This window comes from Carassius gibelio, chromosome A10 (assembly GCF_023724105.1).
Source record: "Carassius gibelio isolate Cgi1373 ecotype wild population from Czech Republic chromosome A10, carGib1.2-hapl.c, whole genome shotgun sequence".
Taxonomy (NCBI): Eukaryota; Metazoa; Chordata; class Actinopteri; order Cypriniformes; family Cyprinidae; genus Carassius; species Carassius gibelio.
The window spans coordinates 13,441,939-13,563,834 of NC_068380.1; the positions used below are offsets into that span (position 1 = coordinate 13,441,939).

Here is a 121,896-nt window from a genome sequence, read left to right on the forward strand (position 1 = left end):
AAAACGCTCGGAAAAGCCAGACAGAACTAAACAAGACTTTGAACTTACTGAGAGTCCAAACACAGTTTATATAGGGGAGTGGTAATAGGGAACACCTGGTGCTTACTAAGCACAGGATTATGGGAAATGGAGTTGGGAATGGAAATATATATAAAAAATAAAAAAAAGTAAAAAAAAAAAAAAAAAAAAATATATATATATATATATATATATATATATATATATATATATTTTTTTTTTTTTTTTTTTTTAAGAACACATTGTTCTTAATGGAAATCATCCCACATCTTACATTTATAGTAATGTTAGCCTCAGCAAGGAGAAGTTTCATGCTGAAGTTTAATACCTGGCAAACAGCACTAAAAGAGCATTATGATGTCATGAGAGAAGAATTATTTTGGAGAGAGATGGATGAATCTTTATATCTAATTTCCTTGGATTAGTGACTTTGCCCTTCGAGCCAGTTCAGGGTCACTTTCATATCGACTGAGCAAATGCTAAAATTCTGCTTGCAATTCAAATCATCTGTACGTGCCCTCGCAGGTTTTTATCGAACTCACCTCAAGAGTTGCATTAATCTCCTGAATCTGCTGAACTAAAATGGATCTGAGCCCAAACCCTCTGCTGAACGCATCAAGCATGAGGACTCGAGCAGAACGGGAAGCGTTTGTCAGAGTCACTTACCATAGTGGACGGATAATGAGTGATGTGTTACTGAAGCACACAAACACACATTCCTCTTGATTAGGGTCCCTCTGCATGCCGTTTTAGCAGTTAGTGCTTTATTGGCAGGTCCAGTAGAACTACATTCCCTCCAAACACACAGAAAAATCCTAGCAGGCATCCGTCAACGAGAAGCAGAAGAGGGGCGTACGTTGTTTTACTCACAGACTTACTGCTGCCCCTGAGGGCCTAACCTAGCCCACACGCAGCTAATCTACAAGGGCTTCGCGTGGGCTTCTTACACTTCAGCTAGGCCATTTTACACTCACAAACACACATTCACAAGAAATTGTATGTGAGTGATTTATGAACTGGCCATATCCAGTTTTATCAATAAAGCTTTACCTCAGAGAAACAGTGTTTGTGTGACTGTGTATTCTGGGTGGCCGAATGCATGTGGCCCCCACAGTATTAAGAAGTTCCCTGGTGTCCTAACTGGAAATGAAATATGTGCGTGTCCTCACCAATTGATTGAATATTTTAGTTTATGGCTCAACTGCAGGCTTCTCATTTGGAGAATTTTGCTCTGAATATCATTTGCAGTAATCGAAAAAATATTTAGCACCACTCTTTGGCTGGATCATCGTCATGATAAGGGATAACCGGAAATATAATATAATATAATATAATATAATATAATATAATATAATATAATATAATATAATATAATATAATATAATATAGACACTATGTGGAGTTAATTGTATTTTTATTATTTATTTTATTGTATGCATTATTTCATTTTATTTATATATATATATTTTATTGTATTAAAAATTCCAGTAAAACTATATCTCCAGTAATAAGTTAACTTTTTTTAAAGTTAAAAATTTCCTTTTAGTAAATAAAAGCTGCATGATAAAAGTATACCAGCAGCAATAATAAAAGAATTAGATTTTTTTTAAGTATATCAAAACGTCACACTGCTGTCACTTTCTGATGTGTCATGTCAATTGACCGTTTGCACAATTTGACATGCCATTTAATATCTGTAGGGCGCATTTTGTCCTGTCAGAGATCTTGATCACATGACTGGGAGACATTTTCCCTAGCTTACTGAGTATATAATAACAAGGACCTGATCTTGATGAGCTCGGAAACCTTTTACCTGGGGAGCTGAGAGAGCATGCTGTCTTTTCTTGCTGTCTTCAAATGCTCTTGATTTATTACCACACGCTGGCTGTGATGTAACAGCACCTCAGCAGGTTATACGCATGTTTCTGTGGCTGTGTATTTGAAGGTTGGGGGGGGGGGGATTGGGTCAAATAAAAACTACATATTTATGCAGTTCAATTGCAGCCCCACCAGGCGAGGGTGAATCTTTGGCCTTAATTGTGTCTCATAAATATTGATATGTAAAGATATTCACAAATCTACGCACAAGCAAAAACAAGATTGTCATAATGCTACAAGTTCCTCACATGTACATTTCAAAGGTGATCTCTTCTGGTGTTTGGTTAGGTTTCTTGTGCAGTGAAGTATCAAAATATCATAATTTCGTGTGTTTCACAGAAGAAATACAGGTCATAATGGATAGTGTTGACATTTGGGTGAGTAAATGATGACAGAATTTTCATTCTTGTTTGACTAGCTCTTTAACCAAAGGTTGTTCTATGGGAACTCTCATTTTCAGAGAGTTTTGAGTTGATATTAGTGACAGCAGATGTTTATATTGCAAAAAAGATGAACAGAATGTAATTATATGAATGTAATTAATGAGTGATGATTAACAATAGGAGTGGACTGGAGACAGTGAATCGCCTAATGAAACAGTTGGACGCTACACTCAACAGCTAAGAACCAACAGTACTGCAACTTGGTGGCATCTTAATAATTGTACATTTCTTGGAGTCGGTTAAGTGACTATAACAGTACATACTGCTTACATAAATGCATGTACTTCTTGCTGAAGTGTTATTCAGCGACTTTGGGGTTGTTGATGTCAGATGTCTGCATTTATCCACAACTTTCTTAAAGTAGAGCTTAAAACAACATGTCTCAAGTGTCTCTGGTCCTAAATCCATAGGTATTAGATGCTATTACTCTATTTTGTCATTGAACATGTTTAATCTTACCTTTAGTGCAGGAAAATTTGGTTTTGAGCTCTGGGTTTTGACACATGAAGTCTGGTGTTGTGTCAAGTTCACTCAGTGTTTCACTAATCTTCCTCTTCCTTCACCTTTTCCTTAGTCAGATTCTCATGCAGTTGGTATTTTTCCACTCCAAGTGTTTTGTGTCCAGGTTTGGTGCTTTTTGGATGATTAGCTGTGCTTTGGTTGCCATGGAGATGCCGAGTACTTGAAGACCAGCATACGCTGGATGGTTCTTTCTTGGCTCTTGACTCTTGATTTCTTTGTAGAATCTTCCAGCACCTGCGAGGATGCTGCCCAGATGTTTCTGTAAGATTGGTTCTGTTTTGCCTGTGCAAACATACATGTTTTTCCTCAGCTGTTCGGATTGGCTGTGTGTTCTTTGCGGCTGTGCACACATTTACTTTAGCATATATTTACTTCTCTATAAAGTCTCCAGGCTTTGATCAGCAGAATGGAGCAGTTTGCTCAGGGCCTGTTAGGAGACGTTTACTTCATTCTCGATTTTGTCTATGTAGATCCTGGGACAACGGTTGTCACTTTAAAGCAGTTCTACAGCCCTCATAGTGTACAAATTACACTCACAACTCCCACACACATTGGCATTCTGCTGTTGAGAAGTCAGCCTACATCTTTTCAAAGTTTTTTTGACTTGTGTCTGTTGGCAGTCAAACATTGACTTAAACTCCATCTGACAGTCTTTTTGAAAAACTTGCAGCTATCTTAATTTTTGCAAAATTCAGAAACCACTTGGGTTGTGCTTAAACCATTTATGATATTTACCTGGTAAAATAGCACTGTTTAAGATGTTTAATACTCTTTTTACCATATTTAAAAGCATACCATATATTTTCCCCTGCAGTGCTTCTACATGGGCCTTTTACTTTTTAACGAACCTAAATGCGTAAACATATCTTATGCTTCGCCTGCTATCTCACTGCAGTCACATACTGCATGTAGTTTGTATCATATTGTGGTTTTAGATACTCTTTATAACATATTTGTTATTGTTAACTGAATCTAAAATGTTTCAAATTCATATTTATTAATTTGTTAAAGGGATATTTTACCCAAAAAAGGAATATTCTGTCATTAATTACTCACCCTAATGTCGTCCAGAACACAAATTAAGATATTTTAGATGAAATCCAAGAGCTTTCTGACCCTGCATAGACAGCAAGGGATCTACCACCTTGATAGGCCCAGAAAGGTAGTAAGGACAGCGTTAAAATTGTCCATGTAACATCAGACTTTATACAACAATTCTTCTCTTTCTTGTCAGCGTCCACCGCCATTCATGAGAGAACCATGATGCAAGCATGTGGTGCTGCTTATATAGAACACGCATGTGCTGTGCCTTGTTTACGAGCAGAGGAATGCACACATATGCATCATGATACTCTCGTGAATGGCAACAGAGACAGACAAGGAAGATAATTGTTGAATAAAGTCTGAATGACAGTAAGTAATTTATTAGAGAATTAAAATTTTTGGGTGAACTTTCCCTTTAATATAAAAGTGAAGTGACATACAGCCAAGTATGGTGACCCATACTCAGAATTTGTGCTCTGCATTTAACCCATCCAGAGTGCACACACACAGCAGTGAAAACACACCCAGAGCAGTTGGCAGCCATTTATGCTGCTGCACGGGGTTCAGTGCCTTGCTGAAGGTCTCCTAAGTCATGGTCTTGCCGGCCCAAGACTCAAACCCTCTACCCTAGGGTTAAGAGTCAAACTCTTTAACCACTAGGCCATGACTTCCCAAAATATAAATATTAGATGGAAAACAAAACCTTACAAACTTGAATGAAAATCAAAAATATTTCCAAGGCAGCTGTCTGAAATAAGCAAGCTGAAGTACTAAATGACTAAAACTGAAATAAAAATAAATTGAAGCTACATAGCTTTAATTGCTAAATGCTTGGTATTGGATGACTCTAGTGTGCACATATTTCATGCACGGATACATGCAATCCACTGTAGATTAGTCATTCTGGAAGCTGTTTCCAGGACCAATTGTGTATGACATCATCGTTCTTGAATCACTGATTCCTGTTACCCTGTATGACTCCAGAATTAAGTGTCTTATTATGGAACGATTTTAAATTGGTCTGTCTCTGTATACCCAGTCCCAATTCATAATGTCTTTTTGTGCCAAAATGGCTGTAAACGCTTGCCCTCACATTCCTTATAGATCATTATGTCGTGTGGTTAATTCCCAGCTGTTGATGTATGTCTTTAGCTTAGCAGAGGGTGGGGGGAGGTGATTGTGTCATAGACTGTCAGCGGCAGACAGTTATTACGCCCAATGCCCCCATCTACTCTTGCGAGATTGAAACTAGCACGGTTAAGTCAAGTGGAACGGAGGGGAGGCAGGAACCAAGAATCTACAGCATCGGCATGTCGGGGGGTCAATTAAGCCGCACACTCAGTATTTCACAACCCCCAGTACCCAAGCATGAATGTGTGTCGCTGTGGCGCACCTCTTGATGATGTGACAACACACACTGGAGAGAACGACCCATGGTCCAGATACGCATCTGTAATTATGCGCCTTAGAGTATTTTTCAAAAGAGATCTTTCAACAAAGATATTAAACAAACTTTAAGAGAAATATTATATACAGTGGAACAAATGATATTTAATAAGATTCATGTTTCACATGTTTATAGTTGATATGATTTTTAAACCTCGGGCAATTCTGTAATTACCTTTTATTGTGTTCGATAGAGTTGGTATGCATGTTTTACTGTCAGCAGTTAATGATATCTGTCTTTCTGCCTCTCTCTCTCTCTGTAGGGAACTAATGAGCAAATCACAATAGAAGCGCATGGTGCACTAACATCAGGATGAAGTTCTTCGCTGCACAGTGTCAGCAGGCCTCTTCTGTGCTCCACTGAGGATACGCACACCCTTGCTTCCGCAAAGCACTTAACGTCGGCATCACTGGGGTGCCCTGAAACTCTTTGTTCTTGTCTATTTCATATCTGTCACCCATCTCTGGGGCGCCACTCACCCCAGCTGAAGCATGTCATCAGTGGGCATGGAACGATCCCGGCGGGAGGCCGCTCGCTCCTGCAGGCGCCGCATATCTGACACTTGCCTGGTGTGGCTTTTGGGCTTGGCACTGCGCTTGGCGCTGTCTTCCTGCCAGCGGGCAGACCTCACCGCCGCCAAGCACCCTATGGTCACCACAGGCTATGGGAAGCTTCGGGGTGTACGCAAGGAGCTGAACAATGAGATTCTGGGTCCGGTCGAGCAGTACTTGGGCGTCCCTTATGCCACCCCGCCAGTAGGCGAGAGGCGCTTCCAGCCCCCGGAGGCACCAGGCTCCTGGCAGGAGATCCGTAACGCTACCCAGTTCGCACCAGTGTGCCCGCAGAACATCCACGGGGTGCTGCCAGAGATCATGCTTCCCGTATGGTTCACCGACAACCTGGATGCTGCTGCGGCTTATGTACAAAACCAGAGCGAGGACTGCCTTTACCTCAACGTCTATGTTCCCACAGAGGACGGTAAGTTTCTCAAGCCCACATTTATGTTTCATTCATGTTCATTCTCACTTTAAACATATCTTTACCCACTCAAAAGACATAGCAAGTTCATCCTCCTCAACCCAGTTCTGTTGATTGGGGGACTAATCACCTGCATTCATCTTGAGGGATTCTGTCTTTTTCCAGACCTTACTGTAGTAATGTGGGGTACAGAGAGATTATGGATCATAAAACAAAAAGATTCAAACTAATTTACAGCCATCACACTTCCAAATAAGACAGTTGCTTCATAACCCATTCCCACGGATAACCTTGGGATCTTTCTCTTTTTGCTCTCCTATAAAAGAAGCTAATCTGGCAAAACTGCAGTTGCCAGATCTAAAGAGAGCAAGAACTCCTGTGCGCTCAAGACATATTTAACATGCCCCAGTCAGTGATTGTTACTGAAACTGCATGGGCAACAATCTGAGCATGTGCTAAAGTCTCTGATAAATGGGTCTCACTGCAGTTTGTAAATGGTTTGTGCAGATACTGCTGGGTAATGTCTCACTGTGCCAACTCTCAAAATGGGTTGTCACAGTCATGAGAGTGTGGCAGGGAATGCGTGTTTGTTTGAGAGATGAAAGCTCTTCAATGATGAAACCAAATGCACAAGAGGCATTCTAATGCTAATAGCACTTTTGCGTTTTAGCAACTCTGTGTACTCTATGAGTGTGTTGATGTGCCTGTCCATTACAGTGAGTCAGTAAATCAGACTTCCTTAATTTGTAGATATGCATTCACTAAGTGCTGTAGATTGCAGTTGGATGATGCATCCGTTGCAAGAGCGATTCTAGGAATTCAGTCTTCAAGCAGCTCAAAAGATGTGGCTCAGAGAAATACTTTTTTTTTAATCTTGCTCTAGCTTGTTTTAAATAAAATAGGTTGACATGTTACACTTTGTTTTGATAGTCCACTTTAGACATTCTTTCTATTCTATTCTATTCTATTCTAAAAAAAAAACACATAGCTATGTGTTCTGTGTTAGGCTAACTGAGACTTGTCATGGCACTTGTATACTGTCGTTGTCCTCTCGTTGGTCTGATTGCTTCTGTTGTTCACATTTGTAAGTGGCTTTGGATAAATTGCTGTTAAATGATTAAATGTAAATGTAAGTAACTTTGCTACTACATGTGAACTAACTCTCATAAGAGCATTAGTCGACTTTTAGGTTAGGGTTAGTCTTAGGCTTAACAGAATAAGTTGTTAATAGACAAATAAATTGATATGTAGTTTCAAAGTTACTTTTCATGGACCATCAAAATAAAGTGTTAGCAGATATTAAACAGACAGTCTACTGATACTCTGATGACTAATACATGTAGTTGATACATAGTTGCAAAGTTACTTAGAAAAAGTATAGAATGTCTAAAGTGGACTATCAAAAGTAAATCTAAATCAAGACCACGACAAGCTCATTTGCATTTTTATAGAATAAAAATGGAACATGTCATTATTGTTCAATTCTCAGCATAATTGAGTGCTACATTATACTCATTTAAGTATGAATCAATCAATCAATCACCTTTATTTATATAGTGCTTTAAACAAAATACATTGCGTCAAAGCACTGAACAACATTCATTTGGAAAACAGTGTCTCAATAATGCAATAATGAATAACATAGTTGATTTTTGAAGCCTCCTTTTGCTCTCCATTTAATCTTGTTGCTGTCTAGAAAAAAATTAAGACATTAAAATATCTCATTTGTGCTTTTTCTTTCCTACCAGCTTGCTTTGCAGTTTTTCAGCTGTAGGTCAACATGTGAATATTAAAAATAAGAATGAATGAGATATTTACAGTAATTAGTGATTAATCTGAATGTAAGATAATGTTCACATATTAAACTTGGAAACATCTAAAAGTCGTTATTTACACACAAGTTAAAAGAATCAGCTTTTGCGAATGGAGATCGTTTTTTTTCCCCCTAATAAGATAAATAATGAATTGCATGTATAAGGGAATCTGTGATTGTATTGACATAGTTGCAGTATTTTTTTAAGTGGGTCTGCAAAGTGCATGAAAAAAAATGACCTAATTGAAAGTGTTTAAATTCTTTAGATGACTTCAATGGCACTTTTGCAATGTTAGGATTGGTCTACAAACACACAAAAAAAAAAAAAAAACAGCCAAACCCTCTTGTTAACAGCAACCCCTGAAAGAACAAATCCTCCACAGTAAGTGATTAATGCATTTGACAGTGTTGTGGAGGTGTACACGCTCTCCACACTCATCGCTTCCAATGTTTATGTGTGCCAAGCACCGCTGCGTTGCTAGTGAGTCTTATCAGAAAATCGTCCAGCACACACTCGCTGACAGGGATTCCTCACTGCACCGAGAATCATTCACAGGTTTGGAAGGAATTTAATGGATCTGGATTTGGTGCTTTCACTCCATTTCAGTTTAAGATTTGGTGACTTTTGGACAAGTTGGTGGGGATGTGAGTTTAGTTTACAGCCAAAGGGTTAGAAGCAACTGTAATTATCTCATCTATCTCTCCTTCTTGCTCGTTCACTCTCTCTTTCTCAGGCGTTTCCAAGCTTTTTGAAGAACCCGCAAATATGATGATCCTTTTGCTGAGGATCTCTTTCTTTAAACCCATTTATGCTGAGTGTTAAACATTTGTACAGTAGGCCTATGCATGATATTATAGACAAAAATTGTTGCCTTTTATTTAGCGTTCTACTAAAAAAATATTGTGTTTACTGCAATCTATTATAGTTTTTGAGAAAATATTCACTCAGCATACATTTTAATTCAGATTTTTTTACATTTTTATTATTATTCTGATTCTGAGCTGGCAATATGCATTGCATATACAGACAGATATATAATCATACATTTCAAATGACAAGCATCTTCTCACCTCTTATCTTATCTTGAATTAGAACATAAAAGTGATCCCTCTCTCTATGAATTTGAAATTGAATTTATTAAACATTAGCCACAATTAGTTTAGTCAGTTTATGTGATTAATGCTTAATTGGAAATGCTAATTCTATGCTACATCCAGTTTAACAGCCAATATTGTTTTATTTTTATTTCAATGCTTGTAAGGCTGGATTATATTGATATTCCTAAACATTTTGGGAGGAAATCTCGCACAGTTTATCGTGTCTGCTAAAAGTGCTGTTTATTTGCTTATTCTGTTTACTTTGTTTAGCACCAGATGAGGCAAATGTTTGGTTTGTCAGTCTATTTTTATCCCTCGCTTCCCATTTCTGCATTTTAAGCTCAGATCACTTAATGTATAGACTTAATACAAATTTGTTCAAAGAATTTAAAGTATCTTGCATGCATGTGCATCATTTCAGTGTGTTTTAAGTAATTTTATTAAAAGCTTTCATCTGCACATTGATAAAATGTTCAGAAATCTAACCAATAGCATGCATCATTGCTTACTGGTTTCTCTCTTAAATATATTTGGATATTGAATTGCATTTGGCCTTTTTTTTTTCATTATGTATGTTGATGCTAATGTGCAGCCAGCAGAAAACAAGAATGAGGGTCATGACAAAGCCAAAGTTTAAGGAGCTTGCAATGTGGCATTTCATTTACACAGAACCAAAGCATAAACCTAAATTCACCTAAATATGCAACACTATTCATTCTCTACCGTTCAACCGCTGGTGTTTCCTTCAGGCATGTGGCATTTGACTCTGAAAAAACGTGACGTACGACTGTGCTTCAGAAGCAGAGGTGGGGGCCGTCTCTCGGTAACATCAGGGGAAATTTGATTTCACCCAGACGTGTTTCGTCAAGTAGATTGAAGCGTAACGCTCACTTCTTTTCATTCAAGGCTGCGCTCCAAATAAAAAATCCCCTTTAATACAATCAATACGGTACTCAGCTAAACAAAATGATGGTAACAGTTCAATACTCAGTTGAAGCTTGGCAGCATTATATAAATGTAGATTCGCTTAGAGGCTCTGCAGGTTGAGAGAATGTTGCATTTGGGATGTAGGGTCGTTGGTGAAGGTAAATAAATAAATTACCTGATGGTCAACACTGCAGAAGAACTATGGTGTCATTAGCTTTTGATTTAAGAACAAACCTTAAACAAATGCTGCTATTTCTGCCATCCCAGCAGCCCTTGATCGGGTGAAAATTGGATCAGGATTCTTCTGCAGGGAACTAGAGATGGAGAGAAAGAAACAGAGAGGCAGCAAAGGAGAGTGTGTGTATATAAGATGCATACGCTCCTATTATCTTCTCATTCTCATTTAATTGGCACAAACATATAAGATTTGCTCTTTTGTTTGTTTGAAAGGAGAGGTTTCTGTCGCTGTGGGTCTCTGCTAAGGCTGTGCGTGATAGAGATGCTGAATTATGGCCCACGCTGATCAATATTTAATCAATGATGCTCGTGATTGATGACCCGGCCATGACACACAAGCATACACGTACTGACCATGCTCCCCACACCCTCATCACCATTCTAATGCAGATTTTTCAATGAACATATTCACAATGTACAAAATATCTTGAAGTGATGTCCCAGTAAATGTTAGAATCACACAGCAATTTCATGGAGGCTGCATTTCTGGTATAAAGACAGGGAAACTGTTGTATCTACAGTTAGTGATCGGGTTTCAATTTAAAAAACAATCCAGGAAAGACGAAAACATTTCAAATTAGATATATTTGAAGGTGCATTCAGTAATTTATGTACACTGTCATAAAAGTATGCAAATGAAAGCTAAAATTATTTGCATTTTTTTTTTTTTTTTATCATGGGGGTTAAAAAAATTTAAGCATGCATATTAGCTGGACCAGCCTGAAAAAAAAAGTTGTTTTTAAGCGTTTAAAGCTAAATAGGCTATACAGATTTTATTGTTGGTTATTGAAACATAATCTTGCCAAACAGTTATGCAGATTTTGGTCTATCTACATTGTACAGCTACTAGAGAATAGCTGCCTGGGGCTGTTATCTAGATGGCCAACGAGTGAACTGACTTTGCCTAAAGGACAGGGATTTTAAGAGAAATATCTGAAACAAAGTTTATGCATAACAGAGAGCAAATCTGGATCAGCTTCTGAAAAAAAAAAAGTGAATGTCTGAATGTTATGATAGCTGTGGATCGGCTTAATTCACCTCTGGATGAACTATAAAGTCATGCTGTTCACCAACAAACACAGTTTCACAACCATGCAGCTGTTCAGAAAAGCAGAACGCACAACTAAACACATTTGAATCCAGAAAACCGCATTCATGCAGCTTCTAAGTGAGTGTGTGTGTTCGTACAATGTGACAGGATCAGATGTGTTTGTATTTGTCTAGTCAGTGGAATGTTTTGAACCCAAGCCCAGGGCAGATCAGATATCAGTTATATTGATGTGTTTGGCCGTGTTGTGTGTGGTGGTTTAAGAGCTGTGACACTATCCACCTCCCCACAGTGCACAACAGCTGGCAAACCTCTATGATATACTGTACACATCTGCATCACAGCACAAACGCCCGTATAAAACCATTCGCAGACATGCATATGTGCCTAAAGTCATTTAGGCACAATCATATCATGTAGGGTGACATGCACACACACAGTGTAAACAGTCATTTTTTTTACTGTAACAAGGGTTGTAACCAATACTGTGTGGATCATGACAATCCCCTTCAAGCAAATTTCCCATTATTCTGTGTCCCTCTCTCTTTCTCTCTCTCCCATATTTTTCTTTCCCCCCTAAGTACAGCACAGTTCAGATGCATACAAAAATTTGTCCTGCTGTTTTCCCTATCGGATCACTCCAAACAACTGCGGGCAATTGAGTGAGAATTAATTGTGGCCACTGATAGCAGTACTTGTTTGCACACTCTGTTTGTTATTACACTGCCCGAGTCATAAACAAGTTGCGCAAATCAGGTAACATTTCATATGTGTAACAAAATCTGTGCTGAATGCTGAATGCATGATGCAATTGATACATTTGAGGGTAAATTTTGAGCTCTAGAAAGTGGAGGATGAAGTGCTCGGTTTGCAAAGTGGCTGCTTGCTGCTCCAAGTTTATATATATATATGTATATGTGTGGCATATATATATATATATATATATATATATATATATATATATATATATATATATATATATATATATATATATATATATATATATATATATATATATATATATATATATACCACACTTGGTATATATGCTTGTTTTTTTTTTTTTTTTTTTTTAATTTACAAATGTCATTACTGTCACTTTTTGTTTATTTGATGTATCCTTAACCCAAACATTTGGTTGGTAGTGAATCACAGTTTTCACAAAAATATTAAGCACAAAAAACTTTTCAACATTGATAATAATAAGAAATATTTCTTGAGCACCAAATCAGCATGGCTGCATTTATACGCAGTATATTTACTGTTTAAAAGCAGCATTATTTTAAAATATATTTAAATAATTAATACTGTAATTGGAAAAATAGAAGAATCCTGTTTGTCTGGTTTATTTTGAATCCACATCCGTAAGTATGAGCAATAGTGGTCGTGACGTTTGCCGTAACAACATGGCAGACCTTCTTTTACAGTGAAAGGTCTATTAGAGCCAACAGCTCTACACAGATGCACACACATCTTTTATTTCCAGCTGTGCTCTGTGTGGGAAGGCAGCTGTGTTCTCGTCTCGCCAACTGTGTTAGTCCCTGCCACAGTTCTGCCTCTGCCAAACACCCAGAATCCTCCATTTTTATTACTGGTTCGACGAGCGCTTACCGTCCATATGCTTTATTAAAAGCTATATTTCAGAGCACAGCGTGATGCAGCAGATGCAGACAGCTCACCGGAGAGAAAGAGTGAACAAGAGATACATAGAGCACGACAGGAGAGAGATAGAAAGAGAAGAATGACACTTGTTTGAGTGGGAGCAGCTGGGAGATTGCTATAGCAGTAACTGAAGGTTTATGTCATGGAGACATAGACATTCGTCTTCTGACTTGCCCACAGGCAGTGAACGGCAAAGAAACACAGCTCCGTGCACTCATACGCTCACACGTGCTCGATGACCTCATTTACAAGGAGCTCTTGGAGACGAATACACCGGTGATTCGTCTCTTTCCTGATATTTCACTGAAAAACTGGCCATTACATCATGCCACTTGAGGCTGCGCTCACCTCATTACTGGGTGACTTTTAAAAACAACATGAAATGGTATCTGCACCCCATTTCGCTCCTGTAATGTCACATTTTTGAGTGTAACAGAATGTTTAGTGGGAATGGTGATGTAAGGTGGGGCTTGATTGTATCCATCAGGATTTTATTGGATGCGGAAAAGTGGGCTTTCCCTGATAGCCCACATACATAATGGAGACTTCTATTTGACAGTACCTCTATAGTTTTCTGTCAAATGTTAAATAGACATTTAGAAAATGTCTTCTATATGGTTATGACTTAAAAATGTGTGTAAAACTAACATCTTAAAGATTTTTGCACACAGCAAATGTTTTCCAGGTCTGTGTGTTATCTGGGATCATATTAAAGCTAATATTATTTTCCATGCTTACATGATTTTGTTTATATCCAAGAGTGTCTATATAATACATGGTGGAATCTTACAGATAGAATTTCCATTCAGAAGATTGGGGTCATACTATATTTTTGATGCCTTAAAGACAAAGAGACTTCTTTCCAATAAAATAAATAAATACAAATTAAATTGGCGGCGTCCAAAATTTTGGAACAGTAATGTAGGTTTGGAATGTGTCATCTTTGCTATGAGTGCAGTTTTGCACAGGTTTTTTGAGCCAATCAATAGACTTTTCACTAGAGTCCATCCTGAGCTGTCATTGAAGGCAGCAGACTGGGGAAAATGCAATTGTATTTCATACTTTTAAGATCCTCCAAAAAAAAAGCACTGCTAAACCATCTAGTGTGATATTGTACTAAAGTAAGTACCTAAACTACCATTGTTTTTGGGATTATAAGCTTTGTGACCAACAAAAGTTAATGAAACATACACATTTTGTTAATCATGATTTTCTAGATTACCCATAAAATCAAGTTTAAGATCCAAGATTATCCACAAGATTCAGAAGTAAAAAGCTTAAGTTAGGCTATAAACAAACTACACCACAGTCACATGACTTCAACGTCAATATCAATACGTTTTTGACAACTCTTTATGTAAAATCTACAAGTTAGAAATCTGAGTTTGAATAGTTAGCAAAAATATGAGTGTATAAACACAAAGAAGCTGTAAATCCAGACTAGTGAGGAAATGAGTTTTCCTTTTCGGCATGATGATTTCTAATGTCCCTGACAACCTCCGCAGTCCCACAATTTGTGCTCAACTAGTTTGGGGGAAAAATAACGCAATTAGCATGTCACGCATCAATTTCATTTTGAAAATGTCCAGACAAATTACTTCCTGGAGGCTTGATGTGTCACGCCAGGTTAGGAAACCATTAGTTACCACAGATACACTGTTCTATCCAGCCACTAGAGCAACGAGACATTTCACTGGTCATGTGGTTTGTAATTCTGTAGTGTCATGTATGCCCCACCCACATCAAAATCTCATTGGTCAAATTTTACTACACATAGCTGAATATTAAATATCAAACGTGTTCTGATTGACCAAGATTGCACAGTATTTTGCTTTAAGAGTGGACAAAAGTAGACGAAATACAGCCGATGGAAACTGGACATGTCTTATTAGGTTAGGACACAGTGTTAGAGTTAATGCAAACAGAACAAAAACTGCTGTGGCTGTTGTATAATGGCTCATCTAGAGTCTTTAATGGAGGAGAGATATATATTGAGCACATGACATCGGCCCTTCAAGGCAGATTGCTTTCATGTACTGTTTTTCTAGGTCTGCTCCCCTTGCAGACAGTGAGAGTGAGACGGAAAGAAAAAAAGGAGAAAGAGAGACAGAGAGAATATACTGAAGACATCTCTACACTGCAAGCCTGTCAGGGAGGACAAACCTGCTGGTTACACTGGGATGGTGTTCTGCCAGGTTTCCTGTCATGCACTCCTGTCAAAAAATACCAAATACACACTCGCTCACAAAAACTTTTTTCACAAAAAAGAAAGTGTTTACTGCACAAACTGTTTAATGGCTCAACATGCACGTTTGAAACCCGCTGCTATCTCTCAGACTGGGAGTAATGCCATATTCACAGATCCTGGTTTTTCCTTTTCGACTGTCACCACACCAGGCGCACACCAACCCACGTACCACCCAAGACTCATCCCACGTAAATGATCCCTCCTCCATTTAAAGTCTTTATTCTCATGCTTTCCGCTCCACTTCAACACCGACAGCATCTCTTGTGTCTTCTTTTACTTAGAGGGGAATTCTGGGCCTTCATTTTAAAGCTGGTGCATCGTCTTCAAAGGCCAGCAGGATAAGGTTTCTGGGAAAAGCCTGAGCCCTAATGGAGGCTGTAGACCATTTAGTCGGAAACAGTAACCAGTAAAATAGTGAAAGCTTGATCTCCAAATGCTTTAGGCGCCGATAAAGTGCCGATGTTACTGAGACTTAATTACAACACGCACACTCGTTCCATACTCCCATCAACCTGTTTCCTGCTCTCCAGCCTTTACTGGAAGAACTGACCTGAGATGGTCAATTGAACTGAAAATCACATCAGCATTGATCGAGTCTCAATGCTTAAGTGCAACTCAGGGGAAGATTCAGCTCAGAGTAACATGCGAGAAGATGCACACACTCGACACCCAGTTTTATTCTTTCCAGATGATTTCCCAGAATTTATGATCTGGTATTTAACTGGTGTATCAGAAGGTAGTGTCTCTACCAATAGTGATTAATACCTTGATTAATTTGACTTTGACCTGATCTCAAGTCACACTTCTTGAAGACACCAACAGCTACAGATTGATCAATTTGTAAGCTTGCACAGTTCTGGGAAGATTCCACTTCAACAGCATGCACAAACCAGGTAGGATTAATTATTTATATTGTGTAAAACTAATATATTAATTTCAAAACTATATTTATACTGTCATTTTCTCAGATAACGTGTTCTCAGAAGATTGTTGCAATGTTTTATCCATTTTTGTATTGTTTTACATATCCAATTAAATATTTTCCTTAACTAAACACAGTTTTATATGTTTTAGGTATCCTGCAGGAATTATGATAAGGCTATGAGGAAGAAGTTTTCATAGTTTCGCTTTGGAAAAGCCGAGCTGAAACACTCAATCGGCCAAAGAGAGACAACAGTAAGTTTAGAAATGGACAAGATGTAGGTTCTTAAATAGGCTATTAGCCTGTAAACATTATTGTCATCATTACTGTTGTTTTGCAGTTGTTGGAGACAAGGTCAGCCTAGACAAACACAGAAAGAGCACTGTGGAGGACAGAAATGGTGGAGCTCAATGTAAGATGAGGAAGATGTTGTTGATGTGGATGCACACAAGATCTACAGTGACAAATATAGTCTGTCGGGATACTTCATTTCATGTGTTATTTACTGCATTTGTTCGAAGTCTTTCGTTGAAGGTAGATGTATTTTGAAATGTTGTTTTCTGTTGTAATGGTTTTATGACTGTTTTTATGTTTTGGATTCTATTTACTATTTTCCCTAATAAAGACAAACAGTCAATCTGCCCACCTGGTCAGCAACCAATCACATCATTCACCTGTTTATGGGAATGGATGTAATTTAAATGTAACTAATAAAGAAAAGACTTTTGAGGAAAGTCTGTTTGCTCAGTAACCCAATGTCTGGTTTGGGGTTGGGTTTAGTTTCAGATCAACCAATCCAGTTTAACATGAATGACCAAAAGAGGAGGGCACAGTGCCACGAAGGTGTGAACAGCCCCTTCATCTAGGGGATTACTTGGCATGGAAGAACACCTCAATAACATACATCCAAATTTGTCTAGCAGTATATGGACCCATGGTATTTTATTGACATAATTATTTATGTGGTGAAATGCTGTGTAATAAGTGGTATAACTGTCCCTTAAATGTCCATCTAGTTTGAACTTCCCCTATTCTAGTCCTGAATATATAGTGTTCCCTGTGTTCAGTCTAGCATCCGGGTTCCTGTGTTTAGTTGTTTCTGTTCTACAATAAATTCCATGTTGAAGCATTCTCCAGTGTCTCTTTGTTCTTCGTTACTCCCCCCCCCCCCCCCCCCCCCCCCCGAGAAGTGTGACAGTCGGGGTTATTCTATGATCACAATTGGATGGATGTACATTACCGCTTACCAAACAACCTCGCAGCTCACAATAGGTCTGTCTTTAAAGGTTTATAAGTTACTGTTAAAAATCTATTAATCAAATTAATCAGATTATTACTGCTGGAAACCAATTGTTGTAAAATTTATTTAATTTATATTAATATATATATATATTAGTACAGACCAAAAGTTTGGACACACCTTCTCATTCAAAGAGTTTTCTTTATTTTCATGACTAGGAAAATTGTAGATTCAAACTGAAGGCATCAAAACTATGAATTAACACATGTGGAATTATATATGGAAATTTAGACCTGTAGCTTTTTTTTTGTTTTTTGTTTTTTGTTTTTTGAGCTAGAGTTTCTGTGTTGGGCTGGTCTGGATACTCAAGCAGACTACATCCGGAAGCAGTGTCAAATCCCCACACTACAGAATTTTAGCTCAAACAAACTGCTCATTTTAAATAGTCTTTTTTCTTTTCAAACTATATAGTATTAAACCTTGCAGGAAAAGAAACCTACTACTTTTACATTTCTCTGCAATATTAACAATATTTTGAATATGTATATGCGGTTTTAAAAAAAAAGGGAAAAAAATCAGGTGAATAGCATTTTAAGTGACTTCTAAGTATAAAGTTGTGTGTATATAAGTAAATTATGTGTGTTGGACAGACAGGTTGAAAATTATACACACAGCAATGACAAATGTGGTTTGTGTGTGTGTGTGGTCTGTTGGTGTGGAGAGCCTGTTTAGCAGATAAACGGTAAATAAATGGAGATGATTTCTATCTTGTCCCTTACAGGCCCACCGCCAGTACTGAGGGAGGGGGTACGGGGTCATGCTGATAATACTCATTAATGGCTCGCCACACAAACATTTAGCATTTAACCTGAGTTAGCGACAGATGCTAATGTGTCTTGCTGCACCAGATCCTCTTAGCTCCATTTCTGAAGGAGCCAGTGACAGAACGCTACTGTTGCTAAAGCAGCTGATCTATTTCATTGGGGTGAATGAGACCAGAAATGAGAAGAAACTTACAGTTTAATAACTTCCATCATAAAGATATTTACATCAGACCTGACTTTCAATACAGTATCATACAGCACCCGAATGTCAATACTTTAGCTACATGCTAATTATAGTAAAAAAAATATGGCCTAGTTACAACAGTTATTCTTTCAATAAAGTTTTATATAAAAATACTGTGTTGCTAGGGTATGATTATAATATCATGTACGGTACCAGGCTTTTAATAAGGTACTTCAGAACACTATGATAATACCAATAGTAATTATCTACAGTACAGTATAGTATGGTATTTTTATAATAGCATTTTTGACATTGTGAATTAACTTTTATTTTTAGTTTATTTTTCTTTTTTGCTATATATATATATATATATATATATATATATATATATATATATATATATATATATATATAATATGGTTACCATGGTCACTTTTGTTGGTTAAAAATAGATGGAAAGTACTATGCTGTCATAGTACTAAGTATTATGCTAAGTTTCTTCTCATTTTTAACATTTTGAAAGTATTCCACTTTTTTATTTTTGTTCGTTGCTCTGCAGTGTGAAAAAAAGACAGTAAACCCTTTTGACTTCAAATTCTACTTTGCACAAGATGCTTATACTGTTTGGAAATTTGAACGGATAAAATATTCATTTATAGATATAAATGTATGTCCTTGGCAGATGCTGTCTTGAGAGCATTACACAACAGGTTTGTTTGTTTATTTGTTTGTTTGTAAGACAGGAAAAGAGAGATCACAGTTTCAGCAGTCTCATCCTGTGAGGGGGAGTTACTGTCCCACAGGACATTAAGACGGAGGACTCCTGAGGGCCATTGCACTAAACGCAGCTTTGCTACAGTGCTTCCACATGTCTCATCACTTTCTCTCTCTGGGCATAAAGAAAGATGGCTGAACATTTGTCAATGAATGCCTGACATATAGAGAATGAGTGAGTGTGGAAGGGAAAACTGAGGAAGAAAAGAGACATCGTAGCTGGTAGTAGGGAAGTTAGAAAGTGTCACCACCATCAGTTTCTCTCTCTTTCTATTTCTATGAGTTTATTGTCTGTTTTGCTCTGCTGCTTTGGCTGCTGTTTTGGATTCTTCTTTTAAATTGGGACACATGATCTCTTGCTAGTCATTTTTCTTGTTTTGCTGATTTGGAATTTTTTGATCTTTTTGTTTAAGCGCAGTAAAACCTTTTTGAATTTTGTCTTTTCTCTTTCCCCCCCTTTTTGTCTTAACCCCAGGTCCACTCACAAAAAAACACGATGAGTCTTCGATGAACAGACCGAGGGACGAAGGTATTTTTCTTGCATGTTTTTCCCTTTTTGTCTTGTTTTTCACTCTTTTTATTGGGGGGGGGGGTACATTTGATCATACATATGCTCAAGCATATATTACAATAATCAATAATCTCCCGTCAGTGGTTATTAGGATTTCATTACATGTTTTGGGTCCTTTTTGATGAATGGCAAAGGATTAGCTAGAAATCAATATACTACAAATCCCATCAGCCCCCTGTGATTTAGTGCAATTTCATTGGCTGACATGCATCCAGCTGAGAATGCAGTAAAGTAGCTAATGCAGTAAGTCTGTAAAAGACAACAGGCTGGATTTATTGCTTTTGGGAGCAGAGAAAGTTTTTGTATTCTGAATATTCAAATAGTATTTAAAACTAAATAATAATAAAGGCACAATATGTAAGATTTTTTTTATTAAAATATCCAAAAAGCACTAGAATAGTGTTATGTATTTAGCTGACTTGTGTTCTTACATTACCCCAAATTTTTCAAAGAATGTTTGAATCCAGAGAAATAAGCCATTTTAACTAATGACACGGACCGTGACACCGTTTGTCTTTGTGCCGCCTGGCAATGACATCATAACCACCTCGAAACATATGGAAATACCAAAGAAGCTTTAATATGTTGTGCGTTTTAATAGAGTGGTGACGACTGCACAGAGTAACATTATAACAGAACTTTCAAACGTATTTAGGATGAAACTATGATACTTGGTCTTTAAATATTTAGAAAATTACATATTGTGCCTTTAATATTATATCTTAACATTGACAAAATTATATACATAAAAATTTCAAATTAATTGCACTGATCTTATTTGTCAGATTTTGATAATTTTGCGCTTGTTGTGTATATGTGTGTTTATAACATAATATGTGTGTGTGTGGATGTTCTTGCAAAGGTTGATTGGATGTAAATCACTCTATGTAACACTCTTTCACGGTTTCAACAAAATGTGTGTTTCTGTGTTGTGTTCAGGAGAAGAAATTGTGGTTGCCAGAAATTCACAGATTTACAGTGACAGCATTTGATGCCTGTATATTTTGTAGTTGATGACAGTAGACTATATATATATGTATATATATATATATATGTATATATATATATATATATATATATATATATATATATATATATATATATATATATATATATATATATATATACACAGTGTTGGGAAGGTTACTTTGGAAATGTAATAGGTTACAGATTACAAGTTACCCTGTTTAAAATGTAATAGTAGTGTAACTTTTTCAATTACTTTATTAAAGTAATGTAACTAATTACTTTTGAGTACTTTTTGATTACTTTTCTAAATTTGTGAACATTATAATAAATAAAAGCATATATATCAACTCAAATACAGTTATCTAATAAGCATGTGTCATATGCTGTTTAATAAACTCCTGAAACATCGGTGTTTTTTTTTTTAAAACTGCTGTCTCTTTATATATGATATGATGATAGTTTTCTCAAAATAAGTAAAATGCATGAAGTGACAGAGCAGTTCTAGAAATTATGTGTATGTGCTCGTGTACTCATATATTGAGACGGCAGAGGTTGAAAACACTGCAAGCTTCAGTAGGCCTATGTGTAATAAATGAAACTGCATGTCTTTGCCATTAATTTACAGGAGGGGCAGACTGGGAAAAAAATCAGAATGGAAAATTCAAACTCATAAAAACAATTCATGGACAATACTATTTTTTGTATGGACCTGACATAAAAAAGGTTTAAATCTTTAATATGGGGACATGTCAAATAATTAAAAGTTCTCTCCTGAACGGCACCTTCACTTCCATTCTTCTCTTCAGTCTCATTATTTTGCCCCCTTATCCATCTTAATACTCAAGATTGAACAAAACTGTACTTTACAATACTCTACAATACTACAATATATTTATAGAAAAATCCTAATACTGTACACGAGTCATGTTTTTCCTTTACAAAAATTTACCATGCTTTTATTAGCCTATATAAAAGTACAATAACCTTGTATGTTTTTTTGTTTTGCAAATGGATTCGTATTTATTTTTAAATAAATAAATTTGTAAAATAATTTTAAATTTTTGGTTACCACAGTTAAACAATAGTAACAATTTTCACTGGATTTATAGTAAAATAATAAAATGTTAATTTTCGCAAGGGTTGTGTCAAAAAAGCATCTTTACAGATTAAACTGACCTGAAACCCTGAACAGTAGTTCTGCTTCTCTGTTCCAGCTGTGCGCTTCCACAGTCCACTCTTTTATCTCTCTTTCGCATTGATTACTTGGAGTCTGATCCAAACCGTTTGGCGGAGGCGTGGAGAGCGCGCGAGTCACGACTAACAGATTTATTAGAGATTTAATTATCAAATGGCGGATTCGCAAATGATCGCTTTAGTACATTCGGCAGGCAATTATACAATAATGATATTCAAATATTGGGACAAGTTGAGGAAGACTGAGGAAGCTGCCAGGCCACCGGGAATTGTCCCGGTTCTCCCGGTGTCCAGTCCGCGCGTGATTTCAACTGACACGCAGAACGTGCAGGAGTCATATATTGCATTTTGGGGGCTTGATATTCACAGACACCAGTCTATGTCATGTTTTGATTCAAGTGTACTGAACTACTTTTGATTTAGTCATCCAAAATGTGGCATATTCCGTCCGCGTTAGGCACTCCATTTTTCTGACTGGATTCTACGAACCAGACTGTGTTTCCGCATCCCGGAAATTATTAGGGCGTATGTCTTAGAATAGTCAGTGCAATTTGGGAAAGAAATCAGTTAAATCTATATGTGGATGTGTGTAAATATTCAAATGTAATCCCCTTTGTAATCGTTAAAAAAATCATAAGTAACTGTAATTTAATTACTCATTTTTTCTTAGTAACTGTAACTAATTACAGTTACATTAATTTTGTAATTAAATTACGTAACGCCGTTACATGTAACTAGTTACTCCCCAACACTGTATATATATATATATATATATATATATATATATATATATATATATATATATATATGATGAGTTCACACAAATGATGATGATGGGTTCATAAAGAAATGGCCTTAACATGAACCACAAACATGTATAAAAGGTATGCATTTTTTAATTATCTAAACACAACATGTACATAGGTACTAAAAGAAATGTTAAGGAATATGACTCTTTTAGTAGCTCAAAGCATCACCCAGAGACTTTATACTTTCTGTAATTTACCATAAAAGTATATGTCTTGCCTTCTTCAAGTTCAACCAAAAAACATTTACTCACTGGCATGATATGCCAAACCTATATGAATTACTTCAATCAAAATAAAAAAGTCAATAAATTAATTAATACACTGTGTTAGAAATAGACCAACATGTTATGCATTGAAAATCTGCCTAAACCCTAGTCTCAGGTAGTCAGACCTGAAGGCTAAAGGCAGCCTCCAGCTTTCAATGGCATCATAATGAATTTGTCTCCAGGCAGATCATTGAAGATCGTGACACACAGATCTCCTGGAAATCCTGTAGAATTCAACCAATCAGATGATGACTTCAAAACTCTCAAAGTGTTTACTGTTTTGATTGTCTTATGCCCCTGACGCTCAGGCAACTATCTCAACCAAGGCATATCTCCTTTCTCACTTCATTACAGAAGCAACAACATTCATTTCACAAGCAAATGAGTCTTTTGACTAAATGCACTAAATAAGAACAAGATTAAAAAATGTATTCTTTTGCATTCCATGGAAGAAAGAAATGTGAAACAAAACAATGAATTTATAAATCCATGGACATATGGATAGGTAGTTATTTCTATCATTTATATATATATATATATATATATATATATATATATATATATATATACAGGTCCTTCTAAAAAAATGTGCAGATTGTGAAAAAGTTCATTATTTTCCATAATGTAATGATAAAAATTAAACTTTCATATATTTTAGATTCATTGCACACCAACTGAAATATTTCAGGTCTTTTATTTTTTTAATACTGATGATTTTGGCATACAGCTCATGAAAACCCAAAATTACGATCTCAAAAAATTTGCATATCATGAAAAGGTTCTCTAAACGAGCTATTAACCTAATCATCTGAATCAACTAATTAACTCTAAACACCTGCAAAAGATTCCTGAGGCTTTTAAAAACTCCCAGCCTGGTTCATTACTCAAAACCGCAATCATGGGTAAGACTGCCGACCTGACTGCTGTCCAGAAGGCCATCATTGACACCTTCAAGCGAGAGGGTAAGACACAGAAAGAAATTTCTGAACGAATAGGATGTTCCCAGAGTGCTGTATCAAGGCACCTCAGTGGGAAGTCTGTGGGAAGGAAAAAGTGTGGCAAAAAAGCTGCACAACGAGAAGAGGTGACCGGATCCTGAGGAAGATTGTGGAGAAGGACCGATTCCAGACCTTGGGGGACCTGCGGAAGCAGTGGACTGAGTCTGGAGTAGAAACATCCAGAGCCACCGTGCCCAGGCGTGTGCAGGAAATGGGCTACAGAGAAGCAGCACTGGACTGTTGCTCAGTGGTCCAAAGTACTTTTGTCGGATTAAAGAAAATTTTGCATGTCATTCAGAAATAAATGTGCCAGAGTCTGGAGGAAGACTGGGGATAAGGAAATGCCAAAATGCATGAAAGTCCAGTGTCAAGTACCCACAGTCAGTGATGGTCTGGGGTGCCATGTCAGCTGCTGGTGTTGGTCCACTGTGTTTTATCAAGGGAAGGGTCAATGCATCTGGCTATCAGGAGATTTTGGAGCACTTCATGCTTCCATCTGCTGAAAAGCTTTATGGAGATGAAGATTTCATTTTTCAGCACGACCTGGCACCTGCTCACAGTGCCAAAACCACTGGTTAATGGTTTACTGACCATGGTATTACTGTGCTCAATTGGCCTGCCAACTCTCCTGACCTGAACCCCATAGAGAATCTGTGGGATATTGTGAAGAGAAACTTGAGAGACACAAGACCCAACACTCTGGATGAACTTAAGGCCGCTATCGAAGCATCCTGGGCCTCCATAACACCTCAGCAGTGCCACAGGCTGATTGCCTCCATGCCACGCCGCATTGAAGCAGTCATTTCTGCAAAAGGATTCCCGACCAAGTATTGAGTGCATAACTGAACATAATTATTTGAAGGTTGACTTTTTTGTATTAAAAACACATTTCTTTTATTGGTCAGATGAAATATGCAATTTTTTTGAGATAGGAATTTTGGGTTTTCATGAACTGTATGCCAAAATCATCAGTATTAAAACAATAAAAGACCTGAAATATGTCAGTTGGTATGCAATGAATGAAAATGCAATGAATGAATGAAAAATTTTTTGAGAAGGACCTGTATATTAAGGTAATAGACAATGGAACAATTAGCAGGCGTTTATCGCTACTCCATGCTTATGCTCTTTCCATTTGAAATGACTTTCACTCTTTATAGCACATATGTCTGTACATGTGCAGGGCTTGTGTTCACAGTTCTCAGAATCCGGGCGTCTCTAATTGCAGAGGTTTAAATAGAGACACTGCCAGCTAATCCAATTTTGCGTCTCTGAACACGGGAGAGAAGAGGAGAGGAAACACGCAGCAGTGATGGAGGGAAGGAGGAGAGCAAAAGAGAAGAGGAGAGGGGGTACGCTCAGATCACCAATTTGAGAGCACAGAGGGGGAAAGATTGCTAAAAAAAAAATCTCATGATAAAGACTAGTATATGATGAAACGAGATTCATGGAGATTTGAAAGCGAGAGAGGATGTGTGGGCGGCAGACAGAAACAAGATGGGAGGGATGGTTGTGGCTCAAAAAGGTAGCGTATTTGCTCACGACATACAAGAGCCAGTGGCTCACGGGGATCCGTCGAGTCCCATTCACGTTCACCTGTTTCTCTGCTTTACTTTCCTGTAAATAACACTGAGAAAAGCCCTGACGGAAAAGAACAAAAAGCTGGAGAGGTGTAGAAAGTCCCATAATGAGAGCAGAGAGGCAGAGAGTTGAGGAGAGGGGGAGAGAGTAAAAGGAAAAGCAGGAGATCAAGGGAAAGAGGGAGGGGGAGGTGCGGCATAGGAGAGGAAGAGAGAGAGATGCAGGCATGGAGGAGGAGAGACAGAATAGCGTTCTTGTATTTTGAGGATGTTTTGATGCGGACAGGATACTAAGGCCTCTGTTGAAAGGATCTGGGCGTTGTGCTTGCTCTCTCACTCTCTCGCTCTCGCTCTCTCTCTCTCTCGCTTTATTTCAAACTCTTTCCATCCCATATTGAGGCTAATGCATTGCATATGGTCTCTCTCTCTCTTCCTGTGTCTCCCCATTATTCCCTCACTTATACACACGCACATGCACACACACACACAAGATTATACTCATGGATTCGTAAGCTGGGTTGTCCCAGATAAGATGTTTGTGGATTCTGTGTGCTTCTCTTCGATGCATCACACACAAAAAATATCCCAATACCGCAGCAGGGAAAAGAAAAAGTCTGCTTGGAGAAATCTGTTTTTACAATATTTGATTCTACACTTGTTCAGTATTATTGACAAACCCAAGCATAATCTACTCATGCTTATGTACTTCCAAAGTTTCTTGCTTGCTTGGAACACAAAAGAAGATGTTTCGCCGAATGTACGAGCTGCTCCATGCAGTGAAATTGAGAAGTTGCCAAAGCTCAGGCTCTATAAAAGCAGTCCAAATGACTCATCTGCGCTATTCCAAGTCTTCTGAAGTCATACGTAAACAATGAAATGTTTCTATGAAATGTAAATTATTCCTGTGATTCAAAACTGAATTTTCAGCAGGCATTACTACAGTCTTCCGTGTTATATGACCCTTTAGAATTCATTTGAATAAGCTTATTTGTTGCTCAAGAAACATTTCTGATCATTATCAATGTTAGCATTTATTTAGAGTAGGAATTTGTAGAGAAGAAATTAGTATTATAAATGTATTAACTGTCACTTCAAGATTAATAAATAAAAGTAAACTTTTCTTTTAAAACATTCTCTGAACATTTTTGAATGTTATTGCACATACAGTATAAGATTACTATACCTTAAATCCCCGCTAGCTCTCCATTTAATTGCAATGATGCCTTGGAGAAACAAGTGTGAATTGTGATTTGTCTTTCCTACGGGTATCATGGTGTTGCTTCACGATGACACAAAAAGCAGTTCCATCCTGAAAAAGAGGTCCCATCATCTGATTGGCTGTGAACAGCACACTTGATCCACCCAGTCTTATCTGATTGGCTGAATCGGAGGTGTCATTGCTTCAACGCCAACATCTACCAAGTAACTCTTACACCGTTCAGCTGCGTCGAGGGTGTGAAACAACACGTATCAAAGATAAATCTAACAGTCTAATATTAGTCTTGTGTGAAAGAGACATTCTGTTAAAACTGGGATAATTGAACTTTATTTATATATTTCCATTGGTCTCAGCATACAAAAGTGAACCCAGAAATGTGTTCATACGAGTGCCCGTACTTGTGCACGAGTGTGCAAGCATGTTCACGCGTTATTGCACATAGGTTTTGTGTGACGTGTGTGTTTGTTTGTATGAAGAGATATCTCTGTCTACAAGAAGAGGTGTTTGTGTGCATGCAAAGATTAAGATGAAAAAGTGTGTTTGAGGGTGCAGTCGCTGTAATGCGTTTTTAACCCGAGATTCAGGTGGTGATGCAGGCAGGCGTGCAAATACGTGCGTAGAATTTGTTTCCGTGGCAACAGGCATGAGTGAGTCAGTGCTGGTGAGCTTCTATTAGACAGAGAGAGAGAGATGAGGCAGTTTCCATAGCGACTCAGCATCACAGCTGCCTGTGTGTGTGTGATTTTGTGTGTCCGTGAAAGGACCTTGGTCTGTGTAACTTTTATTTTATTCTTTTTTTGTGTGCCATTTCCTTTTCACATCTCGATCTCTTCCTGTCTCTCTCTTTCACTCTCTCTCTCTCTCTCTCTCTCTCTTTATCTGTCTCCCCCTTGCTTTTATGATATCCCCCATCTCTCTCACCCACTCGCTTTCTTTCTCTCAGACCCCCTCCTTCTCTCTCGGGGTAAACAGATGTCGTGGAAGTTATTTATGTTTCTGCATGGTCTGGTTTTCATATGAATTATCTACAGCGCTTGCACACCACAGAAGCACTGGCTAACTGGACATCTCTGAATGCCCTCGCACTCACACACATTCATACACACACAAGCATCCCTGAGAGCATATGTATATATGCATGAGCATGTGCAACTCAAAAACAAGGGAACATCCTTTACCATTAACCAGTACATATAGATGTGAATCTAAAACAGACAGAATATACTATACATATCTGGAGACTTGCAATGGGGGAATTCAGATGTGGTCGAAGGACAGAGAAGGTACCAAACGATTTAGCGCGAAAGGTAGGGACTCTACCATTGCAGCACCTAGAGGGGAATCCAATATGTTAGATGATGGAAGAGGGTCAAAAGACCAATCTGACCTATTGGAGCTTTTGTATTCCAAGTACACTGAGAGGAGAAAGAGAGAAACACACACACTGTATACTAACTGATACAGAGATACAGAAGCAACAGTGTTTTGGAAGAGAAACAGACAGACTGTGCCAGCAGTGTGCAGAAATGATGAGCAAATGCAAGGCAGGCGAAATGACAAATGATCCCAGAGTGCGAGGAGACGACTGAGCATGTGGTCAGGAATCGTGTGCTAACATGCTATTCTACTTCTGCGGTATGACCTACAAAATTTGCCATTATATGCCATATGCAACAGCACTTACAGAACTCACAAAGTAGAGTATCCCATAATGCAGTGCGCTCAACCTGACCTTCTATTTTAAGAGTGACTAGTGAACTGGAAGCAATATCAACCACTGTTTTTTAGCTTCTCTTCCTTGAGTCATTATTTGATCTGACCATCAAATGATAACACACTATTAATACTGTTCCACAATCTTTTTTTTTTTTTTTTAGAAAAAGAGTAGGCAGTATACAGTGTGAACACTGTGTAGAATATAATAAACAGTAAGCTGTTGTTCTAATCCTAACATATCTTCTAACTAAAAAACTGGGGCATCAGCACTCTAAACAAGGATCAAATGTGTTCATATACCTTATTATTTTACAAATTACAGCAAATAGACAATTCCTGCATTAATCTATAGCTCTACTGTACATTTGTGATGTTAAATACAATACCATTAAATTATGGGTTGGTAAGATTAGAAAAAAAATGAGAAAGAAATGAATACTTATATTAATATGAATATAAGAGTATATGTTTCTAATAATTTATTTAAATCTCAAATAAATTCTGTTACTGTGAACTTTCTATTCATGAATAGATTTTCACAAAGATATTACGCAGCACAACCGGTTTCAACAAAATATGAAATAATAATAGGCAATAATAATATAATAGGATTATAATCAGAAATGTTTCTTGAGAACCAAATCAGCTTGTTAGAATGAGAGTAATGGCTGATTACATATTAAATTACATATTAAAAAGTATTAAACAATAAAATCATTATTTAAAATTGTAAAATTATTCCACAATTCTACTGTTTTTGCTGTAATTTTGATTAAGTATATGCTGCCTTGGTGAGCATTACAGACTTTTAAAAACATGCCAAAATCTTACTGATCCCAAACCTTTGAACTGCAGTATATATGAACTATATATTTCTTAATTTTTAATGTAACATGCATGGTTTAAAAATAACAATCTTTTTTTATGTAATCAAGAGCTCTTAAAGGGATACTCCACCCTGAACATTTTGTCATTAATCACCTTACCCCCAAGTCGTTCCAAACCTGTAAAAGCTTTATTCGTCTTCGGAACACAATTTAAGATATTTTGGATGAAAAGCAGGAGGGTCGTGACTAGAGTTGGGGTACTCGAACTTGGACTCGGACTCGAGTCCGGACTCGAGTCCAATTTTGAATGAACTCGGACTTGTCACGCACTCGGGTGAATTTGTACTCGGACTTGACACGGACTTGAACATTTTGGACTCGGAAAATATTCCGAGTACAGTCGAGTCCGCGTCACGTGTAACAATAAAACCAGCATAAAATTGAAATGATAAATTAATGAATGTCTCCCCTTCTGTCATTTTACTGCACCACACCGGAAGGCAGAAGTCTCCTGCTTGCAGACGAAACACACGCACCACTCACTGGATATCAATGTGGATTAGTGATGGGAAGTTCGATTCTTTTCCGCGAACCGGTTCTTTCGGACGGTTTGATTTAATAAACCGGTTGAAAAAAAAACAGTTCACCGGATACATAATCCATTGCGATTTATTTGTTATTAAATGAACTTACGTTTCGTCAGAGTGCCGTTCCTTCAAGCCCTCGGTTTACCCGCACTCATTACATTAGCACAAAATCAGTTCAGAATCAATCACCAAAAGAATCAGTTCGGTTCAGACGCGCTGTGAGTCATTCGGCTTCATGCTGAATCACGAATGCGCAGTATCATCAGCTCCTCGGTTCTCGAATCGGACGCGTCCGAAAGAAACGGTTTTCGGTTCAGTTTACTGATGATCTGAAAACTGATACAACCGGTTCTTGACTCGAGAACGCGAATCGCTCAAAACCCGGGTAGGAAAATCTGACAGGGTAGGATAAAATGTCAGGACACCGGCACGTGCTGCAGTTCAGTATCATCAGCTGCTCTACTCGTGTTCATGTTCTGTTTACTACAAACTCAGTTTGTGAATCTGTCATCATTAACTATAAATACAGTACAGATATTTCATAAATCATCCCTTATTCATATTAAACATGTCTTTAGAGTCTTAATTATTGTCTAACTTCCCTGAAAACCCCTTTGGCCCATACATAATCTACAATATACAGATTAGAAACATGTAGCCCCGATCTTAAAAAAAAAAAAACGTATATATATATATATATATATATATATATATATATATATATATATATATATATATTTTTTTTTTTTTTTTTTTTTATAGTTTTATCACACTTTCCGATGTTTAACAAAATACTTGAAAAATTACACGCATGCGCAGTATCATCAGTTCATCGGTTCTCAAATCGGACGCCTCCGAAAGAAACGGTTTTCGGTTCAGTGTACTGGTGATCCGAAAACCGATGCAACCGAGTACCAAAGACAGCAGCAGCAACCAACAGATGCTGCACAGCTCAGCATTGCAGGATTTGCAAGACCAGAACTGACCAAACAAGCAATGCAACTTTATGATGCAAGTTCTCCAAGACAACAAGAAATTCATAATGCCATCATTAAGGATCTCCTCATTGGCTGCACTTTACCTCTGTCAAATGTGGGGGAGAGGCATTAAATAACTGAAATGTCATCTTTAACTGGAGGACAATATAGTGTGATACAATAATAAAACAGGTTCATTTGTATTTTCATGCACTTGTAATACAATAAAACCTTTGAAACCTTTTTTGATAGGAAACTAGTTAGGTTGACATAAAATAAAAATGTTCAATGGCAATGACTAGATGTAACAGTGGTATTTTTTTTATTACATTTTTATATTGTCATTGGTTTAATGGGTTGAAAGGTTAAAATATTAATAGAATGTAAAAATGTACAATACCAATTTATACTCTTTTTTAAATTTAATTACTTTCTGGACTCGAGCGGACTCGACTCGGACTCGGCCTTTAAGAACTCGGACTTGAGTCCAACTCGGCCCCTTTTGGACTCGGACTCGGACTTGGACTCGATGTTTGTGGACTTGGTCTTGACTCGTACTCGACAAAGGTGGACTCGGACCCAACTCTAGTCGTGACTGTCCCATAGACTGCCAAGTAAACTGCTTAAAGGGGGGGTGAAATGCTATTTCATGCATACTGAGTTTTTTACACTGTTAAAGAGTTGGATTCCCATGCTAAACATGGACAAAGTTTCAAAAATTAAGTTGTACGTTTGAAGGAGTATTTCTGTTCCAAAAATACTCCTTCCGGTTTGTCACAAGTTTCGGAAAGTTTTTTTCGAGTATGGCTCTGTGTGACGTTAGATGGAGAGGAATTTCCTTATGTGGGTCTTAAGGGCACTTCTTCCGGAAGAGCTTGCGCTCCAGTATAGCAGAGCAATGAGAGGCTGAGCACAGACAATCACTGATCAGAGGGAGAGCGTCGCGAAATGTCACAAAAGGAGTGTGTTTTTGGTTGCCAGGGCAAGACAACCCTGCACAGATTACCAAAGAAAAAACAGCATTAAGGGACCAGTGGATGGAGTTTATTTTTACAGAGCATCAACGGAGTTGTGCAAGTGTTCCCTGCATTTCGAAGATGCTTGTTTTACAAACAAGGCCCAGTTTGACAACGGATTTGCGTATCGTTTATTTCTTAAGGATGATGCAATCCCAACGAAAAAGGGTCACGGTCGTGTGTTGGAACCGCAGGCGGTGAGTAAAACTGCTTAAAATATCTCTGCCTCCTTGTTAGTGCGTCCGCCTCCCATCAGAGACCCGGGTTCGAGCCCCACTCGGAGCGAGTCGTTGCTGCTGCTGCTCTTGTTCAGTTTCAGCCTCGGGATCTGATTCTGGATCATAAATAAACGGCTGAATCTGACTGTTAGCCATGGTTTGTTTTGGATGATGTTTTTTTTCTCAAGGTAATGTCAGCTTCCAAACACTCTCAACGCAAAAGCCTACTGGCGCTCGTGATTCTTTAGCTCCGCCCACACGCCACGCCTCCAGTCGGTCGTGTTTTCCGGGAAAAATCGGTACAGACTATCTTTCTCTTATGAATATAATAAAACTAAAGAGTTTTTGGAGTTATGAAGGATGCAGTACTACTCAAGATTAACAGGATATTGAATGAAAACGAGCATTTCACCCGTGTCAGCTGCTCCACAAAGGTGTGTGTTTCCACATGTATTCATGTTTTTGTATTGAAAGAAAACAGTGCATCCTTGTGGCATGGCTGACACAGAAAGGTTTAGGCAGTTTGAGTGATGTGGAGAGACACAGAAGAGACTGTTGACAAAGGAATTGTTGAATAAAGTCATTAGTCGTTATTTTTGTTTTTTCTAAGCTTACAAACAGTATTCTCGTTGCTTTATAATGTTATGGTTGAACCACTGATATCACAGTCATAAGCCTCCTGGTTTTCATCCAAAATATCTTAAATTGTGTTCTGAAGATCAACAAAGCTTTCACAGGTTTGGAACGACATGGGGGTAAGTAATTAATCAAAAGATTTACATTTTTGGGTGGAGTATCCCTTTAAGTGCATAATATCAGGCTTTCACAGTTTACTCACTAAGCAGGTCTTTACTGTTTATTTTACTGTTTTTATATAACATATGTTAACATTGTGCTTAATCATTTTTATGCACGTTTATGTTTTACACAGATATAAGAGATCGTCGGAAGAAGCCTGTGATGTTGTTTATCCATGGTGGTTCATACATGGAGGGAACGGGAAACATGTTTGATGCAAGTGTTCTTGCTGCCTATGGAAACGTGATTGTCGTCACTATGAACTACAGGTTGGGCGTTCTGGGTGAGTATAACATTATAGCAAGTCTTTTAATGCCCCATTTGTGTGTATAATTGTCTCCACGTACCATAAGAGCTAAACATTGTTGTCTTATGATAGTTCTTGTTAATTTAAATTGTATTTATGACATTTAACACCAAGACTTCAGTCATCGATTACTCATCCCATGTTCTGAACTTATATGTGGTCTTCCTTTGGCACACGAAAGAAGATAGTTTTCAGTATGGTCTGGTTGTCTTTTTTGAATGACAAAATGGACTGTCAAGCTCCGAAATAAAATAAAAAGCATCATAAAAGTGTCAAAGTTTGCTGAAAATCCCCCCCCCCCCTCCACCATAATGAACGTCAAATCTCACTCATACTTTTAAACATGGCATGTCAATTAATGTTGCACCATATTTGGCATAAGTGAAGTCGAATGTCATTGATTCTCATGCCAAAACTGCTGCAACATGTCTTGACATGCCATTTTTGAATGTAAGTGCAAATTAGATTTTGAGTGATATTGTGTGAAAAATTCCATACAATTTCATGTGTGAATGTTTGTGCAGTATTTACAGTATTTAACACAGGGCTTGAATTTTGGTGCGGGATTGCAGGGATTGCTCATAATTCTAGTGATTTTCTTAATATGATAAATAATAACCAAATATGATGGTATATGTATATATACCTTCATATTTGAATATTAAGTTGATTTAAAGAACAATACAGTAAAGACTGATCACTGGTGTATTGAGTTTTAGAAGGAGCATTATTCTCATTTAGTTCCTGAATTATTAAACTGGTTTTTCATCTATAAAGCTGATTTATTTTTTAGAGAACATAAAGGAAAAGGTTGTGATGAAAAGAAAGGGAGGAAGTTGTAGTGGTTGTACAACTGTATAGAGCTAAAAATCTATTTTGTGAATTATATGAAGCCATCAGAGAGATTTTAGAAGAATATTGATTTTATTCTCTCCATTTATTTTTTTTTTTTATTCTTTATTAGCATCTAGATATGGTGCTCTACTCTATGTCAACTTTAACACATTAAATGGCCTCATCCGGAATAGAAGAATTACAGTAATTTAATCAGGAAGAAGAAACAGCAGAAACTCTAGAAGTGGAGTACTGCTCTTTGTCAATTTAAAGATACTGAAAGGTGATTTTAGGATATAAGAATTACAATAACCCAATCGGGGAGAAGTGAAAAACTATATTCCACTTTAAGTGGCACTAAACTGTAAAAAAAGACCCAATTATGACTGAATAGTAACAACATTAAAGTACACTTAAGTTTCGAGTTTGGTTTAGGTGTCATATCAAAGATTCATAAGGAATGTTTCATGCATAGTGTGAAAGAACTGTATTTGGGTTGTTTCTGCACTGAGATGGGTTTGCCTGCCTTTTTCCATGAACGCATAATGAATGCGGAAGGCCAGGCTAAGTTTACCTTCAAGAATTACAGATTGAATATAAATCTAAACAGACTAAGAATGTAAATGAAACAGAGTGAAGTAGTTTTGGCCTGTGTGTGTTCTCAAGTGTTTATTTCATACACTGATCAAACGCATCTTGTATTAGCTATTCTCATTCAGCCTGTGTACGAATAGAGAAGATTCAGTGTAGAATAGTGTCTAGAATATTCTGAGATGTAAGAGAAAAAAGCATTGTGATGAAGTGTTTATGTATTAACTTGAGTTAAAAATATTATTTTATCAGAAATCCCATTATTTCAGCCATATAATATAATATAATATTTATGGCAAATAACTGCAATAAGGTAAATTTAAATAACTGAAATAAAACTGTTTCAGATCAGTGCATTGATTCACACAGTTTAAGCTTATATAAAGCGAATCAGAATTACTAATGCTGATTTTCTTGTCATGACACAAGGAATGGTCCTCTAACTAAATGGTCATTAGGCAATAGTGAACCAATAAAAATGCATTTAATCATTGTAATATACACTGTTACTTAATCTATAGCCCTTAAAAATGTAATCCAGAATTTTAGTCTGTGTAAAAACATTTAGTATAGAAGTTTGTCAAAAAAAAAAAAAAATTATAATAAAATAAATAATAAGTGTCAATAAAAAAGGTTGACATTGTGCCACAGAGTACACACTGCACATTTTGGCAAGTGGTCAGCAGATATCCATGCATACAAAAAAAAATGTGCATACACTGAGTATGTGGTATAGTCAATATTGTACAAAAACACAAATACATCTGCACTGCCCTGAAAGGTTGCACAAAAGATGATTTTTAGCAGGTATTTGGATGAATAAGAGTAACCTTTCAGTGTATTATCTGTCTCTCTCCCTTTCTTTCTATTCTGCTTTAAACAGGTTTTTCTATAGCAGGGAAGAGGATTATGTGTTTGTGTCTTGCCATTCCAGCCCCACTGGATGATTGGACTGGATGAAGCATTTTCAAAAATAAATAAATTGCACAAAGGAAGCATAAAAAGTAGATACAGAGCAGTGTCTCACATCATAAGAGCAGGTTTAGCACAAAATTGGACCCTATCCATCTCCCATGTGCACAGAGACCAGCCAGAACTGTATGAGCTATATGCACCTTTACACAGCAAAAGAGAGATAAAATTAAAGAGAGCCATAGAAAGGGGGAGAGGTGGAGAGAGAGACAGAACAAGTGAAAGAATAGAGACAGAGGGGAGATGTGAACATGCTAAAAATAGCCGTCAGAAGTGCCTTTTTCAATCTGCAGTGAAGCAAAGAATTCATTCAAACCAATGCTAATGCTGCTCACACACACATAAACACAGTGTTGGTTTCAGTATCCTGTGTGTTTCTGAAGCTTCATACACATGTGCGTTTATCTGAAATTCCTTACACACGCTCTGAGGAGGGGATGGCAGAAGGCCACAGTGAGCTGTGAGTGCTCGTGCACATGTGCGCTGTGTACTGCGGCAGGCTATCTGCATTAGCATTAGCGCTCCACCAACGTGGAAGTTCTCTCCAGATCTGAGGCGGCCTTACCTTCCATCTCTGCCCAGCTGCCCCTCAGAGCTGCTGATTTGTGTACCACAGCCATCTGCTCAGACTAATTAACTAATTAACTAATTAATGAACTCTGGGGAAGAGAGAATGTGCTGTCAATGGGCCTTGTGGGTTAGCGCTATTTTCTTATACGGGCCTAAGCTTTTCCTGCATTTTGCTGTTCGCATTACCCCCTCACCTCGCTTGCTTTCTCTTTCTCTGCATCTACCAGCCCTTCATCAAATCTGTCCTATTTGAAGAAACAGATTACCCTAATTAGGTTCCTAATTCCACACAAGTATTTATTTCAGCAGTTTTTACACTTTCACCACCAGCTAGAGCAGAATCCCTCAATTATGATTCACGCTCTGCAGCGCACCTCTTGAGGATGTTTGATTTGAGATATTTGTGTTTTTGAAACACAAATGCATTTCAGTTTTCGATGTGGACGCTAATCGCGTAATTATAAATTCAAAGAGAAACCATGTATGTTTGTGGTGTTGGTATCTGATAAGTGGAGAAGGTGATTTTGCACATGTAACTGACAAATCTGAATAAAGTGGACACATTCTCATATTTTTATACCCGCTGCAGACAATCAATGTCAAGATTTAGCATGATTAACTTGACCTGTTTATTTCTATTTCAGAGTAAACGATTATAGAGACAAAAGAAGTGGTTCGTCGATTGGCAGGAGTTGATACATGGTCTCATGACAATTTATAACAATTTTAAATTTTACATTATATGAATTTATACTATTCTATCTACTCTACTCGGTTAGACTTACTGATAAAGTAAGCTCAAAGCTCCACCATTAAGTGAAATTTGTACAAAGAAAACGTATTGTTGGAAAAAAAAGTAAGCTTGAAGTTCCACTTTTTTCAATTTTTATCACAGGATAAAGCAAGGAAATATTTTTTTTTTTTTTTAGCTTCTATGCTGTAATAAATTATAGCATATGTCAATAAGCACTGCATTATTCATATACTTTATTTTTTTTATTATCTGGGGAAGTCAGACACATATGAACCATATACTGACACAATCATGTGTATTGTCTTCACATTTAATCAGGAAAAAACATTTGCAGCGATTTCTGGACACTTTTGCCCATATTAGGGATTTCCTGGCATAAGTTATAACTTCTATGCGTCACCCTCCTGCTTCAATGTAATCCGTTGGCTAATATTATTAAAAGCCAAAGCTCATTAGTTTTAGCTAATCACTAAATTCTGTTTGAGGTACAAATGTCCTCTCGTCGCCTAATTTTGTTTTCAGCAGTACGTCCTCTGGTTAAACAGGCGGTTAGTTGTCTGTAGTCTGTTGTAAGGTGCAACCATGCACAACGCAGAATATTGTTTTTATGTTTGTGGGATATTGATGTAGGCTAACAGTGGAGCCCTGTGAAGCACAGCTGATTAACTATTTTACCATACTTCACCAAACATTATGCTTGTTTTAGATACAAATAGTGTAGTGACAGAAACACGCATTCTTGTGAGGAATGGAAAGGACAAATGGGGCTCTGAGGTTTAGATGCTTTGTGCACACAGAAGCATTTGTGGAGGAATGACACTGACTACTGCTTGAGAAGAGAAAAAATTATTGATAAAATTATCTAACTATCTTTTCCCCTGCACCGCCTTCTCACCTCCTCTTCTACTTTGGTATGCTACTCTCTCTCTCTCTCTCTCTCGCTCTCTCTCTCTCTGTCCCTCTCTCCGATCTGTCTTTCGCTGGAATGATGCATATTCACGAGTCAATCTCCAAACTGCGGCTCTCAGCACCAAAGTCTGCAGGAGATTCAGCTCAGCTCTCAGCTTGCAGTGAAACTTACCAAGAGAATCAGAGCAGTGCACAGGGTTAAAACATTTGACTGATAATTTTGCTAAATTGTAATATGATATTCCGTTACACATATGGACGCAACCGACTGTTTAGGATAATCACTGCATTTTTGCAACGTTCAACATTGTGTCTGCACACTTCTAAAATGCATCCCTCTGAAAGAAGAAGTGGCTGGTTACCAGGCAACAGCAAACAGCTCAACAGAAGGAGGTTAATACGAAGACAGTCAAACCCACGGACCCTCAGCAGCCAATTCCTGAACACTGTTTTCAGATTGATTGGCCATTTATCCAATGGCTGTGCTAGTCATCCCACAGACCACACTAGGGGTTCCTATTACAATTTTGGTTATCTTAGTTATAATCTTGCTTGCTTGCAACAAAAACATCAGAAATGTTACAAATCTTTTAAATAATTTGTTAGATTAGAAATGGAAGGTTAAGTTTAGTAGGTTGCATTGTAGGATACAGTACCAAGTTAAGTAGGTCAGCTGGGTATCCCGTGCCTAAGGAAATGTGCATGCTGCACACAGTATGAATACTCAAACAAGGATTTAGCACCTTACAATTCATACTCACCTAATATGAGACTATTATAAAAAGACCTCACGTCCACACTTCCCCCATTAATTTGCACTATAGTTGTATTTGTAATGCACTCGGTGACTTCACTCATCTTTAGGGACTCGCCTGTGGTGGCCTGATCCAGCAGTTTGATGAATACGTAATCTGTCTTTTTTTCTACGGGTTGCCCTTGACTCGTGAGGGTGGTGCTTATGATGTGAGTTAGCACACAATCAGTTACCTGCCCTATTAATGTCATTTAGACAATACTGCTATGTTCACACCACAAATGTTGAAATTTATTTATTTTTTTTTTTTCCCAGATTTAGTTTTTCTTGGTGAGCATGACCAGCAAAAATCACCTGTATTGATTTTTGTTTTGTTATGTGTTTTAATGTGGCAATCAAACAGAAATGTATTTGATGTTTTACAGTGTAACTTAAGTATAAACAGTCAGGGTGGAATTCATGCAATTCTTATGGCAGTCTAACAGTCTAACTCATCATAATTGTGCACTTGATTTGGTGTGAACGCTGCACTACTGTTCAGTAGTTTGGGGTTGGTAATACGTAATATTGCACAACCGTTTTGAGGTATTTTTGAGGTGTATTTCTGAAGTATCATGTGAGACTGAAGACTTTAGTAATGTCTGCTAAAAAAGGAAAAAAATGACATTTCAACATATAGTAAAGTAGAAAGTAATTAATAAAATTTTGAGGCTGGGCAAGTTACGCAGTTACGCAGAAAATAATGCAACATGCTCGTAATCACAACTTCATGAATGGGAAATAGGAATTTTCTGTTAGCACAGTGGAGTGCACCATTTTGTTAACTTTGCGGTTATTTTTCTTTGAGTCGTATGGTATGCAGTAACACATGTCCCTCTCACAATATATTGCTGTACACATCTATCACTTTTGCTGCTCAGAAATATTCATGCAGTCATGCAGCACATATCAGAAGACCTGCACTCCGGCACGGTTAGCGCTCACACTCACTGATCTATATATAACTGAACCACACTCTTGCCCACCTCTTCCAACCGAGCCAGGGACTGCTAAAAAGGAAGATCACACTAGTTAAACGAACCAGGCTTTGGGGGTTAAAATTGCATAGTGTGAGCACACCCTAATTATTCTCCCGCATCCTCCAAACACACAATTCTCTAACCGCACATCAAGTGTTGTCCCGCGCCTCACTCTGCAGCGATGGGTCCTGTGATCGTGCAGGTCTCTAATAGGTGCATGTTATGATCGAGACTCTGGACTCTGAGAATAACTTGTTTTTCTATAACAAACTATAAAAAATAAAAAATAAAATTCAATATTTTCTTTAATGTCCTGGCAGTGGAAAATAGCTTGTTTTAATATTTAATTTAATTACATTAATGTTATAAGTTAAGATTTCATATAAATATTTTAACTGCTACTATGTAAAAGGAATGCTGAATGTAAAGCACAATATTTGTTTAAATTGTTTGCAAACCAAATGAGACCATGGACCACAAAACCAGTCAAAATTGAGATTTATACATAAGCTTTCTATTGATGTATGGTTTATTAGGATCAGGCAATATTTGGCCGAGATACAACTATTTGGAAATCTGGAATCTGAGGGTGCAAAAACATTCTTAATACTGAGAAAATCGCCTTTAAAGTTGTCCAAATGAATTCTTAGCAATGCATACTACAAATCAAAAATTTAGTTTTGATATATACAGTATACAGTAGGAAATTTACAAAATAGCTTAATGGAACATGATCTTAATGTCCTAATGATTTTAGGCATTAAAGAAAAATTTATAATTTTGACCCATACAATGTATTTTTGGCTATTGCTAAAAAAATACCTGTGCTACTTATGTTTTGTGGTCCAGGGTAACAAATGTTATTGCACTTTTGTTCATATAGCAGAACAATACACTACTTTTGAATGCATTATTAGTTTTGTGCGTAACACTGAGATTAATTGCGATTAATCGCAGACCATCATGTGATTAACCACGATTTAAAAAATTCGAACCGTCGCCCAGCACTAATTAAATTATAATACTATTTTTTTTATATAAAAAAAAAAATTAAAAATAAAAAAAATATTTAAGCTTTGGTGAACACAGTGACTTCTTTCAAAAACATTAAGCCTGTGATTCATTAATTGTTTAAATCAGAAAATGTAAATAAAAAATCTTAATCTGTGTTATTTTGTATTATTTGTGTACTATTATAGTATTTATTAATATTTTGAATATTTTCTTTTTTTATTTCTATTACAAAATTGTTTTATTATTATTTTAATCACTTTAGTACTGTTTTCACAAGTGTGTATTTTCAAAACTCTTTAAAAATCAGTTCATTCAAGAGCAAACAATGCAATATGTATGTTTCAAATCACCTTTGTTGCTGAAATAATTACAGTGATACATGCAATAATTTAACACTTACATTACCAAACTTGCATAACTCAAAGCATTTATCCATGTTGTTATCAAAATGTGCGATGGAGGTCTGACACGGCCAAAAGGTTTTAAGCGAGAACAGAGTTTAACTGTCAATGCAGTAAATGTCCTCACTGTGCCATATGACTAAAACTATACTTCAGCTGAACTTTTCAGATGAAAGGTGAGTTATAGTATAGTGTGCAGTCTATACGATGGTAATGGTTCTATATAAAGTATCACATGGCATAATGTAATGAAGCTTGCTGTATTTGATGTCATCTGTCTCCCTTCTTCTGATACATCTCAGTTTCTCTCCCTTGTATCCTGCTATATGTTCACAAATTTCAAAGCACACAGTTTTACAAATGAGGATATCATCAAATGGTTGTTGTTGGTTGGTTTGGACATATGGTAAAGTAGGCACACACACACATACACACACAAACACACAAACTGGATTTCCTATCATTATGGTGATATTCCCTAGGCGTGGTGGGTTTTTTACTGTACAAACTGTATATTCTATCCCTACACCTAAAACTACCCTTACAAAAATTTACAAAAAGGATTTAAAAGTTTGTCATCTTAGGGTTTCCCTGATCCACACACACACACACACTTTCAAAACAGTGGATAACATTTAAGATAAATCACTTATAGTGTCAAAATAATTCATTACATTTGATTATCCGTAAATTGCAAGCAAGTTCTTTAAAAAATTTTTCTGTTGAATCTATATCTATAAATATCTATAGATTCACCAAATGATTCACTGGTTAACCATAACGATGGGTTAGATGTAATAATGGACTGATGTATTAAACTGAATGAGAAGACATGCAAATGAAAAGTTTGATAGTAAGACCCCCCTGCCTCCACTTTCTCCTTATCTACACCCCCTCCAGAAGCCTGTGGTCATTAAACGAATGGCAGCTCATGATCCCATCGCAGAGAGGCACAAAATCCCGTCCGAATCCATCACAATCTTCAAGAAACAACAGAAAACTCATCTCTTCCGTGAGCATCTAACTGCCTCCAATAATAATAATAATAATAATAATAATAATAAAAGAAAAAAAGAAAATCCTATGCCTTCACTCTTTCTGTTCTCTTATTTTCCTCCTGTCCTAGCTTTTTAATATTTTGTACAGTATTCCTCAACTGTAAGTCGCTTTGGATAAAAGCTTGTGCCAAATGAATAAATGTAAGAGCTTTATGAAAGACAGTTACTGTGAATGAGACATTTAGAAAGACGAAACACTTATTTTATGTAGTGAAAAGGATACTCTGTGAGTGTGTGTATTACTTATACAATTGAAAATATACTGAAATGTTTGAAAAAAGTGCACTTTGTTGATCTGTTGTGATATTAGTATTAAGAGTTTTGAAAAATTAACAATTGCTTGTCAAAATAGTACCAAAGCTAAAAAAAAAAAAAAAAACTGTATAATAATAATAATACCAGCAGCAACACTGATCTTAATGGTTTACACATAAATAATGATTCCATTTCTAATCATATATTTTAATACTATGAATAAAATGTTTTGAACATAGAGTAAAAAAATAAATAAATTACAAACTGCCAAACCTTTTATGGCAGTTTAAGTGAAATTTCAAGGAAAGATGCAAAAATATAGACTATATTTATTTCATATTGAAGCTAATCACTGCTAATGTTTTATTTGGTCATGGAAACGATTGCACGGTTAATGATAATGATGCCTTCGGTAGTGAATACACGCTACTATTTTGCACTGCATGTTAATGTATGTAGCAGATGCAGCAGTATCCTTTAAAACAAAGTCATTATCGGCCTCTGGGAGTTTTAGACGTCAAAAGCTTTTTTTAACATCTGTAACGAGCATTTTCAAAGAGCTCTATTTCTGTGTTTCCCTCCATCTATGACACACTAGTAGAGCATTTTACATGTAGAGGTGCCGAGTGTGTGATCTGTTTTCCTATTGTGTGTTGTTTTGTAATATGATGTGCCATATGTTGTCGCTTGTCATCTTCCTCACAGGCCTGACTCCAGAAAACAACATGGCAGTTTGTCTTTTTCCCTACTCATCCCTCTTAGTTTCTTTGACATGCTTCTCTTTCTCTAAAACACACACGCACACGCAGTCACACTCACTGCGTCTTTTATTGGGTCTGAGGGCACATAGCTTTTAAGTACGGGTCTATTTTTATCTCTTTTTGCCCTCTTATGTCTTTTCCCCATTTCTTTAATATTCCAGAGGAAGCCTATCTTTCACAGTCTGAAGAGTGGGTTCTTAGACATGTGAAATATGTTTGAAATTCCCCCTTTTCTCGCCACATTTTCATGTTTTCAGCGCATCACCGGTTCAGTTAGAATAGTAAAGTAGACGGTCTTACATAAACTCTTTAGTTCTCATTTACACTGTGACTCCAGAGCCTCACACAACCCATTTTAATGAGCAATATCATGCATCATTCGTAGATCTCCATAATGGTATATGGGCCTAATGTTCTGAAGCACATATATGGATGTGGTCACTTAAGCTCTTTCTACCAAGAGAATAACAGTCCAAATGTCTAAACTAGCTAATCGGTTAGACTCGTCATAAAGATGGGCTTGACAAGATGATAATAAGCTCGTCTCACCAGCAGTGATAACAGTTAATGCATCAAACCCACCCCAGCACCCCTGAGGTTCACAGCTTTGATCGTTGCAGAAGAGATTGTGTTCCGCCAAAACTACTGTAATTGAAGACACTTATGTTTTTGAGCGATTATATGTAGATTTATGAACTAGGGATGGAATGATTTGAATCTCTTGAATCAACTTGATTCATTCGTTCACTTGTTCAGTCACTGTTCCTGTAAGCTGTGATTTTTAGCACTGAACCACTCGCGTAAAAGATTTGTTTAAAACAAAAAGTACTACTTACTGTAAAATGTGCCGTATACACGAAATAATATAAACATGCTCAGTTTTACAAATAAATGTACTTCAATCCTATGAGAAAAAAAAGTATTTTAAATACTGACATTATAATTATCTTCTGCTAAAGCTTTTATGCTTTTTTTATGCGATTTTTAATCGGTTTTGATTTGTTCATTCATTTGTTCAGTCACCGTTACTGTAGGCATCAACTCGAGTAACTGAATGATTTATTGAATGATCGGCCACTGAATGATTTACTTTTTCATGTCTAACATGCAGTATACAATGTATAATATCTTTATTATACATTATATTATAATATTTTTCAGTATGCATTGTTAAACATGATACATTTTACAATCAATTTACCCATCTTATTAAAAAAAGAAGTGTTTTAAATATTGACATTCAAATAATATGCTCTGCTAAAGATTTCATACTGTAATTGAAGACATATTTTATGTTTTGAGCAATTTTAAAAGAATTTATGACTAAGCGATTAAATGAATCTTTAGAATCGGTTCTGTTTTGTTCATTCATTTCTTCAGTCACCCTTCCTGTCCATGAGTGACTCAGAGTCATGTTCGTGTAGACATAAGAATTTAGTCATTGAATTATTCACTTTCACAGATTTTTTCAAAAATTCTAATGTACTATTGTTTACTGTTTAGCATTGATAAAAATGCTAACACACTAAAATCCAGTGAGAAAAAAAGTATTAAATCATGACATTCAAGTGTTGTATAAGTCATATACTGTAAGTCAGCCTATATAATTCATGACCATATCAAGTCTATTGTTAACATTAATAGTTCAAATGATAACAGGAAGTCCCAAATGAACATGACTGATTAATGCACCAGTCCTCTGCCTTACTTCATTCTTTCAGTTTACCAATGCACTTTGCTCTTCTTTGCCTCCGAGTGCTTGATCTTGGTCAAAATGTATTGATCATGGTCTTTTATGCCTTTGGTCCACATTGTCTGTTATCTTATCTCCAGTTTAACTTTCTCACTCTCCATAGGCTTTCTGAGCACTGGAGATCTGTCTGCGAAGGGGAATTATGGGCTACTGGACCAGATTCAGGCTCTGCGATGGCTCAACGAGAACATCGGACACTTCGGGGGAGACCCAGAGAGAATCACCATATTTGGCTCCGGGGCTGGAGCCTCATGCGTCAACCTTCTCATCCTGTCCCATCATTCTGAAGGTTTGAAACTCTGTTACCATGATCTTAAAAAAATCCCATCATTTAAAGCAGGGGTCTCCAAAGTAATGCAGATTTTAGCTCCAAGCCTAATTAAACACACCTGAACTTGCTAATTAAGGCATGCTAGAAACTTTGATGTGTGTTGGGGCAAGTTGGAGCTAGACTCTGCAGGACACCGGCCCTCCAGGACCGAATTTGGAGAACCATGATTTTAACAAAGGTCACCAAAATAGTAACATTTATTAATTGTTTGAGAAAGAATACTAGATTGTTTTTTTAATACAATTTAGGGCCGTTTCATAGTCAACGCATCTGTACGCATACGCGTCCCCGAGGCTATGCATCGTTACGCTTCGGCCGCCATTATGCGTCTGTGCGTAGCCAAATGTGTCGTCCTAGTTTTTGATACACAACGCGGCGATTCACGCAATACTATGCGTTGTCGGTGGGGGCGACATTGCAAGTATTGTACATTAATTCAAGTATATTGTGTTTACAGAAGAAGAAGGTTTGAATACAATGGCGGGCGAAGAGGAAAAATTATGCGAACTTATACGTATTCATCCACATTTATACGATAGTTCATCAGCAATAGAATACACTCCTCTTCAGTTGCCATTGTGATATGAATATCACGCGACCCGACTCTACTAATATCACCCGACTCTACTACCCTCTGTTGCGTGAGCGGTGTATTGCATACACGCATCACCCGTGACGCTTGCGTTCACTGTTTAGACTATGAAAGGGAGCGCGTCGCTCGCGCTGCTTGCTCGCGTTTCTCGCGTTGACTATGAAACGGCCCTTAAAATATATTTTAATTTCGCTTTTGATTACATGATACATTACTTGTAATAGGCTCATATTTAACTGTATTTTTACACAAGCATTTCCACATTGTATTATTTGAAGAGCATCACAAATCATTGATCTATTTATTTACTTGTTCATGTGCCTAAACTCAAACAAGCTCAACCTACCACGTGATGTGTGAAAACAAACCTCATTGGATTTGTGGAAGCTCAGGCGCGTTTGTTTAACACGTGTTAAGCCCAAGAGAAGCATGTCTGAGTTTCCGCTTACCAGTTCTGCTGTGCGTATGTATGTGCATTGATGGATGTGAATAAAAGTCTCAATTAAAGCTGTTAAGTCATATAGAGTGATCATGTCTCTTCAGAGGACTTGGAAGAAACCACTTGATTCATATGGATTATTTTTGCGATGTTTTTGTCTGTGATTAACTTTTTGAAACATAAGCGTTTTGGGTGTCTTTCAGCAGAAGGACATAAATCTGTCCGATTTCATTAAAATATCTCAGTTTTGGTTTCAAAGGTGAATGAAAGTCTTTGAACTTTGGAAAAGGGTTTGGAACAACATGAAGGTGAGTACTTGAATACAGAATTTAGAACTGAACTGTTCAATTAAATTAAGAACATTTATTGTTATATATTAATTTTCCCCAGCTTCTTAACTTAGCATCTATGTGTGTAGATTTGGAACTTCGGTATTTTGTGATTTAATTCCAGTAACTACATTGGATTTTTACCAATCAGACCCAAGCTTTTCAAATTGCTTTTGCAGGTAATAGTCCAGTAACAAAGCCCTATTGTGTTGAGATAGTAACATGTTTTTATCTGAAATCATCCTAATTTTGCTTTATTTTATTTTCCTGACTAGAAAACCAAGCCAGCTCTTACCTCCCATAAACAACTTAATAGGTGTTTAAAAAGTGCGTCTGCTTAGTCGAAGCAGACACAGAAAGATGAAGATATTGCCTGCAAAAATAAAGCTAACTAACTTTAAGCTCACTTTTGAGTTTTTCCTAGGTGGATGGAGCTAGTGTACATTTTCAAATGTTAGCTAACACGTGTATTGCTAACGTTAACTGCTGTAACACGAAACCTTGACGAAACGAAAGCTATGAAAATGTCCAATGTATTGGCATAAATAATATTTTTTCATTATAACAAGTACACCATTAACATACTTTTTTATGTTTATGTTTTTCTTCAACAATTTGGCCTGATTGTAATAAAATAAATGTTCTTTGAAAAGTTTGAAAAACACCACATTATCACTTTTTTTCTTGTTTGATTGTGTGGACAGAGCTTAAACTGTATGAAGGGCTCAGAAGGTTTTGATTATATTACCCATCAGGTACACTGTGCTGTCATTGTTAAAAATAAAACACTAATTACTAATCATCATTTTCTTCAGTATTTCATTGTGAAATATTAGTTCATTTATTGTTTCAGATCAGCTTCTGTTCAATAGAAGACACATTTAAATCAGATCAGAGAGACAAGCAAAGAGAGTGGTAAGTATGTTTTAATCTCATATCAATTAATCTCAAAGGTTAATTCTTGCTGCCATATTTCTTAATAAAGTGACTAATAGGATTCTGGGAGTTATGCTTGGATTCAGCACTTCTGTTGTAGAGATGTTGGGTCTCTTTTAACCTCTAACCTATTCTAACCTCAGAGTATTGTGTTGTGACGACCAACAGAAGATAAAAACATGCTCATGTCAAGCTTGATGAGGATTTAGTCCAAGCTATCAAGGGTTAATAATTAATAATTTTTCCTTTCACAGACCCTGTGATGAAGAACATTTTAAAGACCATAGTATCTGAATTACATGCCCCGAGATACAGAAAATGCAACACGTCATACTCAAAGAAAAGTGACTCTCCACTTGAAGATGAAGATGGTGACATTTCTATTTTCTGTTTCTTTGTTATGTTCTGCCATTTGCAGAATTAATTTGTAAAAAAAAAAAAAAAACATTATTCACTTCTCCACTTTACTGTTTTTTGGTAACGTCTTTGTGTGTGTGTGTGTGTGTGTGTGTGTGCTTGTGTGTGTGTGCAGAAAATTTAATTATGCATTGTTATTCAATGAAAGAGTATTCATAGTGTACTTTCAAGTAATATAGGGATAAAATAACATTTCTGCAAATTGAAGTATTTCTGTTATACCATCTCACTGGTCTTTATTTATTTATTATAATTTATTATAATTTACTATAATTATTTTGACTATTTGTCAAGAGTTTATATATGTTGCTGTACTTTTTAAATGTACTCAATGGATTTATTGGTGTAATGTACACAATATATTTTGTTGTAAAAGTATATTAAAAGTTTTCTAGATGTGAAAGTGTGTGTACGTGCTCGTCGTTAATTTAATGAGTGTTGTACTTTTTAATATACCATATAAGATTGCTGAAAAATAGCTTTATAACAAATTAATAGTGTACTAGGAATGCAAATGAAGTACATTAAAGTGAAGCTTAAAATATATAACTGTACCTCAAGAAGTATAACATTATTTTAAATAAAGTAAAGAAGTATAATTAAGTTACACTAAAGATACTTGAAATTGTTCAATTTTAACACAACTAAACAGCTTGATAAAGTTGATATGAAGCATATCTTAAAGTATCTTAGTCGTTCCAAAAAAACATTTATTATGCACTCAGTATACTATCATAAAAATATAATAAGTTTTAAATATAAATATAATAATAAATATAAATAACTATATATATAGTAACTTAATAATAAGTTACTCAATATTAGTACAACTAAGTATATTTTTTATTTAACTGGGTTGTCATTGACCAATTTACTGAACCTCATGCCATTCCAAACATGGAAGACTTTTATTTTTGGATATTTGGAATTGTTTTGAAGTCTATAACCATATTTGTGCTTTATATTTTTACAACATACAGTACGATTCTATTTTCTAATTTTTTTATATTGATACACTGTGCGGCTGTCTGAAAGTGGGACTGATTTTTGGCAATGCCTTGCAGTATGTGTGTGAGTTTGTGTACGTGCAAGACTGATTTACACCGCTATCTCGAGATCACACGTGCGTCTACATCTGATGCCAGTTTATAATGAGTGCTGTGTGATAAAAATGGAGAGATGTGAGACAAATTCATAATGAGCAGCGTGTAAAACTATGTGTGTTGCAGAAGTGTTGGTCTGCAGCTGAGCTGATTCTTAATTGATTTCATAGGGAACTGAAGCTGAGGGGTCTTGTAATAGTGTGTGTGTATGTGTGTGTGTGACTGGGGATGGGGGAAACATTTTAATAATTAATAATAGAATCTGCAGATGAAAAGCGTGAGACACTTTACATAACGGTGCAGCAGGGTTCTGAAAGCCAAGATGGTTTCCTAATGCTTACCCAGAGCCTTTCCGAACGCTGAGCTCACTTTGTCACTTTTACTCAATTAATGAATCAGAGTTTCTACCTGCCTTATTACAACACATATTAAAAGAAACTCATGTTCATGCTGTTATTGGTTTTTCTTTGTTGAAGTCAGCATGACCTTTCTATTGTACAGAATTCCACCATGTTAGCTTAGCAACTTGTTTCTCTGACTATTAAAACTAGTTTCAGAACTATAATAGTATGTGTGTAGCACAGTTTCATATACTGTATACATACATATACAGGTCCAAAAGTCTGAGATGACATTGACAATCTTGGTCTGAGTTTACATGACACACTGGTTAATTGAATATTTTTAAAGATTGAAAACACATCGCACCTTACTTCTCTTTTCTAGCCAGCACACAAGGCCAATCATAGTCTGCCATTTTGGCATTCCTATAGCTCATCCAGCAGAGAGCGGCACTAGCAATGCCAAGGTCATGGGTCTGATTCCCAGGGAATGCATGAATGGATCAAATTGTTTTTAAAAGTCACTTTGTCTGACAAATGCAAAAATGTACAGTTGAAATTATTCTGGTGCATTTGTCTTTAGAAGCCAAGATTCTATTCTCCTCTGATCTGAAGTTAAAATTCGATTGTGTTATTTTCTGAAATTAAGAGTCTATTAATTTATGAACTTTTTTTTTCTGAAGTAAAGATTATGTTCTGAAGAATGTGTTATGAATGTATTTGAAGTTATTGTTGTTTTTTTTACTTAAGCTTCTGTTCTGTTCTGCTCTGTTCTTAAGTTAAGAATCTCTTCTGTTCTGAAGTTTAAAAATGTGTTCTATTCTATTCTGAAGTCAATATTCTGTACTAAAGTTAAGAAATCAAACTGGAAAGCATTTATTGTAGTGGAAATAAGTACCATTGGCCTTCCCTTTGTGGTGATAAAAGATATTCAGTGGATTTATCTGGCTCGTGGTCATGGGTTACATTCTATCCACGTTGACTCACTTACATTATAACCTGCTCTTTGACTCTTCTTAGTCATTGTCTTGTAACTGGCCTTGTTTTCAGGTTTGTTCCAGAGGGCCATTGCTCAGAGTGGCTCCGCCATATCCAGCTGGTCAGTGAACTACCGGCCCCTGATGTACACCAAGATCCTGGCCAAGAAGGTGGGCTGCAGCTACGGCAACACTGCAGATCTGGTGGACTGTCTGCGAAGGAAGAGCTTCAGGGAGCTGGTGGATCAGGATATCCAACCTGCCCGCTACCACATTGCATTCGGACCAGTGGTGGACGGTGATGTGGTACCCGATGACCCTGAGATCCTCATGCAGCAGGTGTGAATTTAGACACTGCAGCGTCCCAGAGTTTAGAGTGCTTCACAGTCTAATCATGACAGTTAATTAGTGAAAGTGAGTACAATGGGTGACATTTGTGTAATGACCTCAGGGGGAGTTCCTGAACTACGACATCTTGTTGGGGGTGAACCAGGGTGAAGGGCTGAAATTTGTAGATGACAGTGAGGGTGAGGATGGTATTTCAGCTGCTTCCTTTGACTACACCATATCAAATTTTGTGGACAACCTCTATGGATACCCAGATGGTGAGTTCTGATACACCCATACATACTCACAACATAGACATTGACCGTTGTTTGCACTGCCAATTCTGCCACTCAGTCTACAGCGCTGTCTTTCAACAACCAACATCAATCTTTTTCTTTCTTGGTGTCTCTGTCCCTTTTTTAGGTAAAGACATACTGCGGGAGACCATAAAGTTCATGTACACAGATTGGGCTGACCGCGATAACAGTGACATGCGGCGTAAAACACTACTTGCACTTTTTACTGACCACCAGTGGGTGGCACCAGCAGTGGCTACAGCTAAGCTGCATGCTGAGTTCCAGTCCCCTGTTTATTTTTATACCTTCCACCACCACTGCCAGACGGAAGCACGACCCGAGTGGGCAGACGCAGCACATGGCGACGAGATCCCATATGTGTTTGGTGTTCCCATGGTGGGTGCCACAGATCTATTTCCCTGCAACTTTTCCAAGAACGATGTCATGCTCAGTGCTGTGGTGATGACATACTGGACTAACTTCGCCAAGACGGGGTGAGAGTTTGATCTGTCCGAATTTGTTCACCCAAAGAGACCAGCATACAAATACAATGTCTTTTTACTTCTCACTCTGTTTCAATATTTTTTCCAGTGATCCGAACGTTCCAGTACCGCAGGATACCAAGTTCATCCATACTAAGCCCAATCGCTTCGAGGAAGTAATCTGGACCAAATTTAGCTCTAAAGACAAGCAGTACCTCCATATCGGGTTGAAGCCTCGCATCCGGGATAATTACCGTGCCAACAAAGTTGCCTTCTGGCTTGAGTTGGTTCCTCACCTCCACACCCTTCATGAGGAGATCATCAGCTCCATAACCACGCGACTGCCACCGGGCATCCCGCACCGGCCCGGTCGGAAGGGTACAGTCCAGAGCCCTGGCACACGCTCTACTCGCCACCCCACGGTCTCAACCTACCCACCCGACCCGGACCTCGAAGGTTCTGAACACCCTCCTGAACGATTCCCATTCCCGAGCGACACAAGGGACTATTCGACGGAGCTGAGCGTGACAGTAGCAGTGGGTGCGTCGCTGCTCTTCCTCAACGTGCTGGCGTTTGTCGCGTTGTACTATAAACGCGACAAGCGGCATGAGCTGCTGCAGCGCCGCCATCGCCGCCTCTCACCTCAACGTGGGACAGGGCCAGGCATTGGCATTGTGGGGGCTCCACCCCATAACGACCTGGCATTGAGCCAAGAGGAGGAGCTAATGTCCTTGCAGATGAAGCAGCAAAGGGTGGAACTTGACCATGGCACGCCTCTTCCACAGCGTGGCCTCCATGGCGACCTCGAGCCTCTAAGACCACCTGTGTGCCCACCGGACTACACTCTGGCGCTACGGCGGGCACCTGAGGACGTGCCCCTTATGACAACTAACACCCTTTCTATGATCCCCAGCACCATCACTGGCATGCAGTCCCTCCATGCCTTCAACACTTACCCCCCTGCACCGGCACCAAGTGCTGGGCACAGCAACAACGCCCTGCCCCACCAGCACTCTACCACACGAGTATAGTAACCCCTCTAAGGGGAGCAGGCCCCCAAACACATAGGAACACAGACCTCCGGTACTAAGAGTGGTGCTCTACACGAATACTGTCCAACACACCACTCCTGTCCTTTTAAAGCCCAGTCCCAGCACACTCTCTTTCTCTCTCGTTCTTTCTTGTTTTACTCTTCCTGCTCCTCTCATTCTTGGAGAAGGTTTTGGGTAGAGAAGTGTTGGCCATTTTCCCTGCTCAATACAGCAGCTATCCCCTCCCATTTAGTTTTTCCTCTACTTTTCCCCCTTAAGTTCCATTGCCACCTTTCCCTTTTTCTTTCTTTTCTTCTCCCCAACAGTCTTTTGCTCTGCTGTAGCTGTTTCTAGTCCCCAAAAAGAACAGTTTTTCTTACTTTGGACTGTTTTATAAATCAAGAAAATATAAGTGTAAAATATGTATTATTGATAACCTTATAAGGCTATGAATGATAAAAGATTCTACTATCTAATTTTTACCAGCATTCTTGTGCCAAGTACTGTGATCATTGTCCATTCAGACGCAGTCTAGTGGACAGACGTGGAGAGAATCACCTGAACTGGATTTATTGAAGGATTTTGCAGAATTGAGGAAAAAAAAGGTGCCAAATTTGTTTTCCTTTCCTTTGGTCTCTCTCTAATTTTTGTGCTTTGTTTTGCACTGTCACTGTTAAATTGCCTATGGAGAGAAATTAACAACACTACAAAAATCTATATAAAAAGATTAATTAAATTTATTAATTAAATTTAATAGATTAATTCAATTTATATCTTGATTGCACTTTGGGAAAATTGCATGATTTATTTTTTAAGAAGAAAATGGACATTCGGGATTCAAGACTTTGTCTTTTTATTGTCTTTTTCTGCAACAGTTTTCTCTCTCTTGCTCTCTCTCTTCTCTCTCTCTCTCTCTCTTACTCTTCTCTCTCTCACTTTCTTTTCTTTTTTTTTACATCAGCTGTATTTTGTGCAGTTCATTTGGAGATTTTTTCCCTCTGTAGATACATGGTCATATCCAGAAATGAAACTAATTCTTGATGATAATAAAGAGGATAAATAGTTCCCTTTTATTTCCATTTATAATTACGGAAGCTGTATGACAAAATTCATCTCCTGAAGAAGGACTGATCAGATCCACGATCCCCTCCTCTCTTTTTTATCCCTTTTCTCTCTCCACTCAAATAGTCCTGAGTAGTAACCCACGCATTATGCCACATTGAGTTGAGGAACGTTCACTGTGTCGCTCTCTCTTCTCATTTCTCCATAAAGACTCAAACTCTGTACGTCCAGAGTGACGGGATCAAAACCTGCGCCCGTTCCCGCACAGCTGGAGTCTCTCCATCTCTCTCTTTTTTCCAGAGCCCAAGAGAGCTCATGACATGTCCAGAACATTCTTCCCCCTCACTGACACTGACCTTTGGGTGATAATCTCAGTTTGAGCTCACTTGTCACCAGGTGGACATCTTGTTATATGCCCTGTCACAAGTCCCTGTAGGACCTTCTGATTCAACCTTGCAAAGTTTTTTTTTTTCCGAAATCTCTCTTTCAGGGTGCCAAGAATGATCTGGCCGAGAGGAAGCAGGAGATGGGCAATTTGCTTTCATGTGTGCGCATGTAAGTGTGAGTGTATGAGGAACAGCACAAATGTGGCCTCTATATGAGCTCTGGATACTGACTCTGGTAGCTTTGTGCATCAGGTTTGAGCCATGGTGGCGGTCAGAAACTAAACACAGCCTGAAGAGGCGTACTGCATTACAGCGGACGAGGCATCACCCCTCATGCCACTTAAATATACATTTCCGATCCATAATGCAAGCAACTGTGCATACTGATCTCATCTCCATCCATTTTTTCTGTTCTCTCGTCGTCTTGTTTTTGGAGTTTCTTGTCGGTGGGTGGATGGAATACACACAAGACCACTTTATATGTCATGTCATGATGAAAAACAAAAGATGCAAAACTGTACATTTTTATAAGTGTATGAGGTGACATGGTCTTTGTAAATATTTTGTTTATTGTTGGGTTCACGGCCGATCATATCCACTGTATAAACAGGTGCAAGCTCATTCATCCAATCATATCCCTCCAGCCACGATTCTGAAGACCCCTTATTTGATTTTCATTTAAAGGTTTACAGATACTAAAGCTTATTTTCAACAAAAGACATCAAATCGTAATGAATGTTGAGGGAAGCGGAAACGAACTGAATTCCACATTAGAGAATATATTGAGTCAAGAATGAGCGTACTTGATGAGAGTAATTGCATTTGGAATTCAAATTTGCTGCGAGACCCGACAATGCGGTGGACAATAGAGTCACTGGCTGCATGCACTGGCTGATTCGGTTTCGTTTGAAAAACAGAGGGTGGAACCGATCAGGGCCTAATCAGAATATTTTATTGCAGAGAGTTAAATGAGAACGTTTATTTGGAGAAGCTCGTTTTATTTCCTTGTATGAGGCTGTAGGATGTAAATCGCTTGAGTCAGCCCTATTTTTTTTTTTTTCGGAGAGGCCTGCTGTTTGAGTCATTCTCCTGGGTGTTCTCCGTTACGCTTCAGTGGACTAAATGACACTGTGGGGTGTTTGTTTTCTCCTACCTGGTTGTAAGTTCTTAGAAATTTAATGTTACCTAAACCATTGGAGATTTGTTGAAGCGGGGGTGGGATTCCGCAGAGTTCTGGCTTATCTCTTTATTGTGAATTCGAGCTGCATATATTTCAGAGTAGAGAATTTAAACAGTTCATATTTTTCTACTAAACAGAGAGAGATGATTCTACCGGCAGCCGACGGACATAAAAAGCACACTCTCACCAGGCATGGTGATACTTTTTGTCTGGGTTGCCTATGTATTATAGAGGATTTAAAGAAGAAGAAGAAAAATACTGAGAAACAATTGTTGAGGATCAATGCTTGGTCGCCAAAAAAAAAAAAAAAAAGACTTGCACCTGTTGAGTTTCATTTTGTTGAATTTCGGCAACATACAAAAGACTTAAGATGAGGGGACTGTATGACCACAATGGGTCTAAAGAATGAAATTCATATTTCTATTTCCTATACAGGCTACTACACACTGTATGTTGTGTATCTGAACTGGACAACATTAAAAGAGGTTATTAAACATACCGACAGTCCTGTCTCCTTATTTGCATGTTATTGTCCTAAATTGTCTACTTGGGGGAAAAAACACTGTTTTATTCTCTTATCTAATGTATGTATATTTACAGTTTGATTTAATCTTCTTGCTTTGACCTCTAGATGGAAGCACACTTCACAATACAGCAGTCACACAGCATTGTGTCCACTTAGCAAACCTTGCTGAACCCTCAAAAAAAGAGTCTTGCCGTTAAATGTACACATCTCAGAAAGGACATGTCCAGTATGTGTACACACAAGGGACACTGCCTACAAAAAATGAACAAATAACAGCACAATTCATGGATTTGTAGAAAATTGAACATACAAACATAAACAAATAAAAATGTGTGAGGTGTATTGTAGTCCAGTTGGCTGGATACAGTCAGACAAGCTGTTCGCCACACTGATATAAGCTTGTGAGTTCACTTGTGGGCTCTGAAATGTTTCTGCAGGTTCACGTAATGCATACTATCGAAACATGACTACAGGTTTGTGTGTATCTGTGACTACTGTAAACGGTTCCTGAGCTCGCATCAGCTGTTTTGCCATTGGCAGACGGATGCAGCTGAAAGCAGGAGTCTGACTTTCCCACACAGGAAACTGCTCTGCACCTGCAGAAGTTCTGAGAGAGAGGAGACCTCCTGCATCTGTGTGCTGGCAGGACCTGAATCATCTGGAAGAACTGTGGACCTGGCCTGCTGTGGAAACAGAACGGACTCATTAGGGAAAATGCAGCTCTCAAATCTGATTGGTTCACCTCATAAAAAAATCACAACACATGAAACAAACCAAGACTGTTTGTACTGCTAAAATCAACTACTGTTAACAGCTTTGGTTACTAAGCTGGTTCCCCTTCCATTTCAAGTGTACTTTGTATTGTACTCTAGTATTATATTTTAACCACAATTCCTTATGTATCAAGTAAACAATGGGGTAATTATTCATTTTTGGGTGAACTTTGTACTATGTTGTATTACTTTTTTGCATAATGGTGGGTTTATGTATCGAATGTGTAAATAAATATGTGTTTACATCATTTAAAAAAAATATTAAACACGACTAGTGCACCATGGCTCACATCTATATGTTCCGGAAAAGCAAAGTCAACACTAGTCAGAGGTACAAAGTCCACACACTCCACAACCTCCTTTGCAACCTCGCTGAGAGAAAAAGAGACAGACGAACAGATGTTTGTGAAAATAATTTGACATTCTGTGTGAAACACATAAAGATCTCACCACGATGACTTAAAAATCTCAAGCATCTTGTACAAAGTGGTCCAGAACCCTCAGGTCACAGATGGGTTGGAGGGGAAAGACCTCGTCTCCACCCAGCCACACAAACACACTGACACCAAACAGACAAACAAACACTATCGCACATACTTTTACAATTACAGGTCTGATGTCACATGGCTATTTTAACAATGTCCTTACTAACTCTCTGGGCATTAAAATGTTTCAGTTGAGTTGCAGGGTCAGAAAGATGACTGAAGGTCTTATGGGTTTGAAACGAGATGAGGGTGAGTAATTAATGACAGAATTTTCATTTTGGGTGAACTGTCCCTTTAATCATGTCTCATGAGTGAATCGAATCTTTCACTCAATCAGTTTACTAAAACCCACAAATCATTTGCACAGGTCTCTAATATTCTTGTTGCTTTTCACAGCTACTGAGCATGACTTGAAGAACACAGATAAACTATACATTTTCACAATCTTATGTCTATTCTATTGATGTTTCATCAGTCAAACCATCTTTATCTGCATTTTATTCAGCTGCAGCGATAACTGGATGCCTATGTCCATTTGAGGGATTTCCTGAAATGTCATTAGTTACTATTACTTCTGTGAGTCTCACTTGTGGATTTTCTCAAGTATAAATGAAACAGTGTGCACTCACTAATTCTCACAACACCCTGATTTGCATGAACTATTTTCTCTAAAGAAATCCACATCCATATTCAAAGTACACATCCATATTTTTTTCTCCAGTGTAGATGTCACATGTGTTGGTTTGTAAATCAAAGCATGTGAAGGAGATATCAAAATAGTTATTTTAATTATCCACATGAGAAAGGACACAACCAAACAATCCAAATCTTGAATCATTAATAGCAGACAAAACCAAAATGAAGAACACAGATTTTTAAATACTGCGAATGTAATCAGTGGGAAACAGAAACAGGTGTGAGACTAATTCATTAACTAAACAAGAAAATGAACATGACCAAATAAGGAAACTCACAAAGAACAGAAATCAATAACTGTAACATTTTGCCCCCTCCCGGAACGGTGCATCCCCGCACCGACAGAAATAATCCAGCCGAGGGAGGGTGGGGGTTTAGGAGGCGGGCGTGAGGCAGGCAATAGAGAGGGAGCATAGACCATAGTGCCAGGGTGGAGTGGATAGAGGGAGGAGCCCAGAGCAGGAGGAGCCAGATTGAGCTCCAGAGGCCAGCCAGGATGGTGGCCCACAGTGGAGTTGACGGCTGCCCAGCTGGATAATGAGTATGAGGCAAAAAGAGCAGGAGAGACAGAAGAGAAAGCAGACAATAGGGAGACAATAGGGCGCAGAGATTGGAAGGAGCAGAGAACCAGGGCACAGAAAACTCAGTGAAGGGATGAAGCATGAATCAAAGAAGAACACAGTCTGACCAGAGGCTGTTCTAGACCCTTTTCATCACCCCATCTCCCACCGCAACTTTACCCTTTAAAACAATTGTATTTTGCTGACAGATTATATGTGGTCCTACAAATGTTAATTTAAATTGAGTAACTTATTTAAAACTTCAGTCAACCTGGATAAAGCTGTGAACATATTCTCCAAAAAAGTACTCAAGAAGATTAGAACGTATTAAAGTGTTCTCATCCCATGAGTGTCACACAGCAAATACAGCAACAGGCAGAGAGGCACTGACAGAGAGACAAGAGGGGATGATGAGGAGGAGAGTTGAACTCGTTTTTTAATATTCCAGTAAAGTTCCTTAAATGCATTCTGTGTGGTCTTTAAGCTTGTGAACTGCATGTGTGTTTTGACTGAAAAAGGTGGTGCATGATTTTGTTAAGCAATTTGACAATGTTGTAGAAAATATTAGCAAATGCAAAAAAAAAAAAAAAAAAAAGGGTCCACTTTTGGAAAAAGCTGGTGCACATTTGCTCATTTTATTTCTTTTGTCACACACACACACACACACACACACACACACATCAATTATGTTGAAAAGTCAGTGCTGTCTGTGCTGTTTGGCTGTCACTGTGTCGCTCAATATACATTCAGAGTTTCTGTGTACAATCCCGTGATGACAGTGATTTCCCTTTTGAGGGTTAATTTCTTTATTGTACAAGGAGCACTTATTATCTGGCAACTTGTACATTTAAAAAGGCTAAACAAATAAATAAGGCCTTAGCTTAAAAAGTTGTAATGTTGTATTTTTCTAATGTGTACCTATTGAAACTATTATCATACAGTACTATAGAGTATTTCTTTTAACTGTAAGAATGTCACTATTAGGTAAGAGGGTTTTTTTTGACAGCACCATCATCTAGTGTACAAATACTGAATTACAGCCAGTCATGGTTTTGGTCACAACTTTAGAAATAGTTTACCTTACTCAGGCATAGATTATGGCCTGGGCCTCTTGTAGCACCTTGTAGCAGCTTTAATGTTGTGTAGTTGGATCCCGTGAACATTTTAAGACTGGGTAAAGTCCCTGCCTGGGACATTGTGATTAATAAGATAACAGGCATCTGACTTATAAATGTGGTCTGCTGATCTGGGATCAGGGGACTTTGGTCGTTTACTTTCAGTCACATCTGCCAAGTCTTCCATAACAGTTAAAGTCTCCATCTCCATCTTGAAAAGAAACCAGCAGCAAATAATGAATCCCTTGAGTTCATTTACCATTACTAGCACTATGAATAAACACAATATTACAACTGCCAATAATGATATTAACTTAAGACAATTTACAGAAAGGAAAACAAGCGAAAAGAAGAATATGAGTTTAAGAGAAAGAGTTAAAGCTTGCTCGGCCTTATTCGCTTGAGGGTATTTGCTTATCCTTCCTCATTTGTGTCCCTCTGAGATTAGATTATGTCCATAAAAAGTGAAAGGAATGTCCCACAAGCTGACTAATCTCACGCATTGTACTGGTTTGCAGTGGTCAGTCATTGAAGACTCGTCCTGTGTGACCTGTGAATTATTTGTGCACTTTCATAAAGGCTGTATTTCCTAATGGATCAGGGGTCACCAAGCTCAATCCTGGACGACCGGTTTGCTACAGAGTTTAGCTCCAAACCCTTAATCATCTGATCAAGCTCTTATTAGGAATACTTGAAACTTCCAAGCAGGTGTGTTGATGCAAGTTGAGAGCGAAACTGCAGAACACTGGCCCTCCAGGACTGACCTCCAGGTGACCCCTGTCTTAAAGTGTAGGGATCTGTATTTGTGTTGCTTTAAAGAATAGAGAGTTGTAGAATATATCAGCATTATGTGGTAGATGCTCTTGTTTGGCCATCCCAGTTAGTGTGTTTTTTTTTTTTTTTTTTTTTTGTGGGTTTCAAGGCCCATTTGCACACAACTCTGTTATATGTTATATATAAAATTTACCATGCCAATTATTTTCCCACTCCATCATTATAATGTTGAGCAATAATCACAAAATAATAAAACCTATTAAACTCAACATTGATAAAAGAGACGGAGACATTTTCACCCAGTGTTTTTGAATATCTTGTTTAAAGGTCTTGTAATAAAATGTTCTTTAAATTCATTACCCTTTCTCTCCCCGTGTTTCTCACAATGTTATATTGATTTGATACAGTGCCAGTTACTGGAAATGATGCCTGATATTAATCATAGATAACGGTGATAAAGCAATCCATATTTTGCTGTAATGTTGAAAATCAACCAGACATTTCTCCTTGGGTATTTTATTGGTTTATATCAGTCATGTTTATTGAAACACCAAAATGAAAATCCCAAATAAATAAAGTAGTTTGGAAAAGGATGAACAGTCAGGGTTTTTGTTTTTGTTTTTATTTTTCACATACCATTTTATACCACACAAAATCAGCCTTTTACACTTTAAAAAACACAACCTAAAACCTAAGGTGGTGTCAATGAGTAACTTAACATGTATGTGAACTGAGGCAGTTTGTCATACACTATGCATATATAAGATGATTAATTTTAAGATAAAAGCAATAAAAGTGTTGTAGGCAGAGAGCTGACAGGAAATAGTTTATACAACCATTGATTTACACCTTGAAGTGACAAATTTCCCTTTATTATCTTCAATATATGGCTATTGAATTAAATAGCTTTATATAAGTCTATATTCTGTACATTACCATTCAAAGTTTGGGGCCAGTAAGATTTATTATTTAATTTTATTTATTTTAACTTATGCTCAAGAAAGCTGCATGTATTTAATCAAAAATTAAATAGCTGTAAATAACTATTTCCTATTTTAGTGTATTTTAAAATGTAATTTATTCCTGTGATGGTAAAGCTGAATTTTCAGCAGGCATTCAGTGTCACATGATCCTTCAGAAATCTTTATGATATGCTGATTTGCTGCTCAGGAATCATGTTTTATTATTATCAATGATGAAAACAGTTGCTGCTTGTTGCCGATGGTCTTTTTTTTTCACAAAAGTTTACAAGTTTACAAAATACAAAAGAACAGCATTTATTTTAAATGTCATTTTTAGGAACAAAGTTCTATTAATAAAAATAAATAAAATAAAATATACTTACCTATCCCAAATATTTAAACAGTAGTGTATAACATTGCAAACCACTATATTTATGTTAACTCCACACAATTTCTAAATAATTGTACAGTAATTTACAGAGAATCTGCAGGAAAGAAGAAAGCAAGAAAAAAGAAACCACAACCAAAGCTATAAGCTGAAGGTAAGTCAGATCATTTGGTATAATGAAGGTAGGAAGGAAGAGGTGAAGGTGAGTTGCAGTTATCATAGAACAGCTGGAAGTTCTTGTCCACAGACATTTTGTTTGTCAGGTAGATCTCCAGATCCTGCACTGTGAGCTCTTGGACTCTGTTTCCATCCTTTGCATTCTTAGCAAGGGCAGCTTGGGTCGGAAAGCGGATGCGCTCATTGTGTGGTGCGTTTCTGTCGTAGTCAGTGCAGCAGTAGGCAGACCACACTTCTTCAGGGATGCCAACACGGTCCTGGTTGTTGCGTCGGATCATGTTTCCAGTAGTGGTTACCCCAGTTACAACATAGGCTGTTCCCCGGCAGAAATTGTTGAGGCGCAGACGGATGCGCTCTTCGTGTTCCCGCCATGGTCCAATGTTGAACTCACGTATTTCTGGCACGACGTTGGTGAGCGTATAGGTAGCTGCTCGGTCCTGGGGGTCTGACTGGTGCTGGTCTGGATTCAGATGGCCTCTCTCATATAAAACCACATCGGAATAGTCATCCAAAATTGCCTGGCTGTCCTCAAACTTCATGTGTAAGTATCCGGTGGGGAACGGCAGCATGTTCCCATTCCCATCGAGCTCTGCAAGCTGAGAAGAAGGTCAACACTTCAGTGCAATTGTACCAAAGAAAGCCAGTCCTCAAACTCTCAGATAAAAGGTACAAAGGCTGTCGCTGGGGTTTCAGAGGGTACAACTTTGTACATTATTTACCTCCAAGGATTCATATTAGTACCTTTTGAAAGGTACCATCCCAGGGACAGTTTTTGTACTTTTTATTCTTTAAATGAATAGTTTCATACCTGAGGTTCATACATCCAGGGATAGTCCACACGCCGATCGCCCTCTGTTTTCTTGAAGGTGTATGCTGAGTAAACCGGGATACGGTTTTTGGAGTCGTACAGGGTCACATATCTGGGTTTGTCAGCATAGCGCTGGCAGATCTTCTTGAGTCTGCTATCTCTGAAGCCTCGTGGTGGAGTGCCCATATACAGCGAGTCCTTGCATCTCTCAACATGGTTGAAGTCTTCGACCACGGTTGCAGTTCCCAAATGTTCAGAGAGCCATGTTGTGAAGGCAAGGACCAGAAGGATGACAGAGGGATGCATTTTAGTCAAAGGAGCTTCTCGACAGTCTTACTTGAGTGCTTCTTTGATAGAATGAATGAGTGAGAAGAATTCAAAGCTAGTTACTTTGAATAGCATTGATTAGATAAGCAAAACAGAACCGGTGAGAGTTTGCCTAAAAGAGAAGTGCGTGTCATCCAGGTGAACTTGTACAGCTGGGGCTTTACATGGATCTAGGATACAACATTTGAACATTCTGACACTTTTTCACATTGCTATTTTCTTTCTAGATCATTTATGCAGATTCTTTAAGTCCTGCAAGTTGAAAGTGGGGCCTCCATGTATTGCATTTGTTGGCCCAGGTCAACCTATAGAGGTTCAGTCACGGTTGAGATTTAAGGAATTTGTAGGCCAGGTCAACACCTTGAACTCTCTGTCATGTTCCTCAAAACATCCCTGAACTATTTTTGCAGTGTGGCATGGTGTATTATCCTGCTGTAAGAGGCCACTGCCATCAGGGAACACCAATGGCAATAGGGGTGGTCTGCAATAATCTTTAGGGAGGTGGTATGTGACGAAGTAAAATTCCCATGATGCCAGGACCCAAGGTTTTCCAGCAGAACGTTGCCCAGAGCATAACACTGCCTCCCGAAGCTTGCCATCTTCCCATAGTGAATCTGCTGTCATCTCTTCCCCAGGTGAATGATGCACATGCACCCAACCATCCATTAGATCTAAATGAAAACATTATTCATCAGACCAGGCAACATTCTTCCATTACTCTGTGGTCCACTTTTGATTCTCTCATGCCTATTTGTAGGCACTTTTGAGGTTAATCATGGGCACTTTGACCAGTCAGTGGCTATGTAGCCCATTACATAACAAATTGTGATGCACTATTTGTACAGAAACCTTTCTATCAGGGCCAACATTAAGCTTTTCAGCAATTTGAGCAATTGTATTGGACAAGATGGACTGGCCTTCACTTCCAAAAAGCATCAATGAGCCCTGGCTACCCAAGTCCCTGACTCTGGTGTACCAGTGCACCACTTCTGGTAGGTACTAACTATTGCATACTGGGAATAGTTATTGTGTCTGTGTGTGTGTGTGTGTGTGTGTGTCATTTACTCCAGAGTAAATCACACAAATAATAGTAATCCTCTCCTTTTAACCAGCAGCTTTCTCTGGAAGGAATAATCAATAAAAGGAGGTAGAGGCATGATGGTTCAGGAAAATGCTGTGCAGAAACCTCATCACATATTCCCAGAACAAACTATTCTTTCTATCTTTCTCCAGTATATGCAGGTCCTATAGATATGGATGTCTTTTCTGTGGAGCTAATCAACTTTATGGGTGCCTTGTATAACTGTCTTATAAAATGTAAATCAGGCTATTCTATACTCTCCATCTATCTCTCTATTCTATACTCTCTGAGTGTGAAGGGGTGATGACAGAAAAAGGAATACAGAGATAAACCTGTCTTTATGGAGCCTGTGTCCTGTGCAAACAAGGGATTAGGAAGGAATGGGGCTCCGTTCTCCACCTTTTTATGCCACTTTTATTTGGTTATCTGATACTACATGAGCTATCTCACATTCATAAAATTGTTAATCGTATTTGCACACATAAAAGCAACTTTTGCCTTTGAAAAGAATCAATAGAGAGTGTGCATATTGAATTGATCAAGCAGTAGGAGTCTGATATCAGCTTTATTGTGAAAATATTTTTTTTTCCAGAACACCTAGAGCTAATATGTTGTTGAGTCATGTTTTTCATGTTTTTATATTGATAATTGACAGACTGCAGGCAAACAGAGACGATTAAGCGGTCAGTTTTTATTTTAGAAGAGTTACAGCATTCAGATTAATTGCAGTAAACATGCTTACAAAGTGAGAAAAGATTTAGTTGTTGCAGTTTTATAAAGAAGTTAATGGACATAATAAAACCATCTAAGGCCCCAGATGATTATAATCAGTAAATCTCTCTCATTTCATCACTCTTTAAAGTCCTCTCATATATATATATATATATATATATATATATATATATATATATATATATATATATACTTAATTAGAAGATATTAGAAAATATTTCTGAAACTGAAATTGGATCTTCATTCTACTATTCAAAGCTAAAGGAAATGGATTCAGATTTTTACTGTTCAAATAAAAACAAAGGAAAAGAAAAAGGATGAAAAGTAAATAGTATTATATGTTTTTTGCCCATAATCATACACAAAAATGCATTTTAGGGAATATTCTTCAGGGTCTGATTATCATGTTCTTCAACTGATTTCTAGGTTTTTTAAGCACAGACACTACTAATCAAAAGTCTGGGGTCCGTTATTCATTTATTTAGTTAGTTAGTTTTTAATGTGTATTTTATTCCGCAAGGATGCATTAAATTGATCAAAAGTGACAGAAAAGACATTTATAATGTGTTTTCAACACTGATAATAATAAGAAATGTTTCTTAAGTGGCAAATCAGCCTATTCTAAAGGATCATGTGACACTGAAGACAGCTAATGAAAATTCAGCTTTGCTATCACTGGACAAATTCAGTTTTATAATATATTAAAATAGAAATCAGATATTTTCAGTTGTAATAATATTTCACAGTATTTCTGTTTTATCTTTCATCAAATGAATGCAGCCTTGGTGAACAATGATAGACCTCTTTCAAAAATCTCACTGACCCCAAACTTTTTGAACGGAAGTGTAGATGCAAAAAAAATGTTTTGTAAAGAACTAAACAATGTTTTCAGTGGAAATCTAAAATGGCCTTTTCTGTGTCATTAGGTTATAAAATAAAGAGTGTATGCCAGAATATTCATTCTACAGAACACAATTCTGATCAGTGAAAGATATTCTTTTATGAGTTTTAGAGAAACAGGATGAAGACGTCTAAGTCTTGACTGACATTATGGCATCATTAGGCTCACAGTTCCCAAAGAAAATCTGAAACCTCTTGTCCACAAAGGTGTTCTTCCTCAAAAAATCTTCCAGTTGCTGCACAGACATCTCTATGACCTCTGCTCCTTCTTTCTCGTTGAGCCCATGAGCTGCAAAGACAGGGAATTTGGATCGCTCGTCGAACGGGGCATTGTGATCGTAATCTACGCAGCAGTATGCCGACCACAGGTAGGTGGGAACGGCCACTCGGTCGATGTTGTTTCTACGGATCATCCTACCAGATGTGGTGACCCCCGTGACTATGTAGGCCTTACCGCGGCAGTAGTTGTTGAGTCGACGGCGGATGATGTGCTCGTGTTGTTTCCAGTAGCCCACGTTGAACTCGCGGATCTGTGGGACCACATTGGTGAGGGTGTACGTGGCTGCCTTGTCATCGGGGTGAGCCTGGTGCTCGTCGGGGTTCAGATGGCCTCGTTCGAAATCAACAATGTTTGAGTAGTCTTCCAAGACGGCCTGGGCTTCTGCAAAACTTTCGTGGACATCATTGGAAGGAAATGGCTGCATCTCGCCAGAGTCTGTTTCTGTGGAGAGCTACAGAGAGTACAGAATATTTATGTAAAAGCAACAACAGATTTTTAAGATATTTTAAACAGTATGTACATATACCTTATGGAAAATATAGCTATGCAATCAGCCTAAATTTGTTTGATGGTTTAGTTTGTAATGAAAATCAGCTTCCCTGCTGGTAAATGGCTTGTTGGCTGGTCTTAGTTGGTTTAAACTGGTCTCACAGCATGGCCAAGCTGGTGTTCAACTGGTTTCACAGTCGGACCAGCTGGAAAGCATGTTTAAAACCAGCCAACATACCAAAATAATAGACAAGACCTTTTTTTTCCAGCAGGTTGAGTAGAAAATAATTGCTCAAAATCTAAACTTAGTTTTTTCATGCATCAAATCTACAAAGCTATTGATACAGTGATTAAAACTACTCATTCTGAGTTATATGAGAACTGGTTACCTGAGGCTCGAACATCCAAGGAACATCAACCTTCTTGACGCCGTCGGAGCGTTTGAAAGTGTAGGCAGAATACACCGGGATGTGATCCACCACATCATACAGAGTGACATACCGGGGCTTGCCGTTATAACGCTGGCAGATCTTTTTCAGTGAGCGGTTCTCCAGACCCCGCGGGGGTGTGCCCATATACATGAATTCACGGCATTCAGGGGAAAAATCTCTCTGCACTTCTGAGCGCACAGTGACGAGCAGAAAGCAGAAAAACACAGTCCAGAGATCCATTTTATTGAAATGAAACAGCTCTCCTTCAAAATCTCCTTTGAATAACTCCTTAGAAAGTCTCCCGTGGTGCTATTTTTTCATACAATGATAGTCAAATAAGTGCTCACCACTCATCTGACGCACCACTCCTGCAGTTACACTGTCACTGCTGACTGGAAGATCCTGTACTGTAACTAAAGAAGTGGGTGTACTTATGTTAAAATTAACAAGTTTCAATTTTATTTTAGATTTTTAAAATTCAAACCCAACTATAAACTCTTTTCACCCTTTTTCTTCACAACATATGATTTAATTATTCTTACTTTTCCCCCTTGCTCCCTTAGTATTAATATGTATATTGTTGTAATGTTTTATTGATCTTAAATCATTAAGAATGAAAGAAAAGAATATATATATATATATATATATATATATATATATATATATATATATATATATATATATATATATATATATATATATATATATATATATATGTGTGTGTGTGTGTATTTTTTCAAAATAAATACATAAATTCATTTATTATTACTGTATCCCCATTGTTTTTGCTATGTAATGCTAGAGGGAGAGAAATTTAGAAAATAAAATAAACACAACAAAAACCGTTGGAGTTTAACATATGTTCTTTAAGATGCTAGCAGTGGATGGCGGTAGTGCGCTGTTTTAGTTTTGGAGCCGGCTTCAAACTAACAGAAGAAGAAGAGCCTTGCGGTTTATTGGCTGGATTTCTCATGTGGTTCATGTCCAACAGCCATTTTTGTAAAACACAAACAAGACGACCGAGCGAGACAGAAAAGCTCATTGCGACTGCTGCAGATACAGGTGGAAAAATACACAAAGAATTCGGCATCGAACTCAGACAAGACAAGTGTTGAAAACAGAGACACACCAGTAGTTCAGACCATCGGTTCCCGATAAGCACAAACGTGCAGAACGAGTGAGTTCTTTAAAGGAGATCCAACTCTGGAGAAAACAGTGGCTGGCTAGTTTAGCCTAGCTGGCCAGCAGGCTCGCAGAGGTGTGTGCTGATCATTTTAAACTTTTTAATGGGAAGTGCGGTTTGTGCATTGGTTGGTAACATCATTTAGTGTTAATTGCACGTTTGTGTCATTAGCGTTAATCGTGATAAGTCCGATGGCTGAAGGGCTTGTAGTGGAGCAGTGAAGGCCTGCAGCGAGGCGAGAGGGCGCAGCGCCAGCGGATTTGAGAGGTTACTGCTGCGTTTCCTGCTCTTGGTCTCCTTAAAACGTCTCAGACTTGCTTCGTTGTTTAGAATTAGATTATTTTTAACATTCATTAGGAAACGTCTCTCAGTTTCAGTCTTGTTTCATGTTTGTGTTGCACAAAAGCGCGGCGAGATTTACGTTACTCTTGAGCTGAACTGCTGCTTGTGGAGTTATGAAAGTTCTCACAGAAGGGTTTTACTTCAGTGCATCTTTATTGAGATATGAACTATAACTTGAACTAGCCATAAACTTCACCTTTTGGCTATAGCAAAGTGTCAACCCATTTAATCCCACCAGCAAAATGTGTAACTACTGGCGAGGTTGATGTGTCTAATCGCCTTTGTTGATGTTTTTTTTTCACAAAGGTATCAGTTATAAAGAAAGGGCAGAATAAGTTGATTTCGTGTACATGTTTACGTTTTGTGTTAATGGTCACATAACCAGAGCTGTTTAGTTGCCCCTCTTAAAGGTGTCCTTGTCAAAACCATAATTAAAGTATATATAATACAGATAAAACTACTGTATTTTGTTCATTTAATATTTGATGGGTATACTACTAAAATATCAAGAACGTTTAACTAAGTAACTTTTTGGTACACAATCTAAAAAATATATATATTGTAACATTTATAGGAAATATATTTATGATTGTCACCACAATTGCTTGTAAGTTAAATATTAAATTGATACTTTATTGTTTGCAACTAGGTTGTTTTGAGAAACTAAGCAGTTTCGGACTCTGTTGTTTGTATGTGCTCACTAAGCTGGGAAAAAATCTGGGATTCGGTACATTAATTATAAGTAGTTAAAATACAGCAGGTTTAACTCAGATTTGAAAATGTATGTTATAAGTAGAGATCGACCCATATGGGTTCTTCTATAGCTGATGGCTGATATGTGCCGCCAATTTTTAGGGCCGATTTCTTGAAGTTTTCCCATTTATTTGCATGCTAAAATGTCACACCAATAATAAGTGGATGCACAACATTTCTAAACGTATAATTTATTGAGCACTGACTTGAACCATCTCTCGAATTTTAATTTTGTTCACTGCACGGTATTAAAATAAAAAAAGTATCCAAAGTTAACCAAACAAATCAAGTAAACTGAAAAGTATAATAAAATATAAAATAAAATATATATAAAATAAATAAATAAATAAATGTTCCTGTAGCTCAATTGGTAGAGCATTGCCATATCAATGTTGGGGGTTCGATTCCCCGGGAACACATGATAGGTAAGAATTGATCGTCTGAATGCACTGTAAGTCGCTTTGGATAAAAGCGTCTGCTTAATGCATATATTTAATTTAAATAATAGTGCTGCAAACACACTAGCAACCAGCGACATTTGTGTTTGGTATAAATGACACAGAACACCTAAAGTGCATTCTAATTTCAAACTTAGATCACAGTCTGTTCATTATTAAGATAAAGTACAGTCAACCAAACATATAAAAGGTTACACTGGTCAGTTTAAATAGACCGTAGTATATCGGTCCACTCTGCTGTTATGCCAAGGATGTTTTTGCTCATATGTAGACGATCATCTTTTCTGCCTAGTTTACATTAAAAAAAATAAATAAATAAAAAAGATTATAGTTTAACATTCGGATAAATTGTGAATATGGAAACATTTGGATATGTGCAGAACGAAACGTGAGCATTAACCTCCAACCGCGGACTTGGCTCACTGGTTCAGGTGGGGCAGCATTTACTACACAGAGCCGTAGTTCACGGGCAAGCTACACAAAATCGTCAAAGAATTGCCTGTGATTTTGAAATCGTTTTGTGTAGATTCAAAATAAAATAGTCAACTAAACATTTTAAAGGTTACACTGGTCAGTTTAAATAGACCGTAGTATACCGGTCCACTCTGCTGTTCCAAGGACGTTTTTGCTCATATGAAGAGGATCATCTTTTCGGTCTATGTGCGAATGTGTAAGTAGTTTACATTATAAATAAAAGTATAAAATTCAAATACATTTTGAATATGGAAACGTTTGGATTTGTGCAGAATGAGACATGAGCAGTAATCTCCAAATATCTAGCCAAACCTGCGATCGCTCGTCCTCATATGCACGCGCGCACTGTCATGATCTAATGCACTGTATGCCGGATTTTTAAAAACAAACAGGTTAGGCCTACCGGAACGCAAAAAAAATCTAAATCGTACATTTTCCGGAACAGAATCCAGCAGGATCAAAGTAATGTGAGCACCAGTGTGTTTTGTTGCAGCAGCGCCGATGAAAGCAGTTCACTTACTGCGCAGTCACACACGTGCCATTGTTACGTTTGAGATCATTTTATTTTAAATGTTCTTACGGACTTGTATATTCTCACTGGAGCTTTCACTACACCTACATCTCACGTCATCCGCTGGAACTCTGCTCTCTCGTGAACACAAGTACAACAGTTAGTGGAAGCTAGAGATAATGATTTATATAGTTTTAAATGTTTATTTTTGTCTTATACAATGCATAGATTTACTTCAGAAGGCTTTTATTAACCCTCAGGGCTGTCTGGAGCACTTTATATGAGGGATGGATGCACTTTATTTTGCTTCAAGATCTACCCCCATTCACTGGCATTATAAAGCTTGGAAGAGTCATGACGTTTTTTAATAAAACTCTGATTGTATTCGTCTGCAAGAATAAAGACGTCTACACATTTGTTGGCTTGAGGGTGATTAAACCGTTGGTTAATTTTCATTTATGGGTGAACTATCCCTTTAACATGAGGTCAAAAAAAACTGTATGAAAATGAAAAATGTAATTGAAAACTGTTTTATGATGTACAGCTTCATACTATGAGAAATTCCATGTAAACTACCTAAAAATATTTTTATAATTTAATAGGGATGCACCAAAATGAAAATGGCTGAAGCTGAATAAAATGAAAAACACTGGGCCGTAGGCTAAATACCGAACAGGATTATTTTTATTTTTCATTTTGCCCATTTCTTTCACCATTGCATACATTATATATCCAATATTTACTTAACATTGAACTATTTTTACATACTAATAGACATTATACCAATAAAACACAATTTAACTTAAAATTAATAAGTTAGTAAAATAATATTTTTTGGCCAATTTTTGAGACCCTCTTCTTTAATAAGGCATGTATTTATTTATTTTTAATAAATGCAGCCTTGCTGAGTAGAAGAGTCTTCTTTTAAAACATAAGAAAATATTAAAGATCCCAGTCTGAACGCTTTGTGAATGCTATAATAAATAAAAACCAGTCTCTTTCTGCCTGCACTTGCAATGTTTTTTGCATCTTTCTCTGACACTTTTAAATGCTTCCACACTGCCGACATGTTTGTTGCATTAGTGCACGCCTCTATTTAATCATGTCATGTCATTGTTCAGTACAATTTATTCAGTCTTTTTGCTTATTTGCTGAACAAATAAAGAGGAAGAGCTTTTGTTGCTATTTTTGGCTGACTAATTTCGGTTGCTGAACATTCGGTGCATCCCTTTAATATAATATTTCTGCCTAGTTAAGGATGCATGTATTTATTTTTTGCACTTTAAGCAATCAGTGTTGCTCAGTATTTTTTTTTTTTTTTTTTTCTGCAGGTGTGAGGAGTTGGGAGCTGGATGCTTGCCTATGAAACAATAACTCACAAAATCCAGAATAAAAGTAAAAGAGATCAAGAATAGAGAGAAGCATTTCCCAGCAATAGTTACGGTATTACAAACTGCCCTGAAATTTTACAAACAGCAGTTGCTGTTATTTATGCTGCCACAAATTCTTAATCATAGTGTGTTTTTTGTCCCTTATATTTCTCTCTAAAGTGTTTTCAAATTGCTGAATTTTTTTTTCTTTAAAGATTTTCTTTAAAGTTACTGGCACACTGTTGTGCCGTCTTTCTTATATCTGGCTAGATATTCATCAGCCGTTATCTCTGTGAAACTGGCAGCTATTATAATATTCATACAGAGTTTAGAATTACTAAGTCCACCTCAGCATACAGAACCACTGTACTGGTTCTGACAGAACCACCTCATTCCTGTCCGCGTTCATACTGGTCCTTTACAGTCCTGTTCTTTGGACAAGGTAAGCAAGACATACTTGACGTATCATGTTAATATCATATTATGATACATGAGACTCAAAAACCTCAATCAGTGTTTTTGTTTTGTTTTCCCTTTGGTTAACAGAAACCCCTGAGCCTTCTGGACATATAGAATATGACTGCTGAGACCCTAACCTTCGGTCCAGAATGGTAATATACGTATTTCAGATAGTATTACTTAAAATTAATGCTATTTCTTGCAGATGTGCATTTATGTTCAGGAGATGTGGAGCCATGATCCAAAATCATTTTAATTTTCTGACTCAGCTCTTATCTAATGAAACCGTTTTAGTTACCATCTCTGTGATTGTTTACCATCCTTCCTCTACCATCCTTTACTTGCCAAAACCAATTTTTACTTGCATTTGGCACCAGCCGAATATTTAGGATTTTGACCTAAAAAAAAAACTTGTTGGAGGAACACACTTTTTTCCTCCTTTCTCTGTGAGGTCGCCCTCACATTGGGAGTTGTGAGGAGAATCGGATATGTGTGTTTCGACGTAGGTCGGATGTCCAGATATTGTATATTTATCTAATTTGATTTCTAACTAATGCAGCACCACTAAAATCAAAACTAAAACATGAGTGAGGAACTCAAAGGCTTGCGTTTATATGCAAGTCTTAATGCACAAAATATACAATATTTTGGCCTATCTGTTTTACATTCACTTCAGACACTACTGGTATCCAATATCTGTGTTTACATTGATTCCCGTCCAAAAGGATTGTCTGCAGTGATCGCTTTACAATACACACGGTAGACCCTCATGTTTTAAATGACTGTGCTATTAAAGTATTTGCCAGCATGAACAGCGGCTGTCATGGATGATTTGCAGCAAAAAATCTGTAATTTGTTAAACTATTTTATCTACTGCTCATTAGAGGTAGAATTGTTTAGTGAAATAAAGATGATATTTACTGAAATGAATTTGAATGAATTAACGAAGCCCCTTTCACACTGCCATTCTGGCAAATACAGGGGCAAAGTGTTCCTGCAATTGGTCCCTGGTCGCTAGATTTGGCATTTTCACACTGCCAGTGATGACCCGATATATGTGCGTGCTTTCACACACAACCCTTGAAGATCCCGTAACGACACGTGACATCAGTGCGTGACGTGTAATGTACGAGTCGACAACACTAGGCACGTTATACTTTAACTGAAGCAAGCAAACGATCTCGGTGTCAGCGTGGAAAGTGAGGAACTAACTGATCTCTGCTTCATTACAGTTTGCACTTATGTTTTCGTCGCGAATGTTGATCTTCCTTCAAAACAGCCGGTAAAAGAGTCACGCGATAACGCACGTCATCACTTCGATACGGAATTAGATCTGGCTTTTTTTCACACAGCGCTCTTACTGGGTCGAACCCCGCAATGCTACTAGGTCCCCGACCCGGGTTCAATTCGGTAATCAATTCCGGGACGTGGTTGCTTTTACACAGAAGGCGACCCGGCAATGTTCCGGAAATATTGCGGGTCCAATGTGCAGTGTGAAAGGGGCTCTAGTGAGTGAGAGAGAGAGAAGAAACGTAATGAATGCATGCACCCACGTGCGAGAGAGCAAGTGATTATGAAACATCGCGAACAGGCTTGTCGGTTTAATTACAAAAACTGTTATCACCTCATTGCTCAGAAATAGAAAGTATCTTTTAGCTGTTGTATTTGAAAAATTCACTTGGCATGGGTTGAAAACCAGCTCCTGAATGTGCAATGTCTTACCTATAAAAAGTTTCCATCTCAATAAAATGCGAGCGCATACAGCACACCGGCCTTAAAACGCCATTAAAAATCTTTGAGCAAACGGGTCACCCTCACATTTGATGGATAGTTGTTAGGAGAATTGGATATGTGTGTCTAGACCTAGGTTGCATGTCCAGATATCGTATGTTTATCTGTTTAAAATCCACATTTGGAAGTGGCTCAGATCGGATGCAGAAAAGTCGGATCTCATGCGGCTTTTTGTGTTTACACGTTAATTACACAAATTCCGATCTGTGTCAAATGTGAGTAAAAAAATCTGATTTTTTTGTGCCTGTGTAAATGCAACCACAGTTGCAGGTTTTTTGACCTGATAAATACTTTTAAAATATAATAATAATATAACGAAATCTACTTTTTCCCTTATTATTTGGTGTGCAGTAAATTTATGAACTGCCACATTCATGTTTTTTTTCTCTGACCTACTTCCCGATAAGTGTCACCAGGAGGGAGGAAACAGATGTTTCCCCTTTTCTGTGTGATTTTTATTTATTTTTAATCTATAAATAAGAGATCAAACTCCTATCTTTTTCTGTCTATACACAGTCTTGAATCCAGAGTGATTAATTATTTTTAAATGGGTGATGGAAATAATTACGACACTGTCTGCTTTCTTCAGGCTCCGTGCACTATCCAGAGGGGGGAGTGTGACGTCCCCTCCCCCTTCCCCTGCAATGCCAAAGTCCAAGTTGGCCGACTACCGCTATGGCCGCGAGGAGATGTTAGCACTTTATGTCAAAGATAACAAGGTGAGGAGCTCCTGCAGTAAAGTCACATAAATGAAACTGAACAAGCCTCCTGTATACATCCAGAACCTTATTATTATTGTAGTAGTTCAAGTGTTAATATAAAAATGTATAATTATTTACCAATTACATATTTAAGAGATTTTTTTTGTGCATTTAGATCCCCGAGGACATGCAGGATAAGGAGTTTGCTGCTATCCTGCAGGAAGAGCCTCAGCAGCCGTTGGCCTTGGTGCCCCTGACTGAGGAGGAGCAGGTGAGTCCACTCTTCTCTGGCTTCACTAAAGGCCCGTGCACACCAAGAATGATAACTATAAAGATAACGATATAAGCGTCCTCACCATCGAACGATATTGTCTGTGTATTCTAAGCGGTGTATTCTCAAGCTCATTACAGCAGGATTGATTCTGATTGGTTGGCAATGTTTTTAGCGTTCATCAGAAAAGAAAAAAAAAATAGTTCTGAAAGTGATTCCAACGATATCGTTTCTCTTTGCCTTTATCGTTATAGTTGTGGTGTGGACTCCGCTATTCTGTAATATTGAGAACAATTTTTAGAACTATATCTTTATCGTTATCTTTATAGTTACCGTGCTTGGTGTGAACGGGCCTTAATGCATAGTGTAGTGGTCACAAGGCAAATTTAATCTGTTTCTTTAGACAATAACAGTAATATTGTTTTCTTTTTTGGGAGGGGGTTGTATGCACGTCAGTCAACTTTTTCGCTTAATTTTCTCTCGCTTTTCAGAGAAACTTCTCCATGTCTGTGAACAGTGTGGCTGTGCTAAGGCTTATGGGTAAAGGAGGTGGAGCTGTACCAACAGGTGTAGCTAGAGGGCGAGGAAGCACTCGAGGCGGTCGAGGTGGGTTGTGACCAACCCATTTGTTGATGCTAGTGCAGAAATAACATTTTAACTTTAATGAATAATTTCAGTGTGGGCATGAGTACTGAATAAATGATTTGTTCTGTGTGTGTCATGTTATGGTGAAAATCGTCCTTCCAGTTACATGCGTTTCTTCATCTTTTGTAAATCGTTAAAAAAATCATGATTACATTGTTATGCATTTCATTTGGGTGAATCGCAAGAATTATCCACGTCACATTTTAGTTGTTCTCAAGAAATTTAGTACAATATTGAATGCACGTTATTGATATCGTTAATGGAAGAATATTTAAAAAAGGCGTTTTAATCATCTTTTTGTTTATTTGTCTGCAGGGAGAGGCAGAGGAGAGGGTGGATTCTACCAAAGAAGTGTGGATGAAGAAGTCGGTTTTGGCCGAGGACGAGAGATGCACCGCAGTCAGAGCTGGGATGACAGGTTAGGCTTTAGTCCTTTGTAAATTAAGTGTTGTATATGATGTTTATAACTTGCATTTTTGTTATGTAAATTTGTCAAAACATTGGTACAGAATGAACGGCAGAATAGATTTGAGATGTTTAAATGTTCTGTTAAGCTGATCATTATTATTTGCTGTTTCAGAGGTGAGCGGCGCTTTGAAAAGCCATTGAGGCGTGATGGTGGGCGTGGTGGTTTTGAGGAGGGAGGAGCAGTAGGAAGGAAGGACTATGCACGCTCAGACAGTGAAAACTGGCGTACACTCAGAGAGGGGCAGGAGGATGATGATGGGGCAGAACCTGGGGGAAGCTGGAGGATTGCTGGAGGTCGTCGTGATGGTACTTTCACTTCTGTGTTCTTTATTTTTTTCCATTATTTTATTTATTTAAATTTTTTAACTGGCCTTTTTCTTCATCTAGATGGAGGTCCTCGTTCAGCAGGATGGCGGGATCACAGCAGTGGGGATGGCCGTCGTAGGAAGTTTGACTTTGACTTCCGAGATGGAGAGGGTGGACGTAGAAGGGCTGGAAGTGAGGGAGGAGAGGACGAACGAGATGGCCTGCCTGAGTGGTGCACCGATGAAGAAGAAGGGGAAATGGGAACCTTTGATTCTTCTGGAGCCTTCATGTGCATCAAGGTTTGCTTCTTCAAAAAAAATGTCATTTGTCTGCTAAGTAACTTGCTGTTAAGTAAGTAAAAGAAAGAAATTGATTAAATCATGTTTGTGTGACCCTTTAGAAAAGCTCCAGAGATGCAATCCCTGAAGACCAGGAACTGGAATTTGAAGCTCTGGAGGAGGAAGAGGAGGGTGGTCAGGAGAAGCTGGACAGCCTTGATGATAAATGTAAGAAACCGGGTTCGTACAAGGTGCTTGAAGTACTTGAATTTGACTCTTTGAAATGTAAGTCCTGTTAAACGCTTGAAAACTGCGATATTTTTGAGAAGGTACTTAATACTTGTTATTTATTTTCCTCAATAAAACTGTTTACGTAAAATTAACGATGCAGCTGATATAAACACTGAAGTTTTTCGTCTGGCTTTTAGCAGTGCACGAGATCTCGCGATATTACTTTGAGGTGAAAAGTGGTGTTGTGATATTAGTAAGTTAGTAAAGTTATGTTTGAGGTGAAACCTTTGATAGTAGTTGCATTATATTGTTCAGTTTTTTATTCCATGTGCTGTTAGTTGGGTTTCATTTTGCAACGCATATAAAGTCTGACTTGTTTTGTCTTACACGGTTATCATTTACAAGCGTGGAGCTCATCATCTTCTCAGTCCACAAACTCTTCCTCTGCTGCAAGTTTCTGTTGCTTAACATTCTTCTGGGAAAACAGTGCATGTTATTTCAATAGATTTGTTACGCAAATCATGTATAAACTTATGCCAACATAGGAGAATTCCTCAACTTATTTCAAAGAATTCTATTTATTGTACATACCGATTTCAAAATATAAGTTCAAACCCTTGCTCAGAGTTTGCAGGTGCCCAAATATTAAAATATACATGGAAATGACATCTGAAGCATCGTCAGGCCGTTGGCGCCCTCTACAGGTGTTTGTTATAATACATAATACATTTAAGTTGGTTATGTTTATATTTTATGTAGACATATTACATTATGTGGGACACATTGGGGCAGTTTGTGGCCTAAGGGACTTGTAACCCAAAGGTCACAGTTTGGGGTATCAGTGTTGGCAGGAGCTGTAGGTGGAGGAGTAATAACAATATTGTTTGATAAGTGAGATCTCTGATTTTAGTCCTTGAAAACCAAAAAAGTTGTACTTAAAGTCTTTAAGTCCTGGAATTTCATTTTGCAGTTTAAGTATGAACCCTGAAGAAAATCATCTGATTTGACGATGTATCCGGCACATTTAGCAGGAAGTGACTGTTGCCTTTTGTTCTGCATCATGTCACCTGCTCTCAGCAGGATAGAACATTAAACCATTAATGTCTTCTGTTTCTCACATGAAAGTGTTGTTGCTGTTTTCTAAATTCGCTCTCTTCTTTTTTTCAGCGGAAGCATGTGAGGCACTAACTGTGTGTGATGGAGATAGAAACTCATTATCTCCTCATGCTGTGTCTGCTCCTGCCCCTGTGCACCCTGTTGCAGAGGAAGAGACTCCCAAACCCATAGTCACTCCTCCCTCAAAACTGTCACCCCAACCAGATGAAGGTACTCTATCTCTTGCTTCCTCTCTTTTTGTGATTTCCCCTACCTTTTTTTCCGAGAATATGCAATACAAAACAACACTGGACTAAGACCAGGTTTGTTCCTACAGATGCAGCTCCAGCAGGTAGCACCACACCACAGACGCAGAGCTCCTCTCCTCCCTCAACCACTGGCACTGATCTTCCAACCGTAGGGGGAGACACAGAGGAGGAAGATGGCATGAAGCACCTTCAGCAGGTCAGTGTGTGTGTGTTTGCTTATTTTTTAGCTTTACATTCTTCTAATACAAGCTCAAACTAAAAAGTAAATCTGTCTTTTAAAGGAGGCTGAGAAGATGGTGGCGTCCCTGCAAGACACGTCCCTTGAAGAGGAATGTTTCACTCAAGCGCTTCACGAGAGCCACATCACTACGGCACACACTCATACACACCCAAATGCACACACACACTCTCACTCAACCTCACACACTCTCCCGCACTCCAGCGCCAGCGCTCTGCCCCTGTCCCACGAATCAGCAATGAAGTGGTTCTACAAAGACCCTCAAGGGGAGATTCAAGGTAATTCTCACTCCGTCAATCTCGGAGGGGTTCATAACATGGTGGGCTTTATTGGTTGTCTCTCTTTCAGGTCCATTCACTACAGTGGAGATGTGTGAGTGGTTTCAGGCAGGGTATTTCACCATGAACCTACTGGTCAAACGTGGCTGTGATGAGGGATTTCAGCCCCTGGGTGAAGTCATTAAGATGTGGGGGCGTGTGCCTTTCTCTCCCGGCCCCTCCCCTCCTCCACTTCTGGTGAGGAAATATCCAGAATTGGGTTTGATGATGCTTTGTGCCATGTATTAGTATTAAGCCACTCAGGGCTTTGTGTTACAATGATTTTAACTATGATCTTATACCCCAACCATGGTAAAAATCAAGCACAGCCTTGAGTTGCTTGTTGGTTTAGTAAAATATTCAAGTAGTTCATTTTACAGGTCATGTTACAGGCAACCCAAATTCAATTCCCTTTAAGACCTTTTCTCTTACCCATATTCTCCTGTTCTACTTGGTCATTTCCTGACTGTTCTCTTCTATTCAAATTCAAAAATAAAGTTTAAAGTATTCAAGTTGGATGGAAGTACACCTTTTTTATCTGTTTTTGTTTCTTTAGGGGAACATGGACCAGGAGCTGTTGAAGAAACAGTTCGAACAAGCTGCCACTGCAGCCCTTTACCAACAACTTCAGATGAGATTTCAGAACCGGTATCACCAACTTATATAGTATATACATGGTTCTTGCTTTGGTATGTGTTTTGGATTTGTGAGTGATGTGTTTGGGTCTCAGGTGTGGGGAGACTGGGATGATGCCTGCGATGAACAGGTCCATGTCAGTGCCAGACACCGGGCCCATGTGGGACATGCCTACCTCAGTCTCTCAGCAGTCAGGTAATACCAGCTGCATTGATGCTTGGTAATAGCCACTTCACTTTATCAAGTGCTATTGTTACACCACTGTTTTTTCTGTTTTGTAGGCAGTGAGACCAGTCTGTGGGACTTAACCATGAGTAACTCCACTCAGGGTCCAACTCTTGAACATTTGCAGAAAGTACGTAACTTGCGTAATCTTGAAAGTGCCTTTCAACATACGCTCTAGTAAAACAGGACATTGGTCTAAAACCTAAAGTACTTTGTTTTTTATGTGAATGTTTAGGAAATGTGTACAGTTGAGTGCATAGCCTGGATCTTGTCTTGTGTGTGTGCTATTACTCTCCAGAAGTTATGACCAATTTAAAAGAAAACGTAGAGTTACGGGTGTTTCACACACGTGTTCATCATCGTTGGCATTTATTGCCGTCTCAAGAGATTTGTTTTTAAACCGCGATTCAGGGAATGAGGTACAAAATAAGGTTATAAAAATTAACCTGCATGCTTACAGTACATATGTACCATGATTATAGAAGAATTTTACGTAACACACACATATGTACTGTATACGTAAAAACCAAAGTATATTGTGGCCCTTCAGCATGACTATGATGTCACTAATTAATCACTCTTCTAGTTGATCTAGCAATGTCATGTTGAATGTGTAAACTTCACCCATATCGCTCTTTCTGTAATCGAGTGTGTGCTGGCCATGTGTTAGCTCCAGCAGGAGAGGCGTGAAGCTGAACTCAGGGTCAAGCGTGAAGAAGAAGAGAGGAAACGGAGGGAGGAAAAGCGCCGGCAGCAGGAGGAACAGAAGAGGAGAGAGGAGGAGGAGCTTTATAGACGAAAACAGGTGAGTGCACTCTCACACTAGGACACGACTGTTGCAGACTTCGATGTTCATGATGTGTAACACGTTTGAATGTTGGTGTTTTACAGCAGTGCCGTCAGCAGCAGGAATTGATCATGAAGTTTCTGCAGCAGAGCCAGCAGCAGCAGAGCATGCCAGGGGGCGCAGGATGGAGCGGAAGCCAGACAGGAGCTTTGTCTCTGGGCAAAGCTACCGGAAAGAGCATGGGACTCCTGGAGCTGGAGGCTGAGAGACTTCACAAACAGCAGCAGAGAGCTCAGCAGCAGCAAAGGGTAAATACATCTTGACATCCACATGAGCAGTGAATTGGCAAATAGCTTGTGTTTCAAGAGGTCTTCCTTGAATGGGTTGCTGTTATTTTAGTTCATTATAGCATTGTTTCGTTCAGCATGGAGGTTTGACAATGGGCCAGTGGAGTGATGGGCCATCTGGGATGTGGTCTGGAGCTGGCATGGAAGGGAAGGTCGGAGGCGGCAACCCTGCAATGGGCATGTGGGATGAGCCCATGAAGAACCAGGCCAGCCATCGCAACATTGGCCTGAAGAACAGCCGCAGCAGTCCCTCTCTCAGGTACAAAAATTTGCATTCCTTTGCATTTAAACCAATGTTAGTTTTTTTACACCCAATGTACACCGCAAATGTGTCTGTGTTCTCAGCGAGCAGTACCTGCTGAATCGCCGTAAGCGTACTGATGATGAGGATAGACTTCTGAAGCTTCTTCAGGGGATGAAACCTCAGGACGGTTTCACCACTTGGTGTGAACAGATGCTCCACGCTCTCAACACCTCTGCAAATAACTCCTCTTCACTGGATGGTAACTGTCACGTCTGCCGTTTGCTACTTTTTCTGCTTTTTATCTCCAAAAAGAGCTGAAATTAAATTTATCATGCTTATATTTTTCTCTGTAGTGCCCACCATTGTGGCATATCTGAAGGAGGTGGAGTCTCCATATGAAGTTCATGATTTTATCCGCATTTATCTGGGCGATACCATTGAAGCCAAAGAGTTTGCCAAGCAGTTCCTGGAGCGCCGTGCCAAACAGAAAGCAAACCACCAGAGACAACAGCAACAGGTGTGTGAATGACAATTTGTCTTGTTTCACGTTTGGTTTGGTTTTTTTGGCACACTGGGTGAGTCTTAATGTACTGAAACTTTCCACAGCTGTCCAAGGAAGTCTCTGGATTGAACATGAACTTCCCCCTGCAGGTAGATGCATATGCTTTTACTGGATTCTTAAAAAAAAAAAGAAAAAAAAAAGACATGTCATAATATTTTCTATAGTTTTAATATTTATATATTAGTCCATTGTTTGAAGTCTTCCTGGTTTTTCTCCTTGCAGTCAATGTTCCAGGCAGCTCACATGGGTAAGGGCGGCAGTTTGTATGACACTCAGGGAGGAAAAGCGAAGAAAAAGCCTAGCATGATGCTCCATTCTGACCCCAGTATCCTCGGTTAGCGTGCACGCTCGCATAAACACTCTCAAACTCCTGCTGGGTTACATTCAGCTTCACCCATCAGCATGCATACATTATTGAGAATAACCCTTGAACTACTGTTGTTTTAATCTGAGTTCTGGCTCCTTGTCAAATTCTTGTCAGGGTCCTAGTGATTTCTTCATCTAGCAAAGAGGATCTATTTACTGAAAGGCATTTTCTGCCCTGCTTCAAGGGAAAAGAAGTACAAGCAATGTTTATGAATAAGTCATCAGTATACTCCCAGGTGGGAAATGTTTTTGTAAAAAGTCCCCCCTCAGCCCTCTCAACCTCTGTTCTCCTGATTCCTATCTCCGCAGGCTACTCATTCCTGGGGGGAGGTGAGCTGGAGCAGGTGGAGGATTACTGACCCAGCCCGTCTACTTGAGTTTACCTGAGGCCTTAAACCTGGAGCAAATCAGCAGAGGAATGTGCACTGCTCAATTAGGGAAGGGGCGGGCAATATTTGTCCTTACCCCCTCTCTCTTTCTCCCTCTTTCTCTCACTCTGCACTGTGAGAGGAGCAGAAGGAGGTTATTGGGAGGTTCAGTGTAAAGAGGAGATCCTCTTCTGCCTCCCTTCAGTAAAGCACCTTACCGAAACGTTGCACTTTAATGTTTTCACATTTGAAATGGAGTTGTCTTTCTTTCTTTTTTTTACAATGCAAAACTGTGTGAATATATTGTTGCATATATTATGTGTAGAATATTTGTATGAATATACATACGAGAAGTAGGAATGGTGCGGTTTCTGCCGTATCAGACGTGGGGGTTGACAAACGTTGTTGGGGAGATGCAAGTTGAGCATTTCTCCTAAAAGACAAACACTGTTGTATTTTTATGTTCAAGGTAAAGCTATAAAAATATGAATTTTGAAAACTTGAAGATTTGCACTTGTTTAACAAAAAAAAAGACAAAAAAAAGTTAGCATAGGTTGAGTTTTTTGTGAGCGTGTGTGTAAGCATAAGAGAGATGAAGTCTGCACAAATTTTATTGCTTTCTGAAGTGTATAAAACAAATGCCATGCTTTTATTTTGTTCAACACAATTTTGTACTTCATTGCGCATGTGTGCTAAAGTGTGTGTGCATGAACGGACAGAAGTAGTTTGTGCTTTTTTTTGTAAATAGGCTCTTAAAGAGACTGATAGTACAGTCAAGCATTGCGCTTTTACCCTCCAGTGTTTCAAAGCATGACTGAGGTGCTGTTTGGCCCATTTGGCTCTGTTCTAAGAGGGCAATCGGGGTCTCTGGGTTTGAGTTTAATGTATGAATGTAGCTTCCTTGTTGTTTGTACACCAACTACTTGCATTACAACTCTTCCCCTTTCATTCATTCTCAGTCCACGATGTGAATTGTTGCCTTCTGTCCAGAAAGTGGGTGTGTGTGTGGTTGCTGTTGGTTGGTGTTTTGAGACAGTCACAAGGGCACTGTGATTCTGTGTGTCGATTGTGTTACTTTCTATTTTTGTTGCTGTTGACAAAGGATGAATGATTTATTTTTTTATTGTTCTATACAAAGTATTTTAACTTTGAGTTGGAGCACTTTCTAGGCTGCTACCTTGTATTTTCTGAATAATGTTTTTTTTTTTATTTGTTAGCGTTTTTTTTTATTATTTCATTTGCCTCTTGAGGATGTTTTATTATGAATGAATGTATTCCAAAACAAACCATGTATAACAGTAGTACATCTAACAAGAAGGCTTGAGTGTCCCGGGGTGAAATGGGACACACCAAACCAATCGGAATATGCCCGTTGTCTGAGGTCAGATTCTGGGATGCACATGGCTTGTACCAAGCTGATGGTCTCTGGCTGCTTGTGCTCTTCCAGAACTTTCTCACAGCACCCAGAGATTCCGTTTGTCTCCAGACATCTTGATGGAACTGTTATTTTGCCGTCTTGTTACTTGTGCTCTTGACACAGGGCAATTGAGAGCCAAGGATCTGCTGTGTGTAGCAGTTTTTTGTTTTTGTTTTTTTTTTGGATAAGAGAATCTATTCCCCCTCCAATACATGACTTTTGGGGTTGAAATACGTGATGTTTTACATCAGAAATGTTTAATCACCTGAATCCTCTGAATAGGAAGAGAATGAGGAACGGAACGGAGGAGATTCCGGTACTTGATCTTTAGAAAAGAAAAAAAAATCCTTCTTTAAGCATAGTCTGACTGGATTATATTTTTGTAAAAAAAAAAAGAAAAGAAAAAAGACAATGACTGAAAACAAGCATGGAGAAGTGGATATCAGCACTAATTCAAACGCCATCCCGGAGTCAGAAAAGGAGTGGCTACCAGCTGCATTTAGTGCTACACAAAGAGAGTGACTGAGGGATAATGTGCGGATCCATTTCATCCTCGCACCAAAGGGATGGAGTTTTCTGCATCCTTTGAGCTGCGGTCCCCACTGCTCTCTGCAACACTATCAAATGAAGGAAAATCCTACAGCATTTGAGAAAAAATGTTTGAATGTTTTGATTTAAAAAAAAAAAGAAAAGAAAAAAAAAACCTTTATGCCTTTTTAGAAGATTTATTTGTGGAGAAAGCGCAGATTCTAACATCTATCAATCATATTTCTTCAAAGACTTCCTTCCCTGCTAAGGGTTAAGGAGTCTAGATGTGATGACTGTTTGGAGAGGAGATGGACTGATGCAGACTCTCCTCATTTCTTCGCGCGCTTCACTTGAACTAAATCTCAAGGACACAGACTTGTCATGATTGCCTGTCAATACAGTGAAAAAAATGAGAGTATTACAGCAATTGTTGACATTATGGAGTTCATGGATGCTTGTGAAACATCTGAGCTGCAGTGAAGCAGGTAAGATGCGACATGCCAAAATTTAAATTTATAATTTTATTCACATTGAGGTTTTAATTCCAGCTGGGTTTTGTTTTTCAGTTTTGTTCAGGATGGACGTAACCTAGATCTCCCTGCTGGGACCATCACACCCACCAATACGCGTCTTCTGATGTTGTCGAACTGGATTAAGCAAGAGGCCACAACTGTTCCTCTGCTTTCTTTCTCTCTTCATCTATCTTTTGACCGGACAGCGTAGAATGGGACCCACAGACAGACTGGGTGTGTGCATGCATGTGGAGAGACTATGTGTCTGTACAGACACTTGTACATTCTTCCATCTCGCTCATGTGCGAGGTGGGGACTGGATGCCCTGTATATAATGTAAATGATTTTGGTCCTTGTTTGTTGGATTCTGTCTGTCATAGTTCGTCATTTTGGATGTTTCACATGCCTTAACTGTACAAAATAGAACTGCCCTGGTCGACATTAATGTAACGCTCATTAGAAAAAACAGCACAGGCTATATCTACATCACCCAGTCATCTAAAGGAATCTGAGCCTGGCTGAGGATGTTTCCCCATACTTGTACTTTATTCATCATACAAGACTGGGATGTTTCCAGTGTTTTCTATGTATTGTTGGTATGTTAATGTTCAAGTGAATAACTGCAATTATTGACATGTACAGATAAAGGTTAATGAACATTGGTATATGCTAAAATCTGAAAAAGAAGTTAAAAAGAGCTAGTTTGCCTTCTATCAGTTTGGCATTTTTTTTTTAGTGGGTACGTAAAGAATATGGGGGTTAGTTTTGCTTTGAGAAGATCAAAATATGTTAAACTGAAAATAAAATAAAAACAATTAAATGCTTAACTTGTTTTCTCTCGTTGTTACAATTATTGTTGGCTTTGAGATTTTGTCTTAAATGCTGTCAGATTTGACTCCTGCTTTGCGGCTGGTTTCCACTATGAGGCAGTACAATCACACTTCTGCTTCAGCTCCTCAGAGAGAGTACAGTAAGTGATATTAGAAAAGATTTGCTTGATATTCAGTCTCAGCGTTTGTAACAAGTTCCAGATTCATCTCAAGTCCTTCACCTAAACCTAATTCCACCATATGGTTCCAGAAGGAACCTAGCATCACTTTTTTGTACTGTTGACACTTTTTAGATTAGACACAGGGCATAAGGTTTAAGAACACGTCCTGATGTGCCTCGGATAAAGTTGAGGCGCTATTCTTGGATGTCGACTCGAGCCCTTCCGTCCTCAGTTTATAACATTATAGTTAATTTGGTTTGTTCGCCGACAAGCAGCATGAACTTTAACGTTAGATTCAACAGCATTGAAAAATACTTCAGCTTTTCTCAAGAATAATTTCAAACTATCCTTACCAACAGTCACCAACACGCGCGTTCACCAGATGTTGCCATGTCCTCTTAATTTAATCCGTAGAAAATAACTTTTTATGATTTCATATTTAAATTAGTACATTAAAATGGACAATAATTTCAATTAATTTGAATCTAGACTGTATTTAATATTTGTGTTTCTGTGTTGATCAATGCAATTATGGAGTATACCTTCCCCATAACTTATAAACGACTACTAAACCTTTAGAATTGGAAAAACAGGGCTCGTCTATTTCGGTTAGGCTTATTTTCTCAGACCAAGTTGCTTGTTTCTCCTGAGATCTGGCAACAATGCTGCCGGCGCGCGAGTCAAAGCGCGAGACTTCGCTTGAGAAATCGGACAGAGCGAGCGGCACGCGTCATATCCATGGACTACAGGAATATCTCGTTTCTTGTGTCCATCGGTTCTGCGTTTAATGCTGCATACCTTTACCTATTACTGCCACTTACCGCCTTTCAATGCCCTAAACGGGTTTTGTTTCTTGTCGGACTGTAATTCATTGGGTAAGTAAGAGCTGGTGGACACCCTCGCTGTTGATTTAAGGACTGGGACATCGTATTTACGTCAATATTTTGGATATTAGATGAGCGAAAAGTTATGGACCTATCATTTTGGACAGTAATATTGTCAGAGGCGTGTTCTCCAGCTGCGTGAAAGAAAGTACGACACAACTTAAACACTTTTTTTCCGCAGAAAGACAGATTTATTTATTTTTTGTACCGGGTGGAAATTCGTTTTCGTAACGGGAGTAAAAATACAACTGAGTGCTTGAATGAAATGCTCATACTGCGGTTGATGGAGGAACATTTCTAAGAAATTCCCCGCAGTGGACCTGGCGCCCCGTTTCATTATGCGTGCACTTCAAAACATTTAATTTCACCCCCATGCACACTAGTGATATTGTGTGAAAATCATCCCAAATCAAATTCATACATTGGCCAGATGGCTTTGCCTTCTCAAATTTGACCAAAATTGGGACTTTCAGTTGAGGTCATTGACTCCTTTGAATGTAACAAAGGAGGTTGATGTTTCTGAATCTGCTTTCTTTTAAAAACATTCAGAGATTTGTTCTCGGAGTCTTTCAGATGTGGATGTTGCGGTCACACCATCTCCTCAAGTGCAGAGGGATCTAGTGAAGTTCAGCCCTCCACCAGTCTTTTGTCTCTGTTAGGTCCCATTCATTTGTCTCGTAGGAGGAACATGGGAGTCCAGACAAGGGGAGCCTGGGTGGCTATGGCGTTCTCGGACTGGGTCAGTGGATTTGGATTTCTCCTTATCTTCCTGATGGAAAGTTTAGCAGTGGATGCGACCAACATGGAGCCAGTCTACTGGAACACTTTGAACAGAAGGTACGTTGGTGGTTGATATAAAACTCATGCACGCAGATACAAGTTTTTCAAGTTCAGTCTTCTAAAGACTCTGGCTTTAAAGGTCAAATGCCTCCAATTACAGATGTCTATTTACAATAAATTTTAATATTTGTCAATTTCCTAGAATTAAAATAGAATGTTGCACCATAGAAAGATGATTCTGATTAAACTTTAATTTAACATTAAAGGATACTTTTAAGTCAAGTTCATTTGTAAACCAATTACGGGGTCCCAGAAAACCTAAAAATATTATTCAAAAGTGTGATTTCTATTGTCAATATAAATTTTTGTACAAAAAAAAAGAAAAATTGGTGTAGAAACAATTTTCACTCAGAAATTGTTAGTAAGCTTCACAATTAATTACAGAGAAACTGCAGTTCGCACAAATTAAGCATGACATTTTGAAGTTAAATTATTATTATTTTTTGTGTCATTGTGCCTTATGTTCTGAAGTTTTTCTTTGTCTAGATGTTTTTGCAAATGTAATTTCTGTAAAATGATTATAACAAATCATTATATTGGCTAGCCATTATCCAGCTTTGAAAAGTAATTGAAAAATCATGGAAATAGGTCAGAAAGTGTGGGAACCATGTACATATAAACCTAACCTCATTTGGGACAGGGGTGACTTTGGCCTGGGACACAGTCTAGTTAACGGCTTGGACAGACACACTCAACTGAAAGAGACAGGGGGGCATTTTCCGGCTGGCTGCCTCCTGATTATGGGTCGCATGCATGCCCTCCCTAGATAAGGCATTCGTTCTTCAACCACAGTGACACAATCTGCAAATCTACGCAAAGGTCCTTTGATTTTTGTCTGTGCTGAGGATGCTTTCTGGACAGGAGGAAAGGAGAAGTCATGTTAAGACCTTGGGTGAGAGACCGCATCAAGGATTCTTTCAACCCTGGGAAGGAGAAGAATAAATAAGTGGAAGAAAAAATACTGGTTAGGAAACTAGGCAATTGGTTTGTTAAATAAAAAATAAAATAAGAAACTGCCTCTGAGAACTTCAGAGCTTCACACTGACAGACGGATGGTAGAGAAATATAATTAGAGAAGACAAATAGATCTGAGGCGGAAAAGATAAACATGGTTGGCTAAAAGAGAGAAGAACATAAAGATTAAACGGATGCTGAGCCAGAGTTTCAACTTATGAAGTAGAGAGAAGGAATTGCAGGGTTTGTGCAGATAAAGTCATTCATCCATGTGAAATAAATGTTCCTCTGATATCTGAAAAGGTCAGTGTGTTTACTCACACCCCGACAGCCACATCCCTCTCAGGTCATCTCGCTCTCCTTTCACTCTCTCCTTCTCTCTTACTCTCTCTAGCACACACACATTTGACACATTTGCCCACAAGACAATTGAACATTTCATCACACACACAGAGATGCCAGAAAATTAATTAATAATACATAAAAATCATCAAGAATCTATGCAGCGTGTCAATGTGTCATTTGCGTCCATAATCTGACATATTGATTGCGTGAAACTGAAAGTTCAATAAAATGGTAGTCTGTGACATTATGTTTTCCATCTGGAATTGACTGGATCGTGACTTAAAAAATGGAGAACTTTACAAAATGCATGTTTGTTGAAACAAGATATAGGAACAGGGTACAGGAACACCCAGATGGCTGCACTGGGGTGCTATAGGTTTTTTTTTTTGTTGTTTTAGGGATGTTTAAGTTAATGTGTTGACTTTTATATTAATTAAATACATTTATCATACAAAAATAAAAAATCTGAAATTCAAAATGCTTGTCTCCAGGTTTATACATTTAACATTACTTGGCTAGTAAAAAAAAGTAAAAAAAAAAAAGATACATTAAGCTTAATACTAAGAAAATATTTTAAAGATAATATATTTATAATTTGCTTTGGGTTTCATTACAGTACAGTATTTACAGTTTTTCTCAAATAAAAAATAAATAAAAACTACTTTTATATTTTAAGAGGGGAGTAGCATCATATTTTGGGGTCTTTGTGATCAAAAAGTTTAAAACTCTGGCCTAAGTGATACCAGAAGAAAAAGAAGAAAAGCAACTTACCACTTCTATTAAAGATTACAAAGACAGGTTTTGTAATAAAGTGTATTGATGCATAATTTACACTAGAACCAGAAACATTTTTTAAAATGTAAATGGGTACAGTTTTGATTTCATCTTGTTGATTTTAACCTGACAACTCTCAAAGGTCTTGTTAAATCATGTAGTACCCTGATGTCTGGAGAAAGCCATTAGTATCTCCATAGTACCTGTGCCGAGAGAAAAACTGACGTTAAAACGGGTCAGACAGGTTATGGGATGGAGGGATGCGTGGGAGGAGAAGAGCGGATTTCAGCCCCTCAATGAGCGTGATCAATGTTGAGCACAGACTGTCTCTATGCATTGCTCCGGGGGAAGTTGTTGAACAACTCTGCCTCAAATGAACACTAAAAATTGAATCCTTCATGGCTCCCTCAATATTTAATGAATCAGCTGCTAATTGGAAACAGATAAAAGCTTTCTCAACTGGGTTAAGCGTTTCGAATTCAAACATTTAAAGGGCAGGAAAAGATACTTTGGAAAACTAACAGGAAGAGCACAGAGCCTACATCAGATCTTCAGACTTTTGACTGTTCTACTGTAGTTGCAGTAGGTTTTTTCTAGCGAATCTGTGATTGATTGGTTCTCCTTTGCTGAAAGATCTTGTATAGAGCCTTTCTAGGGACCAAGAGCAGGGTGAGATTAAACATTGTTAGTGAAAAGAATGGATTTAGAATTTGTAAACGTGTTTCACGGTGCAAGTCCCTCCCACATTTCCTAGCCATTTGTGTGTGAGAGAGAGTTTTTATTTTATTCTTTTTTGAAGAGATATGACCTCATGGAAAATGTTACATTGTTAAAAGAGAGATTGTGATTGTGGCATTAAATGGACTGAAAATGGAATTGTACCACTTGACCTCGGTTTTCAGGGGTATGAGAGTGGGAGGATAGTCCTCTACACAACACCCCTCCATCAGTTCATCATATGGACTGCTCCATCATCAGACAGGCAATAAAGCCATCTGTGAAGGGATTACTGCCTCTATACACACTTTCTCTTTCCAGGGTTAATGTCTTTCTCCCTTTCTGTTACATTCCCTTCACCTTTTCATCTAATTCTTTTTCTCATCTCATTCATTACAGTGCCTCATTCTTTTTTGTCACTGCTCTCTCTCTCTCTCTCTCTCTCTTTCCCAGAGGATAATTGCTCAGAGGTTGCTCTCTCATAGCTCATAGTATCAACTTTATATCAGAGATGTCTTCTAATGTATTTTTTTTATTTCTTTATTTTTTTGGAAATACAAATTAGATAATTATTGACGTACAGTAAGGAGATCAGTCAGATACTTTGAAATGTCTCAGTTCTGAAACTTCCAAACTTGTGTGTAGGCAAATCTGACAGTGTGGTCTCATTAATAATCATAGTTATTTGCAGGTAAAGTGCAGTTCTAGCAAATTTCCATAGACCCTAACATATATATTATTAACATATTGACAGCATGTAAACCCAAAGCATTTTACAGACATGCAAATATTTATGAAATCTTTAGATTGATCAAATATTGATTTTTGTTGAATTTAAAGATTGATTTTTGAATGGTTAAATACAGTATGGGCAATCTCATTTCATTTATTTAATGTAATACTTTGTTTGACATTCACTGTTCTTCGTGCCATTTTCATCTTCAATCAAAGGATACCATCACTTTACCCAAACTTAAACTTTAAAATGGTAAAATGAATGTAAATTTTCATCACTGAATAATTTAAATTGGATTCAGTTTGTCAAGGGAAAAATGTCTAATAGTGAAAATGTATCTTTAATAATGGTCAAGTGTAACTATACAAATTAATTGATCAAATAAATCTAATTTAATGTGTTTATAAAGATTTTACATTTCTAAATGTATGCATATGCAAATTTTCCATTTCAGTGCATATCAAAACATAAATCTGTAAATGTTATGTATAAATCCTTACTATTATGTTGATATGTGATCAGGCTGAATCAAGATTTTTAAGCAGAATTCTCCATTTACTTTTTTATTTAATTATTTAATTTCAGTGTTCATTTCTCTTTCGAAATAATTTTTTTAATTTCTTTCCTATGGTTCTTGTGTTCCCATAAAGGCATTCAGTTTATACCAGCAACCCTTGAAACATAGTTTGACTTTTTTAGCGTTCAGTTTCTGTTGATTATTTGGACCTGCCATCTTCGTGATGAAAACCTACTTCTCTTGTTTCACTTGTATTTAATTTTTGGTTTCAAAGGTGCGTCTCTGGCATGCCTTCAAAGCCCTGGCGTGATACTATGCTGTGTGTGGAAAGCATAATTACAGTTTTAAGATTACTCCGATGATGGTTCTGAACCGAGGTGGGAGGATTTGGCATTACAGTGAATGACAGAGACGAGCATTGCGCTATACATCAACTGTTAACATTAGCACCCCTTGTAAAACCCAACGTTTATGATGACGATAGTGATTGTTTCTTTAGCTTTTGTTCACTTTTGCTGCATGTCATCTATTGAGGCTATACAGGATTAGGGTTTTGATGTCATCCAATTTATTGGAAAAGCTCCTGTTCTCCTCTTTCTTTCTTTCCTTCCTTCTTTTTTCTTCCTTAGCCATTTCTTGTTTGCCATCCTCATGAAGGTTGGACAGGCATTTGTTTCTGAGGGAACAATGTAGGTAATTGGCAGGCCTTATAAGTGAATCATGAACAATAGATTGTCAAGAAACACAATGAAGGAAAGTAAACAGACAGCGATGAGAACATGCATTTGTTATTATAGACTAGATGAATCGGTTATCCTGTTTTTAACTCACTGATGTCTCATTCGGATGCAGTTCTATGGAATGGATATGAATGTCGTAAAATGTTTCAAACGGTGGACCCACACACATCCAGTCTGCTGCTGCAAAGATGTGTGTATACTAAACAGACCCCCTAATATTTTATCCACAAACATTAAAAATAATCAGAATTGGTTAATTCCCCCATGGCTCGGTTCAAACATGAAAACGGAGAGTTGAGAGAAATCGAGAAAACACAAGTGAGTTGGGAGTTATCCTTTCTCCCTGTGCCCTTCCCTCTCTCTCTCTTCCAAACAAAGGGAAAGTTATTTTTAGTGACGTTCATTTTTAATCATCTGAGTGTTTGGAGCTTGATGAGTCTTTCATGTTGGGCTGAGGAGTCAGCGGCCTCTGGCCCCATCAGCTCCCTGGAGCTACTCGATCTGACCCCAACAGAAGACCACCTAGTAGACACGTTTTGTGTAGAAGTACACAATATGTTTCTGGCCAAGACATTATTTGGCAATAAACTGGGAAAATTACATAATTATTTTCAGTATTGCACCATTTTGCTGTAATGTACCCATAAGGCCTAGCAAGTCTCAAGCGCTAGAGAAAAGTTTTGTTTTCGAACAAAAGGACCAATTCTTTATCAACATATTTAACATGTGCATATGAGGGGTTTCATGTACATTACTGTTCAAACATTTGGAATTAGTAGGGTTTTTTTTGGGGTGTTATCTGGTGTTTTTTTTAGGAGGGGAATGGTCCTTTTTCCAACTTTTTTTTTTTTTTTTTTTTACATGTTGATGTTATGACTTTCATATATATTTATCATGTGAAAAAGTTAGAACACCCTATTGAATTCCATGGTTTTCTGTATCAGATTCAGGACATAATAAAACATTTTCCAGTCCATGGCAGGTCTTAAATTTAGCAAAATATGACATATCACACCATGTCATTATTTATTTAACAAAAAATAAAATCAAGATGCAAAAGCCATATGTTGACAAAGTTAGGAAACCCTATGATTAAATTGCCTGAATATCCACTTTTAGCATCAGTAATTTTCTGTATGATTTTATCTGTCTCTCACATCATTCTGGAGGAACTTTGGCTCGCTCTCCTTTACAACATTGCTCAGGTTTATTGAAGTTTTGGGCATTCGTTTATGCACAGCTCTCACCACTTTCAGTCAGGAAGAGCTCTGGATTTTGACTGGACTGCTGCAACCCCTTGATTCTTTTCTTGCCAGCCGCTCTGTTGTAGATTTGCTGGTGTACTTGGGATCATTGTCCTGTTGCATGACCCAATTTTTGCCCAACTTTAGTTGTTGGATGGATGGACTTTCATTTGACTCTACAAGACAAGACCCAAATCATCAGCCCACCACCAGCAACTTTTTCACACATGGCTTAACCATCTTGGCTTTATTTTTGTTAAATAAACAATGACAGGGTGCAATATGTCATGTGTTGTTGTTTGTGTGATGTTTGATGATGAGAAATGTTATTGAGCACCAAAAGATTCCTGACCCCAAACTTTTGAACAGTAATGTACAGTGTACTATCAGTTGTGTGGACATTTCCATCAGTGTGATGCATAACTACCTAACCTGTGGTTGTTGTTTTAGTATGTTTAGTATGTTTTTTTTGTTTTTGTTTTTTTTTTTTCAGATTACTGTCATTGTGATCATATTTTATATATTATCACCCCCAGAATTTCCCTAATTTTAGACTTTTGTGTTTGCAAATATGTGAGTCACTGTGCACTTGTGGCATGTGGTTCTCAGCCGTGTGTTAAGTGGGTTTCAGTCCGTCAGAGTTCAGGAATGTGTAAGTTATCTCCAGCCCTTAGCTAATTAAATAGCACTGATAAGAACATGAAACAACACTCTCTGAGCCCTTAAGATAATCTGGGTGCACTCAGCAGGTCTTGATGACCATGAACGCCCAGACACACACACATTTAAATGACGACATACTTTTTATTATTTTTAATCAAAGCATAATATTAGTCACTGCAGTCAAGATCCACATGGAATCAGATGTCCACATGGTCACTCTATCATTCATAAGATTATACAAAAGTTGCCACCAGTTGCGTATTCTTTAATTAATCTTTTAACTCGTTTATGCTTCATCAACCAATAAGAGTGTAACACTCTTAGTTCTGCTCAACACATTTACCATGTTTAAATGCATTCACATTTGCACAATTTTCCCTCAAAATCAACGCAGTACACATTTTCATTCTAGACTTGGTACATAATAATCAAGACCCTTAAAAAATTAAAAAAATAAATAATGTAATTATAATAGCTTACTTTATTATTTACTGCATTGCTTAAGTTTTACTTTTAAGGACATTCAGGGTTTGTAACTTTAGGGGTTTTACACACACACACACACACACACAGGTTCTTAGAAAACCAGGAGACAGGAAATATCCCTAGTTTTGTGCAATTACTAATTATAATAATTAGTTATTATAATAAAAAGTGTAATTATAAAAACTGTAAAAAGAAGTCATTTTCCACATTGCTGCAGTGAGGTGAAGGGTAATTGGTGGTTTAAGTTTGTTTGAGTTTCAACCTCCATCAGCCTTTTATTGCTTTAGTGTGGCATGAGGAAACTTAAATACCCAAGATTCTGCAGTGGTGAATAATAATAATGAATATGAACCTTGTGAATTCTGATCCTGTTCTGTGACATTTACATTTAAAGTGCTTAATCACTGATTTGTGGGGGTTTAGGTTGCAGAGCTATATTTCCCATGTTAGAATGCTTTTTCTGCTTGTCTTAATTTTCCATGTAAATGAAGACAAACGTCGGCATTTTCATGCATATTTTATACATAAAAAAGATTCATGGAGCTCTCATATGTAGGCATTTTTCACTTTGATTGTATTTTAACTTAAGTGCAAAACGAGGTTTGATTTGTCTCAAATTTATACCAAAAATCACCTTTTACATGAATAAATATGTTTGCAAAATCCATCCAACACCAAACAGAGAGGAAATTTAGCATTGTCATTGTCACTGATAACCACTGCGAAGCACACAAAATATTTGCGCTTTCTCTTGAACCGCTAACAGACAAAGACTGTCAGTTCTTTCAGCAAGCAAAGCTGGGCTTTTTTTCCTGTGGAGGGAAGAGAAATGCATTCAGCCCGTCAACTGGTTATCACATCAGAGAAATTTTGACATGTTCAAAAGCCTTTGAAAAATCAGTGTAGTGTAGTCAGAAACAGATGCAGCATGTTACGTTTGCTTCTATCTGTAAATTGTATTATGCTGAGATTTGATTCTTGTCCTTTGTTATCCTGGGGTGGTCTTAATGGTCGCCGTGCTTCGTACCATATGTCTCAGCAGGGGTCTGACAGCTCTTTGATAGAAATGTCTTCCGTTTGGACTGAAGGAAAACAGTTGGGATCTACAGGGTGGCAGGATTTGAGGTTAACATATCCATTTGCTTGAGCTTCAAGAAAACACAAGATGAAATGCGCCATTGTCCTCTGTTGTGAAATTAAAGGGGCCATTACACTTTGACTACATATAGTGCACCAAAAACAGTCATAGTTTAGTATTTTATGACTATTTTCTGCACTCTCTCGGACTCTTTTAACACTGACAGCCAGAAATTATTCATTTACAATGAGACTCGGAGATCTCTGAAAAAAAGCGTGTCAAGTAAAAAGTACTTGAGATCCCTGAATTTGAATGCAAGAACCTGTCCCGTGTGAACCGCTCCTTCAAGCTTGAATTTTTATGGATATGATTAATATTTTATTAAATCACACTAACTTGTTAAATTGTAATTAAATTATAGATTTTTTCAGCTTAGAATGTCTTTATAGTTCATTGAACTGAATTTAGAATTTTTTTTATTTTTGCAATAGCAAGGATAATTATTTTCCATGTTGTGTCCTACTAAAATATGCTAAAATAATACACAAATAAACCATTCTGCAGTATATAATACTTATTTGTGATGCACAACATGTTGTTACCATGACGGTTAGTCAATATTAGAGATTTTTAATTTATTCATTTTCAGTTGGTAATGTTATTTTTCTTGTACTTTTTTCCTTTTTTACATTTAGATTACTGTAGTCATCATCTAATGTTCACTTAAAGTAAATATTTAAAAGCACAAATAATTTAATCTTTAAATCCTTTTAGAAGTTTTAGCAACTCTCAGAATTGAAATGCATTTTCATTCTGTACGACATAATGTTGTGATGTCTAAATTCACTTGAAGAATTTTTAGATTTCTTCATTTTTAACTCAAACAAAATAGTATAAAACTTTATCATCAACCATTTATCGTTTTTTTTTAATATATATATAATTTTTTTTTATCATTGCTTACAGAGAATGTCCTATAGTCTGCTTTTGGCAAACAACATAATACATTTTCTAAAAGATTATGCATGAATTTGGAATAATTATTTTCATCTCCTTTTCATTTTGTCGTATAGTCTTGCTGAAAACAAACTTTGTACAGCCCAGAGTGAGCTCATGGGAAGCTGTAGTGTTGGTGTGAGTGAAGTGGAGGTTTGTTGATGAGTGAAAGCGGTAAAACAGAGTCTGCGTTCAAAGCTTCCGACGGCCTTAGAAACTCAAGGGTGGCCCAAAGTCACTCCAGCGCTGCGGTACAAGTGTAAAGGAGCCCTGGGATTCAAGCCCGCCGATGAGAAGCATCAGACCAGCACAGAAACCCGCAATGCCTCAGCATGTAATCAGGTTGACCACCCCTAACCTTTATCTAAACAGTGTGGGGTGAGTTCACCCCAATCACAACATGGTTTGACCAGTAAAGAGTGATTGCCTTCCTGTGTCTTAGATCAGGCACAATTAGGTAAATATATCAGAGACAAAAGAGTTAAAAATACAGACAGTCTGATGAACCCAGTTCAGAAAGTGTGTGTGTGTGTGGTCATCATAATTCACATCCTCTGGTAAATAGCTTGGTTCGATGAGCAGCACAATGTAAATAACAAAGGCTTCATGTGTGTTTTTCACCAAACAGAAATGAGTGAGTTTTAGTTTGATAAATTAAAGCATCTGATTATCAGAATATGATATTTGCTCAGTCGGATCCCACAGTAGCTGAAGTCTAAGATCAGATCACATTGACTTTTGTTGCATTTTGGTCACGTGTGTTTGTTGCAGTGGACAGCTGACTGAGGCCTAAACTCAGTGTGTTAATGGATATGTGTTGATCCACAGATCAGGTGCTTTGGCTCAAGTTATTTTTTTATTTTTTTTGTCAGTCTGTGCAAAGGTGTGTTACAAACTGCGGTGTGGTTAATTGGAGCTTTGCTTGGATTTCTTGGCCTGATGGAAATGTCAAGCACTGTACACTTAGCATGAGGAGAGGGGAGTCTGCAAAATACTTTTATCTGCAGTGGGGTTATTTGTGAGATAAATTTTCGACTTCAGAACAAGACTCTGAATAGAGCTTAAATGTCAGTCTGCTAAATGCCAGAATTTTCTTTCCACAAAAGGATGGAGGTATAGGATATTGGCCTTGGTCTGACTGAAAATGTGCAATAAAATACTGAATAATTGTTTATGTTTTGTTTATGAAAGTGTTCATATATTTGGAAATGCTCTCGTCACATACACACTTTTTTGTTTTTCTGTCAAGGTCTCCGTTTTCCACTGAAAGACTCTTTCTATTAAATGCAAGTTTTATTTTTTTATTATATTATCCCTCAAAGAAACCTTACTGCGTTTTATTAGTTTTTCCATCTTATTTAGTATTTTTCAAAGGAACCATTCACCCAAAAATTAGCATTGTGTTTCAGATCCATTTGACGGGACATTTTTGTGTGCGGAAACTAAAGTATATTATGTGATATTAAAAAATAAATAATGAGGACTGAGGTTGTCAAACTCCACAATAACAAAAATAACATTAACATTCTCCATTACTTTCTTTGGTAGGTTCATGAAAGAAATAGCATCGTTCTTTTGAGTTATTTTCAAATGAATCCGGTTGGTTCAGGTTAACCAAACAGGGTCTGTTTTTTTATTGAGTTGATCAGCAGGTCATTGGCAAGAACCATATTTGAGATTCATAAGAATTTGTTAAGAATTGCACTTAGTGTAGGAACATTCTTACAAATGTAACTTCTTTAAGAAGATTTTCCTGAATCCAGCCCCTGGTCTGAATGAATAATACAGGAATGAAAATGATCGAGTTGTCAAGTTCAACTTTATTGACTCAGTGATCCGGACACAGCAGTTAACATCTTGCTGAAGGGGTGAATAATGACTTTAAAATTTAATTCAGTTTCTCACATAAAGCAGTTGTATGACCTCAAAAGACTTTGAAGTGACTGCACAGGTTGTATGGATTAGTTGTAAGATAATTTTATGTGTCCTTTTTTTAAAAAACTTGATAGTCTCCATTCATCATAATTCAAGTCAAGTAGGCTATTATTGGCATTTTTAATCATATTCAGTACAGTATGCAGTGAAACGAAGCAACATTCCTCCAGGACCACGGTGCAATGAAGAACAACATAAATGGAAAAAATCTATATATACTGTATAACACAAGATGGACAAAAATATCAATTAACATAAAAAAACAAATCAGTGCAGAGAAAAAAAGCACTAAAACCCTACGTAAAAGTGCCTGTGTTTGAGCATAGAAAAATTCCAAAGCAAAGAGCGACCATTGCAATAAAAAAAAAAAAAAAAATCTTCCTTTGTTTTACACAGAGGAAAGTCATACAGGTTTACCGTTGACTTGTCTCCCACAGTCTAAGCAATTTCAAGTTTTATTATTGTTGGCCAAACGTGATCCCCACATATGATCATTTTCATCACATTGGCAAGCGAAACCGCACATATGCCCTCTCACTCACACCCCTGAACCAAAGGGCATGGATGTTTACATTTTGACTATAAAAATGTATGAACGAAAAGGGCAGTTTCAGCATCAAACAGGCCTTGAGTTTTTATATGCACAGACACGCAAGCAAATAACAAACTGTCAATCTCAGTTTCCACAGAAATGATCATTACTCATTTGTCTGTCACTCACTCTTCATATATCTCTTCCTCTAATCCTGCAGGTTTGGAGATGAGAGGGGCTACATACTCTACCCTCAAATAGGGGATCGTTTGGACCTTGTATGTCCTGCCACGAGTCCATCTGGGCCAAACTCTCCCCCTGAGTATGAGTATTATAAACTCTACCTGGTGTCCTCACGAGAGCAGGCCGACAGGTGTGAGGTGATGGGCGCCCCGAACCTGTTGCTCACCTGCGACAAACCCAACAGCGATATGAGGTTTACCATCAAGTTCCAGGAGTATTCGCCCAACCTGTGGGGTCATGAATTCAAGAACTTACGAGACTATTACATCATAGGTAAGTGTGTGTTAACCAGTACTGCGATGCCAAAAAACCAAGAGTATAGGACCACAGCACTTATTTGGTGAATCAATTTCCTGTTTTGGGTCCCTCAAGCTATGCAAAAGTTAGCGTATTATTTCTTGGTGCTCAAGTTGATAACACAGGTTCAAGCCCAGTCATGTTTCATAATCTTAATTTTCACTTTCTTGTTTTTAAACCATCAGCCCCCACAAGTTTAATCCATCCCACATATAGGGTTATCTTCTGACCTCCTTAAATGTTAGGAATAATTTATCCACTCATCCTACCCACAAATCAGTTTTTCATAAAAAAGATATTATGAGCATGTAATAAGAATTTGTTCCCACAGCCTAATTTGTTTCTTTCATTTAAGTAAAATCATGGTCATGTTGTACTAATTTGTTCCCTCATTTTAGTTCAGTCGTTACCATGATTTAACAAAATTAAAACAGGGTGACTACTTACTACAAAGTACTCAGAAGTTAACAAAAACAAAGGAAATCAATTGTAAAACGTAGCCACAATGTCACTAAAATGAGGGAACAGATGAATAAAAAGTGACCACGGATTAATAAGTCATGGGAACGAATGTCTTTCTAGCACAAGCCATCATTTAATATGTATCTGAGAGCCCTTAATCATAATATTAAATATTAAAAATAGAGTTTAAGGCCTACAAATTAAGATTTCAAATAAAGTGATAATTTTTGCTTTGAATGGACAAACATTTTTAGGGAATATTTGCTAATTAGCCAAATTGCAATAGTACCGCGTGTCAGCTGCAGGGTTTCTGTCCTGTCAAATTTACCTCATAGTTGCTCCAACCAATAGATGAATCCATCGATAAAACCCAGAATATGTGTGTGTGTTACTGTTTGTTCCCTAGGGAAATCACTTTTAATTAACCTAAGCTGGCAGTTGTTAATTTCTAAAATATGCCTGTAATGAGAAAGAGAAGGACAGAGCGTTGGGTGCTGTGCGGTTTTGCACACACTTGTGATTATGTGGATCTTAATTGGCTGTAATGGGCCTGTGAGACTCAAGGGCATGTAAGAGCAGCAAGACACAACGTCCCGACCAATGGCAAACACACACACACACACACACACACACACACTGTGCGTTTCCCTTCCCAAATATCCACGTATGGTGTCTGCGCTGTTACTGATGTACAACTGTTTATGTGTTTTACTATAGGATAAAAGCACAGCTTATTATTGTAGGTTTTTGTGGTTTCGTCCTTTTGTGTGAGGCTGCGAGTGATGCTTTTAGCTGGTGCTTGTTTCCCCTGTGATCTGCACCGTTTGAAGCCGAGATCTTCTCCCTGCTGAGTGTGTATCAGAGTGTATCAAATGCTCCGAGCTCTTTTGTCAAAACTTTGATCACTGGGCGCTAACTGAGTTCCCAGGGGAGCACTTTACCCTAAAAAGCATTCAACAAACCCGCTGCATTAGAATCCCTCTCCAAAACCTCCTCTTTACCATCACGTTTTCAAAGCACAATCTCACGTAGTCAATAATTCACAATAGTGGTGTGAGCGCTTGTTTCATTGCAATCGCTGAGTTAAAGTAAAAGTGTAAAACCGTGGACTTACACATGTTTGCCCGTCCTACAACGACTCGTTGATATTTCGACTTTGGAGCATCAGAGTGTGTATGTGTGAGTGTGTGTTCGTCACACTGGATTAGACTTGTGGTAAGGGGCTGTTAATTATTGAAAAGGTCTTGTTGGTTTATTTATCAAGGTTAAACTGAAATATTAGAGATGAACCTTACTCCCACCCTAACCTGTGTGTGCGTATATATAACTCAACCCATTTAGGTTTAGATTGCATTTAACTTTAACACACGATTTTGATTTAAGATTCAAGTTTACAATTTGAATACAGATTTTTACATTTAAGATTCAGATTACATTAGGTTTAACACACAATTTTACATTTAAATGTATGACTTTAAGACCGTTTTAATGGTTAAGATTCAAATAAATTAAATTTAGATTTAATCAAGATTTTGATTTAAGATTCAGATTAAAAATGTGAGTGCATTAGATATTTTTTTTTTTTCTTTTAGATTTAGTCTTTTTTAAGATTTGTACTTGCATTCAAGATGTAGATTTAATTTTTTTTCACCACTTGGATGCATTTGAATATTTAACATTGTTTTATGATATTTATTTAAAGATAAAATTACAGTAAGGTAATAATTTCAATATTAAATATACTGTTCAAAACATACAAACAGACAGACAGTTGTGGAAAAAAAGTTTTTTTGTTGATAAAATTGGTCAGTTTTTGTTGTTAACACTGGTAAAACCTTTTTGCAATACACAACATTTATCACCCCATACTCACTTGCGATGTAGAAATGTGAACGGATTTCCCAGCTCGTCCACACACTTGAACGCAGCGCTTACATTTACGTATTTTTAGCGGCAACATTTAGCATAGCTTACTGCACAGTTTGAAGCCTTGTTCAATTCAAATCATACTTTTTAATTTCACACAGATGCTGCTGCTCTCCGCGTTTTTAAGTTCAGTGTTTGTGTGCATGTTTGTGTGCGTCTGCCATGCTGAGCCAGGGTGTTTGCTGTCTGATGGCTATGAGTAGTGACAGGTCCCTCCCAAACTAGGTCAGCAATCAGAGCCCCGTGCCACACTACGGTCGGGATGTTGAACGTGTGTGTGTGTGTGTTTGTGTGTGTGTGTGTGTCACAGCACAGGGTCTGTGTTTATCCCTGTGAATGTGTCCGTTTGAATTTCCAGCTCTATTTCAATTTCTGCATGTGTCAGTTTGTTCTGTACAGTGTGTGTTTGTGTGTTTGTGTGCGTGCTTATATTCTCCTGATAAAGATAATGCTGTAGGTCTCAGGTTAATGGGATATAGATGGTTTAACACAGTGATTCGTTAACCTTCTGGCATCTGCAGCTGCAGTTAAAGTCATTAAGTACACAAAAACACACCTAAATAGAAAAACACAAACAAACCCACACCTGGTCTTGTGTAAATGTAGAACTATTCAAAGTGAGACTCACAAACATATGATCTTCATAAAACCCTTGAAATAAAAACCTGTGGTCGGTGTGTTTATTTCATCACATGAAGATTTAATTTGATTGTACGTTACAAAATTTTCCACACAAGCTAACTATAATGCTCACAGTGACATCAGACATAGCACACATGCATGTGCGCGCACACACACACACACACACACACACACAGCAGGGGTGAATAAAGGCTCTTTTGATGGATGGACGTGTGAGCAGAGGGAGGGAGATTACGGTGTGAGGGATTGTGGGAATTCTCCTCACCAGCTGTTCACTAGAGACAGGGAGAGAGAAGATGAAGGGATTGAGGAATGGATGGCGAGAATGGAGTGAGGGAGAGAGAATGGAGAAATCAGATGGTTATGTAGGTGAAGGCTCTGAGGAGTAGAAATGGAAATAATATTGAATATAAACACACACACACTGGCTACACTCACACAGCAGCACAATACAGTTATTAGCTTTGTTTTAAAGTTACTGTTCAGAAGTTTGGGGTTGGTAAGATTTTTGTTTTTGCTTCAATTGTTTTTTTTATTTATTTTTTTTTTTTTAATACAATTTAGATTGTAATTTATTCCAGGGCCACAAAGCTGGGCCAGTCTTCAGTGCCGCACAATCCTTCAGAAATCTGTTTTGCTTTTCAAGAAACATTACTTTTTATTATCAATGTTGAAAACAGTTGTGCTGCTTAATATTTTTGTGGAAACCATTATTCTCTTAAAAAAAAAAAAAAAAGTTCAAAAGAACAGCATTTATTTATTTTAAATATAAGTCTTTTGTAATATTGTAAATGTCTTTACTGTCACTTATGCATGCTTTTACTTCATTTACTTCATTCATTATAGTTATATGCAATGTTTAAGGCTATCATGAGTGAAGAAAAGCGAGCAGAAAAGCTTGATTTGGGTTATTAGTTCTTACAGAGAGTATTTGATCTGCATGTTTTGTGTACCGGTTAATTTAAAATCACACGTTTAGTACATAAATACAGTTTTGAATCCAAAGCACTGTCTGTATGAAAGCAGCCATTCAGTTACACTGCAAAGTAGGACGTCTTAGTCTTCAAAGTAAAAATATCAAACAATTTAAAAAATAATAAATGAAAACAAGACAAATTTACTTCAGAAGCAGCACTGCATACGATATTAAGACTTGTTTTCATAGAAAATGTACTGCACTGGCAGATGTTTTTATACTTCTGTTACTGTACATTCCATGCAGCATGAAAGTCTGAAACTACTACTTAAAAATAATGAATTGAACAACACTCGAGAAGGATCATTTCCATAATGCAGTACATATTTTTTGTGGTCTAAGCACAAGGTGAGAGTTAATGACTTTATTAGCATCATTATAAGCATTTCAACCTTATCAGGACTGTTTCTTGCTGTGGGCTCCCGTGATTCACAGGGCCCTGTGTGTGTTGTCAGTTTCTATTTCCACATCCCATCCATTCCATCCCTCCCAGACCATTGACACACTTCTGAGAGGTGCTATTAGTCAACCTATTAAGATAATTACCTCAGAGGAAACGAGACAGAGAAAGAGACAGCCCTCCTCCAACATACAGCGCCTTTGTATTCGTATTCATGGATCCAGTCCATTTGAATTTCCTCTTTATTGACCAGAAAATGATATTGACAATGATAGAGCGCCTGAGCCAATGCTCTAAAAATCTCTATAAATGTAGTACACATGATGTATGCACTATATTCCAAGTCTGAAGCCATATGCTTGCAAGGTTTAAGAAGACTCGCCATATAATGCACAAGTTGCATGGACCATTGCTATTTTAAACCAATTCTCATCTTGGTTGAATTACCAACCACATAAAACCATGTCTAGGTCTATGGATATCATACCCGATCTCACGGCAATTTGTACATTTTTCACAAGGTGGCTTATTCGTACAAATTCGTACGACCACACTCGTACAAGTTCATACGATTGTTGCCAAATCGTACGTATTTTACGAGTTTCACAATTCGTATGAATTTGTACGAATGACCTACACCTAACCCTGCCCCTAAACCTAACCGTCACTGGGGTTTAGACAAATCGTATAAAATCGTACGAGTGAGGTCATACAAATTCGTACGAAAAGCCTCTTCATAAAATATATCCGAATTGGCCGTGAGATAGTGTTGGGATATCCTAGTAGTCATTGTTCATTCAGTTAACAAGAAGTACAAGCAATATCAAACTAACCAGACAGCTTGTTCTTCAAAACTCTCCAAAGGAGAGCTGCGAAAGGCCACAGAATTCAATAGCAGAGATTAGAATATAAAGTCAGTTATACCAAGAGCTCTGGCCTACAAGAGGTGGTGGTACGAAAGAAGCCATTACTCAGAAAGGAACCATGTTAGAGCAAAAAGGCATAATGCAGACCTAGAAAAGGTATTGTGCTCCAATGAGAGCTTTTGAAGAGAATTCAAAGGTGCCGAGCTCACACTGCCCAAACTTTAAAACGCCATACCTGCAGTGAAGTATGCTTGTGTAGCATCATGCTGTGGGCCATTTTAGACCAGCAGGCATCTCGGTAAAATGGAGTGAAGACTGCATTGTGCCAAAATACAGGGAAACACAGCAAGTGAACCCGAGCCAGTGCTGAATAACTCAAGCTTTGAGATCTGTGTCTCGATGTAATTTAAAGATAACATAACAAACATAAACAATACATTGATATGAGAAGGTGGAGTATGTATGCCGATAAAGACATCTCCATTGTTTCGACTTAGTGTCTAATCTTAGTGAGTGCCTAAAAACAGAATAAATGATCAGCCTTTTTTTGCAGGTTTTCCTCTGGTTTACAATAATTTCCAGACATCAGCCATATTTAGAGGAAATATCAACCTTGAAAAAAGGTTTTTGCCAATAGGGATGATGCTTTCATTAATTATTAATACGCTTTCAGAACCGTGTTTGCTGACAGCTGGAGATAAATAAGGACTGCTGCTGTCTAAAATATGCATATTTCATGACGTTAATGTATAGCACTTTAGTCCGCATCAAGCTGTGGGCAGATCCGTGGAGATCTGCGATGTCTACTGCGGTGCCTCATCAGCACAGAGTTCATAGAGTTTCTCTTTCTCCGTCTACCATCTCCATCCTATTTAACTGTTCCCCCCCCGCCCCCACCTCCACGCTGCTGGCTGCGGGCTGACTCAGATGTCAGAGCGCGTTATTTCAGTAGGCTGATTCTCAATAATGTGTCTTTATCTGGGCTCTTTGTGGTACAGGGTTTTGGTGGTGGGGCCGCACTGGGATTTGGATGAGGGGGGAGGCATCGCCGAGCAATAATGAGTTCTCGTTTTGTTAATGCCTCTCCACACCTCTTCAAACATGCATCATATACTCGCCTCCAACATGGGGACAAATGTTTCACACTGCTGAATATGCAGTTTGAGTCTGATGCGTAGGATTTGTCGGAAAGTGTGAGGTTATGTGTGTATAAGCGCAGTATTCGTGTAAGACAGGTAGTGTGTGCGGGTTCGTCGTTTGATTGACAGGTGTGCTCACGCTTTAAAAGCTGTTAAAAAGTGCGACAGTAGATCGGTTTTCTGCCTTCCTCGTCTCTCCAGCTCCTCCAAGCGTTATTGACATGAACATGACCTAGAAAAACCTTTACCATCTCACTCTTGTTTCACTCAGATTGTCTTTCGCGCTCTTGCTCCACTTCTGTGTACCTGAGTGAAACCGGTCAAGAACGTGGCCAGGTCTTGTCCGGCCACCCCAAAAATAAAAAGAAAGAAATAATAATTGTTGTTTTTGATTAAAAAGAAATACGAATTAAAAATTAATTAATTCTACATTCAAGACCATTAAACGTTTTGCACTTTAATTTCATTTCCAGGACAATAAATGAATCATTTTGTATAAAAACTTCAGAATTTAAATCATATTTTAAAACCAAGTACAAGAACAAGTATCTTTATTTATTCGTAAAATTAACTATTCATTTTTCTATGTGTAATATTTGTAATTATTATTATTTAAATATACAAATTATGTTTAATATTAGCAGAAATTAATATTAACATACAAGATATACATGTTTAATTATTTATTGTGCTGTTTAACGGGATTAATCCTTCTATAGAAAAAAGTTAAGATTAAAACATCTGAATGCATTATGGTGATGAGTATTTGTTAATCATATACATTTTCAATTTTTCTTTTTATTGTTAAGGTGAAATATGACCTGGACATGCTTCACCCACCACTCTCTCTGTCTCTCTCTCTCTTCTTTTCTCTTATATAAAACTCTTAAATTAGACTCTCACCTTTCGCATCCCCTTGTCCTTCACTCCTCAGAGCTGTTCTATCTTTTACTCATCTCTATTATCTGTGCCCATTTAGATCATTCATTCTTAATGTTGCCACATGAAAATGTCCATTAAAAGAAGCCCCGTAAGTTCAAAACACAGAATGTTTGATTCGTTCCTGTAATTATTTAACCAAGTTTCGAGACCCTTTGCAGAGTCTCTGCCACATGAGTATCTCTCGTCTGAGTGGCAGGGAACAGCAGGCCTGGACAGTGCGGTTAACTAGAAGGGAGTTATGTCTTGTTTCATTAGTTGTGGCTGGATTTATTACTCAGGCTGTGAGTTTATGACCTTGTTAAAGAAATACTTTGGTATTTTGTTGTTGTGATCGTAGAAGAGTCTGAGTTATGTCCCTGTCACCATTCAGTTCTGTGCACTGCAGGAGTCTGGACATTTCTGCACTGAGCTGCTGGACGGGTCAGTCATTAAAACAGGAGAACCCTGTGTGTGTGTGTGTGTGTGTGTGTGGAGAGAGGATGTCAGACAGTATTAGCTGTAAATACCTGTCAATTGCTCACCAAAGATGACATTTAAGATAACTGCTGTGGGATTTTAGCCCTGTTTCCATAGGGACTGGACTCACTGTGGGTCAAGACAAGCCAGAATGACGGACGTCACCACAATGTCATTAGTACCAGTAGCGATCCTTGGCATTTTCTTTTAGCCTTGACTTGGATGCATTATTAAACAAATCACAGCGGAAGGAAACTGCTACTGGTCATAATTAAACACCCCTAAAATTGCTTGACAAGTGCAGTTTGTTTGTTTTTCTTTTTGACATGTACTATTCAAACAGGAAGTTGGGGTGGGACATATCGAAGGTTTTTTTTTTTTTCTCAAATAATATCTTTAGGTTACAAAATGAGTGTGTGTGTGTGTGTGTGTGTGTGTGTATATATATATAATACGGTACAGACCAAAAGTTTGGAAACATTACTATTTTTAATGTTTTTGAAAGAAGTTTCTTCTGCTCAGCAAGCTTACATTTATTTGATCAAAATTACAGGAAAAAATTTTAATATTGTGAAATATTATTACAATTTAAAATAATTGTTTTTACATTTATTATACTTTAAATTATCATTTATTTCTGTGATGCAAAGCTGAATTTTTAGGATCATTATCACATGATCCTTTAGAAATCATTATAATATGATGATTCATTATCAAAGTTGGAAACAGTTCTGCTGCTTAATATTTTTCAGAACATGGATACTTTTTTAAGGATACTTTGATGAATAAAAAGAAAAAAAAAGAAAAAAAAAGAAGCTATGTTATTAAAAATAAATATTTTGTAATAACAATATACACTACTGGTCGGTAATTTTGGATCAGTAATTTTTTTTTCTTTCTTTTTTTTATTTTTATAAAATCAATACTTTTATTCAGCAAGGATGTGTTAAATTGATAAAAAGTGATAGTAAAGAAAATATATTATTAAAATTATTTTGTTTTTAACCTTTTATTCATCAAATATATTAGACAGCAGAACTGTTTCCAACACTCATAATAAATCAGAATATTAGAATGATTTCTAAATGATCATGTGATAGGCTGGATGTTACATGTGACACTGAAGGCTGGAGTAATGATGCTGAAAATTCAGCTTTGCATCACAGGAATAAATTATTTTGTTAAGTATATTCAAATAGAAAACTATTATTTTAAGTTGTAATAATATTTCACAATATTACTGGTTTTTTCCTGTATTTTTGATCAAATAAATGCAGGCTTGATGAGCAGAAGAAACTTCTTTCAAAAACATGAAAAATAGTAATGTTTCCAAACTTTTGGTCTGTACTGCTGTTCTGTGTGTGTGTGTGTGTGTGTGTGTGTGTGTGTGTGTGTGTGTGTGTGTGTGTGTGTGTGTGTGTGTGTGTGTGTGTGTGTGTGTGTGTATCAGTATCATTTGATAAAAGCAATTTTGCACTACTGGCTGATTATGACAAAGCAACAAAACAAAAAAACTGAAACCGTGATAAATTAATATATCTACTGTATGTAGAACTTTGATTAAGAAATCTTTAAAGACTTATCTTCTTAAAGCTTACAGTAACTGAGTATTTTTATACTGTTTTTTATTGTGTGTTTATTTTATTATGCATGTTGTTGAGCTATGGGTTACGAAACTCCTGCTTTTTGTTGGTACCCATGCCCATAATTGTAGCACTTTGGGTCAAGAAAAGCACATGATAAATAAAATTAATTATTATTATTATTATTTTTATTATTATTATTACTATTATTATTGTGTGTGTGTGTGTCCAACTTGTTTGTTTAATTTTAAATTATTAATATTATGAATATGAATTCCATTCAGTTCAATTCGTGGTAATGAGTGTGTGACCAATCAGCAAAAGGTTCACTTAAAGGTAGTTCACCCAAAATGAAAATTATCATAATTTACTTCACCCTTATGTTTATCCAAACCTCTATGACTTTATTTCTTCTGTGGAACAACAAGAAAATGTTTTGAAAAAATATTTTCAGTTTTTTCCCCCATACAATTAAAGTAGGGTTCAGTGTTGTTTTGGACTTTCATTGTACAAAAACAGTAGAAAATTCTTCAGAACATCAACTTTTGTGTTCCGCAGAAGAATGAAAGGTTTGGAATGACATTAGGGTGAATAAATGATGACAGAATCTTGATTTTGTGGGAACTATCCTTTTAAGCCATTCATCCAATCAGTGCACAGCTCAATGAAGCAATAGAACAGCTGTTCCTCATAAATGCGCTCACTTAGTGCATCACATCTGCGTAGATGCAGATGAAAGAGACTTGTTTAACCACAATCCACCGCATGACAGGACTTTATGTGTTACAGATCACAGCAGCAGGCCCGAGACCAGAACATCTGAAATCTATTGCATTCCCACAGTCAAAAGGTGATGTTTAAGGTCCAGTAAGGTTTTGACCTCTGAAAAAGAGTGTATGTTCCCTTCTTCCAACTTCAGGACATGCTATAGAAAAGCTGTTTGACAAACAAGCAGTAAGTAATAATCCTACAATGTGTAGTGTCACTTACACTTAAAAAACAATGTGATGTGGAAAAATTGCTACAGTAGTAAATTTGATTTGATTCCTTTTAAATTTGAAATCATTCTTCAATTCCAAAGTGTTGGGAATTAAGACTCAGTTTCTCAAACTGAAATAGATTCCATTAAAGGGAATCAATTCCTCTTTAATAGTGATACGTCTGATTTGATTCCACAAACCAGTTTTTTCAGGGCCCCCAAAACTCTAAACATGCCCTTGTTTACACCATTATGCCGCAATCATGTATGTATTTCTAACAACTGTGTCATGGCTCTGGACTACATGAAGAGATAATAGAAGATGTTAATAACCAATGAATACTAAGGAAGTTTAAAAGGAGGTAAGCCTACATAACATGTAGTCAAATAATCGATTAATTCCAGAACCAGGAATTCCTATAAACCCTAAAAACTGAAATAGTATATTCATGTTTAACATACTCCATTAGCTTTTGTTTTATTTACAACTTCGAAAAAACAGTATACCTATCTTTCAGCAAATCAGGTTGCCAGGTTTACATATAACCTAATTAATATTCATAAGGCATACTTATGCATACTTTCAGATCATTTCCTTTGTCCCTATGTCACACTGAGCTACATTTAAAGTGTTTTCCCGAGGTGTCCTTGAACAGTCCTGCTCTGGCATGGGTTTGTCGGAGATCATTTCTGTCATTGAAAGGCCTCTTCTCTATGTTGAAATGAGTTCTCAGATGGTCTCTCACATTAACTGCGGTTTGTCTCATATTGCGTACTGCCCCCTTTAGGCCTGCCCCGGCACAGCTGCAGGATAATGAGGTCATGGAGGCCCTCTTGCCAGCAGGAACTTGAGCTTACTTAGGGAAAATTACTCTGGGTTTGTGCAGCCCAAACAGATTGTGCTAATTCCTACTGGGCTGAAAAGGTTGACTTGGCCACTGGCCTTATTTGTCGGGGGTTAAAACCATCTTTTCGAGCTGTTGTTGCTCCCATCACTGGTCGTCATGGGTCAATCCCCTTTTTCTCAGGGGGCAGGGGAATTTTGGGAGAGGGGTGGAGTGGGTCAGTATGAGGGTCATTTCTAAATGTTCTTGTGCCAGTTTTTTTCCCCTTCATTTCAGTTCCAGACATGCTTTTCTGTATATCACCACAGATCATCGTCTCAATTACGGAAGTCATCCGTTGTTCTCTCTCATCAGTGATTTTTCGTCTGCTCTGGAGAATATGTAGACTGTAAAGTCTACACTGCAGCGTGTGTAATGTCTGCTCTTCATCTTCCTATTAAACCCACGGCCTCTTGTCTACCACAACCATCAGAAGAACCTTCCAGACTAGTGTTTTTTTTCTATGCCCACTCACTTTTCCTTTCACCCTCTTCCTCTTTCTTCTCACGGCTCTTTCTAGGAATGTCAGTCTTTCACATTCGGTCAGTCTCCAAGTCAAAAGATTCAGTGTTTTTATAGCGGAGTTTTACTCCCACTTTCAAATGCTCACAATCTTTTTTTTTTTGTTTGTTTGAAATAAATCTCTGCTTAAATTAATTAAATATAAACAAATAATTAATTTAATATAAAAATACACATAAAAATAATCTAGATAAACTAGTCAACCTCAATTGCGACCATTGTTAGCTATTCCTAATATGTAACAATCATGAAGTAAAGACTATGCCAAATCATTTTATGTATGTATTATATGTAATTTCTAGATAATTACTTGACCTGAGTACTGTGATAGAGTACTGATAGAAAAAAAAGTTTTTGTTCTATTGCTCGTTATTTGTTATTTTATTTTTCTCAAATAATTTCTAGAGAAAATGTATCCATGTTTAATTGATTAATACTTAAAGCTAAATGGCATCATTTTTTTAAATTTGGTAACAATTATATATTTATTTTGCTTTCTAAATAAAGTATTTTGTCCATTAGCATATTCGTTTTTGATGTGGTATCAAAATTGGCATCAAGAATCATGAAATTTCGCCTACTGACATTTTGGTTTTATGGCAACCCTAGGTAACTCTCTGTTCCTCTCTCTGCTGATCAAGTTCAGCTTTTACACCTTTACCCAACATCTCTGCATCCCTAGAGGGAGAATGGAGAGAGCGAGGGAGGTGAGGAACACAATGAGAGCCATTAGGTGATGAATCATTTTTTTTTCTACACCTCCAGTGTGTTGGCTAATGACTGCCGTGAGCACTAAAAAGGTCATGTTTTTGGATTCAGTCCATGAGTGTGTGTTTGTGTGCATTTCTGTATGTGTTTACATGTGAGGGGGTGAATCTTTTATATGTTGTGTGTATTCTCTTAAGATTATTCTTTATTTAAGTCAGTTTTGGGTATATAAGGAATATTTGGCTTCTTGGTAAGAGGCTCTTTGGATGAAAGCCAGGGGTTTTCATTGTTCTTGATTTTAACATAAATTTGTTGTAATGTTTTTACCTTTTTCAGGCAAATTGTGAAGTTTTGAAATTCATGACTTTTAAAGAAGTTTTCTGGGTTTAATTCAAGTTGAGCTCCATGGACATCACCTGTGTCATACTGTGGATTGCCACAGAAAATAATTGGGTTTACAGTGGTGCAGTTATAAAAGTGGTCCGTGGGGCAAGGCATCCTACCATAATAGATTAAAGTAAAACAACAATTAAAATACATTCCTTCAAGCGTATAGACCAAGATAAATCTGTGGCAAAATCATTGCATAAAAGTGCTTTGAACATAAACTACAAATACATTAGGCAACTTCAGCTTCAGTCACTGGTATCAAGCTTCACCTAAAATGAAACCGTAGCAGAAAAGCTATTGAATGTTTGCTGGCACCTATGTCGCCATGTGCTCCTCGGTCGGCTGCCGTAATCTTTTCCTAAGAACATAATAATCAAGAGAGATTTTGGATGGGAGAAGTCTTTGTACACGAGCGCCCGTGGTTTCCAGAGCGCTGCAGATTAGCTACGGCGTGTCATTCAGAGGTTCGGGAAAATATGAAATGGATCAAATACAAAGTGTTTCTGCAATCAAGAATTCAGTATCACCCTTATGAGCTGCCTTTATATTTGGAAAGGAAAATAAGTTTGAAGATGAAGCTCTTTGTACCGTGGGGATGGAGCTCGAACATTGATTGAATGCAGTATTCAGTGCCTGGATGCGGAGTTATTCAGACTTACATGGATAAAGTACCAAGTTTTTCAGAGAGGCGCCTCACCTATGAAATATTTAGTAATGGGAAGGCTGGGAGATGCAATGACTGTGTGTTTCAGAGACTCTGTTTGTACGCTGAGGGATGATTGTGTATACATGGTTAAAAGGCAACATAGTTGCGGTCGAGTCTCTGTTATTCCTGAGAGACAGTTTCCTATACAGAGAGCAGCCTGGAGACGGGCAAGTACTAAATAGGCAAGAAGCAATGCTGGAAACCCACCAAGCATGTTGGCATGAAAGAACACGTCCTGTGTGGACCACCACCTCAGTCACAATCGCATACTCAAAGAAATATGTTCATTGAAATAAAACAAACATATTGACTTTTAGCGATTGTCTATTCAGTGATTTGGAAAGGAAATGTCTTTACAATTTAAAAACCTTCATTTGGAGGATTTCCTCTGCATTATATTTTTAAATGGATTTGATGAATTAATCAGCAGTTAAGTCTGTTAATACTTTTAATTAATTGACAGTAATGTTTACACGTATTCTGTTTTGTTTAGTTTTTTTTCTGGCGTGCAACAAAAGTGATAATGACTAAATAAAATTCCTATCAATTTGTTACTTACTGACATCAACTTTAATTAAAAAGTAATCAACTTGTAGAAAAAGGGCATGACATTTATTATATGAAGTCATTTTTTTTCAACGAACGGTCAGTGAATGCAGTGCTGAGAAAATTGATGGAGTTTATTTATTTTTTCACATGCTGTAGAAGTGAATCTAATAATGTTACTTCTTAGGTTTCACAATTTTAAGGAATGATACATTTGTAATGAGGAAAAACCGTGTGGTATCAGGTTTGTGTGTGAAACGTGGAGCCCAGCTAATTTTGTTTTTAGAATTTAGAAGTTTTAAAATTACTTTTTAGGAAGAATTATGGACTCAATTTCTAGCAGAATGGTGTGTTCAAAGTATTTTACCACAAGCAAATTTTCTATAACAATTATGATACATTGATGATAGTAATCCAGTTTGAAAAGCTACTATGAAACTCTGTGTATTGTTTAAAGCATTGTACGAATAAACCTGACTTGACCTACTACAATGAGTCAAATATTAATTCAATAGATTCTATCAAAACCTATAGTTGAGAGGGGAATACAGAAATGTTTGACAAGCATGTCTTATAGTCTTATTATGACAACAAAGACATGGATTTCTGATGATTTAAGACAAAGACTTCTGATGATTTATTTAAAATATCTATGGGAAACAAACATGCTATGTATTCATAAAAAGTGCCAGTTAGCCAGTTATGCTCGCTTTTCCTTTACATGAACAAGTGGCTGCAAATTGCTGTGAAGTAATGGGGAATCATAAAACCAGTGTTTTATTGCTAAGTCACAGGGTTCCAGCCAGCCGTCTCTGCACAATAGCGGAAATGTTGAAAGAACCTTGACATTAATAATATATATTTTTTAACCTCTTTCCCAAAGCTACCTCTGACGGCACAAAAGAAGGAATCGACAGCATGAGAGGAGGCGTCTGTGTGACGCGAGGGATGAAGCTTGTTCTCAAAGTGGGACAGAGTGAGTATCATCATTACCTCCAAAAACACATCAATGAATGAGCCTAAGCACTGAGGGAGAGTCAAAATTCAATAAATGTTGTGTCAATACAAGCTCACTCCTGTCCACAATTGAAGCAATTGAATCCTGCATCAAAATGTGCCCAGTGTTTTTCATCATGTAATCTTTTTTATTTATTTATTTATTTATTTTGCTTTTGTAGCTGCATATGGCCTTCCCCCAAAGCCCAAACCTGATCCAGGCCGACCCAGCAACAGAATCCCAGGTAACAACCAGAAATAACCCGGCACACATTCACATTCACTTATGAGTTTAACCCTGGGTTAAAATCTGTTGTTTAACCCTGGATTAAGGCAACCTTTAATCCTCCGTTAAGCAACATTTCACTGTAGCAGTTTTGAAAAGATGTTAGCTGTGCACCTGGATTGTGAAACATGCACTGAATTAATATTGAAGGACTTTGTACAGTTGCAAAATTTTTCACAATGTTTAGGTTTAGTGTCTTGAGGGATAAGTGATGCCTAATGTTTCTTTGCATTATCCGTTTAATTTTTGTCTTTATTTTTATAGTGATGGAATATGGAATAGGTAAACATAAAATAAGCTGAAGTAAAATGATTTAAACAAAACAAATTTAATAATGAATATCTCCACATCTCTACTGAAATAAATGTAAAGCTAAATAGAAATACTTAAAAAAATTGAAATACTTAAAAACTAATTATGATTAAATTATTCAAAATTATTCAAACTAAAATTAAAATGAAAACTAAAAATAATGAAAGCTTATTCAAAATAAAGACTTACTTTAATAGTATACAAATAATAACTAACTAAAATAACACTGAAATGGAATGTTAACCAAGGCTTAGAAAGATGCCAAGTAAACAATTTTAATGATGAAAATCCCATGGGGTCTGCTTTCAACTGCATTTACATATTAACCTTGATTCCACATGCATATGTATCTGTTGTCATGTTAATGCACTGTCTAGCGTTCTTTGAATTGATTTCATTTCTTGGAGGCTTAGACTGCACTGGTTGATCTCCATAAAGTAAACATTTTCGGAACCAGCATTGCTGAAGCCAAACATGAGGCATATTTAAACTCAAGCTGGTTGAAATCAAAGCTAGTTGTGGATTAAATCGAATCTAATCTGAATACTCTCAGGATGTTTGTCATAGAAGATAAAGGCAAAAAGCAAGTGAGCTTCAGAAGTCCTGCACGTGGATGTCGAGTCGTTGATTTATCAGCTCTTTTCTGTTTCAGATACAGAAAGTGGCTCTAAAGCGGGTGATGGGAGTGAGGCCGGTGAGAGGGGAGACAGCGGGGCTGTGTCTGTCTCTAACATTGCCTTAATCACCGCCGGTGCCGGGGGAGCCTTCATCCTCCTGATCGCCGTAGTGATCGCTGTTGTGTGTTACCGCCGACGGAAAGCCAAGCACTCCGAATCTCACCACCCAGCCCTTACGCTCTCTTCTCTTACCCCAAAGAGAGGCAGCTCCTGCGGGGCAGCTACAGGAGTCGGCGGGGGCAACAATAATGGCTCAGAGCCCAGTGATATCATCATTCCCCTGCGGACCTCTGACTCGGCGTACTGCCCCCATTACGAAAAAGTCAGTGGTGATTACGGACACCCCGTCTACATCGTTCAAGAGATGCCCCCTCAGAGTCCAGCCAATATTTACTACAAAGTATGAGATCAGCGGACACGCTGACAGCCCATCCTGAATTTATGGTACCTCACACACATGCGCTGTGTACAAGTGACTCTATATGTAAGAGCCTATTCGCGGTACTAGAACTTGGACCTGAAGTTGAGTTCTAGAAAAGTGGTAAATCCCGATTTTATGTCATAGCAGCGTGTTTGCGTTTATTTACACGTGTGTGTCTCTGTGCACGGATCATGGATTTCACATGTACTCAGGTGCAGGTGAATTTACATCATCCGCTTGTTGAAGATGAGTTCCAACATCCGTTCTGATGGTTGAAACGGAGTTATTGTGCTTATCCTCAAAACCAAACAGTAGAGAGTGATTCATACAAAGAATACCTGTATAAATAATATAAGTACCTCTCACATTTTTACACTGGGGGGAAATTCACTAAGAAAGTGCACTGGCTGATTGCGTTTGTTTATTTGCACATGCATTGTTTTAGTGGTCCATTCACTAAAGGATATCCGGTATCAAAAGATCTAAACACCGCCTCTACGCCACAATTCCCCACCTCGCTAAATTGCAGATTAGCACAATCTGGCATACTTTACTGGGACTGTACCAAATCGCTAAGATCCAGACAACTGAATGATTCTTTAAAATGCCAAAAACAGTTTAGACTCCATTGTGCGTCTAGATAGGTTTCCATTTAATGTTTTTTCATCATTTGATGAATTAACGTGTCATTATCACTAGAAACTTTACACAGACTTCTTTTTTTAAATATTAGCACATTGCTAATTGCTGTTTTTTTTTTTTTTTTTTTTTGCCCAATTTGGGGTACCAGATAAAGCAGATGGTGAAGACACCAAATTCAATGTTCCCTGCATTTTGGAACAATCAACATTTTTTGGTGTAGTTGGCAGAATCACGCTGTTTTGGCTTAGTTGGATCTGTTGTTTTATGCATTCTAAAATAAGGCTAATTTGCATGGAAAGGAGGCATGTTTGCGCTGAACCTGAAAAAATGCTTTAAAAATTCACTGAAATTTTTGTTTATTCTATTCCATTGCATTCATCTGGATTGTGGCTAGTGAATAAGATGCCGAGTGTACTTGGTGCAAAAGTAATGCAACTGTTTAGTGAATCCACCCCTCTTTATTTAGTTTTTCATCTGATTGTAAATGTTTGTCTTTTCTGAACTCGGACCTCCATCTGATTTATTTATTGAGAATCAAAGAAACAGTTTTTCATTCTTTCCACTTCATCAGCTTCTTATCGCAACTCCTTAGCGCCCAGTTGTTTGTTTTTTATTTTTTATAAACATTTTTATGTGAGCAGCAGAAATGTGAGGAAGGGGTAGACAGATGTTCGACTATTTCAGATGTAGACTGTTCCGAGGTTTCCAAGAGGTTGGAGGTCAAAGTTGCGCTGCGTGGGAGTCCTTCACTCAAGATGATCTGAGGGGTCCTTGCTCTCTGCCTGGCCTTCTGAAGTATTGTGTACTTCATGATAAACTGCTCATTTACCCTAGACACACAATACCAAACTTCTATATACTTAATACGCACATCCACATTACTGCAGTTTGTGTTTTCATGTGTTAACCCCCGCAGATGGACTTCAGCTGTGTGTTTGAATGTGTTTCAAAGAGTTGTGGTTCAAGATGAAGACTAAGAGAGCTAATGCAACTGTGCATCTAAATTAGATCAGTTACAAACTCTCCACGTCCTCTTTAGTGTTACACATATCCATTGCTTGGTTACAATCTCGTCTCGACTCTAATTATCACGTTTCGGGTGATGTCTCCAAACCATCTCTGACATTATCTCCCCTGTGCCAGCTTGAGGCTTCAGGTCCACAGTTCAGAGTTATTTCACTGGATGAGACATGACATCATCACAAGAGACAGTACCTTACCAGCCGGAGAGACCCAAGCTTTCTGGATCAGACTTCTCTCTTCAAGTCTCTGTTGATTTAAGGATTTCTTGCCGTCATTACCATAAACGAATAACTACCAGAAATGGCACCTTTATAATTTTGTTATGGGATTTTTTTAAATGTTTTTATTCTTCCTGTTTTATTGCTTTCAACAGTGTTAATTTGATTGTAGATTGAGCAAATGAGAATATTTTAAATGAAGGAAAAACAAACGTTTTATCCAACCTGCCCTGCTTGTGTCTGTGGTAATCCTCGATGGTAACTAGCATTGGGAACTGTAAGAAATTTAACAGTTGTCGTTCTGATTCCCTTTAACTGTCCCATTGACTATTCCTTTAGTACATCTGAAGAAAGACATTTGCATTTTTTGCATTTGCTGTCCTTAACAGTCTGTTGCCAAATGATGGACTTTTGACAGAATTTTTAATGGTGACAAATTCAATCCAATAATTAGTCCTATGTATTAAATAAAAAACTTAATGTCAAAATTGTGGTAAGATTTTCTATTTTCATATTTTCATTAATTTTTATAAGAACCAATTACAAAAAAAAAAAAGTGTATCTTTATCTGAACATTGTCAATTAACATTGAGTCAGGAACTACACTGAGTTAAGTCACACAGACCTTAAGACCGAAATAACAAAAATAAGAACTTTTAGGGTAGTAATTTGTTCAGGAATCAGACTACATTGGTCATCCTGTATGTGTGTGAATTGTGAATCACAATAAAGAGATAAAGATATTGAGTTTTATTTAAGACACTTATTAGCAAGTAATTGGATATCTATGAGCAGAACTTTATTCCGCTTAGTTTTTAGTTATTTCTGCAAAATAACTGGTACTTGTTACTAATGAATGGACAGGAGATGGGTTTTTTTGTTGTTGTTGTTTTTTTCGCAAAGTCTGCATATATTTTCTGGATTTCTTTCTGATTATTATTCTATTAACAATGGCTACGTCATCTATCGCATACTGTACTTTCATGAGTTGGTATATATTTTAAGTAATTACTTCACAATCACAAAAAAAAGTGTTTTATAGGAAGAATGTGTGTGGTGCTGCATGAATGTAATCTGGACATACTACGTCTGTAATGTTTACAATTTCACGTGACCTACCAGCCTCATGGAATAGTAAATTGTCCATCGTATGTACACTTAAGAATCTTGCTGGTAGTAGTAGGTCATCCAGGTCCTTTTCCCTGCTGTTTCATGATTACTGTGAATTTTGACATACTTATTTTGTTCCATACTTTTTTTCAACTACTATATGATAGGGAAGTTTGCCATTGCGAATGCAGCCAGAGACTGTTGTGTCATTAAAGGTATAATTTGTAAGATATCTGCAGTAAAATATCCAAAAACCACTAGGCTAGTGTTATATATTTTGTCCAGCTGATCACTAACAATATCTCTAATGTTTTCAACTGCTTGTAAATCATGAGAAAATTCCCATTCTAAACAGTGACACGGGGCAGTGCAGTCGCCTGTCAGTGACGTTAGTAACCCTTTGTTACCGCCTTTACTGACGTAGAAACCACGTGACAACAGTGTCGTGGACAAATGCGGAAGCAGCTTCGCAACAAACTTCCACTAGAAACAGATGCCGATCTCGCTTGTATTTTACTTGACAGGTAAGTTGTTTTGATTCGTATCTTTACAGAAAACGTATGCTATTATAATGATCAACAAGATTAGTATTATGGGCATACATACCAAACGCGGGACATCACGTCTCTAGACCCGCGCGAGGATGCGTCTGATCCATAGTCTGATCGCATCTTTGCATTGACTTTGTATGTAATATATTCGCGCAAATCGTTGAACTTTCCGTCTGATTGATGGCTGTAAGCGGTTGGGTAGAAGACAACAAATCCTTCTTGGCGTCATCAAACCATGCGATTGTTATTGTTTTGGTAGTGTGCCCTCCATTGTCCTTTAACTTGTACCTTTAATTGAATGAGTTTTTATATTGTGGTATTCAAGAAGGATTCCCTTCCAAACTACTACCCCTGCAGGACTGGAAGAACCATTGTCAGGCTTATTCATACTTTATTTGTTATAGTTTTTTGTTTTGTTTTGTTTTATCAATGTATCATTTATCCTTTACACCCGCATTATTTGTTATACTCTGCCAATTTTAATCCTAAAAGATTTAAAGCACTTTTCTGTCAATACCTTCCAAAAAAATTCCAATAGCGATCACAAAATAAAACCAAACCCTGTTTTACATTTTACATAGTCATTCAATACTGGCTATGACACTTTCATTTGTCAGCTATCATAATTTGAGATGCCTTTCCCTGAAGTATGGTAAAGACTTCTAACTTACTCAAAAGTATTTCTATAATCAATGCTGTTTTCAAGAGGATGTTTTCACTGTTTTAAAAGTCCAGTTGTACTGGACAGGACTTGAAGTTTGGACTATGTTGAGACGTTACGGGGGCAAAAAAAACATTGAGGCAATGTTAAATAAATGTTAATATGTTTAAGAAGATGTTGAGATTAGATATCGGGAATAACTGTTGGTTGCACCTATTGCTTTTACTCTCGATTTTCTCTCTCTTTTCAACCAAGACACTCTATCAAATAAAGACTACATTCCATGCAGGGAAACTCACTGAAAAAAAAAAGTGCTTCTGAGCTGGTTTATCATGGCTATCATTCACCTTTTCTAACAGTGGTTCTCAAACCTCCAAGAGGGCGTTTTTACCACTACTTGCTGTTTTCGACAGTTCTTTGTTAGGTTTCGCTCTTTCCTCATTCCTTCATGCTCACTTGATCTCATAATATCTTCCCACAGTTCACCTCTATTGTTACTCTGTTTGTCCAATGACTTGATATGGTTCGCTGCTGGCTTGTAATAATTGCTTGATGACATCACTGGCATTTTAATGGCACAATCACTCCCTTCCCCTCCCGGTTTCACTCTGTCTTCCTACTTGGTTCATCTCTCTATGTCAGTGTTTGATGTGTTGCCCCCATCAAGTCTGGGCACTAAATCAAATGGGCGCTTTAACAAGCGCTAGAAAAACCCCTCACTACCAAAACCCCCCATGACCATTCACAATATAGTCCTTAGAACCGATGGCTGCTGCATTTGACCGACTGTTTGTTCTTGAAACAGACTCTGGCAGACTGTGATAGACTCTAGACTGTGATAGAGTTGTTTTGTGATAGAGTTGTTTTTCAGTCCAATAATATCCAAGCCAGCAGGCCACTGACAGGCTGTCAGAGACGAAGCTGTTGAGACACAAGTGCAAGCACATGTGGACACACACACACTTTGATTCAAGATATTGTTACATGTTATCAGTTTCATGATCATTCATT

At 37.7% G+C, this 121,896-nt stretch overlaps 5 protein-coding genes and 1 long non-coding RNA gene across 12 annotated transcripts; 4 read left to right on the plus strand and 2 right to left on the minus strand.

Moving 5' to 3' along the window:
• Positions 1-5,619: 5,619 nt before the first annotated feature.
• On the plus strand, positions 5,620-55,731 carry LOC128021234 (neuroligin-2-like). Its single transcript, XM_052608291.1, has 8 exons — positions 5,620-6,330; positions 19,783-19,836; positions 33,186-33,335; positions 45,108-45,293; positions 50,543-50,808; positions 50,921-51,074; positions 51,220-51,586; positions 51,684-55,731. Exons 1-8 carry the CDS (start codon positions 5,844-5,846, stop codon positions 52,603-52,605), a joined length of 2,586 nt encoding a protein of 861 aa, XP_052464251.1. The 5' UTR covers positions 5,620-5,843; the 3' UTR covers positions 52,606-55,731.
• On the plus strand, positions 46,105-50,503 carry LOC128021235 (uncharacterized). The gene is made up of 4 exons (XR_008185497.1): positions 46,105-46,674; positions 47,400-47,450; positions 47,549-47,610; positions 47,886-50,503. It is a non-coding gene; the product is annotated as an uncharacterized LOC128021235 (long non-coding RNA).
• A 5,041-nt stretch (positions 55,732-60,772) lies between the features above and the next one.
• LOC128021671 (endonuclease domain-containing 1 protein-like) lies at positions 60,773-62,856 on the minus strand. The gene is made up of 2 exons (XM_052608985.1): positions 62,498-62,856; positions 60,773-62,285 (listed from the first exon to the last, which is right to left on the minus strand). Exons 1-2 carry the CDS (start codon positions 62,801-62,803, stop codon positions 61,677-61,679), a joined length of 915 nt encoding a protein of 304 aa, XP_052464945.1. The 5' UTR covers positions 62,804-62,856; the 3' UTR covers positions 60,773-61,676.
• A 1,738-nt stretch (positions 62,857-64,594) lies between these two features.
• LOC128021680 (endonuclease domain-containing 1 protein-like) lies at positions 64,595-67,111 on the minus strand. Its single transcript, XM_052608992.1, has 2 exons — positions 66,696-67,111; positions 64,595-66,268 (listed from the first exon to the last, which is right to left on the minus strand). The coding sequence occupies exons 1-2, from the start codon at positions 66,975-66,977 to the stop codon at positions 65,669-65,671; spliced, it is 882 nt and encodes a 293-aa protein (XP_052464952.1). The 5' UTR covers positions 66,978-67,111; the 3' UTR covers positions 64,595-65,668.
• A 565-nt stretch (positions 67,112-67,676) lies between these two features.
• On the plus strand, positions 67,677-85,716 carry LOC128021236 (GRB10-interacting GYF protein 1). Of its 6 annotated transcripts, none has more exons than XM_052608296.1 (26): positions 67,677-67,995; positions 71,790-72,270; positions 72,375-72,439; positions 74,668-74,797; positions 74,955-75,050; positions 75,542-75,656; positions 76,011-76,113; positions 76,276-76,469; positions 76,551-76,768; positions 76,870-76,975; positions 78,146-78,304; positions 78,411-78,538; positions 78,624-78,858; positions 78,929-79,095; positions 79,454-79,545; positions 79,628-79,728; positions 79,815-79,888; positions 80,429-80,563; positions 80,650-80,853; positions 80,970-81,151; positions 81,238-81,395; positions 81,490-81,653; positions 81,743-81,787; positions 81,921-82,032; positions 82,374-84,862; positions 84,944-85,716. In XM_052608296.1, exons 3-25 carry the CDS (start codon positions 72,405-72,407, stop codon positions 82,421-82,423), a joined length of 3,003 nt encoding a protein of 1,000 aa, XP_052464256.1. In that variant the 5' UTR covers positions 67,677-67,995; positions 71,790-72,270; positions 72,375-72,404; the 3' UTR covers positions 82,424-84,862; positions 84,944-85,716. The 6 variants fall into 6 exon arrangements, with proteins under 6 accessions (XP_052464256.1, XP_052464253.1, XP_052464252.1 ...); XM_052608293.1 differs by having other exon boundaries at positions 71,790-71,901; positions 72,099-72,270; positions 76,276-76,768; XM_052608292.1 differs by having other exon boundaries at positions 76,276-76,768.
• An 857-nt stretch (positions 85,717-86,573) lies between these two features.
• LOC128021238 (ephrin-B3) lies at positions 86,574-119,310 on the plus strand. Of its 2 annotated transcripts, none has more exons than XM_052608298.1 (6): positions 86,574-86,755; positions 87,424-87,601; positions 99,542-99,837; positions 114,872-114,964; positions 115,167-115,229; positions 116,235-119,310. In XM_052608298.1, exons 1-6 carry the CDS (start codon positions 86,668-86,670, stop codon positions 116,663-116,665), a joined length of 1,149 nt encoding a protein of 382 aa, XP_052464258.1. In that variant the 5' UTR covers positions 86,574-86,667; the 3' UTR covers positions 116,666-119,310. The 2 variants fall into 2 exon arrangements, with proteins under 2 accessions (XP_052464258.1, XP_052464259.1); XM_052608299.1 differs by having other exon boundaries at positions 86,622-86,755; positions 87,446-87,601.
• Positions 119,311-121,896: the final 2,586 nt, after the last annotated feature.

Bases quoted from the DNA above. Each gene is read 5' to 3' on its own strand.
- LOC128021234 (XM_052608291.1), top strand. From the start codon at position 5,844: ATGTCATCAGTGGGCATGGAACGATCCCGGCGGGAGGCCGCTCGCTCC. The intron at 33,336-45,107 runs GTGAGTATAACA...CACTCTCCATAG, and splicing joins CTACAGGTTGGGCGTTCTGG to GCTTTCTGAGCACTGGAGAT. The intron at 45,294-50,542 runs GTTTGAAACTCT...CCTTGTTTTCAG, and splicing joins CCTGTCCCATCATTCTGAAG to GTTTGTTCCAGAGGGCCATT.
- LOC128021671 (XM_052608985.1), bottom strand. From the start codon at position 62,803: ATGCATCCCTCTGTCATCCTTCTGGTCCTTGCCTTCACAACATGGCTC. The intron at 62,286-62,497 runs GTATGAAACTAT...CCTTCTTCTCAG, and splicing joins CCTGGATGTATGAACCTCAG to CTTGCAGAGCTCGATGGGAA.
- LOC128021680 (XM_052608992.1), bottom strand. From the start codon at position 66,977: ATGGATCTCTGGACTGTGTTTTTCTGCTTTCTGCTCGTCACTGTGCGC. The intron at 66,269-66,695 runs GTAACCAGTTCT...TACTCTCTGTAG, and splicing joins CTTGGATGTTCGAGCCTCAG to CTCTCCACAGAAACAGACTC.
- LOC128021236 (XM_052608292.1), top strand. From the start codon at position 72,405: ATGACTGCTGAGACCCTAACCTTCGGTCCAGAATG. The intron at 78,859-78,928 runs GTAATTCTCACT...TCTCTCTTTCAG, and splicing joins CCCTCAAGGGGAGATTCAAG to GTCCATTCACTACAGTGGAG. The intron at 79,729-79,814 runs GTAATACCAGCT...TCTGTTTTGTAG, and splicing joins CTCAGTCTCTCAGCAGTCAG to GCAGTGAGACCAGTCTGTGG.
- LOC128021238 (XM_052608298.1), top strand. From the start codon at position 86,668: ATGCTGCATACCTTTACCTATTACTGCCACTTACCGCCTTTCAATGCC. The intron at 87,602-99,541 runs GTACGTTGGTGG...CTAATCCTGCAG, and splicing joins TGGAACACTTTGAACAGAAG to GTTTGGAGATGAGAGGGGCT. The intron at 114,965-115,166 runs GTGAGTATCATC...TTGCTTTTGTAG, and splicing joins TGTTCTCAAAGTGGGACAGA to CTGCATATGGCCTTCCCCCA.